The sequence below is a fragment of the Camellia sinensis genome, chromosome 13, assembly GCF_055761805.1.
Source record: "Camellia sinensis isolate YWXY chromosome 13, ASM5576180v1, whole genome shotgun sequence".
Taxonomy (NCBI): Eukaryota; Viridiplantae; Streptophyta; class Magnoliopsida; order Ericales; family Theaceae; genus Camellia; species Camellia sinensis.
The window spans coordinates 86,610,256-86,735,189 of record NC_138973.1 but is presented as its reverse complement, the minus strand read 5'-3'; the positions used below and the strand labels follow the sequence as shown (position 1 = coordinate 86,735,189).

General features: G+C 35.4%; 1 protein-coding gene and 1 long non-coding RNA gene across 2 annotated transcripts; one reads left to right on the top strand and one right to left on the bottom strand.

Annotated features, from left to right (window-relative positions):
* Positions 1-52,425: 52,425 nt before the first annotated feature.
* On the bottom strand, positions 52,426-83,346 carry LOC114276636 (metal-nicotianamine transporter YSL3). Its single transcript, XM_028218431.2, has 7 exons — positions 82,953-83,346; positions 82,686-82,861; positions 64,524-64,618; positions 64,300-64,434; positions 63,897-64,086; positions 63,708-63,822; positions 52,426-53,505 (listed from the first exon to the last, which is right to left on the bottom strand). Exons 1-7 carry the CDS (start codon positions 83,317-83,319, stop codon positions 52,580-52,582), a joined length of 2,004 nt encoding a protein of 667 aa, XP_028074232.2. The 5' UTR covers positions 83,320-83,346; the 3' UTR covers positions 52,426-52,579.
* Positions 83,347-104,627: 21,281 nt separating this feature from the next.
* LOC145806277 (uncharacterized) lies at positions 104,628-109,343 on the top strand. The gene is made up of 4 exons (XR_014349199.1): positions 104,628-104,733; positions 106,550-106,618; positions 107,143-107,232; positions 109,096-109,343. It is a non-coding gene; the product is annotated as an uncharacterized LOC145806277 (long non-coding RNA).
* Positions 109,344-124,934: the final 15,591 nt, after the last annotated feature.

Sequence of the window (124,934 nt, the reverse complement as noted above, 5' to 3'; positions counted from 1 at the left end):
TATGAAACGCCATTAAATATTACAAACAGTAGCGTTTTTAAAAACGCCGTTAAAAATACGCCGCCAAATCTAATATTTCCTGTAGTGATTATAAAAAAAAATAAAAATAAAAAAGGAGTTAGTTTAATTATTTGAATTTGTAAATAGTATAATTTTTTTTTTTTTTCAAATTCTAAGAAAAATCAGTATAATTTACAAGGGAAAAAAAAAAAGACTGATGAATTTTTGGTTGGTTGAGTACCATTGATGTATGCAACAGATGTCATGAAATGCACGTACAACAATATTATCAATCAAAGTCTATAATTAATATTAATGAGTTGTTGATGTCAACATAGTATTCTTAACCTGTCTTTGTTAAAATCACTGTACAAAAGTTTACACTGCTAAAGGATATGTTCCACTTGAATGGTTAAAAAGTACATTAATGACTCAAATTTTGATGAGAATGTGTAGTTAAATTCTATTCACATCCATTGCTATTATCTTAAGAGTTATAGTTATTTAGGGATTGTTTACTTGTCATCCAATCAACAAATGACCCATCCAAAAAATTTAGACTATGTTTAGTAGAGTTTTTAAAAACTAATTTCAATTCTTATATTTGAATGCTATGTTTTGTTTGAGTTTTCAAATCATAATTTCAAATCAATTTCAAAATACATTTTGAAAACATATTTGGTGAAACAGACAATTTTTAAATTTTTGGTCTACTAGATCATCTGCCCGGATATCTTCCAGGATGTCCGGCCGGTTGACCGAAAAAGTATATATATATATATTTTTTTGCAATTGCCAATCACCACCTGTTGTTTGGGGAAAAAAAATTATATTTGTTTTTGATATTTTTCAAATATACAAATTATTTTTTTAGACCAAAATGACAAATTATTTTTTTGAATTGAATTTAAAAAAAAAGTTTGGTTATGAATTTTGAATATAATTTCAATAGAATTTGAGTTGTATGTTTGGTTATGAGTTATAAGTTTTTGAATTAAGGCCTTGTTTGGAAAATAATAATTTTATCCTAGAAGTCAAAGTTATTAAAAAAATTAAAAAGTCTATAACCTATACAAAAAAAAGTCCAAAATTCTCTTTGTTCTCTACTTTTTGTACATCTTTTGTAAAAAATTAAAAAATCATTCCAAACATACAAGTTTTTTTTATCTCATATTTTAACCAAAAAGTTACTAAAATAGTCTGTTCCCAAACGAGACCTAAGTTTTGAAAATTCTTTTCAAAACTCATAATCAAACAATTTTTCTCATTTCATATGTCCTATCAAAAATTTAAAACTTAATTCAAAACTCTTTTTAAAACTCATAATTAAACAAATTTTTTCTTTTCAACTCATAATTCCAAAACTCACAAGTTCAAAATACAACTCTATTTTTAAAATCATAATTTTAAAACTCTACCAAACCTTACCTTATGCTTTTTCAAACCACACGCACATGCACCGGATCATCTCCATCCCCTTCCTTGATTTGTGCCTCTTTTTAATTTTGTCTTTCAATCTGTGGGATCATATGTATAATGCATTCTGTTATCTCAATGCTTTATGAGGTTTTAAAAATCATCCCTTTCCTAAAGGCTTAGCTTTAACTGATCACCATGACTTTCGTTTCCCAAAGGCAACCCAAAAACTGCTCAAACCACCCATATGCTGCAGCAATGAACCCCAATAGCAGATCAAATGCAATCCCTTATCTGCCTTAAATTGTGAACAAAATCATTAACTGAGTATTGAGGCTTTAAGCCATAATGTTAACCTGATCTTTTAATAAGCTCACACAAGTCATAGCAATTTGGCTGAGCTCCATTAAATGCACATTCATTCCTAAGCTTCCAAACTGACCAAAGTACAACTAGGAACAACCCTCCACATTTTCTCATTCTTTTTGAATTTACCTGCAGTCTACCATTGAAACAAACCCTCAACTGTGCCAGGTATTGCCCACAGAACACCCCACCACTGCATCATTTCAGACCACGCATTCCAAGAGAATGGGCAGTGCAGAAGCAAATGAACAGCAGATCAGGATCATTTTTGCAGAAAACACAAAGAGTAGATGCAATACTGTTTAAGATATCAATTTTTTTTGAAGAAAATCAGTTGTTTTGACTGTCTTCCATGCCAACCAACCAACCAAAAAATTATACCTCAGGGGGAATAACATTATTCCACACAAAGCTACAAACTCTGATCTGTACCTTAAACCCTCCTGTAGCTGCTCCATTCCGACTGGGACAATCCATATACCCCTGCCTCAGGGAGGGGGCAGAAATTAAAGTAAAGACTCATTCTTGTAACTTCATCCTTCTCCCAACCATATATTAGGTTCTTCTGAGAAATAAGTCCCATTCCTCTAGATTTGGTTTCCTTTCATAAAATCTGAATAATGTGCCCTCCTTATCAGTTGATAGACCATACAACATTGGGAACTCCTCTTTTAAGCTCCAATTTCTGTACCACTTGTCATGCCAAAACCTTATTCTCTTCCCATGCCCAACCTTGATTTGGTGGTTATCTAAGTAGAACTCAAACAGGGGTTGTCTAAGGTCTGAAACTGAAAAACAATGTCACTCCAAAATTCTTGAGTGTTTGCAAGATGGCCTTTGTTCTGGAAACCACCTGCTTTCCTCTATCTTGTATTTGTTGCACAAAACTTTTCTCCACGATGCATTCACTTCACACCCAAACTTCTGCCACCATTTGAACAATAAGCTAGCATTTACATCTTTTGATCTTCTGATGCCCAATCCTCCTTGTGCCACATTTTTAGTTACTTCAACCCATTTCACCAAATGGACCTTCCTTTTCAGGTCATTCCCATCCCACAGAAATGTTGGGATCTGGGATCCCGCCCAAGACCTTATAGAAATTATTCCATGCAGAAAAACACACCCACACTCAAGGAGACACAATATTTAACGTGGTTCGGCCTCAATGCCTACGTCCACGGGAGAGTAGCCGGTTATCACTATAACAATGGAGATATTACAGAAAGATTACAATAGAAGAGGAGCTCACACTCTCCTCACTCACCCACTCACCCGTCTCCCTCGCTCACACCGAGGGAGACGGTCTCTCCGCCTCACATATCTTACTCTCTGTGGCTTGCTCTGCTCTCTCTCACACCTTCCCCTTAGCCTCCATTTATACACTAACAGAATGGAGATGGAGAGGCTGGCCTTGCATATGGCCAGCTATCTTGTGTGCTAGCTTCACATGGCCAGCTCATGCAGCACATGGAGGATCACCCCTCACATGGGGTGATGATATTCCACAAGAAAAAGCTGCTTCAATCTTCTTAATTTCTCTAACCGCCCCACTAGGCATTTTGAACAATGATAAGTAATACTGGGAGACTATTTAGGAAGTCTTTTTATAATTTAGGAAGTCTATTTGTATGCTTTTATAATTTATGAGACAAAGTAATACTTATCAGTAATTTAAGGGTCTTCATACGAATAATCCTTTTCGATATCATATTAATTTAAGGATCTAGTTGCTTTTCATTTTAGGGGAAGAAAAAAACATGGTGTATGAGCTAGTTGAAGGTATACATACGAAAACAGAAAACATGATTGTTGTTTCACTTTCATCATGCCCCTTATGTAGTATCCCCATAGAAAAACCTCAATAGGCTCTATTGGTTTTTGGATATTACCATTGAGAAGAAGAGTTTTCTTGAAGCCAAAGGGAATTCCTTCCAACACCATAGATAGAGTAAAGCTTTCCTTTTTAATATTAAATAGTTTGGTAGCTTATTGTCTACATCTTGACTTGTTAACTCAAGCTAAATATTAAGGTACTGAAGTAAATCTTACAGCGGACTGATCGAAATAATTTTCAGTTTTCTCTAATGTTCTGCTAGTTTTTTTTTTTTTTTTTTTTTTTTTTTTTTTTTGTAAAAAAAAATTTGACGAAAAGTATTTTCTTTGAAAAAAAATTGAGAAAATATTTTTCGTAAGAAAATCTTTTTTCTATATTTGGTTGTAGCCTTAATACTAATGTATTAGTAATTATATTTAGGGATGTAAAAAAACCAATGAAAACGAACCGACTGATAGAAACCGATGAAATTTTAGTTTTCGGTTGGTTTTTCATAATATATAGTCTATTTCGGTTTAAAATGTTTTTATACTGATGCAAACTAAACTAACCAAATATTATATTTAAATTGAGCATTACATGATAAGTGACTAATATAAATACACTTTTGTGATAAAAATTAGAGAAAGAGAACATTTATAGAAAAACTTTCAAACATTTTTTAAATTTATTTTTAATGTGAAATTCTATACATTTTTATAAAATCTTTTAAAATTTCAAGAAAATTCTTTTTCTATATCAAACCGATAAAACTAATAAAACCGAACCTTACCATACATTTGTATAGGTTTTTGAACCATCAAAATCGAAAACATCTGTTCGGTATTAAATTTACTCATAACACTGACCTAACAGAACCATTTACACCTCTAGTTGTTTTAGTGGTGTGGAGTGGCTGCAACGGTGTGGTGGTGGTTGTAAGTTTTCTGAGTCAAACTGTATGTCTCATTGAATTGAACAAAGAATACATCACTCACTTATATAGAATGCTAAATCCTAATCCTAAACAAAGTATATCACTGAAATAGAATGCTATTAGATATAGAACACTAACACTAATTCCTAATTCTAAAAGGAAAAGAAAAACGGAGAACAATATTTTCACACCCCCGCTCAAACTTAAGGTGTTTTAGCAGAAAACACTGAGAGTTTGTTAAGAAAAAACTAAAACCGAGCAGTGGTGTGAGTCTTGGTGAAGAAATCAGCAAGTTGTAGAGTTGAAGAAACAAAAGCAAGCGAGATAACGCCAGACTATAGATGCTGATGGATGAAGTGACAATCAATCTCAATATGCTTTGTCCGTTCATGAAAGACAGTGTTATGAGTAATCTGAATAGCACTTCGGTTGTCACAATAGAGAGAGGTCAGGGAAGACTGAGGGACACCCAAGTCAGATAAGAGACCACGAAGCCAGACAATTTCAGCAGTAGCATAAGCCATAGCACGATACTCAGCTTCAGCTTCGGCAGCAGAACGGGCAACAGTAGTTTGTTTCTTGCTTTTCCAAGAAATCAGGGAATCGCCAAGAAACATACAGAAATCAGAAGTAGATTTACAATCATTAATATCACCAACCCAATCAGTATCAGCATAGGCCAGCAAATCTAACGAAGAAGTAGAAGAGAATAGTAAGCCCTGAAAGATAGTATTGCGAAGATAGCGAAGAATTCGAAACAAAGCAGCCCAATGTGTAGAGCGAGGAGCAGAAACAAACTAACTAACCGCATGAACAGCATAGGCAAGATCAGGGTGAGTAACTGTCAGATAGACTAAACAACCCACAAGCTCGCGATATAATGTAGGATCGTCCAGAGGAATACCATCAGTAGTGTTACGCTTCACATTAAGCTCAATGAGGGTATCAGAAAGCTTAGTGTTAGTAAGTCTGGCACAATGAATAACCTCGTTGGCATATTTAGCTTGGGATAAAAAGTAACCCTTGGGAGAAGAAGCCACCTCAATACTAAGAAAATACTGTGAAGGTGCGGAAGAGATGCTACTTGACCTCAGAGATAGCAGTAGAGTCAGAGCCAGTGATGATCATATCATCCATATATAGTAAGAGAGCAACAAAACTAGTCGAAGTATGTCTCAGAAATAAAGCAGAGTCGGAAGCAAAAGGATGAAACCCAAGTATGGTAACAACAGTCTGAAAGCGATCATACCAAGCACGAGGAGACTACTTCAGACCATACAGAGCACGCCGAAGACGACAAACTTGGCCAGAGGAATGGTGAAGACCAGGGGGAGGACGCATGTAAACCTCCTCAGTGAGATGGCCATTAAGAAAAGCATTCTTAACATCCATCTAATAAAGAAGCCAATAACGAATAGCAGCAACAGAGATCAAAGTACGGACAGTAGTCATCTTGGCAACAAGAGCAAACGTCTCCTCATAATCAATACCATATTCCTGGGAGAAACCTTTGGCAACCAGCTGAGCTTTGTAGCGCTCAAGAGAACCATTAGAACAAATCTTGACTTTGTAGACCCATTTGCAACCAACCAGATTCTTATCAGCAGGCAAAGGAACCAACTCTCATGTATTAGTTTTCTGTAGAGCAAACAACTCATCCTCCATAGCTTGAACCCAATGAGGATCCTGACAGGCTTCCTTATAAGATTGAGGTTCTACAAAATAATGAATAGAAGACAAAAAGGTACGATAGGAAGCAGAAAAACAAGTATTAGACCAACCCAACCTGTTTGGAGGATGATGTGCTTAAGGAGGATATCGGGGTGTAGCACGATCAGAGTTGTTAGAAACAGGAGGATCAACAGTAGGGGCAAAGACAACTAGTGGAGGAGGAGCCTTGCGACGAGAATAAACTAACAACGGAGAAGGAGAAAAGACCAAAGAAGGAGAAGCAGCTAGAGGTGAAGCAGTAGGAGAAGATAGAATAAGCTCAAGAGTAACTGTGGAGATGTAATCATCGGACGGGACCTCAGAAGGAAATGGATCTGTTACCTAAAAGACAACCTAAGGAGGGGTGAATTAGGTTTTTACGATTAAAAATTAATAATACCATAATAAAAATTATGACTAGCACAATAGATAAATATAGTTAATGAAATAAAAATAATTAAAACAAGTGTTCTAACAACTATGTCAGTTAATGATTTTAACACAGTGAAAATGTGAAATATAACTACAGCAATTTAAATAAAATAAAGAGATAAGGGAGAGAGAGGCAAACAAATTTATAGTGGTTCGGTTTCAACTCGGCCTACGTCCATTCCTCAAGCTTCACTTGAGATTTTCCACTATGCTCTAACTTCATAGGGGTGCTAGCAACCTCTTTACAAATGGAACAATCCTCCACGAATTTTACACGGACTTTCTAAGTCACGAACACTAAGTGTACTTCACTCTTACAAGGTTGAAAAGAATGTGTTTTTACTTTCATAGAAAGCTACAAGAATTATCTCTCAAAGATAGATATAAAAATGAAGCTCTAGTTTTTCTGTAAACCTCACACAGGAAAGATATGTTTAAACCTATACGTCTCAGTGTATAATTTCTGAAAGAGGATGTAAACAAAAATTGAAGAACATTTCTCAGAGAATTTTTCAGAGAATAGATGTGAATGATTATAGATCAAAGAATATTTTCTGATTTTTTTTGTAACTTATTTACATTAGAGGCTTTGGTATATATAATGAAACTTATAGCCGTTGTATTCATTTGAACTTATAGCCGTTTATAGCCGTTGTATTCATTTGAATTTATAGCCGTTTATAGCCGTTGTATTCATTTAAATATCTTCCACTCCATCATTACTAATTTGAATATCTTCCACTCCATCATTACTAATTTGAATATCTTCCACTTGAACCTTTTGGCTTGCTGTTGTGCTGGGCTGTTTGAACCTTTTGGCATGCTGCTGTGCTGGGCTGTTTGAACCTTTACTCTGGGCTATTTGAACCTCTGCTTTAATCAAATATTAAATACATTCTAACAACATTTAGAAAAAAAGTTTTAGGTAAGAAATAATGAGACAAAATAAATTTTGATTCTATTTTTCTCTTTCAAATAAATCATCAAAATAAATTTTGATTCTATTTTTCTCTTCCAAATAAATTAAAAACATAATTAAATAAATCATCAAAATAAATAAGTCTAACAGAATCAATATGAACCAAATTCTCTTTGGAAACAGGGGCAGTGAGAGGAGGAAACTGAAAGTAAGATAGACGTTTGAGGAAGGCAACATGGCGAGAGACATAAAGGCGACGGGAAACAGGGTCATAACAGTGATAACCTTTCTGAGTGAGACTATAACCCAAAAAGACACATAGGACAGATCGGGGCACTAAGTTTGGTCATATCTTTATGAGGTAAAATGACAAAACAAGCAGACCTAAACACACGAAGGAGAGAGTAATTAGGAAATTGAGAAAACAGAGCCTTATAAGGAGACTGACTAGAAAGAAGAGGGGTAGGCATACGGTTGAGAAGAAAAGCAGCAGTAAGAACTGCCTTATCCTAAAACGGAGCTGGAATGGAGGTAGAGAGAATGAGAGACCTAGCTGTCTCAAGGAGATGATGGTGTTTATGCTCAGCTCGACCATTTTGGGTATGTGTATCAGTACAAGAAGTTTGGTGAATAGTCCCAATTTGGCCAAGTATTCACAGAATTCAGTTTTAAAGTATTCTCCGCCCAAGTCAGACCGCAACAATTTAATAGTAGACCCAAACTGTGTAGTGACCATAGACCGAAAAATACGGTATATCTGGTAGAAGTCAGACTTATGAGTCATAAGATAAACCCAAGTGTAACGGGTGCAGTATCAATAAAAGACACATAATATGCAGATCCCCCTTTAGTAAGAACAGGAGAGGGTCCCCAGACATCAGTATGTATAAGAAAAAAATGAGAGACAGAAATAGAGGTACTTTTATTAAATGGTTTGGACTGTGTGCCCGACGCTTATACCTCGTTTGGTTAGAAGCGCTTGGACTGTGTGTCTGACGCTTATACCTCGCTTTGGTTAGAAGCGTTTGGACCGTGTGCCCGACGCTTATACCCCGCTTCGGTTAGAAGCGTTTGGACTGTGTGCCCGACGCTTATACCTCGCTTTGGTTAGAAACGTTCGGGACGTGTGCCTAACGCTTATACTTTGTTTTGGTTAGAGACACTGGGCCGTATGCCCGATGTTTATACCACTCTTTGGTGTTTACACCGCTCTCTTTTCCTTCTCGCGTGTGACGCGTTAGGACGCTTTAGTTAAATGCATCTGGACGGGTTCCGATGCTTATACCGCTCTTTGTTTTGGTTGCATAACAGTTGGATGTGTTTCATTTGTTATCATTGTTTCTCGTTCCTCGTGTGTGCCATGTGTTGGGCTGGCATTTTAACAAGTTTACACCCTTGACATTCATCAATTTGACTAGAAGAAACTTTACCCAACAACCCTGACTGAGCTAAAGACCGTAAGCGGTCAATAGACAAATGACCGAGACGAGAATGCCATAAGTAAAACTGACTCAATTGAGAATCTAACTGAAATGAGGAAAGTGCAGCTGGAGAGGTGGATAAGGGGAGATGCAAGCTTTCGACCACATAGAGGTCTCCAATTCTACGGCCGATCCCAATCTGCTTCTTGGACACTTCGATCCTGCACACAACAGACAGAAAAGGAAAAGATAACATCAAAACTAGACGCATCAAGTTGACTGATAGATAATAAACTGATAGATAATTGAGGAACATAAAGAACATAATGAATAGTAACAGCAGACATGGCAGAGGGTAAGACAGACCTAACTGACAGAACAGATATACCAGACCCATTAACAATATTAATAGTAATAGGAACGGGTGGGGGAATATAATTTTGAAGTAAGAAAATGTACGGAGTCATATGATGAGAGACACTAGAATAAAAAAGCCAGACAGAAGAAGGGATACTTGAAGACGACCCAAGCAAACTTGAATGAAGAGATATAAGAGCAGAGGCAGATAGGGATGACTGAAAGGTGGACAGGATATGCTGAAGTTGTGCAACCTAAACACTCAGGGAAGCCAAGTCAGGATCGGAAGTTGGAGTAGATGTAGTGTAAGCAGTAAGAGGCCGAAAAGTACCCGAAGTAGGATCGCGGAACTGTGTCTGAGAAGATGGAGCAAGCTGACGTCCCTTTTTGGGACAATTGTTTTTCTAATGACCCCCTCTGATGGCCTAAAGTACACTCATCTGGCCCTAATGGTCCTTTTTTGGGTTTCGCAGTGGCCTGAAGTTGATGAGGAGGAGAGGTTAATAACAAGGTAGGCTTGGCAGGAGCCAAGAAGACAGAAGGAGGCAGAGTCTGATTGACCGTCTTAAGATGGGTTTCCTCGGAGAGGAGTTCAGGAACAATATCATCCATAGAGGGAAGAGGAGATCTGTGAAGAATGCCACCTCGAATAGCCTTATACTGAGGGGATAGAGCTGTTAAGAATTGCACTAAACGACCCTGCTCCCAAAACTCAATATAAACGTCTAGTATCTTGAGACTAGGTGGTTCCATAAGAGCCAACTGATTCCAGAGACCTGTCATCTCAATATAAAAGTCCTGAATAATCTGATCCTGCTGACGAGCTTTCTAAATAGCTGTTTCCAACTCATACCGCTTGGCAAAGTTGGACTACTGATAGACACCTAGTAAATAATTCCACACCTCCTTGGCAGTATTGTATTTGGAAAACATCATTCCAATACGGTCAGCTACAAAATTATGAAACCAGGTCAGAACTTGGGCATTATAACAATCCCAAGTATCACAGGAAGTCAAATATCCTTCCTCTTTCGAGTGTGATGGACAAGGAACAAAACCATAAACATAACCCTATTTTTTTTGACCGAGAAGAAAATTTTTCATAACACTAGACTAATAAGGATAGTTGTCATCAATAAGTTTGCATTTAATAGCCTAAATTTTATCTTCTGACATTGTGATGAACTAGAAGGAAAAGATGGGGCAAAGTGTGATAACCAATAAAAATCTGAGGGGTCAAAGTATAATAATCAGGAACTTGTTTGGTCTAAAGAAGAATAAAGGAGAATTGGTAATTGACCAGGTCACGAAAGACAAGAGTAGGTCAACTTCGAATCACACACACACAGACACAGAGAGAGAGTGAGTGAGAGAGAGAGAAAGACAAGAGTCGAAGTTGACTCTGGGGTAGTCGGCATAGACAACACTTCGATCGTGCAAAATGAAATAGGAGAGAACCAACAATGACGACGACTCGAGTCCAGTGATAGATCACGAACCAAAGGCTAGGGTTTTCACAAATAGGTCGCGAGACAGGGAACTAGAGAGACGAACCAGATGACCAGACGAAGAACAACTCAAGACCTTCGCTCGAACCAAACGAACACAGAAGAAACAAAGGAAGTCACGACCTGCGACTCAGAGAGATAAAACCAGAGGGCTGATTTTTAAGAGACAATTTGGGATTAACTCACAAAGAGCTTCTAGGGTTTCGGTTCAAAGTAGCTCTGATACCATGTAAGTGTTCTGAGTCAAACTGTATATCTCATTGAATTGAACAAAGAATATATCACTCACTTATATAGAATGCTAAATCCTAATCCTAAAGAAAATACATCACTGATATAGAATGCAATTAGATATAGAACACTAACACTAATTCCTAATCCTAAAAAGAAAAGGAAAACGAAGAACACTATTCTCACAATGGTGTGGTTGACGGATAGTGGTGTGGTAGATGATAATTTTGTGGCATTGGAAGATTTTAGTCCATCAACAATGCTTGGTAGCTCAAATTTTTATGGTCCGAATAACTCGAATGTCAACGACGTTGTTTTAAGACATTCAAACCATTCAAGTCATACAAATTCGAATTACCAAGCATTTTTCTTAGTCCATAAAACATTTTTCATTTTTTTAAAAGTGAAAGGTGGGGTGATGGTATTGTGACATTTGCAATAATTTAGTTTGGAAAATATTTTTTTACTGTTCAAAAGTGAATCAGTTTTTGCTTATCGTACCAAACATAAAAAAAGTGACATAAGTTTTCTTAAAAAAAAAATTCATGTAAAACAAGTGAAGATAAATAATAAAAAAATGTTTTACGTACAGAATTTCCAAGCATAAAACTTAACAAAATAATGTCAGTGATATTCTTAAAATTAAAACTATAATAATAAATATTTTAGTTTAATATAAAATCATCACAAGAAATTATGGCCCTGTATATGGATTTTGTATTAAAAAAAATATTTGTGTGTAATATCATTCCTTCTAAGCTTATTTTATTCAAAAATAAATTCAGAAACCATAGTATCTTCTATGAGTTGATTGTTAGGTCGACTCCCTAATTTGACTCTAATGATACATAATAGGGAAACACTATAGTGTACGTTGTTTGACAGGCACATATCACATGCACTTCGTAATTAAAAAGTAATATAATTTTAATTTTTTGAGTCAGAATTAAAAAAAAATAAAAAATATCATAATTAAATATAACATGAGGCGTAATTAAGGTCTCGTTTGAGAACATATTATTTTAGTAACTTTTTGACTAAAATATGAGGTAAAAAAACTTGTATATTTAGAATAACTTTTTAGTTTTTTACGAAAAAATGTGTAAAAAGTAGAGAGAAAAGAGAATTTTTGACTTTTTGATATAAGTTATAAGTTTTTTGATTTTTTTAGTAACTTTTTAGCTTTTAAATTAAAACTATTACTTTCCAAACGAGGCCTAAATAATTCATGAGTTATAATTAAATAATATCATAATTATAAAACAAATTGATCATAATTAAAGAAAAAATAACATAACTAAAAATATATATGACACATATTTTTTAAAGAGATATATATTAGAATTCCCATACTTACACTACAAGAAAACACATTTTTTGCGATCATTTTTGGCTACCAAAACAAATTTATTCGCCAAAAGTGTGGGAATTGGCTACCAAAATTAATTTTAGTCAGCAAAAGTATACTTTTTAGTTACTAATTTTTTTTAGTAGGGGAATGTTGATTATTGGCCACTAAAATAAATTTAGTAGCTAAAAATATTACAATTGGCCACTAAAAAAAATTTTAGTAGCTAAACATATCACAATTGGCGACTAAAATAAATTTTAGTAGCCGTAGGGGCACCTTTAGCTACTAAATTGTTTGGTAGCCGAATGAAAATTAAAAAATTTATTTTTGATCTTCGGCGACCAAAATTTTGGTTGCCAAACATATATTTTCAGCGACAAAATAACGTTTTGTCGCTGTAGACCTACTTTTAGCTACTAAATTATTTGGTAGCCGAATGAAAATTAAAAAATTTATTTTTGATCTTTGGCGACCAAAATTTTGGTCGCCAAACATTTATTTTTAGCTACAAAATAACGTTTAGTCGCTGTAGACCTACTTTTGGCTACTAAATTGTTTGGTAGCCGAATGAAAATTAAAAAATTTATTTTGGGTGTATTTTGTGATTAAAAATTTAATATAATAAACTAGTTACAACTGAATAATAAATTAATTAAATCCACTTAACACATGATTTCTTTATCTGTCTTTATCTATGACAAAATATACATATTGCATGTTCTAAAATTCTAAATCAAATTGATTAGTGCCTAGTTAGTCATGCAGGAGTCCCAAAAAAAAATTAACTATATTTTACAATATAAGAATATAAGAAAATATAAGAAATTTTTTAAAATATAAGAATATAATATTTTAAAATATATTCTTATAAAATTTTAAAATATATAAGAATATATTATTATCTGTCATAAAATTTTAAAATATAAGAATATAAGAAAATATAAGAATATAATATTTTAAAATATATTATTATATTTTTCAGTAAAAAAACATATTAGGACAAATATTTAAGATATTTTAATATTTTTAATTTATATTTAGTCGATATTTAATTTACTTTTAGCGACCAAGTTTTAGTTGGCAATTATAATTAAAAATTTTAAAAATTGGACTTTAGTTTTTGGGGGGCAAAATTAATTAGCTACTAAACATTTTCGTCGGAGAAAAGGCTTTATTTCTTATGGGTGACTAAAAACGTTTGTCGGGAAAGTATAAACTAGGTTTAAGAAGTACACTCCCACACCACACGCTCTAACTCTCTCATACATCTCTGTCTGCCTCTGCTCTCCTCCCGCTCTCTCTGTCTTTCTCTCTCTCTCTCGCTTTTGTCTCCATCGTTACCGGAGCATCACCGCCATCACACACGAGCACCACCGTCAATCCCCAGGTATGTCCTCTCTCTATCTTTCGGTCTCTCTTCCCCTAATTTCAGCCTCTAGGGTTTTCTTCTTCCATTTGCATACATTCACACATACCCGACCCCAAATCGATGGGGTTTCTTCTTCTTCCATTTGTAGAATTTATGCTTTTCTTCGTAACTACGATGGCTCAGAAGCAGTTTGAAACAATGCCTCTCTCAGTCCAGAACACCATCTGGGTATCTCTCAAAAGACACAAATCCAGATGGGTTCTTCTTTTTTCTCAATAGCTTTGTATGTACAGGTCAAATTAACATGAAATGGATTTGATTCTTAGCTGTGACTCTACTTTTTAGTAGTTATTCATTCTGTTTTAATATGATTTTTATTGGATTGGTTTGGAATGGTGTTTTCTCTGTTTGTGTTGGTGTGTATACATAGTGTGTATATATAAATCTGTAGTATGTATGATTTAAAATCTGTTTGTGTGTATATATAAATATGTTTATATATATGAATTTTGTCATAAACAGGCCTGAAGGAATATATAAAATATGTTTATATATATATAAAATATAAGACTGTCATCTGTATATATAAAATATATAAAATATGTTTATATATATAAATCTCATCTGTACTTTTATAATAATTCTATTTAATTGCATTTTCTTGAACAGGCCTAAAGGAATTGAGACTCTTTGTTCAGATCTGCAAGTAGACCATACTGATGTCAGGATATTGATGCTTGCCTGGTAAGTTTCTTTTGTAGTCAGTAAGACTTCCCACGTTATTAATCTTTAAAACAATATAATTGATGGACTACTCATTTCAGGAAGATGAAAGCTGAAAAACAAGGATACTTTACCCTGGTAAGCAGAACAGTTCTGATATACACATTGAATATAATAATCCTATTTGTTGAACCTACTTCCTAGTGCTATTGTCATATACCCAAATCTGCAACTCCAGCAGTCTATCCGTCATCTAAATCTTCAATATGCCATGTTCTTGAAAATCCAACCACGAAAATGTCAATGTTTGACGTCAAAGCATTGACTTGGTTTTCATTAAAAAGATGTTGATTTTTTTTTTTGGGTGATAAATTTGGGGTAAATTACACCAAGACCTGAGCTATCACTCTGTTTCACTTAATCCCCTTCAACTGAAAAACATGACAGCTTGTATACATTTTCCTTTTTGTTTGCCGCCGTCAACCCCTCATAAATACACCATATTTTTATATGTGTATTGTGACGGAGAAGATATTACCAGCACACTGTAAGTTCTTGCTCTTCACAGCTCTGCTTTTGTGAACTTAGGAACACTAATGTCTCGTTGTTTTGTAAATTCTATGATCACCATGTTTGCTGATTTGCCTTGGATTTTATAACTATAGCTGTTATTTTTCTCATTACTATTATGTGCAATTGCATAGGACAAATTAGGACCACTCAATATGAGTCAAAATCTTGTTTGAACCTCGTTCCCATCGAGATAGAATTCGATTTCAACTGGGATGGAACCACTCAAACATATGAATTTGGTTCTCTTCTTAGGAATTAAAGGATTGAGATTTTTTTATGGATATTTCAGTTTGGACTTGTGAGGATTGAAGAGTAAAGATATATGTTATTGGTGATGAATTGTTACTTTTGTAATAAGAATTTACTATATTTATGAGTTTAAGTGAATTTACTATATCTATGAGTTTAAGCGCTAGTACAATGTTTGTGAATTTACCTTTCTAATATGTCTGTTATACAATAGGAATAATAATGGGATCCTCTTATGTTAGCTGGGGACTTGGATTCCTTGTATAAGTATATTTGTATAGATTTGGCTTCTATTCGGTGAAATAGATTGTAAAGGTTTGCCTGGAAAATTTAAAAAGGGTTTTTTTCCCTATTGGTTTTGCACAAAATTTAGAGTTGGATTTGACATAAAGGCAAATATTCATTATCTTTTTGTTGGAAGTTAACTTTCTCTATCTTTGTCGCTCTCGCTACAGTGGTTGTAGTAGGTGAATATACTCACAAGGAAATGAATGTGTCTATAATATATATTTCTAAGAATTTTTTTCCCCACTATTATAATGTTGTTGTGAACTCAGTGCTTGATGGGCCATTAAGTCAAACTTCATCAATTTAGAAGAAAACTAGATAAATAGTGTCCTAGTACAAAATTTTTAATGTTCAACTACTGTTGAGTCATATTTTATTCTTTTTATTCTTTTTTTTTTTCTTTTTCTGCTAGGCCACAATGGGAAGGGCCTCATCTCACAAGACCTATTTGAGGTGGTGGAGCTTTTCATTTTTTATCTACAATAGTCATGCTAGTTTCATCTACCTCATTACCCAAATATGCTTTCGAGTTTCAATGTATGGTGAAAGTATTGTTTGAGGTTATGCTCATATCAATGGTTTAAAATTGATGGAAAATTTGAAGATTTTGACACTTTATTATTTTGTTGGGTTCATTATCTATGGTCTATTATTATTTAGAAAATTTAGATCATAAACTCTAAATTTGGATCATTGGTTTAGGTGATTGTCTGTTTGATATGTGGATTGTTAAATTTTTTGCCCACCAAGTGTTTGATTCTATGCTCAAGTGACAAATTTATCAGAAACAATTGGAACATGGAGTGTTTGAATCTGTTTCAATCTGCTTTCACAATTGAACATGGTCACCAATATATGTACACCATTGTAACTCTGTTACAGAGTATTGTGATTTTATTGAGAGATGGACATTAATGAAGATCATTAGAGAGATAGACAATAATAGCAAATCAAACCACTGCATAATTAGCCAAGCCCCATGGAACATGGTCATCAAAAATTGGGATATAATCTCAGCATTGTGTTTGTTTGTATGTGTAGACACCCCATTTTTTACTGATCTTAAGACTCAGATGTCACCGATTGAGCGCTCGGTGATGGTGCATATTGTGCTCGTTCAGAAGTTTCAGAGTCTCGGCTGCGAGTCTTGCCTCCGGACTTCCGGGCTCTTTCGTGTCTTGCCTCGGTTTGCAAACCAGGCTCCGTTTTCTTTGTTTTCTCTTCCTGAAGGGAGGGAGAGGTCTCATAGATCATCTCTCAGTGGCCGTAGGCTACGTTTCGTGGTCGTAGGCCATTTTTCCCGTTTGGAGCCCGATTTCCAGTTTTTTCGGAGCCGACGGCCGTGTGCCTCGGTTTGGGACCGCTTAACCACCTCCGTTTGCCCCGATTTTTGGTATACACCCCACCACCATCCATTCCAACAACTTGAAGCTGTTTTTCAGAGCTTAGGAGCACCATTTCTCAGACCAAGAGCTGCTAGTCCATTGGTCGTCAAGGGTAAGCTTCTTTTCCCTTTTTTTTGTTCCTATCTTGCTCTATATCTAAGCCTTGCTTGAAAGAATTTTTGGGCTCCGACCCAAACTGTAAATAGTCATATTTTGAGCTCCTTTTCATGTTTGATTAAGGACCTTTTGCTGTTTGAGGTCCCCTACTATCACTTGTCTCTTTAATTCTCTTTTAGGCCTATTTTTGCATGGTATTTTAGGCTTATTTGTGAACTGTTTCGGACTTGGTCATAAACTATAAAATATATTTTTTTAAGCCTCTCTTCAACTTTGTTGAAGGGCTCTCTTCGGTTTGAGGCCAGCAGCTACCACTTGCCTCTTTATCTCTCTTTTAGGCCTATTTTTTGAGGGAAATTTGAATTTCATTTCCCCCCTTTTTCCTCCACCCTTTTGACTATATAACCAGCACCCCCAGCTGTGTTTTCAGGGTTACAAAAATTGGTTCTAAGCCTCTTGCATTCAATCCCTCTTCCCTTCTATTCCAAACATCAAAACCCTTTTGTTCTTGGACCATTCCTACACCCTTTACTCTACAACCCATAGCACCCCTCCTCCTCACTCCATTCCAGCAGCTTGAAGGCCATTTTCAGAGCTTGAGAGTTCCCAAACTTGGTCCAAAGGCTGTCAAAGATTGGTTCTTCAAGGGTAAGTCTTCTTTTCCTCTTTTCTTGCTTTATTTTGATCTATATTCTAGCCCCTTGTGCTCGCATATTTGGGCTCCGACTCTAACTGAAAATAGTCTTATTTTAAGCTCTATTTCATATTTGATTAAGGGTTTCTCCCTGTTTGAGGCTTCTTTTTTACACTTTGTGTTAAAAACCTCTTTTAGGCCTCTTTCTTGCATAGTATTTTAGGCCTATTTTTAAACTGTTTTGAGCTTTGCTATAAACTATGAGTTACCTTATTTTGAGCTCCTCTTAAACTTTGTTGAAGGGATCTTCACTGTTTGAGACTTCCCTCTATCACTTGCCTCTTTATCCCTCTTTTGGCCCCTTTGTTTGCATGTTTTTTTGGCTCCTTGTGCTTGTATTTTTGGGCTCCGACCTGAACTGTAAAGAGTCATATTTTGACCCCTTATTCATATTTGATCAAGGGTCCTTTACTGTTTGAGGCTCCCATTTTGCTCTTTGTGTTTAAACCTTCTTTTAGGCCTATTTTTGCATAGTATTTTAAGCTTACTTGTGCACTGTTTTGGACATAGTCATAAACTGTGAAATGCATTATTTTGAGCCCTTCTTCAACTTTGTTGAAGGTCTCTTCTTTTTTTGGGGCCAGCTGCTGTCCCTTTGTGTTTAATCTCTATTTTAGGCCTTTTCTTGCATGATAGATTAGCCCTATTTGCATTCGTTTTTGGGACTTGTTATAAACTGAAAATATGCATGTTTTGGGACTTTCTTGCTTCTGTATTCATACTTCATGATCAAATAATTCATGTTTTGTATAGCTATAGGCTAATGCATATGCCTAGTTTTGTGTTTCAGGTTCATTCCATGCATCGGGTGCCATGTTTCTATGTTTCGGGGCTTTTTTGCATCATATTTCAGCACTGAAATTTGCATGTTTGCATACCATGTTTCATGCCTTGCCATGCCTTGTTAGTGTTGCATGCTATGCCTTGGGTTCGGTCCTCGGTTTGCGTGCATGTGTGCACGCATTTCGAGTGTCTCATTTTTCATCTCATGGCTACTAATGTGAGTGTGGCTGAGGTCCACTCATGTTGGTGTAAGTCCATTGTGCATTGAGTATGTCATTTCATTTTATAGCATTGCGTATGCTAGGTTGTATGTTAGAGCATTGCGTATGCCTTGTTACATCGTGCATTGTGTATGCCATCTCATAGTATTGTGCATGCTAGGTTGTATATTAGTTGCATTCATGCATGTCATGCATATTGCATTGTGCTTGGGATAGGAGTTAGCCCGAGCACGGGAAACGAGGGACGTTTCGTACTTCGAGTGACAGAACGTGTCTCAATTCCCAGTCACCGACACTCCAGATTATCCATGATGGAGTTTAGGTTTTGTTGTGTTTATATGTGCATTCATTTCATATTGAGTCGTGCAATTCGACTCCTCAGCCATCATGCATCGATATGCGTGATTGGTGGCACGAGGACCGAGGACTACACTCCCTGAAGAGTAGTCATGCATACATATGTGAAAATACTTTGCCATGCCCCTTTGTTGCTCTCTGTTGCAGCAAATCAAAAATCGACAGCCTTCCAGAGCTTGACACGCATTCCAAGAACAATTGCAAACAGAGGCAAACCGGGCATCGCGAGGGATTCTCCGCACAAGGCAACCCGAGCATGCATCATTCATCATCCGGAGCAGATTTGAGGCAGTCCTTGGCTTGCATGCCAATTTATTGCTTTCCTAATTTAATTTGTTAATTAATTAGGATTTTGTACATATTTGGACTGTAATTATTCATTTGGGACTGTATATTATTTATTCGGACCCTCTGCGCGAGGGCAATGTTGTAATAAGTGTGCGTATGCGTGATGTATGTCTTCCAACCCCACGTCTTTCTCCCTTTTATTTATCCGCTTATGATGGTTAGATTAGGGCATGTTTCAATTAGCATACAGTATGATAGCATGTTTGCATTCATTCATCTGTTTTGCATGCACCGGGCTCGGTGCATCATACTAACTGCATTGTATTTTCAATTCCAAGTTGAATACATGTTAGCTGTAGTATTTCATATGCCATGTTTAGAATAGCCGAGCCTGCTATAGTTGCATTTTTGCGTGTGTTGCATTAGGCATTTTCTTATAATTAGGATCATGCATGGATTTCTAATTAGCTTCTGTTTTGGCTTGGAGTACTCGGTAAGTTTTATGCTTTAGCATCCTTGCATGCGTGTGAGTGACTGCCATGAATAGCATGCTTACTATGAGGCTATATGCTTATGTGATATAATTGCCTGAATGTCTGTGGGTGAAGGTTGAGTTATTTGAATTGGAACAATTCATCAAATGTGTGTTTTAAGCCCACTAGATAGTGACAAAATCATGTTTTTCTAAGCCCACCCGAGGGTGGCAAATCCACGTCTTAGCTTACTTGCAGGTAGCACCATCAAACCACTTTAAAAAATAAACATGAAATGTTTTGTTCCAATTCAGACGATCTAGTCTATACTTGTATGCTGTGCACATCACATAGTAAATCTAGGCTAATAACCGGAATAAGAACGCATAATGTTTTCAAAAATAGATATCATGGTTAGTAAAGGCCGATCTTTGATCGGGCGAGCGGGGGTGCTCACGAAGTGACCTTCCCCAATCGTACCTAAGTTCCCGAGCCGAGGCAACTTTGGTGATGATGGACACGTGGCCTTAGGCAAACGAGTCAGGGTTTCCTAAATTTCCCCAAAATAAAACATTTAGGTGGCGACTCTGTATTTGGCAAAGCAGTCCATGTTTGGCACTTCTTTCAAAATCTGTTTTCTCAAAACGATTTGCCGGATTTGGACTCTTTAGTTCAGATTTAGAACCGTGACAATTTGAGAGTCCGAACTGTAGTGAACCCCAAATGAACAGAACGAGACTCGTTCCTGCCAGGATGTTCGGGGACATCTACAGTTTCTGGCGACTCTGCTGGGGAGTTAGAGAACTTGACTTGTGTCTCTTTGCATTGCATTTGCATTGGTGCGCCTAGGACACCGTGTTTGCCATCTGCTATTCCTGAACGGTTTGCCGGAGGCTTGCCTTGTCAAGGCATGACCATAAGGCTGACCGGTTATGGGCTCTGCCAGTATGGGAACACAAACCCCGGTTTTACCGGTGCACCCTTTTGACCATTCGACCTAGTGCATATTCGGAATCCGTAGTGACCATTCCAAACTAGGACAGGTTGCTTACCCGATATAGGTTGTTTGAAACCGCTGTGTGCGTAGTGAAACCCTAGCTCCTGACAAAATAGGACAGGGATACCTTACCCCAACATAGGGGTGTTTTGGCTCTCACTTGTTTGTTATGTGCTTTTAGAGTGCGTCTCTATACGAATGCATGTATCAGTTTGCAAGTTTGGGCATCAGGCCTGCGGGCACCAGTTCAGTGTTTCTGGGTATCAAGGGCCTGCGGGCACCAGTTCAGCATTTTGGGAATCAGTTATATCTGCGGGTATCAGATTCAGTTTTGGGGGCAGTAATTTTGGGAACAGTGATCAGCAGTCGAATGTAGTTATTCAGTTATGCTCATGTCTGTATTAGTGGGATTGGGCTGAGATGCCGCATGTTTTCTCTTTCAGGGGGGGTTCAGAGACTCGCTTCAGAGCCACCTGTGTTCTCCTTTGCTGAGGCAAGACAGAAAAAGGCTCACCGGTTCTTCAGATCCGTCAGTCACCAGTCCGGTCCATCTGATCCGTCAGTCACCAGTCACATCACCTCTGTTCAGTTCAGCAAAACTCATGATGACACAAAATTCGGAAGAAATTATGGCAGCCGCATCAGACCAAGGAATCACATTACAAGGTGATACCGATGTTGAAGTGCCACACCCACCTAGGTCACCTGCCGCACATCCGATCTGGGAACCCCAGTTATGTCAAACCCGTGAGCCCACCACATTCGAGTTGATGGGAATGATTGATGACCTTCAAAGATCTGTGGCGGATCTAGCCTGCGGAATGTCGGCTCCGCCACCAACCACATCGTATGCCGGGAACTTCATACCGGAGGAGCCCCCGCTACTGGAATGAATTGTAATCGAACTTAGCCAACCTGAAGCCATCCCAAGTTCCGGCAATGGCATCTCGACAATAACGGGGCTCCACTCTGATGTAGCAACTCAAACCTTCTACCAAGCCGAGGCGAGTGGTAAGAACAAGATGAAGGTGGACACCGATCCCTACGAATAACTCTTGTGGGCTATTGAGGCTTTGAAAGCCGGAGGATTGAATAAACAGTAGGTGCTCGTTGTTGCTGTAAAAACTGTGGATGACATCTTCCTCACTTAGGCCGCGAGCAGCTTAAGCCAGAGGGAAAATCGAGATGGGGACCGTCGTACCAGAACAGTTCCTTCCAATCCTAACCCTGCACCTGGAAAAGATCAGAGAGCCAAGGCAGCACCTGCCGACCTTTTTTCGAGTGCGTCCAGCAAAAGTCAGCAAACCTCGAAGTATCCGCCCCGAGGTCACAGGGTCTTCCATGCCCTCTACATGCCTTTGTCTAAGGCCCTTCAAATCCTCGTCAAAAAAGGGCATTTTAAACCCCTCGATCCTCAACCTCTTCCTGACCCACTCCCAGCCAGACATAACCCCTCCAAGTACTGTTTGTACCATCAGCAGCGCGGTCATGGCACCGACCGTTGCTACCGCCTTCGTCATGAGATCCAAAATCTCATCGACAATCAGACGATAGCTCCACCTTCAGACCCCAATGACCAAACATCTCCTTCCTACCTCAATCTCATCCATATACTGTCGTCCACCTATGACCCCAGCATATACATCACCCCGGCCCATCTACCCAAGCTTGAGGTGTTTATCCCAGAAAGCATGGACTTATGCATGATGGGTGCACCTGAACCACAACCATCTCAAACCCGTGAACCCACTACTTCTGAATTGATGGGAATGATTAAAGATCTTCAAAGAACTGTGACAGATCTGGCCTCCGGGACATTGGCTCCATCATCAACCACATCACATACCAGGGAGTTCATGTCAAAAGGCTCTCCAGTCTTGGAAAGGGCTGCATTTGAGGAATGCCAATCCCTTGGCAAAGTGGAGGCGAGTGGAAAGAAAAAGATAGGGGCGGACATGGATCCCCATGAACATCTTCTGTTGGCTGTTGAGGCTTTGAAAGCCGAGGGACTAAACAAAGAGCAAGTGCTTTAAGGGTCGTTGTATCAGAAACGTTCCTTTCAGCTATAATCCTGCACTCAGAAGAGATCGACAAACCAGGCCAGCACTTGCCAATCCCTTTACTCGCAAAAATCCACAAACCTTGAAGTACCAACCCCGAGGTCAGAGGGTCTTCCATGCCCTCTATATGCCTTTGTCCAAAGCTCTCCAAGTCCTTGTTGGACAAGGCCATCTCAAACCCCTTGAGCCTCGGCCTCTCCCGAACCCTCTTCCGGCTACACATGATGCTACCCAGTACTGCGCGTACCATCAACAAACTGGCCATACTACCGACGACTGCTTCCGTCTTCGCCATGAAGTACAGGATCTATTTGACAATGGGGCCATCCTCCCGCCAAGCTCAGCAAAGTCTATCGACACTGGATCGGTGAATTTGGGGGGATAATGTTATGTGATCGGGGGATGAACCACCTGCAGGAAGCACTCGATTAACTCTAGACGTGGGAATGGCATGCACTGTTCGGAGCAATATGCAAATACCAGTTTTTGTGCTTTCTGACTTGGATATTGGGTCAGTCTTGTTGTGTCGTACAGAGTCAGTCTTTTCTTACTGAGTCAGTTGGGTCTGTCTTGTTGTACCGAGTCAGTCCTGTTTTGTTAGAGTCAGGTGATTCCAGGGGTGTTACCTCGGGCATCATTGTTTTGTTTTGTGTTTGTCTTTTCGTTTTCTTTTGAGTCTGTTTTTGCCTTGGAGCCAGTAATGCCAATAGATTTGAATGAACATCAGTGATTTTCGCATTCTTGTGTTCGCTTCTGCCTTGTGCCAGTTGTGCCAGAAGTTCTGAATGAAATGGCAGTGCTTTCCACCTGCTCTTCTGTGCCTCGAACTCATTGCATTGACCTAAGTTTTTCAAAACCTTTTGAACACTGTGATGAAAACGAAGAGGAAAGAATTCCTCGGGATTTGCAAAAATTTGATCAATTGAGGGAAAGAGAGGCATCCTAAGCCCTTAATGAATGAAATCATGTTTGTTAACGTGAGTACTGAGAAGGATCCTAGCTTGATCCAGATTGTCTTCCGCGCGAGCGATTAGTCGCTTTCTTAAAAGATCTCAAAAAAAAAAGTTTTGCGCAGTCCTACGAAGACCTGTGTGGAATCGCTCTTAAGATTGTGCAGCTTAGGATCGCTCTCAGCCTTGAGACTCGACCCCCCTTCGCTTTCCGACCTTGAACCTAACTCAGAATGTTCAACGGTCAATCGCAATGTGAGGCCTGTTTGGCCAGATTCGAAGCAGCCCTCGACCTAGGGGCAGAAAAACGTCAGATGTGCTCGGAGAGCCGAAGATGGATCATCCTGCAAATCAATGAAGACTGGCAAGAATGCCAAATCTCAGAAGAAAAGAAAGAAGAAAGTATTGCTGAAGAACAACTGAGTTCCTATCCACAACACTAGGGGCAAATTTAGCCCCCATGGGACGGATTCCTGCATCGTGAGCGAACAGCAGTCACTCTCCTAGATTTTGACGGATTCGAGATCTCAGAACCATTTGACATGGACCAAGCTACACTTTTACCCTTGAGAGGCTCACTGGGCCGAAAACCCGGAAGGGCGACCCAGGCAAAAGTTAGAGCGATAAAAAGAGAAAAGAAAAGAACAAAAGAGAAAAATGCAAAAAAAAAAAAATGAAGAAAATGCAAAAAATGAAAAAAAGAAGAAGAAAAAGATGTAAAAAAAAAAGAAAAGAAATGAAATGAAAAAGAATTAAAGAATATAGCTCGCAAGGTTGAAAACCCGCAAAGGGCAGCCTTGGCAAAAGTTATAGCGCAAAAGGAGAGGTTAAAATACCCGAGTGTACCTTAACCCCGAACTACGTAAGGCTTGATTCCCATCTTTGGGATACGTAGGCAACTTCGTTTTGAAGTCCAGCCGTAAAACACTTCAAATTGATTGTGCCCATGTAATGGTTTTGATCATCTTCGCTTTCTCTAAATCCGAAAATTTGGTTGTGTTCGTCACTCTGAGGACTGACTACAATGCGCCGCGGTGCTATCCAAACAAGGGGCAACTTTCCGTTGCCATTCAATATGCTACGGTGCCGTTCAAACAAGGGGCAACTTTCCGTTGCCAGGAAGCTCTCTTTAAGCACGAGACAATTTTCTTTCGGATCTGAAGTTGTGCATCTCAAGAGCGGGTTCCGTGCTCGTTGAGCAGTGGCCGTTTGCAAAAATAGTTTTTGAGAATTTTTAATGAGGTTGACTAATTTTCTCTCAAAAATTATTCCATTTTTCGAAAACTGGACCATTTCTTGGACCCAAAAAAGGAAAATTTTCAGTGCTCATAACCTGACTTGCATGATTTTAAATCAGAAAATTGAACAAGCATGTTAATCGAACTCTCATTTTGGTCAAAATTGTCTTAGTAGAAAGCCAAAAACAAAAAATGGTCGAAATGATGAACTAGGGGCACAGTTGAGTCAGGTGTTCTGTCTTTTCCCCATTGCCACAATACTTGCCAAGAAGGGCACTCTACCTGCCAGAAAAGGGCACAACTGAAGTTAACAGCAAAAGGGCTGAAAGCTCTCTCACCCTCCGAGCAACGAGGTATCAAGCCAAGTGCGAAGCACGAACTGGAATGGATCAAGATATTCCGCTCCCTCATCTGGACAGATCTGATCACGTCTAAACTCCCCAGCAGAGCATCGTCAACCGATGTCAGTTGCAGATTTGCTGTACACCCAGTTGTAGCATAACCCCTCTATGGGAGAAACTCACTAGCCGCGTGCAGAAGAATAAGAATCTAGCGAAATGCTAGGGGCAAGAGCCCACAACTTTCTATTTATCCATCAAGCACCCAGGGGAGGAATTTAAAATGAGAGATTGAAGAATAGATAGGTGTACGCTGAGAGAAAAAGTGAGGAAAGGGCTTTTTTAGAAAAACAGAGCTTGAGGGCCGAGTGATGTGAGAATCACAAATGAGAAAGGGTGGGAAACAATACCCGGAGAAACTGGCTCCTCGTGCATCGAGAGGTCTCTCACCTTTGTAACATAGCTGAGTGTTGTGTTTGTGCGTTTTGTTTGTCTCGTTTCTTGTTTTAAGTCGTTTGAGTGTCAACAAATGTGTTTAGGTCATTTTACCTTATTTTTCCTTTGTTGAGTTGTGTTTAGGTCGTTCTACCTTTGTTTTCCATTGTTGAGTCGTTTTGGCTATGGTCAGTTGTAGGCTCAATACCCGGTTGAGAACCCTTTTTCTTATTTCAATTTCAAAAATCGTTTTGTGCTCAGAGTGCCGTGTCATTCTCCACATTTGTGCAAAACGGGATTTGTTCTTTCATAAAACTGCAGGGTCCACCCCCGATAAGTGTGAACGGTAAAACAAGGACCTATCTGAAGCTATATAAGTTCCGGACTGCAAAGCAAAAGAAAAGAGGGAAAATTTTGAGTATCTGAGTGTGTTTCACCTTCAAAAAATTCTAAGATTACATTCCATATGTACCTCTTCAGGCCTTGTCAGTGCTCCGAAGAATGAGTGTGCCTCTACTCCAAGCTTAAGCATGCTTCAAGTCAGAATGGCAATTAAAGCAGCAACAGATGTTATCTCTCGCCAATATGAACAGGGTGTACCCATTTTGAGCTGAGTGTGTTGCAAAGTCCTCTAAAAGGTAAATCAGAGGCACCAGAGTACATATTTGATGCTCCTCTACTGCATAGAATGTGAACTTTCATATACACTGTTGTTACATGCGTGCCGCGCATCATTATGATTCATGCATAGAATATGCTTGCTTTCGATTCCGCATAGAATATGCTTTGCTTGTTTCATGCATAGAATATGCTTGCTTTCAATATTGCATAGAATGTGCTTCCGTACTTGCATAGAAAATGCCTGTATCTTTTGCATGGAAAATGCCCCCATACTTGCATAGAAGATGCATTTCATCGCATTTTCTTGTGCATTTTATCTCATTCGCACTGTCTTGTGCACTTACACTTTGTGTCTCACTTGCACTGTCTTGTGCATCTTGTGGTTGTATCTCAATCGCACTGTTTTGTGCATTTCAAATCACTCGCGCTGTTTAGCTTATCGCACTGTTTTGTGCATTTCAAATCACTCTCGCGGTTTAGCATATCGCACTGTTTTGTGCATTTCAAATCACTCGCGCTGTTTAGCGTATCACACTGTTTTGCGCATTTCAAATCACTCACGCGGTTTAGCGTATCGCACTGTCTTGTGCATTTCAAATCACTCGCACTGTTTAGCATATCGCACTGTTTTGTGCATTTCAAATCACTCGCGCTGTTTAGCGTATTGCACTGTTTTGTGCATTTCAAACCACTCGCGCTGTTTAGGGTATCGCACTGTCTTGTGCATTTCAAATCACTCGCGTTGTTTAGCGTATCGCACTGTTTTGTGCATTTCTAATCACTCGCGCTGCTTAGCATATCGCACTATTTTGTGCATTGTACCATTCGCGCTATCTTGCGCACCTCACCTTCACTTGTTAGTGTATTGCATCACGCTATCTTGCGCCGTGACCATTACTTGCATTGTGCATGCATTTTATCGCGCTATCTTGCGCACCTCACCTTTAGCATCGCACTGTTTTGTGCATTCACTCTACTCGCACTGTTTTGTGCACCTTTAGCTCGCACTGTCTTGTGCACTCACCTGGTCCAGGAGACCTTAAATCCTCCGGTCTAATGAGACCTTAAATCCTGCATCTTTATTCGCACTGTCTTGTGCACTCCCCGGTCTAGGAGACCTTAAATCCTCTAAAGGTGCAATTCCTTTGGTGTTTGTCGTGCTCGAACGACTTTTGATGGTCTGGTATAGCCACCTGCCTGTGTTAGTAGTGAGTTCCTAGGAGACCAACTGAGATGGTGGAAACTAGAGTTCGAATGGCTCATGCCTAGAACACAAAGGTTCGGGATTTTCGAGGCTAAAGTCTGGTTTAAATACCCAGGGGTATATTCTCGGCTTGAAATCTGTATGGTAGCCCCATAGATTGAGATAACATGTGTATGCGCCTCAATTCTGGGTACTGAACCAACCTAATCTGTCACCCTGTTGGAGAATAGGGAAAGCTGCGACCATAGTCAGGGAGAAAAGTAGTACCTGCAGTTCAACCAAGAAGAAGCGAAAGATCCCCAGCAGCATGAGGTAACTCATTACCAATTCCCCCTATAAGGTACCTTTACCTCTTAGCTATTACATTGCATTTTAGCCACTACATTACAGTGCATTGCATGAATCCTCAATTTTCAAATCGGCTTCGCGTAGCATATAAGTCCAATTATCAAACCGGCTTCGCGTAGCGTATAAGTCCAATTTTCAAACCAGCTTTGCGTAGCGTATAAGTCTAATTATCAAAATCTTCCTGTATATCATTTTACATCTTGCCCCCTGCCTGCGGGCATGCCTGCGGGCACATCTTTGTTATCTTGCCTGTTTGTCTAAGTCTTCGGCCTTGTCAAAAATGGGTCGTCTCTGGGCTTTGACATTCACTCCCGTCACGTGTGACTTCCGAGTTCTGTCAAAAAGGGGCAACTGTAGACACCCCATTTTTGACCGACCTTAAGACTCAGACGTCACTGATTGAGCGCTCGGTGATGGTGCATATTGTGCTCGTTCAGAAGTTTCAGAGTCTCAGCTGCGAGCCTTGCCTCTGGACTTCCGGGCTCTTTCGTGTCTTGCCTCGGTTTGCGAACTAGGCTCCGTTTTCTCTGTTTTCTCTTCCCGAAGGGAGGGAGAGGTCTCATAGATCATCTCTCAGTGGCCGTAGGCTACGTTTCGTGGTCGTAGGCCATTTTTCCCGTTTGGAGCCCGGTTTCTGATTTTTTCGGAGCCGACGGCCGTGTGCCTCGGTTCGGGACCGCTTAACCACCTCCGTTTGCCCCGATTTTTGGTATACACCCCACCACCATCCATTCCAACAACTTGGACCTGTTTTTCAGAGCTTAGGAGCACCATTTCTCAGACCAAGAGCTGTTGGTCCATTGGTCGTCAAGGGTAAGCTTCTTTTTCCTCTTTTTTGCTCCTATCTTGCTCTATATCTAAGCCTTGCTTGCAAGCATTTTTGGGCTCCGACCCAAATTGTAAATAGTCATATATTGAGCTCCTTTTCATGTTTGATTAAGGACCTTTTGCTGTTTGAGGTCCCCTACTATCACTTGCCTCTTTAATTCTCTTTTAGGCCTATTTTTGCATGGTATTTTAGGCTTATTTGTGAGCTGTTTCGGACTTGGTCATAAACTGTAAAATGTCTTTTTTTGAGCCCCTCTTCAACTTTGTTGAAGGGCTCTCTTCGGTTTGAGGCCAGCAGCTACCACTTGCCTCTTTATCTCTCTTTTAGGCCTATTTTTGGAGGGAAATTTGAATTTCATTTCCCCCCCCCCTTTTTCCTCCACTCCTTTGCCTATATAACCAGCACCCCCAGCTGTGTTTTCAGGGTTACAAAAATTGGTTCTAAGCCTCTTGCATTCAATCCCTCTTCCCTTTTATTCCAAACATCAAAACCCTTTTGTTCTTGGACCATTCCTACACCCTTTACTCTACAACCCATAGCATCCCTCCTCCTTACTCCATTCCAGTAGCTTGAAGGCCATTTCCAGAGCATGAGAGTCCTCAAACTTGGTCCAAAGGCTGTCAAAGATTGGTTCTTCAAGGGTAAGTCTTCTTTTCCTCTTTTCTTGCTTTATTTTGATCTATATTCTAGCCCCTTGTGCTCGAATATTTGGGCTCCGACCCTAACTGAAAATAGTCTTATTTTAATCTCTATTTCATGTTTGATTAAGGGCTTCTCCCTGTTTGAGGTTTCTTCTTTACACTTTGTGTTAAAAACCTCTTTTAGGCCTCTTTCTTGCATAGTATTTTAGGCCTGTTTGTAAATTGTTTCGAGCTTTGCTATAAACTATGATTTGCCTTATTTTGAGCCCCTCTTAAACTTTGTTGAAGGGCTCTTCACTGTTTGGGACTTCCCTCTATCACTTGCCTCTTTATCCCTCTTTTGGCCCCTTTGTTTGCATGTTTTTTTAGCTCCTTGTGCTTGTATTTTTGGGCTCCGACCCAAACTGTAAAGAGTCATATTTTGACCCCCTCTTCATGTTTGATCAAGGGTCCTTTATTGTTTGAGACTCTCTTTTTGCTCTTTGTGTTTAAACCTTCTTTTAGGCCTATTTTTGCATAGTGTTTTAAGCTTACTTGTGCACTGTTTTGGACTTGGTCATAAACTGTAAAGTGCATTATTTTGAGTCCCTCTTCAACTTTATTGAAGGTCTCTTCTTTGTTTGGGGCCAGATTATGTTCCTTTGTGTTTAATCTCTATTTTAGGCCTTTTCTTGCATGATAGATTAGCCCTATTTGCATTCATTTTTGGGACTTGTTATAAACTGGAAATATGCATGTTTTGGGACTATCTTGCTTCTGTCTTCATACTTCATGATCAAATAATTCATTTTTTGTATAGCTATAGGCCGATGCATATGCCTAGTTTTGTGTTTCGGGTTCATTCCATGCATCGGGTGCCAGGTTTCCATGTTTCGGGGCTGTTTTGCATCATATTTCAGCACTGAAATTTGCATGTTTGCATACCATGTTTCATGCCTTGCCATGCCTTGTTAGTGTTACATGCTATGCCTTGGGTTCGGTCCTCGGTTTGCGTGCATGTGTGCACGCATTTCGAGTGTCTCATTTTTTATCTCATGGCTACTAATGTGAGTGTGGCTAAGGTCCACTCATGTTGGTGTAAGTCCATTGTGCATTGAGTATGCCATTTCATTTTATAGCATTGCGTATGCTAGGTTGTATGTTAGAGCATTGCGTATGCCTTGTTACATCGTGCATTGTGTATGCCATCTCATAGTATTGTGCATGCTAGGTTGTATATTAGTTGCATTCATGCATGTCATGCATATTGCATTGTGCTTGGGATAGGAGTTAGCCCGAGCACGGGAAACGAGGGACGTTTCGTATTTCGAGTGACAGAACGTGTCTCAATTCCCAATCACCAACACTCCAGATTATCCATGATGGAGTTTAGGTTTTGTTGTGTTTATATGTGCATTCATTTCATATTGAGTCGTGCAACTCGACTCCTCAGCCATCATTCATCGATATGCGTGATTGGTGGCACGAGGACCGAGAACTACACTCCCTGAAGAGTAGTCATGCATACATATGTGAAAATACTTTGCCATGCCCTTTGTTGCTCTCTGTTGCAGCAAATCAGAAATCGACAGCCTTCCGGAGCTTGGCACGCATTCCAAGAACAATTGCAAACAGAGGCAAACCGGGGCATCGCGAGGGATTTTCCGCACAAGGCAACTCGAGCATGCATCATTCATCATCTGGAGCAGATTTGAGGCAGTCCCTGGCTTGCATGCCAATTTATTACTTTCCTAATTTAATTTGTTAATTAATTAGGGTTTTGTACATATTTGGACTGTAATTATTCATTTGGGACTGTATATTATTTATTCGGACCCTCTGCGCGAGGGCAATGTTGTAATAAGTGTGCGTGTGTGTGATGTATGTCTTCCAACCCCACGTCTTTCTCCCTTTTATTTACCCGCTTATGATGGTTAGATTAGGGCATGTTTCAATTAGCATACAGTATGATAGCATGTTTGCATTCATTCATCTGTTTTGCATGCACCGGGCTCGGCGCATCATACTAACTGCATTGTATTTTCAATTCCAAGTTGAATACATGTTAGCTGTAGCATTTCATATGCCATGTTTAGAATAGCCGAGCCTGTTATAGTTGCATTTTTGCATATGTTGCATTAGGCATTTTCGTATAATTAGGATCATGCATGGATTTCTAATTAGCTTCTGTTTTGGCTTGGAGTACTCGGTAAGTTTTATGCTTTAGCATCCTTGCATGCGTGTGAGTGACTGCCATGAATAGCATGCTTACTATGAGGCTATATGCTTATGTGATATAATTGCCTGAATGCCTGTGGGTGAAAGTTGGGTTATTTGAATTGGAACAATTCATCAAATGTGTGTTTTAAGCCCACTAGATAGTGGCAAAATCATGTTTTTCTAAGCCCACCCGAGGGTGGCAAATCCACGTCTTAGCCTACTTGTAGGTAGCACCATCAAACCACCTTAAAAAATAAACATGAAATGTTTTGTTCCAATTCAGACGATCCAGTCTATACTTGTATGCTATGCGCATCACATAGTAAATCTAGGCTAATAACCGGAATAAGAACGCATAATGTTTTCAAAAATAGATATCATGGTTAGTAGAGGCCGATCTTTGATCGGGCGAGCGGGGGTGCTCACGAAGTGACCTTCCCCAATCGTACCCAAGTTCCTGAGCCGAGGCAACTTTGGTGATGACGGACACGTGGCCTTAGGCAAACGAGTCAGGATTTCTTAAATTTCCCCAAAATAAAACATTTAGGTGGCGACTCTGTATCTGGCAAAGCAGTCCATGTTTGGCACTTCTTTCAAAATCTGTTTTCTTAAAACGATTTTTTGGATTTGGACTCTTTGGTTCAGATTTAGAACCGTGACAATTTGAGAGTCCGAACTGTAGTGAACCCCAAATGAACAGAACGGGACTCGTTCCGCCCGGGACGTTCGGGGACGTCTACAGTATGCATTTATTAATGAGATATATTGTGGTTAAATTCTCATTCGTTGATGAATCCCCATATATTTTATTCATATTTAGTTGGAACTAGGTGGATTGAAGGCAATTTTATGCTCTAACTCACTCAGATTCTTGTACTTATTTGAATGTGTTGGTTAGTTTAATCATATGAAAAGAAGTCAATTTTGGGCATTTTGCATATTGAAGACCTATTTCTACTACTTGGTCTAAACTTGAGCACATCTAATTCTTTGGAGAGTAATAGAGAAGTTTATCTTGCAGGATAGGGCTATGGGTACAACAAGCTGCTGTGAGAGCTTGACTGAGTCCATTTTAGACAATTTTAATAATTTAAATTATTTATTATGCAAGGCTCATTGACTACTATTAAAAAAAATTACGTTATGCAAGGCTCATTTGAGAAGAGTTTTTCATGATTTTTTTCATGCTAAATTCCTTTGTCTATTTCTTGTGTGATTTATGTGTGGTTGTCATTTATATAACTTGGCATAAACATTGAACTTCAAATTATTTTTTAAATGCATAATTTTTATTTTGTTGTTTTTTTTATATATATAAAATTTGTCCTATTCACCTGACTTTAATTAACTTTGCATAATCATTGAACTTCAAAGTTGAGCATATAGGATACTACAAATCTAGACAGGAAAGAGATGGATCTTGTTATGTAGTTTTTGTTTTGTGTTTTGTATATAGACATGTTTTTTATACATTACATGGTTATGTTATATTTTGCCAAATTTTGTTGAAAGATAGTAATCAAGTTAAAGTTTTGTGTAAATATGCTTTGTTATGTGCCCATTTAAAATTTTTGCCAATTAGGTTTTTGCTTCATGGGCATGTGATAATTATCAGTTGTGCCTCTAATTTGCAAATTCAATTGTTTAGCTTTTGGAAAACTTGGTATGCTACTATCTATTGTTCGATTTGGCTGTGGCAAGTTTAGGGCAAGAAAAACCTGTAGATTTAAGGTTCTAGAAGAATGTATAAGAAAGGTTATAGGTGTGTGGGGATTGAATAGGACAACATATTGTTTGGCTTTGACTTTCTTCAGATAGTTCTTTGGCAATTATTACATGTTGAGTTGTTTACACTTTTCTATAAACATTCAATTGAGTATATTCATTCAGTGAAGCTCATGATGTGTAAATTTCTTTTCTGAAGCTGAGATGGGTGTATTGGAAAATGTTCTTGCATCTTTCCATTCCATTTCTCGATTTTCTGATTGCATTACTACATTTGCATTATTTTGCAGTTGGTGTCTTCAGAAAAAAAGGTACCAAACTATATGAAGCAAGCTTGAAGGATGAGAAGCGTTTAGATCAATGGCTCCATTGTTAAATTAAGCAAGTGTTTTAGTAAATGAATTTAATTTTCCCATCATGTTTACACCTTCAAAATATTTTGTAAATGACATTTGATGTAGAATTTTTTGTACAGAGGACATCTTTTTTGTATGATTTTGTGTTTGTATGGAATTATTATTTTAGGTTGGATTGTATTTGATTTGAATAGAATTTGATGTTAAAAGATCAAATTTTTGTATTGTTGAAACGAAATAGAAATAGATATATGTATTATTTTGTTTAAATATAGGGTGTGGGTTGCACGAAATAAATACAAGTTGTGAAGAAATTAATTATAATAAAAAAAACACAAAATAAAGTTTTTGGTAATTAAATGTTTAGTAGCGAAAAAAAAAAAGAAGTGAATTTGTTAGTGACTAACCAATTGGTAGCCAAAAAGGAAATCAATATTTTTAGTGACTAAATATTTGGTAGCCATAAAGAACCCAAAGATTTTAGGTGACTAAAAATTTAGTAGCTAAAAGTATAATGAAGACTTTCGGCTACCGAATGGTTAGTAGCCAAAAGTTTAATAAAATGAAAAATAATTTTTTTGGCGACTAAATTCTTTAGTCCCTAAATGTAGTAATGTTGTGACTAAAACTTATCTACGACAAAAAGTTTTAGTTGCTGAAAATTTAATTAATTTTATTTGAACACTTTTGGCGACTAAATATTTAGTCGCCAAAATATCACCTTTCCCGACTACCCAAAGTTTCGTAGCCAAATACTTACTTTTGGCTACTAATATTTTAGTCGCCAAAACATAACCTTTGCCGACTAACGAAAATTTAGTAGTCAAAATGTTCACTTTCAGCGACCAAAAATAATTTAGTCGCCAATACTATCGCCGACGGGGTATAGGCGACGAGTTTGGCGACAAAATATTTTAGTCGCTAAATGGTTTCGGCGACTAAATATTAGACTTTTGGCGACTAATATTTTAGTAGCTAAAAGTGACATTTCTTGTAGTGTTAATATTAATATATTCAACAATGCTATTGGAGTAGCACATGCTCAAACTGAAATTCTCCATTTGATTTGACCTCATATTTTGCCATTGTAGAGGGATTTGAATCAAATTTGAATTTGTTAAAGTTAAAAAATAACTCAATTTCACAGGTGAAGTTTGTATATTGTGGAACTAATTTGTGTTTATGTCAATAATCTGAATCGTTCATTTTACATGACAAGTTGAAAAGAACATGTATGCAAAAAATTAAGTTTATCAGACATAACTAATCCTTTGATCAAATCACATAAATATTATAACACATGGACTGTCTATCCTTAAAAATATGTAAGCCCTGCAGATAAAAATAATCTAATAGTATGACATTTTATATCGAATCAACTTGATTTTTTGTGTGACAATTTTCTTAGTTGTATAAGATGAACAGTTTAAATTATCAAAATAGTCTAAATTTACTCGATAATGAGTCAATTTGACTATGAAGTTGAGATCTGGGCTTATTTGAATCTTTTCCATCTAAGTCATTATCTAGCGCTTAATTTAAATGTCATAATTTAATAATTAATCATTATTATATTCCATAATCTTTAAATTAAATACTAAATAATATGTAAATGAAAAAACAATGTTGAAAAGAATCCCCTACACTGTAAAAGATGGGCAATATTCAATGATTCTATCATTTTTGTATTGTGATAAGTAATAATGCAATAATCACAAATGAGGTAAGCTTCCTGGAGAGAAGCAACTCAACGCACTACAAAAAAATTCGTTTTTTGCGACGGTAAATGGCCGTCGCAAATGCTCCGGAAGCCGTCGCTAATACTTTTTGCGACGGTAATGTGGCTTTTTGCGATGGTAAGGGGGGGTCGCGACAAAGGGGGTTGCAAAAGAGCTTTCGCGACGGTAAGTACTGTCGCCATTAGTTTCTGCGACGGTAAGGTGTGTTTTTTGCGACGACACTTTTCCTGTCGCAAATAATGGGAAAAAAATCAGTTTTCGCGACGGCACGTAATTACCGTCGCTAAAAGTGAGTTTTTGAGACGGGAACATTACCGTCGTTAAAGGCTCTGGCATCTTATAAGTATTGGCGACGGCACGGTTACCGTCGCTAAAGGTGACTTGTACATTCCAATTGGACAGCTTTTGCGACTGTGTTGGTACCGTCGCAAAAGCCTATTAATGGTTTTTGCGACGGGTTCTTCTCCCGTCTCAAAAAAAAAAAAAAAAAAAAAACCCTGCTGATAAATTATTAAAAAAATTAAAATAACCTGTATTAGATAAAAAATAAGTATAAAAAATTTAAAAAATTACAGAATAATATAAATACGTACATAAACAAAAATTGACAAATAATGAAAATTAATAATATTGTTCCATTCATAGCAATACATAAATAAAAATTCATAACAATAAAAATTATGCCACTACATAACGTCGCATAATACATACATAATGTTGCTCACAAATTTAAATAACATAAATCAAAATAAAAACCAAAAGTTTTCGTCTTCATTCGTTCGTGGGTTACAAAAACAAAAATTGGTCATAATCTTGATACGCCCGCATTCTAGAAAAAGCCAATTGCTACTCAGGAAATATCTGAAAAAAACAAGATAAAAATAATTAAAAACCATATAATGTGTTAATATTTTAATTATAGAAAAATATAAAAAAAAATTGACTACTATATAATTAGAAAGATAGTTTAGTAAATAATTTTGACTGGACCGAAATCCGGCTCTAACTCCCAAACCGGGAACCCGATTCGAGCCCCGTCTTCTCCCACAAGTCTCTCGTGCCTAGGCGGTCGTGTGTGCCAAGTTTCGTGCTAAACCGACGCCGTTTGGTAATTTTGGGGCGTTAACTCCTCAAATTCAAGTTTCTTAAGGAAGTAATTTGCCTAAAGTGAAATCCGGCTCTAACTCCCAAACCGGGAACCCGATTCGAGCCCCGTCTTCTCCCACAAGTCTCTCATGCCTAGGCGGTCGTGTGTGCCAAATTTCGTGCTAAACCGACGCCGTTTGGTGATTTTGGGGCGTTAACGCCTCGAAAAGAAGTTTCTTAAAGAAGTAGTTTGCCTAAAGTGAAATCTGACTCTAACTCCCAAACCGGGAACCCGATTCGAGCCCCGTTTTCTCCCACAAGTCTCTCGTGCCTAGGCGGTCGTGTGTGCCAAGTTTCGTGCTAAACCGACGCCATTTGGTGATTTTGGGGCGTTAACTCCTCGAATTCAAGTTTCTTGAGGAAGTAATTTGCCTAAAGTAAAATCCGGCTCTAACTCCCAAACCGGGAACCCGATTCGAGCCCCGTCTTCTCCCACAAGTCTCTCGTGCCTAGGCGGTCGTGTGTGCCAAGTTTTGTGCTAAACCGACGCCGTTTGGTGATTTTGGGGCGTTAACGCCTCGAAAAGAAGTTTCTTAAAGAAGTAGTTTGCCTAAAGTGAAATCCGACTCTAACTCCCAAACGGGGAATCCGATCCGAGCCCCGTCTTCTCCCACAAGTCTCTCGTGCCTAGGCGGTCGTGTGTGCCAAGTTTCTTGCTAAACCGACGCCGTTTGGTGATTTTGGGGCGTTAACTCCTCGAATTCAAGTTTCTTAAGGAAGTAATTTGCGTAAAGTGAAATCCGGCTCTAACTCCCAAATCGGGAACCTGATTCGAGCCCCGTCTTCTCCCACAAGTCTCTCGTGCCTAGGCGGTCGTGTGTGCTAAGTTTCATGCTAAACCGACGCCGTTTGGTGATTTTGGGGCGTTAACGCCTCGAAAAGAAGTTTCTTAAAGAAGTAGTTTGCCTAAAGTGAAATCCGACTCTAACTCCCAAACCGGGAACCCGATTCGAGCCCCGTCTTCTCCCACAAGTCTCTCGTGCCTAGGCGGTCGTGTGTGCCAAGTTTCGTGCTAAACCGACGCCGTTTGGTGATTTTGGGGCGTTAACGCCTCGAAAAGAAGTTTCTTAAAGATGTAGTTTGCCTAAAGTGAAATCCGACTCTAACTCCCAAACCGGGAACCCGATTCGAGCCCCGTCTTCTCCCACAAGTCTCTCGTGCCTAGGCGGTCGTGTGTGCCAAGTTTCGTGCTAAACCGACGCCGTTTGGTGATTTTGGAGCGTTAATGCCTCGAATTCAAGTTTCTTAAAGAAGTAGTTTGCCTAAAGTGAAATCCGACTCTAACTCCCAAACCGGGAACCCGATTCGAGCCCCGTCTTCTCCCACAAGTCTCTCGTGCCTAAGCGGTCGTGTGTGCCAAGTTTCGTGCTAAACCGGCGCCGTTTGGTGATTTTGGGGTGTTAACGCCTCGAAAAGAAGTTTCTTAAAGAAGTAGTTTGCCTAAAGTGAAATCCGACTCTAACTCCCAAACCGGGAACCCGATTCGAGCCCCGTCTTCTCCCACAAGTCTCTCGTGCCTAGGCGGTCGTGTGTGCCAAGTTTCGTGCTAAACCGACGCCGTTTGGTGATTTTGGGGCGTTAACGCCTCGAAAAGAAGTTTCTTAAAGAAGTAGTTTGCCTAAAGTGAAATCCGACTCTAACTCCCAAACCGAGAACCCGATTCGAGCCCCGTCTTCTCCCACAAGTCTCTCATGCCTAGGCGGTTGTGTGTGCCAAGTTTTGTGCTAAACCGACGCCGTTTGGTGATTTTGGGGCGTTAACGCCTCGAATTCAAGTAAAGAACGCAAAGATGCATTTTAACTTAGAATGCAAAGATACATTTTATACCTGATCTTCTGGTGGTGGTGTATATGGATTCTCGTCTTCTGCAGATTCCCTAAATGCCCGGTGGCCACTCGATGCATCAGGAACCTATGTTAGTCAGTACATAATGTGTTAATCATATTCGAATTTCATACATAATCTTGAGTGAAAATTGAACTATCAAACAATTGTGATGTTTATATGGAACCTGTCTGTTGGGATCCACACTCGCCCCCTGTGACACAAGGGCCATCATCTCAGCTCTCATCTGCTGTAAATGTGTAGAGAACTCTGCTCGCAGCTCCTCCCTCAACTCATCCCTTAGCTCAGCACGAACCTGCTGCGTGATCTGATCAATAGTCGATGGCTGGGATGTTGACTGTGATGGCCCAGCACCATCCTTATACACCACTCTCCGAGGCACGATTCTCTCGTATGTGCGACAATATCCATGTCTGTCATGACCTATCAACTCATGGAAAATGGCATTCCTAGCCTCCAAAGTCCAACCATCCTCAGGTAGCATAGAGAGTTGACGATTAAACTCATCCTGTATTGAATAAGACACACAAGTATACGCCAAATTAAGATGGTTGACACACAAAAAATAAACTTTAAATACAATCAAAGGTGTTTGGAAACTACCAAGGTCTGGATAACCTCTGGGTCATCTACTCTACGTGTCATAAGCCAAACATTCATCTTATCAGTAGACTCCCCCTTACTGGTCATCTATATTTTTTTTAGAAATATGAAAATTAGAATCCAAATAATTTGCAAATATACAATGTTTATTTATATAGAAAAATAAAACAATAAAATGTAAACCTCATGCCGTATCTGAGAGAAAGTAGTACGCCCTGTGGTATGAGCTATGCCGTGAGCTCGCCGATTTTTAGCGTTCCTACTTGCAATTTTCTATAACAAGTTCAACAAATGTAAGTATGTAAATATGATTTGTATGTTTACATATCATAAATATAACGTAATTGTATACCTCAGCATCGGAAGTACGCCAATACTCCACAAGTTGTTCCCACTGGCTTGGCACAACGTTCATAGGAACATCATCCTTCAGATTAGGATCAGAGCTTCTAGGCTTGAAATACTTAGCCTTAAGCTTGTTCTTGTGATCCTTCCATATGCTGTTGCAGTTTTTCATGCAGATTGGCTTGTACTCCTCTGGACATATATTCAAATTGTCCTATAAAACACAAAGTTTAAGGCTAAGTATAACACAAATTTGGAATTCGAATTTGTGGACAAAAATATACTTTTACCTTCACATCCTTCCAGATAGCATCAATAATATCATCAGGCACACTGTTCCAGTCAACAAAAGTAAGAGGAACAATGTTACCATTCCGGACAATAATGCCAAGTTGACTAGTTAACTTGGCCACGTTATCCCCTATTGGGCAGTAATTTCCATCAAATTGTATGTGCAGCTTTTTACCAGTACCCCACTCTTTAATGCCCTTGGCACATCCTCTACCACGCCTAGTCGAGGTTGATGAAGAACTAACATGACCTGCGATATACAATAATAATAAACAATATGCAATGGTAACAACCAAATGCAAATTTAAATAATGTGAATACAAATCATATCAAATAAACCTGATGTGGGCTGTGAAGAAGTCGAAGGGTCTGCAAAATACAATGAGAATAAACAAGTTATATATAATGAGCATAAATAAATGTATGTGTAAATAATTTTCATGCAAATCAAAGCAAATTTAAATACTTGCGGATGGCTCATAAGCTGATGATGATAGCTGCTGTGGTGCCATTGATGGTGGACGCACCGATGGTAGACGTGGAGGCCGAGTACATGGTAGCTGCTGTGGTGCCACTGATGGTGGTCGATACGGTGGTAATGGCCCCTCAAATGGTGGTGGCACTAATGGCCCCTCCGATGCTGGCCGATGTGATGCCTCCTCTAATGGTGGTGCTACTGATGTCCTGTTATGTAGCACATCAGACATCATGCGCCGCGGATGATCAGGCTTCCTCTTCCTTCCCATAATAATCTGCAAGCAATATAACATTAATTGACATTAGAAACATAGACAATGGTTTGTCATCAACTATAATATGACATGAATTGAACTAATACAATTACAAAGACAAAGTAAATTAAGAAATTGATGATTAACTACAACCTTGGCCTTAATTGAATTGCTAATGTTGATTACATATCAGCCTATTTGAACATCAACTGTTTCCCCTTCTGCAGCTTCCCTCACCCAACCAACTTCTTCATCACGAAGCATTATATTTTCTTCAAATTGTTGGCTCATGTATGGCTCGATTTGTGGATCAGTTGAACTCATATCAAATAAACCTCTTTGAGACATCTTCACCACGACTTGCCAGTCTGGTTGTAACGGGTCTGCAACATACCAAACTTGCTCTGCTTGGGACACCAAGATGAAAGGTTCATTGGTAATTCGATCATCTCGGTACAACAAATGATTGAAGTTCACCAACGTGAAATTGAAGACATCTTCTTTCTTTCCGTGAATGTTGTCAATCCAATCACACTTAAACAACACATGTTTCTTCTCATTGGAATATCGAATCTCAACAATATCTGTCAATTGTCCATAATAGTACACAGACCCCAGACGAGGATTCTTGTCTTTTCGACTAGCATAACTTATGGTATCTGCCTTCAAAGCTACACCACAATTTTGTGTGGCTCGACGATCATCCATGGCCTTTACTCGATACCGAAACCCATTCAGTATATACCCGTTGAACCTCCTTGCCAGGTTATGAGGACCATTTGCCAATAGAATAATCTCTTCAGAAAGTATGACATCAGTAGTCCTTCGCAAAGCTTGGACCTATTTAACACGAAATGTAAAATTTAAAATGTAGATCGACTTAAGTAACTAGAATCTATAGAGTTAAATACATACATGTTCCTTGAACCAAATGTGAAAAGTTTCAAAATGTTCACGCCGAAGTTGATGATCGTCGACACGAGGCATTTTGAGCTTAAGTACTTCAAGGTGTTTGCTGTGTAGATTGAAATTTTAGCCATACAAAAATTTTAGTTGAAAATTCAATAAAACATAATAAAATATTGAGTGAGTGACTTAACCTACTTTATGAATGGTTGAACCGCGCTTGTATTGCATAAGATGTACCGATGAGCTTGTACCCAAGAAGTATTATCAAGATAAAAGCTTGTGTTTTCACCAGTAGCATGACCCAAATTATCAGCACCACTATAGTTCCTCACGGGTCGACTAGATTTGGTTTCCACATCACTGAGATATTGTGCACAAAAATTCATGCATTCTTCCATAAGATATCCTTTAGCAATTGATCCTTCAGGACGAGCTTTATTACGTACGTATTGCTTCAAAGTAAGAAGATACCTCTCAATTTGATACATCCATCGAAACTGAATCGCTCCACCCAATAACGCTTCATCAGCTAGATGTATAGGCAAGTGCTCCATTATATCAAAAAAACTCGGAGGAAATATTTTCTCTAGATGACAAAGTGTTACAGCGATACGATCTTTAATATATTGCAAATCCGTCGCACGATTCACTTTCGAACACAATTGTCTAAAGAAATTGCTCAATTCAATCAAGGGTTCAATTACATTCTTCGGTAACGATCTGTGAATAGCCAATGGAATAAGTTGTTGCATCAGAATATGACTATCGTGGCTCTTAAGACCCCCAATGCTTCTATCATGTAAGCGCACACGACGTGATATATTGGATGAATACCCGTCGGGAACTCTTACTTCCTTCAACACTTTCAAGAACAAATCTTTCTCATCTTTGGTCATCGTGAATTGTGCTGGTGGTAAATAGGCTTTATTCGACCCTCTTAACTGCAAATGTAGGGGTTTTCTAATATTCATATCTTGTAAATCACGCCGAGCATTAACACCATCCTTCGATTTTCCTACAACCCCTAATATTGTCCACAACACATTGTCACAAACATTCTTCTCTATATGCATCACATCGAGGTTGTGTCTTATTAGATTGTGCTCCCAATATGGCAATTCATAAAAGATACTCTTTTTCTTCCAACTATGGGTGCGATGTCCAACTTTCTCCTTCTCTACCTGTCTCCTATGCCTCTCCTTAAGGTCATCCCTATTGTATTGGGTTAAAATACCCTCAGATTCTAATTGTAGCAACATCTCAGTTCCAGACAACAATTTTGGTTTGAGTCTGACTTCCTGACTACCATCAAATGATACTTTATCCTTCCGGAATTTATGGCCAGTAGGTAAAAATCTGCGATGACCCAAGTATGATTGTTTCCTACTATGCTTCAACCAACATGATGTAGTTTCCTTATTGCAACAAGGACATGCATATTCTCCTTTAGTGCTCCATCCTGACAAGTTTGCGTATGCAGGAAAATCACTAATTGTCCACAGTAAAGCTGCATGCATTTGAAACATTTGATTTGTTGATGCATCAAATGTTGACACACCCTCATTCCATAGTTCTTTCAACTCCTCAATCAACGGTTGCATATAAACATCAATCTTGTCACCAGGTCCTTTCGGGCCGTCAATAAGCACAGATAAAATTAGAAATGGTTGCTTCATGCACATCCATGGCGGCAAGTTGTATGGAATGAGCACAATAGGCCAAGTGCTATGAACTATGTTCATCGTCCTGAATGGGTTAAAACCATCAGATGCTAAGCCAAGCCTTACACTTCGGCAATCATTACTAAAGTCAATATTCCGACGGTCAAAATCTTTCCATGCAAGGGAGTCAGCAGGATGCCTGAAGACACCATCATCAGTTCGTTCCTCTGCATGCCATCTCATTAACTTGGCCGTCTTGGATGACATAAGCAACCTCTGCAACCTTGACTTTAAAGGAAAATATCTCATCTGTTTTGCAGTTACTTGTTTGCCACCTGTGTTAGGACCATTTGAACCACCATCACCATTTGATTTCCATCTAGAACTGTTGCATATGACACATTTATCAAGATTGGCGTCCTCGTTTCGAAACAACATGCAACTGTTGGGACATGCATCCCACGTCTCATACGTGAAGCCCAAATCTGTTGTGACCTTTTGAGCTTTATAATATGAGTCCGGGAGTTTCACACCCAACGGAAACGCCTTATTCAATAACTCAAGCAACATGTCAACAGACTTGTCTGTCCACTGATTAAGCACCTTCAAATGTAGAAGTCGAACAATGAATGACAAAGATGTGAACTTCTGACAACCCGGATACAATTCACTTTGTGCATCTTGAAGAAGTTTGAAATACTTTGCAGTCTCTGCATTTGGACCGAGCTGGGGTTCAGATGCACGGGGATCAGGCCCCTGTGGTTCATCACCCTCAACACTTGTACCGGCATATGGATTTCCCATAGCCCCTTGTATCATTCCAATCATATCATCTCCAATGTCTAAATTAGCTAATGTTTCATTCTCTCGATTACTATGCAGAGATATGTAAGATTCCCCATGATTAATCCAATGTTTGTATTTTTTAAAAAAACCATTCAAAATCAGATGCTCCCGTACACCATCTCGTACAAAATAGTATCGATTCTCACACTTCCTACACGGACAACTGATCATCGAACCTTCAACCCTATTGGTGTAGGCAAACACAAGGAATTCATCAATCCCATTAATGTATTCACTCGACATCCTATTTGGCAAATCAATCCAACTCTTATCCATCATCTGTACACATCCACAAGAATATCTCACCAAAGTAACTCTAAATATAATACCTACACATAAATATTCACTCGACATCCTATTTGGCAAATTAACGAAATGTCTAAAATTCCTATTTAAGGTTTAAATTAATTAAATTAAAAATTTAAGATTTATTTTATTATAAGGGTTAAAATCCTGTTTTTTTTTTGTATTTTTTTTATTTTCTCTTAAATATTTTTATGACTTATTTAAACATTTGTAATTTAAATTTGTAATCGAACCATTACATGTGTATGATATCAAACCCCCATTGTCAAAATTTTATTTCGTTAGTAAAGTTTTTTCAGACCTCCACTGACTTTCCGTGGTTAAAAACACCCCCATTAGTTAAAGATAAAACTTCATGACTTTATAATTGAGTTTATATTATTATTAAAACTTTATAATTGAGTTTGTCTCATGGTTATTTGTAATTGAATCTTCTTAAACACCAATATAATTTGAGACGATTTAAACAATTAAAGTATGTTATTAATAAACAGATTTATATATATATATATATAGACAGATTTCAGATTTATATACATATATATAGACAGATTTATTAATTAAAGTATGTTATTAATAAACAGATTTATATACATATATATAGACAGATTTATATATATAGATTTCAGATAAACAGATTTATATATATATATATAGACAGATTTCAGATTTATATATATATATATATATAGATTTATATACATTGCATATATATATAGACAGATTTCAGACATTCATCTATATATATACTAGTGGTTACCCGTGCGATGCACGGGATTTTAAAATGTCAATAATTATTCTCTCTTATGTGACAGTTCTTGAAGCCTCCCTAGCTCATTTTCCTAATTTTTAATCAATAGTAGATATCATATTAATATTCTCAATACTAATTTTTCAAGAAAAGTTAATATAATATCTACTATTGCTATTAATCAATAGTATATTAATCATCCCATTTTAGTGGTTAAATTTTTTTTGCATGCTATTTGTTTTTCGGTTATATTGATTCACTAAATATAAATAGGTTTGGAATGATTATATAAAAATAAAAAATAAAAAAGGTTTGGAAATGCATTAAAATTTAATTGACAAACATAAAGAATATAAACATTTAAATTATTTATAAAAAATTAACATTTTTAATATGAGACCTCTTCCATTTGCTCAAACTTTGAATTTAAATAAAAAAAATTTTAAAAAAAATTGTGGTTTAGTTCTCAAAGGAAATAAGTTCCTAAAAATAAATTTAATCATGAGTTATTTCAACAGGATAATCAGCAATAAAAAATCAACTGATGAGTACATTTAAAGTATAAACCTATATCCAATCAATTTTGATGTGTTCTTCATTTCAATCTAACATCTGCACCGAAAAAAAAAAAATTTAAATACAACCAATAAGTGAGAGAGTTACAAATTGATAATAGTAGTGCTTTTAAAAGAAAAAAAATAGAATAAAATCTCAATTAAATAACACATTATTAACAAAAAGAAAGAAATAAAGAAAAATACAGATTGTAACAAAAAAAAATAATAATTAAATAATAATATTCATTTACATAAACTCACTTTCTCACAAATGCAATAACTCATGCAAGTACACATTTCAAATGTAAAACAAATATTTAAGATTTTTCGGCACCGAAAAGAGATAAAAAATGACTCAATATTGATTGTTTTCCCCCTCCCCCACACCCCAATCTTCTGTTCATGGTTTTATTTGTAGGAACTTGTTTTTATATTGAAAAGATTATGCTTAGACAAAAAATATATATAGAATTCTATCCTATGGATAATTAATTGATGATTTCAAAAGAAAAAATATTAAGTTCAACTTGAAGATAAACTTTAAAAAGATTAAGCTGAAATATATAGGAATTCTATAACAAACTAACAAAAGATAAATATAGATCATTAAAAAAATTATTATCTTTTTGGGATATTTATATCCCAATCTCAATATTTTTTTATTTAAATATTTTGTTATCTTTTATTTGAATTTTCATTTTACAGTTCAAATCTAAATAGTTATATTTTTATTTTTGTATATTTTTTTCATCTCTTTTTTTTTTTTTGTTATTCATACATAAATAGTTATTTATTTTAAAAAGTATTTAACTCCTAATATTTTTTATTTGAATATTAATCTTGTATTTGAAGTTTTATCAATTCAAAATATGGAATTGTATTAAATTTAAACTTTATATGGATAATTAATTGATGATTTTAAAAGGTAAAATAATAAGTTAAACTTGAAGATAAAATTTAAAAAGATTAAGCTGAAATATACAACAAACTCACAGAATATAAATATAGATCTTTAAAAAATTTATTATCTTTCTGGGATTTATATCTCAAACTTAATATTTTTAATTTAAATTTGTTTTTTTATCTTTTATTTTCATTTTTATTTATGTAATTTTATTATATTTTAAATTTATATGTATAATTAATTAATGATTTTAAAAGATAAAATATTAAGTTCAACTTGAAGATAAACTTTAAAAAGATTTAGTCAAAATATATGGAAATTCTACAACAAACTCACATAAGGTAAATATAGATTGTTAAAAACTTTATCATGTTTTTGAAATTTATATCTTAATCTTAATCTTTTTTATTTAAATATTTTTTATCTTTTATTTGAATTTTTATTTTTCAGTTCAAATCTAAATAGTTATATATATTTTTATCTCTATTTTTTTGTTCATATATAAATAATTATATTTTTATTTTAAAATTTATTTGACTCGTAATATTTTTTTATTGTTCATATATAAATAGTTAACTTTTTATTTTTAAAACTAATTGACTCATAATATTTTTAATTTTATTATTTTTTAATCGTTTATTTGACTCTTTATATTATTTTGTGATTGAAATTTGAATAGGTATCTTTTTATTTTATGTTTTTATATTTTTATCTCTACCTCTTTGTTGTTCATATCTAAATATTTATCATTTTATTTAAATATATATAATCCCTTTGGCTTTTAAGATTTAGATAATTGACAAATTATTAAAAATTAAGAGAGTGGGAGAGAAGACTTGAAAGGTAACACGAAAAAGAAATAATTCATAAGAATTTAGTATTAAGAGTTTGAACAATTCTCATACTTTACTACATTTACTTATATAGATAGACTAGCGGTAACCCGTGCGATGCCCGGAAAAATAAACTATATACATTTTGTGTAATATATAAATTATTCTAATCTTGAATTATATTTTAATAATAGCGAGCCATGATGTTAGGCCATCTTGGTTGATGTTAACAATAATTAATCTACAAAATTTCACAATAAAAATTTGATATACATAAAAAATTGTTAATTATAAAGATTGTTAGGATAATAGTATTACAATCACTTGCTAACATAAATAATTTGTATCAGACTATAGTGTCATGCAAAAAAAAAAAAAAAAAAAAAAACGAAAAACAAAACAAAAACAAAAACAAAGCATTAAAAGAAATAAATTGTATAAGTTATCATAAATTTACTTATTTTAAATCAATGATTTATATTATTATTGTGGGACCAAATTATGAATAAATCTCAACTTTTAATTATAATTTGTAAGTAATCATTCTCCATAACTTGAATAATGCTTGCATAGTTTCTACAATATTTAAAAAAAAAAAAAATCAAGATAAGAATTTCGTAGGATTATAAAAATTATATAAGAAAATAGTTTAATCCATTTTATTTATAAAAAAAAATGATGACAAATTATTTGAATTGTATTTGAAGAAATATAACAAATGATAGCTTTAATCATTATATACCCCCCAAAAAAAATTTATATAGGTTACTCAACAACAAAATGGTCGAATATAACTAAAGTCATAGACATTGAATTAAATTGTATGGGCTCTAAATTGATAATATAATCTAATAAATCAACTAATAATAAAAGAGAGATGTCAACAAATATGTAGTATTTCTCTACCATCTTTGTATTATATTCATTAATTTCATATATCATATGAAAGTTTTACTTGTCTCAATCTTTCAATAAAATAAGCATCAAGAAAACAAATTTGATAAGAAATTAGTTCTAAATTTTATTATTAAAAAAATAAAAATTTCAAAGAGAAAATTTAGAGATGAGATTGAAAAAATACTATAACAAATGACAATCTTATAAAAAAATAAAAAGAAAGAAAAAGAAAAAACACATAGCAATGATCTAATATAAACTATTTTTAAAAATTAAAAGAAAGAATATCAAATTATTACCTTGGATAAATATAGTGACGGAAAATAATTTTGTGAGATTTTTGTATTGCCTTCTCCCATACAGCTTTCATTATTTAATTATTAATACTCTTCTTATTCATAGCCAACCATTCTTTTTTTTATATATATCTTTATCACTTGGTAGATAATAACAAATAATAAAAATTATGAGGATTAGGTTAAGAGAAGATAAGAAGTTATAGATAAGAGTATTTCACAAGATAAAAAATTTAAAATAAAAAAAGAAAATATGTGATAAACGGAGAAAAAAAATATAAGTAAACCAAAATAAAGATTTAGATAGATATGTTTTTGATAGATATGAATTAACAAATCATATATTTATCTAAATTTTATTATTTTAATTTTTTTTTGTAAATCAATTAGTTAATCTTTATCTGTAGACCATTGAATTAATTTTTATAAATTATTTATCAATTCTTATATGTTTATTTATCTATAAGTCATGAAATTATTATTTTTCAAATAATTTTTAAAATTTTTATCTTTATCTAAATGTCATGAAATAAATTTCCATAAATTATTAATGATTTTTTTATATGTTTATTTATAATGAAATTAATTAAAGTACAAAGTGAAGGGCAAAAAACATGAGTAATTTTTTTTTAATCAATTTTTTAACCTTTATTTTTATCAGTAGGCCATGAAATTAATTTTTATAAATTATTTATCAATTTTTATATGCTTATTTATGGGAAGAAATTTTAAATTATCTATAAGTTATGAAATTAAGTATTTAATTTTTATATTTATCTGTATACCATGAAATTAATTTTCATAAATTATTTATCAGTTTTTATATGTTTATCTATATGGAGGAATTTTAAAATTCAAATATTTATCCATAAGCCATGACATTAATTTTCATTTTAATTAATCAAACAAATAGAAAATGGAGGAAAATAGAAAACACGAAAGACAATAAAAAAGGGTTGCCACGTAGGAAAGAGATAATTTTAAAATTATGAGAATTTAGGAATGAATATTTACAGATTTTTGACAAAACCACTACATTTGATTATATATATAGTATAGATATATATACAGAGACCGAGAGAGAGAGAGAGAGCATACGCAGAGGGAGAGAGAGTCGTCGCCGGAGCACCACTTCTTGTCGCCGGAGCCGTCGCCGCCGCACCACCGCTGTCTTCCTCGTAGCCCGTTTGGGAAATTTGGGGGTGAAGTTAGGGATTTGGGGAGGAGGATCGAGCGGCAACAGGAAAAAGAAGAGGGGTTTTTTTTTTTTGACTTTTTGCGACGGTATGATGTAGACCGTCGCAAATAGAAGGCAAAACGGCGCCGTTTGAATTAATCCTTTTTTGCGACGGCAAATTTCCGTCGCAAATGATATATGCCGTCTCAAAAAAAAGGTGTTTTGCGACGGTTTTATTTACCGTCGCTAATACTTCCGCATTTCCGACCCCTCCGCTTAGTTTCATTACCGACGGGTAAGTGCCGTCGCTAAAGGCTATTATTTGCGACAGGTGAAGTTACCGTCGCAAAAAACTTTTTTTTGCGACGGGGGGCGCTGCGTCGCTAAAAAGTCCGTGTTTTTTGCTATGTTTTCCTGTCGTGACGATCCAGTTTGCTGTATGAATCCATCAGTGACTTCATCTCAGTAATTTTAATTGACATTTTTTTATTAAGAAATTTTTTTTTATATCAAAAATCAAGATGGTCCACTCCATCTTAATCATATTTGTTTAAAAAATAACACAAATTACTTGAAATTGTATTGTCTATTAATTATTTTCAGACAAATATAGGGACTATTTGTTACAACTTTTGAGAGGGGATTATAACTTATTTTGATTTAGGAGTTTGTGTCAAACTGTTTGATACAATTTTTGCTTATACCTCATTAGGCAGAAATAGTTTAAATAAGCTGAAAAAAGATGATTATTTCAAAACTGAGGTAGGGATGTTTTTAATTTTTACTTTTTGATTATCAGTTTTTAACTTTAAAAAAAACTCCACCAAACAAGTCCATGATCATATCAAATCAAGTGCCTTTCAATATATGATCAATCTAATATTTTGTATAAATAAGTTATTTGAAAGTCTTACAAGATAAATAATTTAAATTGTTGATATGTGCTTAAAATACCAATCCGCAAGCCAACAGTAATAGGCCCCGTTTATTTGGGGTTATAGGAAGGAGATTGAGACTACTAATACCTTGGTATTATTAATATCTTGTTTGTTTTGAGAGATAGCTTTGGGACTACTAATACATTGGTATTACTAATACCCTTGGAAGGGGGATTCATAGTGAGGAGGTAGAGATGGTATTAGAAAAATAGTGAGGGTATTAGAAATTTTTTTTATTTTTTATATATTGGAAATTTTTTTTAAAATATTAATGTTTAATTTTTATATTTTTTTATTTGTTTTATTATTTTATATAAAAATAATTTAACAATTTCTCACTATCAATCTCATCACTATCAATCCCCTCCATGCTATCTCTCAAAACAAATGAGGTGATGCTACTTAACAAAACACGAAGTTCTACCATCATTGGCATAATTAAACCACAAATTCTTTAAAATGAAGGACGTTACGTTTTCAATTTTCTGTTTATATTTATAAAAATTTAAAAAACTCAAATAAAAACTTGTTTGGTAAATTTTTGATTTATAAATTAGTGGTCTCAGTTTATAAATTTGGGCACAAAATGTAAACTCAAAAAATGTGTTTCCGTTTTGAGTTTTGAGTTTTTTTTTTTTTTTTTTTTTTACATCCAACACTAGCCACCATCCGCCACCACCACCCACCACCACTCATCACCCACCTGCCACCACCAACCACCACCCGCCACCGCCACCACCATCCACCACCCACCACCCACTCGCCACCACCACCCACACCTCGCCACCGCCGCCACCGTCGCCACCACCACCACCACCGCCACCACCACCCACAACTCGCCGCCGCCGCCACCGCCACCATCACCACCACCGCCACCACCGCCACCACCACCCACCTGCCATCCACCTGCCACCACCTACCACCCGCCACTACCATCCACCGCCTGCCACCACCACCTGCCACCTACCCACCACCAACACTCACCACCCACCTGCCACTACCATCCACCACCCGCCACCACTAGCCACCCACTACCACCAGCCACCTGCCACCACCACCACCACCACCAGCCACCTGCCACCACCACCCACCACCTACCACCACCACCACCACCCACTCGCTACCACCCACCACCCGCCACCGTCACCCACCCATCCACCACCACCACCACCCGCTACCTACCCGTCACCACCTGTCATCCGCCACCCACCTACCACCACCCACTCGCTACCACCCACTACCCGCCATTGTCACCCACCCACCTGCCACCACCCACCACCCACCACCACCCGCCATCCGCCACCCACATGCCACCACCACCACCACCCACCACCCACCACCCACTCGCTACCACCCACCACCGTCACCCACCCACCCACCACCACCCACCTGCCACCACCACCTACCACCCACCACCACCACTACCACTACCCACTCGCTACCACCCGCCACCGTCACCCACCACCCGCCACCACCCACCACCACCAGCTACCCACCACCCATCGTCACCACTTTCCATTACCGTCTTTTGCCGCCACTTGCCACCACTTGCCATTTCTCACTCTTTTTTATATTTTTAAAAATTTTTAAGCATTTTGTCAATTACCAAACGCGTTTGTAGTTTATGTTTTTCTAAAAATAAACAAAAAATAAACAAAAATCAGTTTATAAAATTTTAGTAAATATAAACTGAAAACGTAAACGTTACCAAACACACCCTAAGTATTACCAAACGGCACCTATATATATGGGTGGGAGTTCTTATAAGTAAATAAATCCCCCCAAAAAAACAAACAAATTGTCCAGCAAATGTAAATTTCAAAAACAAAATGCTTATTATAATTTCCACAACAGAGAGTAAGAGGTTGTTTGGTTGGGTCTAAGAAGCCGAGAATGACATGCACATTGGAGGATAAATTTTGGCTAAAGAAAGAACCGAGGCAGGCAGTATCCACAGCCCTTCACCGCATATCAAACCAGATGCAACCACCGGTACCATCAACTCTGCCTTCTTCGGGTTAATTTTTTGCCACACAATCACAACCAAAGTCCCCACACACAAATCAACTGCAAAATAGCCTCCTGATAGAAATGGCACCGCCATCGCCATTGGCAGTGGCATCCATTTCCCAATCTTCGGAGGACAAATGTCCTTCACCAAGTTTATCCCAACAGCAAAGGCGAAAAACCCACCGCACAGCTGTAAACAATGATTAGGCAAAGCCGATAACCCTTCAACTGCTAGAATCGCCATGTTTCTGTAAATAATCGCGAAAGGAGCCTTGTATTCTCCGTTTGGGTCTCCAACATTGAACGCCTTGTAAAAGAGGAAGAAGCTGAGAGGAGATACAATGCAGCCAATGGCCGTGCCAATGGCCTGGTTCACAAGCATGGCTCGTGGGGATGTGAGAGTGAGGTGTCCGGTTTTCAAGTCTTGCATCAGAAGGCAAGAAACTGAAATAACCGATTTAATGAGCCCGCAACCTGCTAGCCCTGCCACCACACCGTGTTCTTTGCCCGCTAATGCCGCGAGGATAAAGAGGCCAACTTTACCGTAATTGAAAGCCATGTTTATGTCTGTTAAACCAGCTCCATATGCATTGCAAAAGGCTAAGGCCGGAGCGAAAATGTAGGCTAAGATCACAAAATACCATTTGAGCTCCGGGAATATGAAGGGGATTGCGATTGCTGAGATGACAATGAAGAGACCGTATCCGCTGGCTCCTATCCACATGGGAATACTTTCTCTGATGAAGATTTCGTTCTTTTTTAGTTCGTCACGCGACTTGTTTTGATCACCCGCAGCTGCAGCCAGAAGATAATAATTTGTTAGTCAAACGTATAGCAGTGTGGTATTTCTTAATATTATAACGAGTGAGAAAGGTGGATAGGTGAAGTACTGTATTAGGTGATCGAAAAAATACGAGAATGTATAATAAATAATAATTGGTGAAGAAATATAACCACGTGATACTTTGGGTACAGTGATTAGACAAGGGCCGGATTTAGAATTTCAGGCTTGGAGGATAAAAGCACATGTAACTTTTCATCAAAAAAAATTATTATAAAATTTTAAATTTTGATTTATATTAGTACCAAAAAAATAAATAATATTACTATTAATTGGACATTCTTTGTCAATATAATTGAGAATAAAAATATAATTTGACATATTTCTTATTTACATTAACTTAACAAAATATTAACTATTATGTCTTTGTCTAGTAAAGTTAATTATTTGAAAATATTGTAATTGCCACTTTTTTTTAAATATATATAAAAATATCTATGATAAACTCGACGTCAAAACCTTAATTAATATATTTTTCAATAAATATGATCAAGTATCTTGTTACAAAATCATCTTATATCTTATTACGCAGTTTAGTTTTGAAAGAAAAAATTATAATTGAAAATGTATGTTGTTGTCAGCATAATGATAGTTCGTTTCAATAAGCGATATTAAAATTTATTAACTTATTTTAAGAATGTCATGTTGAAGTAGACAATATTTTTATTTCTAGACAATAATTCTATTTCTAGAGGATGAACAAATAAGAATTAATGCAAAATAAGATGCATAAGCAAATTAAAATGTGATTTATAAAAGAAAAAAAATGATATATGAAAAGAAAACAAGAATAATAACAAATAGAAACAAATAAAATGATACAAGTAACTTTAAATAATATAGAAATATAACAAATAATACATATAACAAATAAAATAGATCAATATTTAATAAAACTCAATTGAGAAATTATTTTAAAAATTTTGTAATGTAAATAGTTTAGAGGATGCGAACTACTGAAATTTTGGAGATGCAAAGTATTCCAGTTTGAAATTATTTTATCACACACACACACACACACACACACATATATATATATATAAGTATGTTTTTTCCTTTCTTATGTAACACATTCTAAAGGCTTACTTTTAAAAAAAAAAAAACACATCAACATCTCTTTTCCATTTGCATATACATAAAAATCTATGCAAACTCAATTTCAATTATAATAAGTAATTTTATATGGACTTTATTTGAGAAATATTTATTTTTCATATATTTTTCATCGTATATTTAGTTGTGTCGTTATCAAATATCTTTTATATAGTTGACATTTTAATTTAATTATTATGATATTTGAAAAAAAAATCTCAATATACAAATAAATAAATAAGACAGAATATGCTTAATTATGTGCATCGCATAGATCAAATTAATTTTTTTTATATATTTTTTATTTTTTTTTCTATCTTATTGATGTCTTAATATTAATTTATATTTAATTTTTATCTAACATGAAATTATTTATTACAAAAAAAAATTATATTTATTTTAAATTTTATATACATATATACAATTTATATGAATAATTTAAAAAGAATACTATAGAAAAAAAAATAATAATCTAAATAATTAATTTATGTATTTTCTTCTTAATCCAATCTTTTAAATAAATTTTATGTAGTACTATTTCTATATATTTTTATTTTCCAAATAAAAATAAAAATAAAAATGGATAATTAGAATCATTTTTAGTTTTATATTACTAATTCTCTTTCTAATTTAATTATTATTTTTAATATCAAAATGCGTATTTATTTCACCATCTTCTAATTTAATATATATCATATAAAATCATTATATGATAATTATACTTTTATAACATAATAGAACTAAAATTATCACAAAAAAAAAAAACAACAAATAATTTAACTAAATTTATTATATATAAGTATTCAGGTAACATTTTTATAGAATGATAAGGTTAAGACTATTAAAATAAATACTTTAAATTTAAATTTTATCTTAAATTAAAATTAATATTATTATTTTGTAACACATATCATAATATAAAATATCATTACATTAAGTAAAGTTAACTTCACTGTGATTTTATGTCAGACATCATATTTCTAAAAATGATTTACATATATACGTGTTGCGTCTAATTTGATATTAATTGATTAAAATAATGAAACTCAATATTTTTTTTGTTAAGTTTTTAGAAGATAAATTGACAAATATCAAATCATAAATAGTGTGGAATATTATTTTAAAGAATAATGATTTATCGAAAATGATTTTGTATATTTAAGGTACTATTGATGTTTCTTAAATAATTTATAAATAAAAATTTTGAATTTATAATACTACTGATAATGCACCTTCATGAGCTCTGCCAGAAAAGATATGCAAAAATAATTTGTCTGGAATAAAAATTTTGCAGTTATTATTAAGTGTCACATAATTAATCGGAACCTCTTTGAGAACTAAAATTATTAATGTTACAAAAATTTTTGTGTCTCATTCCCTTTGAGGATACTATTTATGATTTGAATTTATAATTTTTTATGTATCAATGTGAATAACTCTTACGATCTTGCTGATATAAACATAAATCTTACTTTTGAGTCAACCCACCTTAAATACTTTTTCGTATAATAAAATACTTAAATATTGTCATATAAAAATATTATAATAGATCATATCAAATACCACTTGAAGTATAATTAAAGACCCGATGTACCACTTAGACATAACAAAAACAATAAGAAATTGGCAATAACCTTTAAATTAATAACCAAAATAATATATCATGAGTTATAATCAAGTCATAATTTATTTATTATATAATTTTTTGTTATTTTTATTTTTTATTTTTTAAAAATAATTTGATACATGTGGAATTCATAACTTTTGATAAATTTGGTTAACATAAATAAGGTGTTGATTTTATGTTGAGAATACACATTTTTTTAATTAAAAAAAAAACTTTGAAAAAATTATTTTTATAAGCTTATTTTACATAGGATCATATATAGTGACAAAAATTTCCATCAGCTATTCACAAAATTAAATATATTTCTTATTTTTTTTGTCTATCTTAGTCATATTTTATTACTAATTTATATTGAATTTCCTATTTAACAAGAAGTTGTTTATTAAAAAATATTTATATTTAAAGGTTTATATTTAATTTGAATTTCATATAACTATATATATAATCATGTACAATATATATGTAGAAACAGTATAGTAAGGATATTAAAGAAAAATCAATACTCAACATAGTTATCCAACAAAAACGTACTCATATTTAATTTTTAAAATAAATTTGATATAATTCCCATTTCTACATATTTTAATTTCCAAATGAATAAAAAAATTAAAAAATTAGAATCACTTTCATTTTTGTATTATTAATTTTTTTTCCAATTTAACTATTATTATTAATTTGAAAATGAGTGTTTATTTTACTATGTTATAATTTAATTCATATAAAATTGTTATATATATATATATATATATATTTCAGTTATATAGCATGATAGAGTTAAGGTTATTAAAATACATATAAATAATTAAAATAAAATTTTATATATATATATATTTAGATAACACTTTTATAACGATATGGCTAAAATTATCAAAATACATAATTAAAATTATTACTTAATTTTAAATGACCTTTTTTCTCTAATTTAATCACTATTTTTAATATTAAAATTAGTACTTATTTTATTATCATATATACATATTTAAAATACAATTTCATAGTTCAATCGAACGAAAATTACATTGCATATTTCGTAATATTTTTTAATTATATTATAATAAAATTAATATTATTCTTTTGTAATGCATAAATTGTAAAATATTTCTAAAATATTTCTAAAATAACATATATAAATAATTTAATTTAATTTGATAAAATATTGTTTTAGAAAAAATCAAATCGTCCATTGTATGAGTCAATTGCTAGTTAATTACTAGTATAATATACATAATTTTTAAAAAATTTGGGAGTGTGACTGTCCCTAACCACACCTTTTTAGATGCATCCTTAAATAAGATTTGAATCCAGAAATCATCGTAGTTTTAAAGTAAATACGTGTATTTTTTATCTTTTTGAACTAAAAAATTAAGAAAAAAAAGATGGATATTTGGGTTATTTTTTTGACTTTTTACGAAAAAATATATATTAAAAAATTATATAAATAAGTGTATAGGAAAAGTTATTGAGTAGCCCGTACAATATCTCGGCAGGGTAGTCAGCTGGTGAGGGGATAGAAAATAATTGCCTCCTTTTCAAGCTTAAATTGGACGGTGTTGTTTGACCCGTGTAGGCCACCACGAGTCTTGTTTTGCTAATCGGAACCGTTCAATATGTAGAACTCGTCAAGTACTATATGCTTGTAAAAAATCAGGTTGATCGGATATGGATAGCTATCTAATCGTATAAGTTTTTTTGTCAACAGTTAACTATAACACCATATATTTTTCATACAAAACCAATTTAATCATGTAGCTATCTATATTTGATTAACGTGAATTTTTACAACCATATAGTACTCGACGAGTTCTACACATTGAACGGTTCGGATTATCAAAACGGGACCTGTAGTGGGCCTCCACTAACCCAACATTACTGATGAAAGTTTGATCACAATTCTCATTAAAGAAAATATCTGAATTACAGAGTATATTTATACAAGAGCTATGTAACTGAAAAATATGTAACTGAAAGTCTAACTACTCCTAATGACTTCTAACTACTTTCCAGTGGTTACGGAAACAGTTGAGCATCCATTGAGAGCTGTGATTGCATCTGATGCTAATGCATGAGAAGATGGTGCTGATGCACTTGCACTAGTGGGTTCCTTATCCTTAACAGCCCCCTTCAAGCTGATGGGAGCAGGGCAGACCAGAAGCTTGGACTGAAGCAACTGAAACCGAGAGACAGACAGAGGCTTAGTGAAGATATCAGCAATCTGCTCGGCAGAGGGAATGTACTTGAGAACAAGAAGTTTGCCAGCAACCTTTTCACGGATAAAATGACAGTCCACCTCAATATGTTTGGAGCGTGTATGAAATACGGGATTAGAAGCAAGTGCAATGGCGGATAAGTTGTCACACCAAAGAATAGGAGGACAGGGAGGAGAAATGGAAAGATCATGGAGAAGCATTTGTAACCAGCTCAATTCGGCAGTAGCCTGAGCAAGGGATCGATATTCAGCCTCCGTACTGGAGCGAGAGACAGTTGGTTGTTTCTTTGCAGACCAAGAGATAATATTGGAACCAAGATAGACACAATAACCGGAAGTAGATTTGCGATCTAAGAGATCCCCAGCCCAGTTAGAATCAGAGAAAGCTTGTAAGGTGAATGAACTAGGCCGAAAAATTAAGCCATGAGAAAGAGAACCCTTAACAAACCGAAGAATTCGTTTGACCAAAGCAAAGTGACCATTGGTAGGAGCATGCATGTATTGACAAGCTTGATTAACAGCTAAGGAAAGATCGGGACGAGTAAGTGTAAGATATTGCAATGCTCCAACTAAGCTGCGATATAACTGCGGTTGAGCAAATGGAAGAGCAGCAGTAGAGTGAAGAGGAGATTTCATAGAGCTAGGTGTTGAACAAGGTTTACAAGAAGTCATGCCAGCTTTAACAAGAATATCAGAGGCATACTTCGGCTGAGATAAGAAATAAGAATCCCCAAGAGATTGAATGGAAATGCCCAAGAAATAAGAAATATCACCTAACTCTTTCATGGCAAAAGTGGAATGCATATGATGAATAAGAGTTTGAAGATGAGAAGGGTTACTACCAGTAAGAAGAATGTCATCAACATATACAAGAAGAATAGTAATCGAAGTAGAAGTTTTATGGATGAACAAGGAATTATCACAGTGGCTATTAAGAAATCCCTGAGAAAGAAGAAACTTGGAAAAAGTAGAATACCAAGCACGGGGAGCTTGCTTCAATCCATAGATAGCCTTGTGTAATTTGCATACAAGGTGAGGAGAAGAAGAACTAACAAAGCCTGGGGGTTGTGTCATATACACCTCTTCCTCCAAGTGACCATGTAAGAAGGCATTGCTAATGTCTAGCTGCTTTAAGGGCCAGTGATGATGCAAAGCAAGGCAGAGCAAAATGCGAATTGTGGGATGTTTTGCAACAGGACTAAAGGTTTCATTATAATCGAGACCTTCTTGTTGCAAGAAACCTTTAGCCACCAAACGTGCCTTGTATCGAGCAATGGAACCATCACTGTTGCGCTTAATACGGAACACCCATTTACAACCAATATCTTGTTTAGAAGCTGGAAGAGGAACCAGAGACCAGGTGCCTTGAGCCATTAAAGCTTTGTACTCATCAAGCATAGCCGCATGCCAATGTGGAGAGGCAAGAGCTTGTTGATAAGTAGAAGGTTCAATATCAACAAAGGATGAAGATGAATATGTCATAAGACCATGAACCTTGGAACGGGTGACCATGGGGTGAATGTTTGTAGTAGAGGAAAGAGGAGGTAAGGCAACAAAAATAGAGTGAACAGGAATAGGCTGAACTGATGCAGGAGAAGGTGGAATAGAGGCAGCTGGAACTGATGCAAGAGGCTGTTGCAGTGGTGCGGATTCAATAGGCTGCTGAAGTGGTGCAACCGATGGCTGAAGTGGGACAGCAGCAGGAAGCTGCGGAGGCAAAGTGGCAGAAGATGATAAATCAGATGGATGGTGTGCTGAGACAGCAGGGGCAGCAGACACAGAAGCACAAGGCTGGGCTGGAGGCATAGGAAGTTGAGACTGTGATGCAACAAAAGACTGCTGAAGTGGGGCAGCAGCCGTGAGCTGTGGAGACAAACCAGATGCAGAAGCTGGGAAAACAGAGTTAGACAATGGAGAAGGAGGCCAAAAGAAAGATTGAAGAGTGGATAAAGAAGATGCTGCAGAAATTGAAGAAATAGCAGAAAAGGGAAAAATAGTTTCATTAAAACTCACATGGCGAGAGATATGAACTTTACCTGTGACCATGTCCAAACACCTGTAACCTTTATAGGAGGAGTGATAACCAAGAAAAACACAGAGAGTAGATCTAGGTTGCAACTTATGGGTGGTATAAGGTTTCAACCAAGGGAAACATTGACACCCAAATACTCTGAGAAAAGAGTAATCAGGTAAGTCATGAAAAAGAAGTTCATAAGGGGACTTATGCAAAAGAGTGTCACTAGGGAGTCTATTAATGAGATGAGTAGCAGTAGAAACGGCATCAAACCAAAACTTGAGGGGAACACTAGAATGATGAAGCAAAGCAATAGTGGTCTCAATAATATGTCGATGTTTGCGTTCCGAGACCCCATTCTGAGGGGGAGTGTAAGGACAAGATATTTGATGAACAATCCCTTGTGCTTTCAGAAATTGAGTCATAGAAGAGTTAACAAATTCAGTACCTCCATCAGTTCGAAGTACTTGCAATTTAGTGGAAAATTGAGTCTCAATATAAGCCTTAAATTCTAAAAATTTGGAAAACACTTCACTTTTATAACAAAGAGGATAAAGCCAAGTAAACTTACTATAGTCATCAATGAAAAGTACATAGAATTTGTAACAAGAGGAAGAAGAATGAAATGGCCCCCATACATCACTATGTATAAGAGATAGGGGCTTATTTACAGTAGAATTAGAAAGTTTGAAAGGCAGTCGATGACTTTTAGCTATGTTGCAATGAGTACAAGAAAACACAGTGGACTTAGGATGAGTATTAGCAACAGACAAGTGTTTTTTTAAAACTACAAATTTTTGTTGAGAGGGATGACCCAATCTGTGATGCCAAGTAACTTCAGAGACAGGACTAGTAGTAGCAGAAAATACAGCATGAGAGGATGATGCAGGAAGAGGATGCACAGCAGTAGGAGATGGTGATGACAAATGTGGAAAGTGATATAAGCCCTGAGTATTATGGCCTTGGTGCAGGATGGCCTTCGAGTGTTTGTCCTGAATCACAAAGGAAGAGTCATCAAATGTCACAGTGCAATTATTATCCTTGGTAAGTTGATGCACAGAAAGAAGGTTGGAAGAGATAGGAGCATGCAAAAGCTTTTTAAGCTTAAAGGAATAATGAGGAGTAGGAAGTAGGCCTGTACCTGTATGATGAATAGGAATGGACTTACCACTACCTACAGTAATCTGATCAGGGCCATGATAATCCTGATACATGTGAAGATTAGAGAGATCATTAGTAATATGATCAGAAGCTGCAGAATCAAGGTACCAGGGAGGAGAATCAGCTGAAACAGTGGATGAAGTGGAAGTCACAAAGGCTTGAGGAGAAGAATAGCCAGATGAAGGAGATGCTGAAGCAGATGAAGAAGCAAAATTAGAGGAAAATGATGGGTGAAAGGTGGAATCCAGTCGATGCCAACAGTCAAGGGCAGTGTGGTTGCTTTTCCCACAGATTTGACAAGTTAAGTTGTAGGAGGAATATCGACCTCGGCCACCACGAGAAGAAGATCGAGTACTACCACCACGAAGACCACCTCTAAAACCACTTCTGGATCCGCGAAGAGACGAGCGTCCTCCTCTAGAAGCAGAACTAAATGAACCACGTTGTGCATGTGCAGTATAGGCAACTGAAGGTTCATGAGACTGCAACTTTCTCTGTTTAGCTGTAATGTGAATTGATTCAGAATTTAAGAGAGAGGTTAACTCTGCCATAGAAATAGGCTCAATACGTGCTCGAATGGTGGTTTTGAGAGCATCAAATTCATCTGGTAAACCATTGAGAGTGAGAAGTACCAGATCTTCTTCATCAACCGGTGAAGAAGCCAAAGTTAATTGATCAGAAAGATCTTTGATCTGAGTCAAATACTCATGCATGGTCAATGAATCTTTTGTCAGATGATTCAAACGATTCTTCAATTCATGAATATGAGATCTAGATAACACTGTGAATCTTTGACAGAGAGCATTCCAAACCTCAAAGCTATGGTGCAAATGAAGAACAGAGGAAAATATCGGAGGTGTAAGTGTAGCTGTTATACAGCTTAGGAGATGAGCATCTGTTTTGTTCCACTGTGCTCGAGCTGGATTGAGCACTTCAACACCATTGGAATCTTTGAGCTGCAATGGTGGACAAGGAACTAAACCAGTTGCAAAATCAAACAACTCAGTGGCTCGCAGAACATTTTGAAACTGACTGCGCCAAATTAAAAAATTTGTAGAATCAAGTTTCACTGTAATGAGTGAACTGAGATTAGACATCAACAGACTGAGATTAGATGATAAAGAAGAAGAAGATGAATCAGAAGCAGCCATGGATGGCCCAGAGTTGTGCTCGTGAGAGCTTTAGCAATGCTCTGATACCATGATGAAAGTTTGATCACAATTCTCATTAAAGAAAATATCTGAATTACAGAGTATATTTATACAAGAGCTATGTAACTGAAAAATATGTAACTGAAAGTCTAACTACTCCTAATGACTTCTAACTACTTTCCAGTGGTTACGGAAACAGTTGAGCATCCATTGAGAGCTGTGATTGCATCTGATGCTAATGCATGAGAAGATGGTGCTGATGCACTTGCACTAGTGGGTTCCTTATCCTTAACAATTACCCTCAAATTTAATAAATATATATACCTAATTTTTTTTTCCCTTTGACAACGTTTACATCAATTCTCAGTACCAATCATGTCTTTATATTAAAATATGTAATAAATTATTTTTTTTATATTTTTAATTTACGAATAATAATAACTTTTTAATTTTTTTATTAATTTTTTAACTTTTTAAATTTTTGTTAGAAATGCCAAACTAGGCAATATCTAAGTCAATTGGGATTGGGCGTTGTGGGCATGCAAAGCAAGTAATCAAGATGAAGGAATTATGAAACAAGCCAAACAGAAAAACGTAATGAATACTTTTATTTTATTCTTTTGCCGATAAAATAAAATAAAATAAAAAAGAATTATAACACATTGGAACAAAGAAACAAATTTACAAAAAGATGTGGGGGACAAAAAAAAATTTACAAAATGATATGGGATCCAAGTACTTTTGTGACAGGGTGCAAATAAAAAACTATGGGAGCGCAACTGTGGTTTGCATCCCTCCGTATTTGTGAAAAAAAAAATAAAAATTCTGTAAACACCCCCAAAAAAAAGCATAAAAGCTTTAGTTTGAAATGTTGGATGGACGTTGAAGAGTTTTTTAGCTTTTACCTGGGTTGATGTTCCTTTGTTTGAATCTGACATGAACGTTTAAGAATGTGATACAAATAATCTTGACAAAACTGTAGAGCCCATCACCTAAGAGAAGAGCAATGGAGAGAAAGATCTGCATGCCAAAAAAGATGTTGATAATTTCATAAATAGAGAGAGAGAGAGAGAGAGAGAAAGAGAGAGAGAGACCTTGTAGCCTTGCAAGCTCTGCATGCTGCTTTCAGGTATATTGGCTGGGAACCATTGTCCTTTAAGCTTACCCATAAGTGGCCACATGATACCCCATGAAATCACAGCTCCAAGAAGAGTTGATATGTTCACAATTGGGGAACAGATCATTCCAGTTCCCACGTAAGTCATGCTAAAATCGAAGTAGAATCTACCAAACACAAAGACCAATCATCAATCGCAAATCAGCAATATCAAATTGAAAAACTAGAAAGGGAGAAAGAGAGAGACATGAATGCATAATTGCATATAAAAAAATTAAGAAAAAGTCTAGCAAGACAAAAACGAATTACAAAACCGGACAAATTCTGTGATCGATTTCTGTGTTTCTAAAAGAACTGTAGAGCTAATGATCAACACATACGTATTCCTCCATGCTTTCAACCCAAAAGTAGGGAACTGTTGAAACCCGCAAACTTCTTTTCCAGTGTAAAGCCACTTGAAAAAGGCCCACAAGAAACTCATTGAGAAGAATTTCGTGAACCCGCGCACCTGCTTTCTACAAAATTATCGTCATAAAGTTAAATTTATGATCATAAAAAAAAATATCATGACAAAATTGCAAAAATAGAGATGAAGGGTACTTACTTAGCCGTCTTCTCTCCTTGATTATGAAATCCATTAATGAGAGCCGCGGTTGCCACACCACTTGGATAAGTCAAGTTGTAATCGATTATCAAGATCTGTGTGACCAGTTGGGAACTACTATGAGTGATAATCTCTATTTAATTAAGCACTTGCACAAAATATAATGTAAATTGGCTTTATCTTTAAAACCATGCCCGTGAATATACATATGCAACTAGCAGTACTAATATATAGTCAAACCAGCCTAAACATGGCTTCATGGATGTTGAGAATTGAAAAATCTAGAAATTCCCTAGATGTTGATTCGTGATTATGTATCAATTTTAAGTAGAATATAACAATCCCAATCAAACAATCAAGATAAAGAGACACAACGATTTTACGTGGCAAAAATCACAATTGGACACCTCCAACTGTGATAAAAAAACCACGGGCAACAGCCACAAAACAATCCACTAAGAAGATTTAAAGGGATTACACAGGTATACTCTCAATTACCTAGCGAATCCACGCCTAATTGAACCAACCTCTATGTGCCTCTTCCAACCCGTCTTCACCTCGGAATTGTCTTTACGATGAGCCACCCCGGAATCCACCAAAGCTTCAGGCTCGAATTCTTCAGAATCCACCGAAGAACAACTCTCTCTTTTGTAGAACTTGTAAAACAAACAAAACCTTTGATGTATACTCTTTAGAACATGAGTTGAATGCTCAATAAAAACATCAAAGAAAACTCACAAAGTATACCCAGATATAAACCCTACAACCCAAAAAGAAAATCTGGAGTAGTAATCCTAAAATCTGACCCAACACGCGAATTTATAGAATCTGTCCCGCGATCTCCGCTCGAGCGCCCAACAGCCCGCTCGAGCGTCTTCAGTAAAATATGCGCGATATAACAGACGTCCGCTCGAGCGCCAGAAAGCCCGCTCGAGCGCGAAATCACACATCTCAGTACTTTTGCAGGCGACCAAAACTTCTGGAACCAGGGATTCTCCGCTTGAGCGGGGGAATGTCCGCTCGAGCGGACAGGCAACTTGGAATGCATTTTTGCATTTTGCTTCGGGGGCGCTGCCCCTCGACCCCGCCGTGGTGCTGCCTCGGACCCCACCGTGGCGCTGCCCCCTGGACCCCCGCGAGCTGACCGGGCAGCTCGATCCCCGTCATAATCAGCGAAGTGGCAATCTTGAAAGCTTTATCATCACAAACTTCTCTAAAAAGCACAATTCGGGTTGGATTCGCATCTAAACACTCATAGCCTTACTGAAATAAAAGTGCGAAAATAAATACAACTGAAAGGAGTTTTGTCATACGGGATTGCCAAGAAATAAAACCTAACAAGAATAAAATCTCGTTTTGATGAAAAGTAATTCTAAATTTGCTTTCAACCATGGTTATCAGAATCTCGATCCGGATCTTACAATCTTACGATCTTACGATCCATTTGAGTACAATCGATCCGGATCGTGTAAAAAACTCCTTATAGGTAGGATCTTTCGATCCTGGTAGTGGGATCTTATAGGATCGTGGAATCCCGATCCAAATCTGATCCTATCCGATCCAATTTACAAGTCTTGTTTTGTATTGTATGACATATTTTGTTGTAAATTTTATATTTGTTGTCTAAATATCAATTTATGTTGTCAAAATAAATAATAAAAATTAAGTAGTATTGAATCAAATAGACTAAGAAAAACAAACTAGGAAACAAACATTCAAATATTGCAGTAATTTAAGAAAATTAAATAGTCGAAAAAACAAACTTAGCTTTAGCGGAGTCTAAGAAGGGTAAGATGATTGCAACTTTATCCCAATTTCTGGAGAAATTATTTTTGTGACTTGAATTCGCTCCGCCAGGATTGCTAACGACAAACCTTATCATTCGACTAAACTACTCTTTTGAGTTCTTAATCTATTTTCATATCCAATTTTGTTAAATATTTTTTCTTCACTTTTTATGCATTATTGTACATTGTAAAGCATTTTGTTATAGAATTCTTCTTCTTCTTCATCTTCTTTTTTTGATAAAATGCAGAACTTTTACCATCGAGTTTTCTATTGCATAATATTTTATGTACATTTTACATGGAGTACTATATTTTTCACAATATCTCCACTTCTTTTTAATAAAATATAGGTTCATTTTGTGTATACTTTATAAGAAATATTTATTTAAATTAAATTATTATGTAATTTGTCTTTTTCGGTAGGATCTTACGATCCTCGATTCGATTCTACGATCCGATCCTATAAACACCTCCAACGATCCATCGTAGGATCCCGATTTTAACAACTCTCCTTTCAACCTCACTGTTATCAACAAGTTGTATTACATTTACGGAGTTTTCTTAAGTGTGCAAGTGCACACCATGTGCCACTTACACAAAAAGTGTAAGTGTAAGGTGTAAGTATAAGTATAAGGTGTAAGTGTAAGGTGTAAGGTGTAAGTGGGTTGCACATGGTGTGCAACCTCAAAAAAGGTGTAAGTGTAAGGTTTAATTTTTTACAAAAGGTGTAAGTGTAAGGTGTAAGTGTAAGGTATAAGGTGTAAGGTGTAAGTTGCACACCATAACCAAACCCTACATTTACACTAAATAGACGTTCCAATAAACAAAAATTAAGCTCCAAAATTAGAATTATGAAACTCTGATTTATAGACATAAAAACTGACATTATAGAAGTCTGCTCTTGGCAAATATATGAAAATCTGATTAACAAATATAAAATTTATATAAAAAATCTTGTTACAATGGTGGCATTTTTATAATACTAAAAAGTTATTTTGATGGGTTTTTTAGTTTAAAATGAATGGTTGTTGATTTGTCATATCATTTTATATGTATTTTCTATCATTATTGTTGGCTACATAATTTGTACAAGCTAATCACAGTTCAACACATGGTAGGATGAGGACAATACGGAAAAACAATTCAAGTCTTCAATCATAATCACACACGTGGCAGTTAGTATTGGTTATTGTGGATTTATATAGTATGGAATCAGCAGAGAGGTGCAAGATGACGTGACCTTAACGGTTACTCATATTTAAATTCAAATATCAGGAGGGAAGGCTAACTGCAGACATGGCGTAGTGGAGCTAACTGTAAGGAAACATGATCAGCAATCATGGAGGGATGATTCGACGGTTAGAAGCTCATTTCGACGGTTACCATTGAGAAGTATAAATAGCAGAGAATATCCCAGAAAGGAGCCCTAGACTCAGATCAAAAAAATCAGTTTTATTTACTTTATTTTCTTTCCAGTTTTTATATTTCTTGTTATTTACATTTCTGTACTTCAAATTCCTGCACTGCACTTCATTCATAGGAGTAGTTTCAAATAGTTTGTCGCTATAAATCTCTACAAGGCTGATTCGAATCTTTGTAAGTCTTCTATTTTACTTAATGAAATGCTACAATTGTTCTTCATTTGATCCTCCTAAACAAAGCCACTAGTAAAAATCCTCTTCATTAAGGCTGAAAGCACTAAAACACAATCGTCTGATAATTGGTTGGCAATTAATATTTTGTAAGAACTGATTGATCCTTACTAGCACGCTCAAAATCACAATAATAACCTTCGAAAGCCAAAAAGCCAACATATATTTTTGGCACGCCACTAGGACTCATTGAAATGGCTAGACGTATGAGACAAGGAAAAAATGAAAGCTTGGAAGAAGGCATGGAAGGAGAGGTAGAAATGCCTAATTCAGAAGATAATGTGATAACACATCCTATGGAAGTACCTGTTTTATCAGAACCTATGGTCGAACAGACCAGCACTTCAGAACAAGTACCACATGTTCAAAATATTGGACAAGGCCAAGGAATTGGACCATCCACTGTTCCATCTACTCAGTTAATGAATCCATGGGGCGGCCTAGTAGATGCCATGGGATAACAGTTAATGAACAAAATTGAAAGGTGGGCAATATCCTTCATGGATCGAATGAATACCCATCAACCAACAAACACAAGACATATGGAGGAAATTTCTAATGTCCCTCAGCAAAGATTGGCTAGAGATAAACAGCCTATGCAAAATAATGGACATTCTAATGGTCAAACTAGTAACCAAAACTACGAAAGACCATCACCTCAGTCTTGGTATGAACCTCTTTCGAGACCTGTAACAAATCAAAATGCCTCATTACTTAACAGTGAAGCTATGCAAATTGGTGGATCTGGCCCAACACAAGAAAATGGCATAAGGATGTTTCCAAATCCCATGTTCGAAGCCATACCTGGCACAAGGGGGGTTCACTAATCCTTTGTTTGAATTTATACCCGGGAGATTGGAAGGGTTCCCTACAATTGGAAGAGACACAACACCTGTTCCAGCACCTTTCACAAGTCATTTTGCAGGACAGGCTTAGAGGGGTTACCCATACCCTCAACAGCAACCAGCACTACAGGGACAACCAGTCCCAAATGTGCCACCTTATGGACCAAGAGGACCTCAGGCACAAGATTGTCCACCAAATCCTGTGTTTGTTCCTCCAATAGTGGTTCAACAAGCACAAAATATGATTTCTAGGGACCAAATTGCTGACGTTGTTAGAGAGATGTGTGGATCGATGGCTCGGGGGGTTCAAACTCCAGTGTACAGGAAACCATATCCAGAATTGGTAGATAGGGTACATGAATACCCAAGAAGATTTAGGATACTAGACTTTGCTCTTTTTTATGAGAATGGAAACCAGTCAACGGTGGAGCATATTGCTAGGTTCGCTGTTCAATGTGGTGAATTTACCAACAATGATTACATGAAATTGAGATTGTTCCCAAATTCTCTAACTGGGGCAGTCTTTGTAAGATATATTAACCTTACACCTAACTCTATCCAAACTGGGCAACAGATGGAGGAGGCATTTCATGCCCAATTCTTCCAAACGGAGCCAGAGGTTTCTATGGCAAACTTGGCAAGGTTGAGTCAAAGGCTTGATGAAAAAGCTGCTCAATTTATTGCCAGATTCAAAAAAGCACGAAACAAGTGTAAGATTGTCCAACCAGAGCCTGAGTTCGTGAGATTGGCTCAAAATGGTCTAGAGTTTAGGTTTCGAAAGAAGTTTGACTCAACTGAGTTTAAAGACTTAGTGGAACTGACCTATAAGGTGTCTAGGTATGAAGTATTACTAGAAGAAGAACAAGATCGAAGTAATTCATCATACAAAACGTACTATAAAGATCCTAATTATGAGATTGATACAGTAGAGATTGTAGGAAAAGAACATGTAATCTGTGAAACATTAATTCATAAAGACACAACAATAGACCAACAGTTTAAAAAGAAAGACCTTCATAGGAAATACTATTTCGATTTAACAAAGGCAGATGACATTTTTGGTCATTTGCTTGCTGCAAACTTCCTGAAGTTGCCAAAAGGAGTCAAAATTCTGTCTCCAAATGAACTTAAAAGAAAAGTGTATTTTAAATGGCATAATTCCTGGTCTCACTCAACTAAAAACTGCATTGTTTTTCGAGACAGGATCCAAGAGCGGATTCGAAAGGGGAGTTTAAAATTCCCAGCTAAAGCAGAAAAGACCATGGGGATTGACACTAATCCATTCTTAGAAATTGGAGAAGTGGTAGCCAATGTTATTGTGCCAGACTTCCAGAACTTGTCCTTGAAAGAATTGGAAGTGGTCAATGTGCAAATGTATGCTGCTAGCCACATTACTGTCAAGAAAGATGTTAGAAGTTTACCAGCTATTGGACAAGGCTTCCCTGACCAGAGGGAAGACTCTGATGAAGAGGCACTGGATGATGATTCTTTAGAGGCAGCTGCCATGCAAAGAATGTGTCCCAGATGCAGGTTGAGCTACAAGTGGTTGAAAGAGCTTCCGATTGATAGGAAACAATATTACAAGGATGTGCAGAGGCATCCTAAACCAACTAGTGCTTATAACAAGAGGCCATATCCAACTGGTATTAGGCAGCAGCCATTAATGGCTCAGCCAATAGCCGCTAGAGTGCACTCCAAAGGCAAGAGACGTCTACATGAATCCAGACCACCTAACTATTACAGAATGGAGGGCAATTATACTGAAAGGAGACCTGAAATGAGTTCAAGTTATGGGATCAAAGCCAGGGATTAGCCCCCTAGACTAGCCTCACACCAGATAGAAAGTGGCCACCTTCATGGAAGGCCTGAATTTGGCCCAAAACAGGGAGTCAAGGCCAAGTAATGGCCTTCACAGCCAGCTTTGAAGATGGTTTCGAAGGAAGAAAGAGACAGTTCAACAACTAGGCTAGCAGGTTTATGGGTACCTGGAGTCCCAGATTAGTTTGTCATGCAGAAGAAACCTAGGGAAATGTCTACCCAAAGAAATGTTGTTGGAGACCAAGGTAGGATAGTTAAACCTCCTTTGGTGGCTCCAAATAATTGGGTGTTACTTAAACATCCAAAAAAAAAGGAACCAAATATGGTCCCAGTGATTTTTAGGTCCCAAAGAAAGAAGATCCAGCGAAGGTATACTCAGTACCAGAAGGATCTAAAAGAAAGCAGAGAAAGTTCTTCATTAGTCCAGCCAAAGGGCCAGGTAGAGAGAGAAAAAAGTTCAAAGTTAGATCATAATCCAAATTTGACTCCTCAAGACAAAAGGAGTTGCAGCAGAGAGCAATTGGCCAAAGTTCATTCTGAACTAAAAGCCAAAGAAAGATCCAGTTTGACAGGATTGGAAAAAGTTTTGATGGAAATTGATAGTGAGACAAAGAGAGAAGTTGGCCTAGGCCAAAGGAAGGAGATAGTTGAGGAAGAAATGTTCAAAGCCTTTATGGCTGAACATACATTTTTGGTCAAAAAACCAGTAGAAATAGACCATTTGAAGAAAGTTACTAGTACTGAAGTGCCAGAATGCAGCATGGAAGATGCTTCTAAAGTAATTAAACAAGTTGGCCAGGAAGGGAAATAGGTACAGCCAGTCATCCAATTTGGCTCGTTTCCTCCAGTATCAGTGAATATGGTACATATACTACCACAGGAATTCCAAACTGAAGATGAAAACCACGAAGGTCAGGAAATTGACCCAATTCCAGTTTCTAGTGAAGACTCACAAGTTAGTATGGTGCAAGATGAATCCGAAGTGGCCATACTAATGGAAACTGGAGATGAGAGTGAGGAACATGTGAGTATTAACCTCTCATACCCTTTTGAGTATCCCACGATATCCATGACACAGCATGTCAAACCCTTGTATATCAAGGCCTTCTTCGATAGGATACAGATAAATCGGGTATCAGTGGAAAATGGGGCAGCAGTAAACCTGCTTCCGAAATCTTCTTTGAAGAAACTAGGAAAGAGGAATCCCAGACTAATCCCAACCAGTACAACCATTGCTGATTTTGTTGGAGACAAACAGATGGCTAAAGGCATTTTGCCCATCAACCTAAGTGTGGGAACCAGGGACTGCATGACGGCATTCTCCGTTATCGACAGCAATGCCAAGTATAATTCTCTACTTGGAAGGGATTGGATTCACACCAACAAATGTGTGTCTTCCTCTTTACATCAGAAGATCATGATGGCTTGTACAATGAAGAGACAAAGGAGATCAATGTAAACCCTCAACCCTTCATCGCTTGTGCAGATTTTGCAGAGGCCAAATTGTATATTGAAAAAGTGACACCACTCAATATACTGAGAAAGCCTGATGGATCAGCCGAAGTGACGGCTGATGAAGAATTAACACACCTAAAGCACTTAGTTCAGGAAAGTGCTGATGAGGAGTTTGTCGCCAAAGATGACAATGATGCTTGGTTGTAGACAAAAAGATAGAACCCAGGAGGCCAGATCTTTAGCTTTGATTAAGTTCTCAGTATTAGACGTAAAATCAATAGTCCAGAAGATACAAGAGCAAGAGAAAGAAGCCATGATAATTGGCCACAAGTAGGAGCAGCAGCAGGTCAAGTTTCTGGCCTTGGACAAATACTGCACATTAAACATTGAAACAAAAGTCCGGGAGATACAGGAAGAAGAAGCTTTATAGACAGACTTTGTCTATAAAAAGGAAAGCAAAGATGTTGAATCCAAAAAACTAAGAGCATAACAAAGCAAAAAGTTTGCTTCGAAGACAAAAGAAATAAAAAAAGAAGCATCAGTGAGTTTCAGATGCAAGATCCTTTGGAAGAAGTGAACTTAGGGGAAGGTTCCATATAACAGCCCATCTATATTAGTGCTTAGTTAAATGCTCTTGACAAGGACCAGTTGTTGGTGGTCTTGAAGAGATATAAAGATTGTTTTGCATGGTCTTATAATGAATTATCAGGATTGGATAGGTCATTAGTAGAACATAGGCTCCCTATGAGGCCTAATTTCAAGCCATATAAGCAAAAATCAAGAAGGATGAGTCCAGAAGTGATTCAGAAGGTCAATAAGGAAATTCTCAGGCTCCTCGAGGCAGGCTTTATTAGGAAAGCAAGGTATGTTGAATGGCTATTCAATATTGTGCCTGTAGTTAAGAAGAATGGTAAAATGAAGGTATGCATCGATTTCAGAAACCTGAATTTAGCAACTCCAAAAGATGAATACCCTATGTCCATAGTAGATTTATTGGTGGATAGTTCAGCAGGGCACAAGATTTTATCAATGGTGGATGGGCACTCTGGTTATAACCAAATTTGCATTGCAGAAGAAGATATCCACAAGACAACATTCAGATGTCCTGGGAATATTAGCACCTTCGAATGGGTTAAAATGCCATTTAGCCTAAAGAATGCTGGATCTACATATCAAAGGGCTATGAACACTATCTTTCATGATTTCATTGGAGGATATTTAGAGTGTTACATTGATGATATTGTAGTGAAGTCCCAATCCATGGAGGAACATTTGTTTTACTTGGAAGCAGCTTTTGAAAGAATGAGAAAGTTCAAGTTGAAACTTAATCCTCTCAAATGTGCTTTTAGCGTATCAGCTGAAAACTTCTTGGTTTATTTAGTACACAAGAAGGGAATACAGATTGATCAGAATAAAGCCAAAGCTATCATTGAAGCTAGATCTCCATCAAGTAAGAAAGAATTACAAAAATTCATTGGACAGGTTAATTTTCTTCGAAGATTCATTTCTAATACTACAGGGAAAACTAAAGTATTTTCTTCCTTATTAAGGCTGAAAGATGAAGAAGAGTTTGTGTGGACAGTAGAGCATCAAACTGCTTTCGAATGAATCAAAGCCTACTTGGCCAACCCTCCAGTATTGATGCCACCAAAAGCTGATAAGCCTTGAAGTTATATATAGCTGCAACAAAAGATTCACTGGGAGTTTTCCTAGCCAAGACAATGAAGAAGGCAAAGAGCAAGTAGTTTATTACCTTAGTAGGTTTCTAAATTCTTGTGAATGTAAATATTCAGCTGTAGAAAAAATGTGCCTTGCATTGTATTTTGCTACAATGAAATTAAGATACTATCTTTTGCCTACAACTGTCTTAGTAATTGCAACCACAGATTTGATTAAATATATGTTATCTAGACCTATGTTGAGAGGAAGAATTGGCAAATGAAAACTAGCTTTATCAGAATTTCATCTAGAATATGTCTCCTAAAAGATAGTAAAAGGACAAATTTTAGCTGACTTCTTGATAGACCATCTATGTCAAACAGAAAGCCAAGAGATAATGGAACTTGGTATGGTCAGTGTTGAACCATGGCAAATGTGGTTTGATGAATCAAAAGCCAATGGTCTAACTGGAATTGGTGTGGTGATTAAGTCACCACTAAGAGTAGAAACCACACATGGTTTCAGAGTGGATGAAATTACTTATTCCAATAACCAAGCTGAATATGAAGCTTTAATAGTGGGACTCGAAATACTTATTGGATTATAAGTTCATGCAGTTGATATATTTGGAGATTCCCAATTGGTAGTTAACCAGGTGAAAGAAATTTTCAAATGACAAAGTATAAGCATGTTACCATACTATATTGTTGCATTACATTTGCTTTCTCAGTTTCAGATAGGAAATGTAACTTATGTCCCAAGATTCTTAAATAATAAAGCTAATGATGTGGCTTAAAAAGTTTCGAATTTCAAGAGAAGGGATAACACTCAAAAGGACATAAGCTAAACAATATATCAAAAGGTAATACCACCTTTGAATAGAAAGAATATGGTCTTAGAGGTCAATCATAATGACTTACAAGAATAAGATTGGAGGCATCCAATAATGCAGTATCTAACTGGCCCATCTTCGAAAACCAGCAGAAAAATCAAATTGCAATCCATACAATACACAATGTATGATAATACAAAAAGGCAAATAGGTTATTATTGGAATGTTTAGGTCCAAAAGAAGCATTGACAGCCATGGCTGAGGTTCATAAAGGCATCCGTGATGCTTATCAGCCTAGTGTGAAGATGAGATGGCTGCTTCAAAGACATTTCTACTATTGGCCAACCATCTTTAAGGACTGCATAGAATATGCTAGAGGTTGCCAGGCATGCCAAAAGCATGGCACAATAAGGCATGTATCCATAACTGATCTGCATGTGGTTATGAAGTCTTGACCATTTGGAGGATGAGATATGGATATGATAGGCCCACCCTCTTCGAAGCATCATTGTTTCATCTTAGTGGCTACAGATTACTTCACTAAGTGGGTCGAAGCTAAGCCATATAAAGCTGTAGACCAGATCGAAATTATTGGATTCATTAAAGATCTAATCCACAGATTTGGCATCCCACAGACTATAACTGTTGATAATAGGACTGTATTTGATGGGAAGATGGTAAAGTCTTTTGTAAAAGAATTTGGAATTAGCCTTGTTAATTCTATCCCCTATTATGCACAAGCCAATGGTCAGACTGAATCATTCAATAAGTCTTTGAAAAAAGAAATACAAAAAGTTGTGGAAGACAATCCCAGGGATTGGCATAACTTGCTGTTGGATGTATTATGGGCTTATAGACTTCTCCAAGGTCAAGTACAAGAATCACTCCTTATGCTTTAGTATATGGGCATGATATAGTGTTATTTGTGAAAATTAATGTTAAGTCCTCGAGGGTGAGATGCTAGGATAAGTTAGATCTTGAGCAATGCCATCAGAGTATGTGCTTAGAATTAGAAAGTATAGATAAAGCTAGAATTCTGGCATTAAATAGCATTCTTTTCCAAAAGAAGAAAGCAGCCAAAAACTATAATAAGAAAGTCAAGTATATTAGCTTTGATGAAAGTGATTTGGTATGGAAGACAATACTCCCAATAGAGATTAAAAGCCACAAGTTTGGCAAATGGTCACCTCACTGGGAAAGACCATATCAAGTTCATAGAGTCTTTCCTTTGGGAACATATCATTTGAAAATTTTGAATGGATATATACATCCCAAGAAGATTAATGGTACATATTTGAAGCCTTATTATCCAACCGTGTGGGAAACATAAGGAATAAAATAAGTGCTAAATGAAAAGAACATGAAAACACTCAAATGATAAATAAGGATTTTTATTTCATAAAGAGTTGAGTACATGTAGCCATAGATTGACCCAAAAGTCAGTACAATGTTTCAGTTGTTCTTTTAAAATAGATGCTCTATTCTTAAAAGATGAGAATAATTGAATGACTGTAACCATCTCCTGCTTTCGATTAGCCAGTCCTTGATTAATGATCTGCAACTTGAAAGCAGTTCGATCTAAAGCTTAGTTGACTGCTGATAACTCCTCTTTAAGTTGAGCTTTCTTCTCTAATAGTTAAGCTCGAAATTGGGAGACAAAGGAATATTGTTCCTTCAATTTTGACACTTCAGCATGTATTTTGGAAACCAAACTTTGGTCTTCCAACAATTTCTCTTCTGCAGCGTTGGCAACATGGTAGATGTTGATATAAAAATCAATGGTGGTTGCCGCTTGAGATAAATGACTTGAAACAATCATGCCGGATTGCTCAACAATCTTACAGCATTAGAGAAAACCATTTTTTATTATAGGCCTTTGTAAGGCTTCGAAACGGATCCTCGAGAAGGATATCAACAGCTTCAGGCAGCTATCCAAGTCTACTGAAGGCAAGGAAGTCCTACCACTGGAGGAAGAGCTCTAAAAAATTTCTAGTAGAGAATCAGCTAGGACTAATGGCTTAGTTTCATTGCTAACTGTTAGAGATGTGGAAGGTATGTCAAAGAGACTAGCTAACCTAGCTTCGAAGATGTCCACCTCATCCATTGACATGGAGGGTGCAAAAAGAACTCTAGTAGAATGAAGAAATGACTGCATAGGAATAGGAGAAGAAGGTAAAGTATCCCTAGCAGTCTCTACAGTTTTGGCTACCAGTAGGTCAAGAGAAGAGGGACTAGAGCTAGGCAAAAATAATGGACAATGAATTTGAGAGCTACCAGTGTCTTCTCTATGGAAATCAGCTATCACTGGAGATGATGTAATAGTTGGAATTTCCTTAGGAGGGGAAGGAGCAACAAGGCATGAAAGGAGAGTAAATTGAGTAGAGTTGAAAGATAAATGAGGGAAGTATGGAGTTAAGCCAAAAGAAAGAGATGCAAGAATACTTGGCTTCAAGAAGGGTATGGAAAATATGGGACCAAGAGGTGGAAGTATTGCTTGAATTGGCTTTACAATTCGAGGTCTTTCAACTTCAAATGAGATTGAAGGAGTCCTTGGTGAAGAATGAGGAAGAATAGTTGTTGCTGCAAAAGAAGAAATACAAAGTAATGTTAAGTCTCAGTACCAAGAATTTGAGAAAAGAGAATAGAGGCATGAAAGAAATTACTGGTTTCAGAAGTGGTGGTTATGATTGGGGAACTGCGAAGAGTATAATGTCCAGCAGCTTGTTGTTTTCTTTCAATTTCTCTTTGAAGTACATCAGCAACAGCAGATTCATACCTAAACATTTGTTGTTGCCTCCTCTTCTCAGCCCTCTGAAATACAATAAGTTCTTTGGAATGTTCTGCTTCCACTATTTTAGCAGAGGCCTCGTGTCTCCAATAAAATCAGACAGAGAGACAGCCATTTTCTTCATTCTCTTCAAGGGTGTCTCTTGTTCTTTTTTTGCCTCTTCTTTTTCGAATTCCTCTTCTTCTACATGAACCTCAGGTGCCTCTTCTTCAGGATCAAGTAAGAGCTTTCTTTTCTTGTGTTGTTGTTCGCTTTTGAGGAGATTTAAAGCTTGGACTTTTTGAGAAGAATTTCCCTGAGAGGCACCCGTACCACCTACACCAAAGAAAGAGTTATAAGTAAGGACAAGAACATCATAGAGGAGAAGGGGAAAAGAAACAGGAGTAGATACTTTTCTTTGTGGCAGCTCGAGTAACTCTAGAAGGAGTTGAGATAGTGGGAATAGACTTTGTGGTGACAGGCACAAGAACTGAAGTGGTAGGAGCAATGGAAGAAGTAACAACTCCAGCCCCTTTGGACTTGGCTTGAGGTACATCCAGTACCATTAACAAATCCTGAGGAGGAATGGCCAAGTGTACCTCCATATTGGTCATCCACCAGTTCTAGCACCTTTTTAAGATGTTGCTTTGAGGTATGAAGGGGAAATACTCAAAGTCAATGAAATCCTGGATGAATTTGGAAGTTGCTTCTTCCAATCTAGATCTTCGAACCTTCATATTCCTGCTGGTAAGGCTTAAATTGGTCTGGCTGCAGAGAGGTATTGGGACTCCTTGTGAAAAGCCAAATTGCCTAGCAAATTAGGCAGGATAGTAGGGCTCAACAATGCATTTGTAGGCTCTGGGGTTCATGGTCCCAATGAATAATTCTCTTGGAATCAGAATAGAGGCCCACATGTTTTCGTGTTGAGGTATAGAGCAAGACCTATCACTCAAAAAGGTCCTCAACAAGGATGGGCCAATATTGGTAGGTTCGAAGGAGCGGAAGTTGTGAGAAGAAGGGAAAACTGGGAGTTGGTGGAAGAAAGAAAAGTAAAAAGCAAAGTTGGAAGGATAGAGTGAAACATTGGCTAACTTCATGCCATGAGTAGTAGGGTTTGGCTCTAAAAACTTTAAGCATTTAGATTGTAGCTCAGTGAAATATGCAAAAAGCCAAAGTTGAAGTATCCAAAATGGACCTCCCTGATTGGCATCGAAGGGTTTCTCACAAAAAATGAATAAGCTCTATAGACATGACCTAGAGCATATGGAGCTAAGGTCACCTTTTTTTATAAGATAAGGGCTTTAGCAAGAGGGGCAAGTTCAGGCATGATCCTCTGAAAAGAGGTGTAGAAGAGGAACTTGCAAAGCCAATATAATAGAAAAGAGAAGAATTCCCTATCAGTCACAAGGCCCTCTCTTTTATTCTCAGCCTTGACAAAGTCATTATAGGGTAAGTTAAGAAAGAGGAGGGAAAAATGAGTTTTGAGGTCAGGATAATCTGGACCAACGGGGGTACCAGTAGGGGACAATCCTAATAGATGACAGATGTCAAGAACAATAGGAGCCATCATCCTACATCTAAATTGAAAGAAATTAAAAGCAGAATTCCAAAAGCAAAGGGCAGCAGGAATTAAAAAATGGTCCTCCAAAATGGTGAACCTAGATAATTGGAGGGCGTCAAAGAAGCAGAGCTCCTGAAGATCCAGAGTCCTATCAGGAACGGCTCGATCATACCATTCCTCTCACTCTGGTCTCACCGTAGGCCAGCAGCGATGGGGGCGGTTCATCCTCCAGCTTCCCCGGTGAAGACCACCTTCGTAAAGGAGACAATGATCTTCTAGACGTGGATACAGAGCTGGAATCTCAGTAGGAATCTCCTTGAAGATGGCTCCAAGCACATACTCTTGCTGCTCATGACGACAAGGAATGAAGATGTGTCCGTCAATGACACTTTTCTCACCAGCCTTGTACTTCTCACACTCTTCATCAATGATCCTTTTCAAGGCTACGGATAGACTCACACGCTCCACAACCGGTATTTTCAAGGAAGAAGAAGCCATTGATAGAGAGTTTTCTTAGAAGACGAAGGTAAGGGGAAAAAGCAAACAAGCAGAAGATAAAGGGTTTGTGTGTTAAACGATCAAGTGGATTGGGAGCACGAAATAAAAGGGTTTTAAATATACACAATCGTGGAATTCATAAAGAAGTACTAAAGATACAGATGCAAAAAGTTTTCTTCAATATTGGTAGTTATGGAGGGAAACCATCTCAAATACTAATGTCAGCTTCAAAATAAAATATTTGGCTTCGAAGCCAAATTTTGGCGCCAAAGTCAAATAACAAACAGCTTTGAAGGCAAGAAGTCGACTTTGAAGCACATTCCACACCTAAGGATGCAAAAATGCTCAAGTATTTGTTTACTTCAAAAGGATTAAAAACTTGTTTTAGGGTTTCTTAGTGAGAGTAAAATCCTTCGAAGCAAAACTTGAAATACCTCAAGGATAGGAATTATTTGTTCTAAGTTTCAAACCAATAGTTGGTTTGGTAGTATATAGAAAAAATCACTCTTTTAGAATAAAACAGTGCAGTCCTTAAAAGAGGTTTTCATATTTTGGAAAATATAAACTGTTTGTTTGAAACAAAAATTAGTTGATTTTTGCTTGATCATATTAACCATATGTTGGGGAATTGAATATGATCAAATCAAGTTTCGAAGGACAAAGTTGGGTAATTCGAAGCTGATAGCTGAAGAATTATGTTAGTCCTAGAATCAGTATGAAAGGCAATACTTGTTTTCTCAAAAGAAAAGATTTCATACTTTGGAAGAGTTTGAGTTGGAATGGAGTCAAAGCACATCAATCATGCAGTTTACAATTGGAGTGGTAAATCAGAATCTGATAAATGAAATTCGAAAAACCCAGTTATATTGATAAGTGTTGTTTACACTAGAATTCATTTGATTACATTCTCGATTTCGTAGAAATATGGAATAGAGAAAGTTACAAGGTCATGGAATTTAGTCCAACAAAATTTAATAAATGAATACTCTTTTCCTACTCTATCCTTTATCTTGTCTAGGTTTGGTTTATCTAATTGGTAAGCCCTCAATTGATAAGAGAGTTTTTGGGCCTTTACTTCGAATTCTATCTCTTTTAGAGCTTTATCTGTGGCATCCATTTCTTCTTTTTCATGCACTTCGTTCATAGCAGCATCCTCCCCATAATCAGAATCATAGCTCTTGAAGGCTTCATATTCATCAAGGAGGTTCTCTGCCTCATACTGAATCTGGATTCAAGCATAAATGGCTTCATCCAGAACTTCACTGGTAATGGAAGCATGGAAGTGCCAGTTGAGCAGGCGAGGAAGTTGGTCTAAAAAGATATAGAGCTCCATTTGGGCCCCACAGGGTTAAAGAGATGACTTCGAGACATAATGTCACAAACCCATAGAAATTTTTTTTTGGGAATGTCATTTCGAAAGACTTCAAAGGATAAATGAGAAAATGCAGCAAGCAATATCTGAGTACTGAATTGCTAATAAGGAATTGGAGGCGCCAGGACCTTATAAAGGGGGAAGGATTGGCCCTCAGAGAGAGTGAGCCTCAACTCATCAATCCAATTTGGATTAGAAGACAGAGGAGGAGTAGTCGGAGGTTCCCTGGGCGAGTCCAGAAATTCAGGCCTGGCCACACATTCTAGCCATTTAGAGGGGTAAAGTTTGCTTTTTTGGCTAAAAGCGCAAGACTGATCCCTAGAGTTTTATTAGGAGACGGGACATTTCAAACCATCCGAGATGGCAAAGTAGAAGTATACCATGCTGTAAGCAGATTGTCTTCAAGACTGCGTTTACGGTTAATAGAAACATATGGATATACTACAGAACTGCGTTTGGAATGGGGGATTTCAAGAGGGTCGTCGAATTCAGGGAAACGATAATGAATGCGTTCCCTCGTCTGAGGTTGAGTAGGGGTAGGCCAATTTCCCCAACCAGAGGTCATAGAAGAAGAAGAAGCAGCAGCTTTGTCCTACGTGGACAGCTTTGTTGCAGAGGAAGAGCTTCCGATATCCATGGTCTCAAATTTGTGTTCCAAAGAATCGTAAGCAATAGGTTCTTGGTTTGAAGGTCAATGATTTGCGAAAGCTTTCATAACTTGTATAAATGGAGACGGATAAAAGTCGTTAATTAAAGCATGAAGGTTCTTTCGAGGACGAACAACATTATCAAATAACTCTTCGTATGCTTGATCAATGTAAGAAAAAACTTGCTTGGCCATGAAAGATGTACCAGTCCTTTCGAATACTGAGATAGTGTGGAGATGATCAAGAGATAGAAGAGAATTTAATGCAAATGTTTCATTGATGAATGACAGTTGCATTTCTGAAAAGTGCAAAGCCCATGCACATTCTGAGACGTAGGTAAAATACCCTGATCCACTAATATCACCAAGAATTGGGTATATTAGTGCGGGGGGTAATGTTGGCTACATATTTTATACAAGCTAATCACAGTTCAACACATAACAGGATGAGAGCAATACGGGAAAACAATTCAAGTCTTCAATCATAATCACACATGTGGCAGTTAGTATTGGTTATTGTGGATCTATATAGTATGGAATCAGCAAAGAGATGCAAGATGACGTGACCTTAACGGTTACTCGTATTTAAATTCAAATATCATGAGGGAAGCCTAATTGCAAACATGGCATAGTTGAGCTAACTGTGAGGAAACATGATCAGCAATCATAGAGGGATGATTCGACGGTTAGAAGCTCATTTCGACGGTTACCATTGAGAAGTATAAATAGCAGAGAAGGTCCCAGAAAGGAGCTCCAGACTCAGATCCAAAAAATCAGTTTTATCAACTTTATTTTCTTTCAAGTTTTTATATTTCTTATTCTTTACATTCTTGTACTTTAAATTCTTGCACTGCACTTCATTCATAGGAGTAGTTTCGAGTAGTTTGTCGCTATAAACCTCTGCGAGGCTGATTCGAATCTTTGTAAGTCTTCCATTTTACTTAATGAAATGCTACAATTGTTCTTCATTTAATCATTGTTTGCTTAATCCTCCTAAACAAAGCCGCCAGTAAAAGTCCTCTTCATTGAGACTGAAAGAACTAAAACACAATCGTCTGATAATTGGTTGGCAATTAATATTCTGTAAGGACTGATTGATTCTTGCTGGCATACTCAAAATCATAATAATAACCTTCGAAAACCAAAAAACCAACAATTACTCAAACAGGTTATTAATGCACTACCTCAAAAAGTGAAGAAAAAAGAATCTTAATATTGAAACTTTAGTTAATTGGTAATAGGATTAATGCAAAACTTGATTGGTACATACCTTCCTGAGAGGAATCAAGACGAAAAGACCAATGAAACAAGTAATGAAAAAGAATCCCAACATCCAACCAAGTGAAAGCTCCTTGTAACTCCCTGGTGAATTTCCTGTAGTGCCAGCCCCTCCTGTAAGATCGTATGTCTTCTTGTTCAATCCGAGTAGATAAGACCCGAATCCACCTGAATTAATTATGAAGCAAAAAAACCCAATTCAAAAGAAAGATTAATTAACAAAACCCAAAAATGAAATGATCAAAAAGAAAGCTCAAACCTCCAACAGCAATGCCATAGCAAGCAACCACACAAGTTTGAATCATGGTGTTCTCTTGGCGGTTGAATGGAACAGTGACAATCCCCGCCTTGTCAAGAAGCTTAGTCCAAGTACGCATGAATATGAATGCAAGGAGGGCAGCAGAGACGTTAAGATTAGGGGTAAGCCCGGTTGTGAGGTTTAATTTCATGATTATCAAGCTGTAAATGCCGCCAATCACAAAGCTTGCAATGACTCCCCTAAATGTTATCTGCTTTGTCCATGGCGGTATCCTCTTTGGAAACTCAGTTTCGCCATTGTCATCGCGAACTTCTTCCACCTCCTCTATCTCTCTGTTGTTGTTGTCATTCGGTTCTTCCAATTCCATGTCCCTCCCTCCCACCGGTGTTATCTGCATCATCTGAAATTCTTGAATTCACAACTTAGGATAATAATTTTGAAGTATATGAAATGAAAGACAATGAAAACTTTATGCTATATGGCTTGAATGGCCTCTCACCATGCTCAACTTCTTGTTGCTTAAATAGAGGAGATAAAAAGGAGGAGAGAAAAAAATATTACTAGAAAATTATTATTTTTTTTTAAAAAGTGTTACTTGAAAATGAGAGAAAAGAACAGCCAGATGATTCTTTTGTATAGTTTAATTTATTTATGAAGACTTCAATATCAAACTAGCCAATGCCTAATGATGCATATGGGTTTGTGTTGTCCCAGTTTTCAACTTAGGAGTCTGAAACTAAGTAATGTGACTGCACTGTACCTTGATGAAACTCAACAGGCTGACATCTTCACGTTTTCCCCACCAATTGTTGAAGGGCTTTAGCTTCTCTATCTTGATTTTGTTCAACTGAGACAAATAAAAAGAACTCTTCATAAAATATAGTTTATACAGAACTCATATGACTAGGCAGTAATATATTGCTTAATTTTTTTTTTTAAAAAAAAAAATATATATATATATATATATATATCAAAGCTCCAGCTAATGGCTTCACATACAGACCTTATCTTGAGCTCTCTCTCCTTTTATTATTGTTATTTTTCCCCCTAGTTTGTTTGCTGTCACTACATACATGAGGGGTTAGAGGGACCAAATTTTTTTGCCCCAATATAAAAATTTCGTTGTAAAAAAAGTATCTGGAGATCCGTTGCTATTATCATGAGATTCTCCACTAAAGGTCATTCTGAAAAATAAAAAAATAACTTTTAGCAACAAAATTTTATAAACATCACTAATAAATGCACTTTTAGGAAAAAAAATAATTTGGTTTCAAAAAGATTTACTTTGTGAAACAAAAATATTGATCAAAAAATAAAGTAATTCATCACTAAACGCCTAATTTCTTAGCTAAAAATACAATAAATGATACTTTTGACAACCAGGATATTTTGTCCCTAAAAAATTATTTTGTTTCTAAATTTTTGTCTCTAAATTTTTAATTTGTTGTACTGTATTAGTCTTGGTGGTGCTACTTCAAATCATTAAAATTGTCAATTTTCAAAAATAGGTGAAGGTTGTGTATATATTGATTCGCTCAAACCACTTTGGCAAGAATCTTATGCACTTCCTAGTTTATACAAGGAAGGGTGATGTAATAGAAAAAAAATACAAGAAAATATAAATAATATAAAAAGAGAACAACTTCTCCCAATTTATATTATTCAAAATCAATTGATTAGCCTTAAAGGCCTAGAATTAAATTTACAACAAATATTTCTCGGTGATTAGTTACAATCCATACCCCAAATCAGCCACGGTTACATAAAATCAAAAAATTGTCAAAAATAGCATATTTGAGTTAGGATATAGAATAAAGAATAGCCTCCTAGAAAAAACATGAACGAAAATGGATTTATTTGTACCTCAAAATTAAGTATTCAAAATCTTTCAAAATATAGTAAAATTTTTAATTCGGAAGCCTAAACAATGGAGTTTGCCCAAAATCCAACACAGGTCATCTCACAGCAATAAGTTCAACTTGTTGGGTCATTTAAAATCGAATATTGGTGATTTGGACTTGACATAGTTACCTTGAAAATTTTGTAAAATTACCATTTTATCATCAAATGATCAAATTATTCCATAAACTTATTTTCAATCACCACCACATTTAGGGTTGCAAACGAGAAAGCTCAAGTTCGACTTGTTTAAAACTTGTTTGAGTTTAGTTCATTTACTACATGAATGAGCTTAAACTTTATTTTTCAGCTTGTTTGAGTTGGGTTTGAGTAGACTCAAATTATGCTCAATAAGATTCATGAACATAAAAAACATCTATTTTTAATAATATATCAAATAAATTTTTATTAATATAGTATTCCTTTTATATTTTATTCATGATTGTTTTAATAAAAAAAAAAGCAAATTATTTAAATTTTAACTATTTTTTCGAGTTCAACCTCATGGTCGTTTATGTAATCAAATTAATTCATATTGAGCTTGAATTTTTAAATACTTGATGAGTTTGAATTCAAACTCAATTATTTAAACTCGTCTTGAGCTCAATTCGAACTTAAATTCATAGTAAACGAGCTTAAATAGTCAAAAACTCAACTTGACTCGTTGACCGCCATAACTACATCACTAGTTGAGGTGATTACATTAGCATACGAGTGGGGGATGTTCCCTACCTTAAAAAAGTCAAGCAAGTGTGTAGGTTTAAAGTCCATCTCTAAGTTAGGAGAGATCGAAGAGAAAGTTAGGAGAGAGAAATAGATGTTAATGTTGTTTTATCCAAAGAAGATGGGAAAATGATAGATGGAGAGAATGTACATTATGGATTTTTTCATGTTATTGGCTAAAAGGGTCAAAGAGATTCCTTATGTTTAGGGCACCGCCACAATTTGTACTTGTTAATGTTTCTCTATTGGACAGGCATGTGGACTTTATGTTGTTAATTAAATCATTAAAAGTTAATGATTATGTATTTAAGGTATGAACTACTAAAGTAGCTTTGATCTTTCTGCGGAGTCTCATTCCAGCTGGTTTGCAACTACGTATACCTAAAGTAAGTATTGTTTAGAGTAATTCATCTACAAATGAATCTCGGATTAAGAATTGTTTAGAAATAATTATTCTGCTTACATTAACAGTGTTTCTCACATGTCTGGTATTTCAACAACAGTGTGATGTAAATTAGCAAATCGTACAAGAAGCGTGTGGTTGGATGGATTAGATGTTAATTTTAATTTAGGTTTCGAAGGTTGAAGATAAATGGTAAGTCAATGAGATTTAGCTTGATTAAATTAATTGCCTTTGATTAATGGTTTGTGATTAATTAACAACAAACCTTGGCTTATGATCAACAAGAAGTCTTCTCTAAGCCAAAAAATTTAAACAAAAAGTAGATTAGAAAAGGAAAAGATTTGAAGTTGAAAGAGAAGAAAGAAACAAACATTGTGTTTGGATTAAAGATTTGAGAAGGGGTTTGTGAAAGGAAAGAAGGGGGAAAAAAAAAAAGCTTTTATTTTATTCACTTTTCTATTCCTTTTTTTCATTTTTCTCTATAAATATTTTCTCAAATTTTTAATCTAAACATAATCTAAAAAAATAAAGAAGGGATTAATGGCCTATCACTAATGATGTGATTAATCTCCATTACCACCAAGTACCGGATTTCATATTTCAAAAAAAAAAAAAATCCGTTTCAATGTATTCTCAATTGTATACATATTATGTGTGATTAGCAAATCATTGAGAACTCGATCACTAAAAATATTTTGAAGAAAGAATCCTAGGTGTTACCACCATAATTTTTATATATATATATATATATATATGAGAAAAAGAAAAAAAAAGTGATATAATTCTCTTCAATAATTTTTGGTGCTACAATCTTACAATGATAGTTTAGGTTAGAAATTGTTATATTTAATTAGGATCGATAAGGCACAAAATACAAACAGAAATAACAATAATAGGCGAAAAATCAAGCTACACAAATTTTGGGTTATCCCTAAACTAAAGACTATGTTATAACTATTGCGATTTTTCACTATGAACAGAAAGTTAGAAGATATAGAGATAGTCGTTTCATTCTCAACTAAAAATACATAAAAATTAGGGCTACAAATATTCATAGAAATTCGGGCGGTCGAATAGTCAATCTTCAGTACTTATGAGAATCCGCATTATCCAACACTTTTAAGAGAGTGGTTTGGATAGTTTAAAGGTGGTTGACTAGTTAAACCACTCCTAAACTACTATTGTAAGATTATTGCAGCAAAATTACAGTTTTGAAACCTAGGATGGTCCTTTGGATGGAAAAATAAAATGGGGGTGTAGACCTATCAACATGTAATATATAAGGCCATAGATTCTCTGAATATTTGCATGATCTTCAATGTGTGATTACATGAAGGGAAACACTATGGTACACATATGTGTCTTATAATTAAAAAAAAAAAATACATAATTTCATACTTTCAGAGTCATAATCAAAAAAAAAAATTAAAAAAATATCATAACAAAACACAATACGAGACATAACTAAAAATCTCATGAGTCATAATTAAAATAATGTCATAACTAAAAAAGAAAATTAAAAAAAAAAAAAAGAAAAAAGGCATAGTTAGGGATACATATATTAGAATTTCCCTAATGTGAATAGGGTGCTAGATTTACTTACTCTTTAATTCAGAGTATAAAGCTTTCCGAATTATGAAATAAAATTCAGCCCCAGCTTGATTTTATATTTTTATGAAAGAAACATGCCCAAACCTTGAGCTTGATCAAGAAGTCCTGAGTTTCAAATATTCATATGGAGGACCATGTCAGTTTTCTTTTTGTTCAATGGTGATTGGCTATAATGATTTTCAATACAGTACAATTTACTCATGTATAGGGCTTTGGTATGCCTCTAAATACACTTCATTAATTAGGAGAGTACATAAAAATCACCTAGTTGCCCATTCCATCCAATCCACCCATGTATATAAAATGTGCTCATACAATGTGTTAAAATTTACAGCCCACTAGTTAGTTTAAAACTGTCAAAATACTTAAGTCAACTCATCAGTTTTAAGATTGTGCGGGTTGATGACAGATCAAAAAACTATCAATTCGCAAATAATTTGATGGAGATTATTTTTCCCAAACCAACTAAATCAACCCAAGCACAATCATCTAATTCGAATCATATTGCCAATATAAAAAAATAAAAAATAAATAAAAATAGGTGTGAGCCCAACCGACAAGTGGTTTCGGCCGAGTAACACAAAAAAGTTCACAAATATCGATGGTGTTAGAAGGCGTGCGCATGTTTTCATTGAATATCTCTAGGAAAAGAATATGAAATATTGAATGATTTGTTACTTATATAATTCTTCACGAATCATAGGGTTTAAATAAGTTATCAACCATACTACTATCTCTCTATATCTTTTTATATTTCACTTGTAAGTCTTAATTCGAATTCACATTGATAATTTAAACCGTATATCTGGTAAGTTTTGTAATAAAAGTCATTCATACAAAAAATGAGTTTTATTCAAAAATTATAAATTTAAGAAAAATTGTATTTTGTTTTATAAAATGAATGATAAATGTGATTGTAAATTTAAACCATCTATATTATAAAATAAAATAATTTTTATTCCTATGTTTATGATTTTTTGATAAAACTTATTTTTTACAGAAGCGACCTTTATTACGAAAAAGATGGTTCATATTATCAATACTGGCACGAATTTGAGCCAACATGATATGGAGAAGTATAGAGAGATAAGAGTACGAAGGATCCTAGCAAAACCCCCTTTACTATTAATTGCATTGGGAGTCCCTTTGGATTAAAGACCAATATTTACTATAGAAATTTTCCTCAAAAGCATAATAAAACAACTTTATTTTTATTTTTATCTTTTAACTGGTGTCCAAATTAATTTGCCCTTACCCCCAACATAGTTGGGGTTACTGCTGCGCACTATGCATAACAGAAACTATTGCACACTTAATTGGGCTTATTTCAAGATTCAATTCAATAATTTGAACCGTTTACATTTTATAAGATATTGAGTATAAATAGCAAGAGATTTACATGTAGATCCTATTAGGTGGATTTATTATCCAATAGGTCCTATGATAATTAATGACAATTTTCATCAAACACTATAAAAAAAAATCACAGATTGTTAATTTCCAGTGACAGTTTAAAATTCTGTCACAAAAAATATCACAAGTTTTAGTAACAGTATAAAAAAAATCATTACAAAAAAAATACTAATTTTTAACTTTCAGCAACAGTTTAAAAAAATCGTCATAAAAAAATATCACTAATTGTAAGTTTTAGCTATGTTAATCATATTATTTAATTTTGATGATGTCTAAAATATTATTTGTAACAATTTGAATTTTTTAATATACATATGTATTTGACCCAAAATATTATCTTTTTAAAAGAATATATATATATATATATATATATTTGTTAAATATTAGTTAAATAAAAATATTTTTGAAAACTTTACTATTCACTTTTTGAAAATTGAGGCTGATCACTATTCACTTTTTGACCAAATTAAAAATTGACTAATTATATTATTTTGACAAATTTGATATTGATGGGTTGTCTTGTGTTGACAAAATTAATATGGAGTGGTAGAATATATTTAGTTTAAAATCTCTACAACATATACAATATTTTAAAGATGACATACATTTTCAGATCCATCATAAATATCATTTAAAGAGATTTTTCTGTATACAAATATTTGATTAGAACATTGCATATAATATAAATAGAATACATCACGTGTGCTATTAAATTTTTTGCGTTACATTGATTATATCATATTATAATCAAACAAGAAGAAAAAGATAGAGTTATATATATATATACACACACACATATATATATATATATATATAATAAACTAGATGGAGAACATTATTTGTTTGTTTGAAAGTTGTGAACTTTGTATTAAATTGTCTACAAAAATGGTGGCTCCATGTTTGGAAAAAAAAAAACAAAAAGAAAAAAATCAGTCATATTTTTTATCTTTTGCTGACTATTCAAAATCAAGGAGTGTGCTTATGTAAGCGATGACATCAAGAGTGTGCTTATGTAAGCCATGACATCAGGAGCGTGCTTATGTAAGCCATGACGTCCGGAGCGTGCTTATGTAAGCCATGACGTCCGGAGCGTGCTTATGTAAGCCATGACGTCAGCAAGGAGCGTCCAACGGGTATATTTTTGTGTATAAATAGAAGTGTTGGATGTGGAGAAAAATCAAGAACTTGAAGAGAAAATTTTCTGTGAGCTCCAAATTGTATTCTTCTCTTTCACTTTCAGATCTAAAGTCTAGCTTTTGTTCTTACACTTTCATATCTACTCTTTGTGAGAGAATTATTGTAAAAGTGGGTTCAATTACCACTTATTCTTATTCCTTATTTTTGTGAGAGATTTTGTAAGGGTAAGGCATTTATTGTTGAGTGAGGCTCAATAGATAAGAGTAAGTCCTGTGCCAAATCCACAAGCTTGGTGGTGTATTTATTCAATTGATAGTAAAGAAATTCTCAAGGAGGTTCCTTGGGGAGTGGACGTAGGCCTGGCGTGCCGAACCACTATAAATCACAGTGTTTGATTTTCTCTCTCTATCTCTTCTACTTTTATATTGTTAATTGTTATTCTGCTTTTTTTTATTAAAATTCTGAATATTGTGTTATTTTTAATATTGTGAAATTTTTAATAACCCAATTCACCCCCCCTCTTGGGTTGCCTATCTGGGATAACAATTGGTATCAGAGCCTAGACTCTAGTTTTTGTGACTTAACTGTCTTAGAGTAGATCATGGCAACCCCTAGTTATTCCTTACCCGAGGGACAAGCATCTAATAGGCCACCTCTATTTAGCGGCACAAATTTTAGCTATTGGAAAACTAGGATGACCATACATATTCAATCTAATGATTATGAATGTTGGAAAATTATTTGTAATGGTCCAAAAATTCCTACCAAAACTATAGATGGACTTAGGGTACCAAAACCTGAAGATGAGTGGGATGAATCAGATACTAGAATGGCCCAAATTAATGTCAAAGCTACAAACATGTTATACTGTGCCTTAGATGCCAACGAGTTCAATAGAATTTCCACATGTAAAACCGCTAAAGAAATTTGGGACATGCTTATAGTGACTCATGAGGGAACCGAACAAGTTAAAGAATCTAGAGTCAGTTTGCTAGTCCATAATTATGAACTTTTTAAAATGAAGCATGATGAAACTATTCCTCAAATGTTTACTCGTTTTACTGATATTATTAATGGTTGAACTTCTCTTGGCAAAATATATACTAATGAAGAAATCGTAAGAAAAGTGCTTAGGTCATTGCCAAAAAGTTGGGAGACAAAAGTCATTGCCATTACCGAAGCCAAGGATTTATCAAAGCTAAGTCTAGATGAGTTAATGAGATCTCTCTTAACTCATGAGCTCATAATGCAAGAAGGAAAGGAAGAGGAGGACAACAAGAAGAAGAAAGGAATAGCCTTCAAATCCACCTCGAAACATCAAGAGGATAAGGAAGATGATTCAGATGAGGATAAGGAAATGGCATTTATCACTAGAAAGTTCTAAAGGTTTGTGAGAAAGAAGCAAGGTGTACGAAATTTTTTCAAAAAAGACTTCAACAACAGGGATTTTCAAAGAGGAGAAAATCACAAAAAATCTGAAGTAACCTGCTATGAATGCAACAAACCTGGACACTACAAATCAGAATGTCCAGAACTTAAGAAAAAATTCAAGAAGGACAAAAAGAAAGCTATGATTGCAGCATGGGGAGAAGATAGTGATGAAAGCGACACAGAAATCGAAGTTTGCAAAAACGAGGTTGCTAACCTATGTTTAATGGCACTTGGAAATGAAAATGAGGTAAATGACAAATCCTTTACATTTGATGAATTACAATTAGCTTTTGATGAATTACATGCTGAATTTAAGAAACTTAGTTTGAAAAATAATTGTCAAAAGAAAGTAATTTCAAGTTTATCAAAAGAAAATGAATCATTGACTTCCAAGATAAATGTTTTAGAAAATGAAGCCATGAAAATGAAAAAGGAAAATGAGATTTTAACTCAAAAAGAGTCTTCAATTTCTAAAAAACATTTAGTTGTATTGCAAAAAGAAAACGAGTCTTTAAAAAATGAGCAAATTATTTTGAAAGAAAATATTGAAGACTTGAAAACTACTCTTTCAAAGTTCACTCAAGGTAGAGAGACTTTAGATAAAATTCTTAAAAATCAAAACCGTACTTTTGGTAGAGCCGGAATTGGATATAAACCTTTTTCAAAAGTAAAAGCTGCCAAAAATGGTTTTGTATATGCATCTTCTAATCACTCTCATCTCACATGTCATTTTTGTGGAACAAAAGGTCATATTTCACCTTCATGTCCTATTAAAAGAAATCCTTTTGCTAAAATAAAAAAGATGTGGGTTCCTAAGGATATCTCAAGGGTGTCAAATTCTAACTTTTATGGACCCAAGAAAAAATGGGTACCAATAGAGAAATCAAATTTTTGTAAATATGTTTCAAGACAAAATCCAGTAACGATAGATGGTATCTCGACAGTGCATGTTCAAAGCACATGACTGGAAATAAAGCTATGTTCGCCACACTCCAACCAAAGGATGGCGGATATGTGACTTTTGGCGACAATAACAAGGGTAAAATCATTGGTGTAGGAAGTATTGGTAAAAATCCCTCTCCTATTATTGAAAATGTTTTATTTGTTGAAGGTTTAAAACATAACTTGCTTAGTATTAGTCAATTATGTGATAAAGGTTATAGAGTTATTTTTTAGAAAACTCATTGCACTATTGAAAATACCTTAGAAAACAAAACTTTATTTGTAGGTTATAGACATGAGAATGCATATGTGTTTGATTTACATGATTTATCTTCTCATTTTAACATTAAATGTTTATCTGCTATAAATAATAATGGTTGGCTTTGGCATAGAATATTAGGACATGCTCATTTTGATTTAATTTCCAAGCTTTCAAAAAATGAGTTAGTCATAGGTTTACCAAAAATTATTTTTGAAAAAGATAAACTTTGTAATGCATGTCAATTTGGAAAACAAACTAGAATTTCTTTTAAATCCAAAAATATCGTTTCAACTACTAGACCGCTTCAACTCTTGCATATTGATCTATTCGGACCATCTAGAACATTAAGTTTAGGAGGAAAATCTTATGCCCTTGTTTGTGTTGATGATTACACTAGATATACATGGGTATTATTTTTAGCACACAAAAATGAAGCTTTTTATAATTTCTCAAAACTTTGTAAAAGAATTCAAAATGAGAAAAATCTTAATATTTGTAGTATTAGAAGTGACCATGGTAGAGAATTTGAAAATGATGATTTCATTAAGTTTTGTGATGACTTAGGAATAGATCATAATTTCTCAGCTCCTAGGACTCCTCAACAAAACGGTGTGATTGAAAGAAAAAATAGAACTCTTGAAGAAATGGCTCGTACTATGCTTTGTGAAAATAATTTGCCTAAATATTTTTGGGCGGAAGCTGTAAAGACTGCATGCTATGTTATAAATCGTGCCATAATTAGACCTATTCTTAAGAAAACTCCTTACGAACTTTGGAAAGGTAGAAGACCTAATATTAGTCACTTGTGTGCTTTTGGTTGTAAATGCTTTGTATTAAATAACAATAAAGATAATTTAGGAAAATTTGATGCTAAATCGGATGAAGTTATATTTCTTGGTTATTCTATGTCTAGTAAAACTTATAGAGTATTCAATAAAAGAACTCTACTTGTTGAAGAATCTGTGCATGTTGTTTTTTATGAATCTAACGATATTATTTCCAAGAATCTTTTAAGTAATGATATTGTAGAAAATTAACCAAGCATGGAGAGCATTTATAAAAAGGAAAATGAAAAAAATTCATTACGCGAACATGACGAAGAAATGACAATGGAGAAACTCCAAGAAATATATGCTCTTCCAGAAAATGACTCAAATCTACCAAAAGAATGGAAGTATGCTCATGGCCACCCCAAAGACCTCATCATAGGTGATGCGGCGGAAGGTATAAAAACTCGTTCCTTTGTTAGAAATATTTGTGGTAACTTAGCTTTTGTTTCACAAATTGAACCAAAATCATTTTTAGAAGCTGAAAATGATGAAAACTGGATTTTAGCAATGCAAGAAGAATTAAATCAATTTGAAAGAAATGAAGTTTGGTTTTTGACCCCTCGACCTAAGGATCATCCCGTTATTGGTACAAAATGGGTTTTTCGAAATAAAATGGACGAATCTGGAGTTGTTACTAGAAATAAAGCTAGATTAGTAGCTCAAGGTTATAATCAAGAAGAGGGAATTGATTTTGATGAAACTTTTGCACCAGTTGCTAGACTTGAAACTATTAGAATGTTACTTGCTTTTGCGTGTTTTAAAGATTTTAAATTATATCAAATGGATGTTAAAAGTGCTTTTTTAAATGGGTACATTTCGGAGGAAGTCTATGTTGAACAACCTCCCGGTTTTGAAAATCATAAATACCCGGTTCATGTTTTCAAACTTTCAAAAGCCTTATATGGCTTGAAACAAGCTCCTAGAGCATAGTATGAAAGATTGAGTAATTTTCCACTTGACAAAGGTTTTTGTAGAGGAAAAATTGATACAACATTTTTTATAAAAATCAAAAAGGAAGATATGCTAATCGTTCAAATTTATGTTGATGATATCATTTTTGGTGCTACTAATGAAAATTTGTGCAAAGAGTTTGCTAAAGACATGCAGGGTGAGTTTGAAATGAGTATGATGGGGGAATTAAATTACTTCCTTGGTCTACAAATTAAACAAACTAATGATGGAATCCATTTAAATCAAACGAAATATATCAAAGATCTACTCAAAAGGTTTGAAATGGAATCATCAAAGCCTGCAGCAACTCCAATGAGCATATCGATAAAAATCGACAAAGATGAGCAAGGTAAACCCGTAGATGAAAAGAAATATCGTGGTATGATTAGTTCTTTACTTTATCTTACTGCAAGTAGGCCCGACATAATGTTTAGTGTTTGTATGTGTGCACGTTTTCAATCCACACCGAAAGAGTCACACATCACCGCAGTCAAACGCATTTTCAAATATCTTGTCGGCACTCAAAATTTGGGATTATGGTATCCTAAGGGAACCACCTTTGAACTTTTTGGTTACTCAGATGTCGACTTTGCGGGATGTAGACTTGATCGAAAAAGCACTAGTGGCACTTGTCATTTTCTTGGACACTCACTCACTTCTTGGTTTTGCAAAAAACAAAACTCAGTGGCTCTGTCAACTGCTGAAGCAGAATACATTGCCGTCGCTGGGTGTTGTGCACAATTGCTTTGGATGAAACAACAACTTCAAGATTTTGGACTTCACTATGATCATATTCCAATAAAATGTGACAACACAAGTGCCATTAACCTTTCAAAAAATCCTATTCAGCACTCACGCACTAAACACATTGAGATAAGGCATCATTTTCTAAGAGATCATGTACTCTAAGGTGACATTGAACTCGAATTTGTGCCTACAAATTGTCAATTAGCTGACATATTTACCAAGCCTCTAAATGAAGAATAATTTTGTTATATTAGAACAAAACTTGGTATGATGAATACCCCAATATAATGTTTATATTAAAAAATGATTTTTTTTAATAATTAAATAAAATAAATATTATAATTATTATTATTATTATAAAAATAATAACAATAATAATATACATATATTTATATATATAATTTTTCTCTCTCTCTCTCTCGTTCCGTCTCTATCTCTCATCCACTCTCTCCCTTACTCTATCTTTTTCTCTTTCTCTTGGTCTCTCGCTTTTCCCTTCTTCCTTACATCCTCAGCCGACTCCATCTCCATGCTCACCATCGTCTACAACCATCTTCACCGTCCACAAAATCATCCATCACATTCATCTCTACCATCATCCACCCAAATCCCTCACCAATCCACCGAACTCCATCACTTCTCCACCCGAAATCTGCATCTCCATCTTTACCGATTCATCAAGTTCCATCATCGATCCATCAAGATCCGTGACTGATCCATCAAGATCCATTGCCGATCTACACAAATTCGTCACCGATCTACCCAATCGTCTCAATTTCTTCCGTTCATCAAGGTTATCACCGATCAACATGTTAAAATTCTTGTTGCACTGTGTTATATTTTTTTACTTGTTGTATGTGCTCCAAATTCTCTTGGATTTAATAATGGTTGTTTCTACCTTGTCTGAAGAAATTGTTTTTTTTTTTTTATTTTCTCCTTTTATGTTAGTGCACTTTGTGTAATTGTTTATGGCCGGATCTTAATGGCCCTTGGTATTATAGATTGGTAATTTGTCTCTTCAAATTTATGTAATTTTTAGTGCATTAATTCAGGGGGAGACTCATATATTTTCATTATAAAACTATATAAAAAAAAAAATGGGCATGCGTAGATTCTGTTCATAATTTTAGGGAGAGTATATATACATATTTTTTTTACTCCTTATCTGCACCAACAAACAAATTTTTTTTTTGTGCAACGACAGAATTAAAAAATAATAATAATAATAATAAATAAAAATAAATAAATAAAAATAACATAAATAAATAAATAAATAAAGGAAGAAATGCTCACAATTTTATTTCAGAACAAGAAAATATTACTCGATTACATGTAAATTTTCAAAAGGCTTCACAGATTTTTTCTTTTTCACTTCTCTCAACAACTTTTCATGAGCCTCTTTTACATGTCTCTCTCTATTTTCGATTTCTGTGAGTCTTGGCATTATCACCGTTGCATAATAATGCACTGCATTCTCCAACTGTGCATTTTTCCTTTTTAGCTCTTTCTTCTCCTTACACATATTCACTACTTGTTGTTTTAACAAGCACACCTCATCTCTCCATTGCTGATTTTCTTATACTCTTGCTTGTAATCGTCGCGCCATATTGGAAACTGCAGTTATGGCCTGTGTACTAAGAGCCATAGTGTTATTAATAGCATCAAAATCATTTCGATTGTCAATACCACTAGAACCCTCATTTACAGGCATAGCATGTGCCTGCGTCACTGGTACTCTCTCATTTGCCTGCATTACAGGCACCTCATGTAGGTCCGATTCATTGATAGACAAGGTAAGGAATGATATGATTACAAAAGAAGCTAAAATAAATTTTTCTCTCAAACACTTGATGATTTCGTATCTTTGCCTCTGATCTGTGTCACTTTTTATACACTCCATTGATCCATTACTCGATGCATATCTGCTATATCTGCTCAAATATTTTGTTTGTCAATATTTCCTGCGCTCGAGATGCTCCAATATCCCCATAATGATTCCGACAAGACAGGCGGCCCATTATTTTATTTTTGGCCACTCAGATTATTGTATCAAATGTGCTTGTTTCTTATCTTCATCTTTATTTTGATGATGTCAAAGGGGGAGAAAAAATATGATTTTGAAAATTATATGTTGCAGGGTTATCAAATATTTTGTCAATTTTATTTTGTGAAAAAAATATGATTTTGAAAATTATATGTTATCAAAGAAAATTATATGTTGCAGATAAAAAATATGATTTTGAAAATTATATGTTGCAAGGTTATCAAATATTTTGTCAATTTTATTTTGTGAAAAAAATATGATTTTGAAAATTATATGTTATCAAAGAAAATATATGTTGCAGGGTTATTAAATATTTTGTCAATTTTTTTTGTGTCAAATCCATACAAATATTGCCATCATCAAAAAGGGGGAGATTGTTAATCATATTATTTAGTTTTGATGATGTCTAAAATATTATTTGTAACAATTTGAATTTTTTAATATACATATGTATTTGACCCAAAATATTATCTTTTTAAAATAAAAAAATATATATATATATATATATATATTTGTTAAATATTAGTTAAATAAAAATATTTTTGAAAACTTTACTATTCACTTTTTGAAAATTGAGGCTGATCACTATTCACTTTTTGACCAAATTAAAAATTGATTAATTATATTATTTTGACAAATTTAATATTGATGGGTTGTCTTGTGTTGACAAAATTAATATGGAGTGGTAGAATATATTTAGTTTAAAATCTCTACAACATATACAATATTTTAAAGATGACATACCTTTTCAGATCTATCATAAATATCATTTAAAAAGATTTTTCTGTATACAAATATTTGATTAGAACATTGCATATAATATAAATAGAATACATCACGTGCGCTATTAAATTTTTTACATTACATTGATTATATCATATTATAATCAAACAAGAAGAAAAAGATGGAGTTATATATATATGTGCGTATATATATATATATATATATTATAAACTAGATGGAGAAAATTATTTGTTTGTTTGAAAGTTGTGAACTTTGTATTAAATTGTCTACAAAAATGGTGGCTCCATGTTTGAGAAAAAAAAAAAAAAAATCAGTCTTATTTTTTATCTTTTGCTGACTATTCAAAATCAAGGAGTGTGCTTATGTAAGCGATGACATCAAGAGCGTGCTTATGTAAGCCATGACATCAGGAGCGTGCTTATGTAAGCCATGACGTCAGCAAGGAGCGTCCAACGGGTATATTTTTGTATATAAATAGAAGTGTTGGATGTGGAGAAAAATCAAGAACTTGAAAAGAAAATTTTCTGTGAGCTCCAAATTGTATTCTTCTCTTTCACTTTCAGATCTAAGTCTAGCTTTTGTTCTTACACTTTCATATCTACTCTTTGTGAGAGAATTATTGTAAAAGTGGGTTCAATTACCACTTATTCTTATTCCTTATTTTTGTGAGAGATTTTGTAAGGGTAAGGCATTTATTGTTGAGTGAGGCTCAATAGATAAGAGTAAGTCCTGTGCCAAATCCACAAGCTTGGTGGTGTATTTATTCAATTGATAGTAAAGAAATTCTCAAGGAGGTTCCTTGGGGAGTGGACGTAGGCTTGGCGTGCCGAACCACTATAAATCGCAGTGTTTGATTTTCTCTCTCTATCTCTTCTACTTTTATATTGTTAATTGTTATTCTGTTTTTTTTTTATTAAAATTCTGAATATTGTGTTATTTTTAATATTGTGAAATTTTTAATAACCCAATTCACCGCCCCTCTTGGGTTGCCTATCTGGGATAACAAGCTATAATTTATAAAAATTATAAAAAAAAAAAAAAAAAAAAGTCACTAATTGTCAATTTTTATTGACATATGCAAAAAATCGTCATACAAAATTATTTTTAGCAACGATTTTACTAGGATTTATTTTCAATAGGACTTTATGAAAATTAAGTCTAACTATTATGACCTATTGGTAGTTTATCCTATAACATACCTGCAAAAAGTCTCGTTAATCGGATATCAGTAACCCTTTCATCAAATCACATTTGCATGTAATTGTATATTTCAAATTACACTTTCTATTTAATTTTTTTTGATACAAATGTGATTTGATAAAAGAGCTACCGATAGTAAATGTAATTCACTATTTAACTTTTTAAATAGTAACTGTAATTTAAAATATAAAATTACATGCAAATGTAATTTGATAAAAAGACTATCGATATCCGATTAACATAATTTTTTACAAATATGTTCTACTTGATATATTTTAAAATGTGAACGATTCAAATTATCAAATTGGGTCTTAAAATGGACTCAATAAAATACACAACAGTTGCTGCTATGCATAGTGCACAACAGCAATTCCAAACCCCACCTTCAACTATTCACATAATCTTAAAATTAACAATTGAATAAACTTTTAGTAGCCATATAAAATAACTTGAATTCAAGTTTTTGAATCTTATCTTGAAAAATTTTATTAACAATAATAATGGTATGAACTGGTCCAAAAGACCACAGGCGTGGCGTACTCTTGGATTTGAGCTATGGTGGACAATAATGCATGCATTGTTTGTATCTCCAACAATGGTTGAGATGAAGCTTTGATTACTCTCTTTATTTTTTTGTATATCTTTGTAAAAATTAAAAATTTATTAAAATAATTTATTCTCAAACGAGACCTAATTTTATAATTAAGTGCTTTATGTGATATTTTTAGTAGTGATTGAACCTAAGATCCCCCCCTCCCTCCCCCGCGGAGAAAAAAAAACAAACAAACAAACAAACAAAAACAAAAACAAAAAATTACAACCTTCAACCATCAGTAATAGTTGAAGGGTTGATTTTAAAAAGGAAAATGTCTCGTAACTCAAATTTCGTGGCTCAAAAGTGGCTCAAATGGCCAAAACGACGTCGTTTTGGCCATTTTTATGTTGTTCTGTACTCAAAACGACGTCGTTTTGGCCATTTGAGCCACAAAATTTGAGCTACGTAGCATTGTCGTTTTAAAAATAAGGAGAGTTCCCGGCAGAGCCAACAATGTGTACTTTAAAATGGTTCATATGGTATGTTATCATAATTTTTTTATAAAATTTTACAAAATTTCATAACATAAATCATAAAAATATAATATTACAAAATATCACAAAGTGTCACAATTTTATTATTTATAATTTTAGGATGTACAACACAAATTCATAACACACTGCGAACATAACTTCACTATTCGTAATTTTATCACAAAATGTCATAAAAAATACCACAAATATTCATAACTTTCTCCTCAAATAATTATAAATTCCATATGATGTGGTGCACTTTTTTAGGGGTGTATGTTGTAAATTTCTCCCATTTCGTATTAACTAAACTCAATATGCCGAACCAAATGCATGTGTATTAATTAAGATCAGGCACAACATACAAACAAAACAAAATATATATATATATATATATATATATAATAGTTTATGCTATGGTACACACCCTGAGGGATACCTACTATATGTAAGTTATGGCATTAGTAGAGTTGATTTCTACAAATGTCATAACGAATCCTTTTAAAGTCATAACTAAAAAAAATAGGTCATAACCAAATAACACATAATGTATATGACAAAAAAAAATTTTGAATCATAACTAAAATAACGTCATAATCAACACCCTAACATGTATAATCAGCCATAACTAACAACACAATAGGTTATAACTAAATATCACAAATATTTGTAATACACACCCCAAGAGGGGGTGTGTATAGTCGAATTTTCCGACACATAGAATATTCGGACATATGATATATCCTAAGATAAACCTGTAATATATTGTGATTTGAAATATATTTATTTGCTTATTTTATTTGTTTATTGATTTTATTATGTCATTTATTTTGATTTATTTGATTTTATTGTGTTTGTTGACCTTTCATTTAATATTGGTGAGTGTTGGGTTTTTTAAGGAAAAAATTAGTGAAATATTCCTCTCCAACTTTGTGTAGTAGGAGAGGTCCGAAATATTTTTGTTGCCCAAAAGGCAATCCAAGAGGGGTGAATTGGATTCCTATAAATAAAAATTAATAATACCCCAATAAAAATTACAGCTAGTATAGCAGATAGTTAATTAATGAAGAGCAAATGGCTAACAAAAATGATTAAGCAGAAAAATTAACTAACATTGAAGTATAGCTAACTGTTAATGCAATGAATGATTTTAGGCTTAACAAATTTTGATTTAGATAAATTAGCAATGGATTTAACTAAATTAGGTAAGTAAAGAGATTTGATGATTATAGCAGAGACAGAAATGTAAAGAGATTAGGGAAGGGAAGGCAAATAAATTTATAGTGGTTCAGCTTCAACCAAACTTATATCCACTCTTCAAGCTTCACTTGAGATTTTTCACTATTTGCTAGCTTTACAGGGGTGCTAGCAACCTCTCAAATATGGAGCAATCCTCCACAAAATTTATACAGACTTTTCAAGTCTAAAACCTTACGAACCTTAGGTGTTTCTCAATCACTCTCAAGAAATCAAGAAACTTGAGTGTACTACACTCTTACAAGATTCAAATGATGGTTTTTTGCTTTCAAAGAAAGCTAAAAGAAAAATCTCTCACAATACAAAATATTGAAGCTCAGATTTTTCTGAAAATCCACTCAAAGGTGTATATGCTTAAGGCTAAAAGCTCACTGTAATTTCTGAAGAAAAATACAAATAAGATGAAGAACACTTCAGAGAATAGAGAAAGATAAGTCTGATGAAAGATGGAGAATGTTTCATGCTCGTTGTATGTTTGTTTGTCTCTTTGTATCTCAGTGTCTCACTTCACCTCCCAGAGCTCTGTTATATAGAGTAATGTGCTGAACTGTGAGTCTGACAAGGCCCATCATCTTCTTTCCGTTGGTGTTGGTGATAGTGAGGGTAATATACTTCTAAAGCAATGTCAACCTTTGTTGCGCGTGTGATTTTTGCATGTTGGAAGATGGATAAAACATTTCTTTTCAGTTCACTGCCCTGTTACTAATATAAGCAGCGTTCATATAGGGACGTCCACCTGAATGTCCCAAGTGTAGTTTTGTTCATGTGGGACATCCCCCCAGATGTCCGCCCAAATGTCCCATGAAGTCCCAGTCGTGAAGGTTGTTATAGCGATCCTGGTTTTCTCTCCTTTGGTTGTTGTATTCTGGACTTAGGTTCCGTGGTGTTGGTTGTTGTATATACCTTGTTTTCATCCTTCAATTCTATATATTTGAGTTTTAGGTTGTGTTGGGCAGGTTTGTAACAGGTTGGTTGTGATTGGAAGCAAATGGTTGTTGCCCAGATTTTGGTGTCTTCGCTCGAGCGAGACTTTTGTCGCTCGAGCGAGCTCTTTGTTTTTGTTCCTTCACTCGAGCCAGGTGTAACGACCCCATCACGTATAATGATTAGTACTTGATTAATTACGATGATTGAAATTTAATTGCCGAGTATTGTAATTTAATTTGGGATTTATGAGGATTGTGGGATCTGACCCGTATATGATTCTATTAAAGATTTATTTTGAAATTAGAAATTAAGAGTCCAAATGGCTTAAGGAAGTGAAGTTAAGAAGTTGAATCAAGTTAATGTTAATTATGGACCCATTTGGGAGTTTAATTAAATATTCGTTTCAGTTAGTAAAATTGAGATTCGATTAATTAGATCCGAATTGGAGAAAATTAAGTTAATTAAATTATGAGGATTGAGAATTGTGACTATTACGAATTAAATTTATTTATGGGGTGTTCAATTTGAATATGTAATTTATTGACAAAGATTTGGTATCTGATAAAAAATTGAAGGCCTAAATGATTTGGGGAATCAAAATTGAGGATGAAAATAAGTTTAATTTAATATTTGAAACCTTTTAGGAGTTCGATTAAAAATCTGATTCAGATTGATAAATTTAATTATATTTAATTAGGCCCTAATGGAAGTCAATTAGACTAATTAAATTATATGAGATTTGAGATTAGTTATAATTAACTAATTTTGTGTTAATTAAAATTTATTAAGATTAAGCGATGCTTAATTAAATTATTCCTAGACATAAATTGAATTATGGACTAAATTGGTATTAGGGGTGTAAATGGGTGTGGGTGTATTGAGAAATCTGTGTATGTGATGTGTGGGAAAGCAAAGGAGAGTGCACGTGTGCTATGTAGAGGTCAAGAAGAAGTGGTATGTATTGTTTAGTTCATCAATTTGCTCGGCTGGAGACAAAACCGAGAGGGGGCACTACAAGAAAATACACCTTTGGCGACTAAATTTTTAGTCGCCAAAAGTCCCTTTTTAGTAGCCAAATGTCAAATTTCCACTTTTCCCGACAAAATCTTTTAGTCGCCGGGTTTGTCGCGAACAGACAGTCGGCAAAACCTTTGGCGACTAAAAAACATTTAGTCGGCAATACACAGGTCTTCTGCGACTAAGGTTTTAGTCGCCAATAGTCAATTCCATTTTTGGAAATTATACTAAAAACGCCAATAGTCAATTCCATTTTTGGAAATTATACTAAAAAAAATTCCCTTTGTGCCTCAGACACGCTTCGAACCTGAGACCTCTAGGTTTCCAAACCTTAACCACACACTCCAACCCACTATGCCAATGAACCATCTCATGATTATAGTTGCAACTTATATTATTTATATATTACTTTCACTAGTATTAATACAAAACTATATATATAAATGTATTTATATATATTCAATATAATTTATGTAAAAAATAAATTATTTATTAAAAAAAATTTAGATCACTTTTGGCGACTAAAAAAATTATTTAGTCGCCAATTCTATTATTTTTGGGCTACTAATTAATTTTCCGTCGCTAAAGAAAGCTATTCCGCCTAAAAACCTACCCTTTTGGCGACTAAACCTGTTTTTAGTCGCCAAAAACCTCCCCCTTTGGCTACTAAAGTGAATTTTAGTCGCCATAAATCTATTTTTAGCTACTAATTTTTTTTTAGTAGCTAAAAAGCATGACCTTCAGCGACCAAACTGTTTTTAGTCGCCAAAACAGGTACAATCAGCGACCAAAGTGGTTTTTAGTCGCCAAAACCTTAATTTTTGGCTACCAAATGGTTTTAGTCGCCAAAAACCCTAACCTTTGGCTACTAAAAATTTTTTAGTCGCTAAAACCCCCCCTTTGGCGACTAAACTGCCTTTTAGTCGCTAAAACCATTGCATTCGGCGACTAAACTCTTTTAGTCGGCAAAAGTGACCAATTTTGGCGACTAATTCCATTTTAGTCGCCAATTCTACGACTTTCAGCGACGAAAATTCCCATTTTAGTCGCCAATAGTGTTTTTTGTTGTAGTGGGGAAAACACTTTGATGGAAATTTTGGAAGGAAAACGAGCAACTCAAGTCTTGTGTGGAAATAGGAAGAAGTGAACTCATGAGATTCAACCATGGAAGGCTTGAGGTAAGGAATTGAAGCTTAAATTTTTGTAGACAAATCACCTAAAAGCTGAAATTAAAAGATGGTTGGATTCAATCTCATGTAATTAATAGAAATTAGCAAGAAGATGAAGAAAATTGGAATTATGTTTATAGATTATGGAGATAAATTGGAAATTAATTAGTTAGAGTTTGATTTCTATTATTCGTCACAAATTGAAACTCATCCTTGCATGCATGTTGGAATTTCAAGATTTTAGATTTAATTCATGTGTAAAAGATTGATAAGTTTAAATTTGGGTTAGATATGAAGGAAATTAATAAAAATATAAATTAGAGCAATTAAAGAATGAAATTATGATTTGATTTTGAATATAGAAAATTAGTTGGTTTTAATCTTAATTTCATACCTGCAAATACTTTCCTAAGAGTCATATAACTTCAATTTCATGTAAATTAAAAGGAATTAGTAAAAGGGTGATGAAATTGAATTAGATTCAAAATTATAGAAATTAATTTGAAATGAGTTGCATGCATGTGGATGGTTATGGAAAATAAATTAGAAATTAATTATTTTGGGTTGGATGTTGTGATTTTGCATGAAATTAAGCTTCATTGTTACATGCATGAATAAATTTTACAAGTCTAATACTCTAATTATACATGCATCATGGATTTTGAAGGATTTGGATTAGTTCAATCTCATATTTGAAGAGAAAAAAAAAAAAGAAATGTTTTATGAACATCAAGTTTATGGAAAATTAGAATTAATCCTAATGCTAGATAAAGCTTTGATTTTATAATTAAATTTTTAATCCATCCATGTAATGTAATTTAAGATTTTATTTAAATTAAACATATTTTGATTATGAATTAAGTTGAGGTTACAACTTAAGTTGAGTTCAAGATTATGGAAATTAATTGGAAAATTTATAAGAAGTTTCATTACTCCAATTTCATGATTTCAAGGAAACTAGAAAGAACTTGAGGCCAATTTTATGTAATTAAAGAGAAAATGAGAAATTGAAGCTATGATCAAATGTATGAGAATTAATTTAGAAATTAATTACTTTGGGTGGAATTTATTTGTCCTAACATGAAATTGAGTTTCAATTGTATATACATTATGAATTTTTCAAGAGTTTTGAAAGTTTAATTCGTGTTTTAAAATTTGTGGGCTTGAAATTGGGTTTGATATGGGGAAGATGATTTAAAACTAAATTTGGACAATTGGAGCATGATTTTGAATGAATGATTTCTAATTGAAAGTGTGTATTTAATTATACAATGGTTTTCCATTTTTGTGTACCAAAAGTACATGTTTTGAGGCTTTGAATACCAAATTTGAACTTCAATTGCAATTTTAAAATTTCAGAATTTGCGTTGTCCACTCGAGCGAGGAAAGTCTCGCTCGAGCGTGAAAATTGAGCTCCCAGTAGTTTTTCAAATTTTATAGTCTACTCGAGCAACCAAAGTAACGCTCAAGCAGAGACCCATTTTCAACATATTTTGAAAAATTGCATTTAGTTCACATATTTATTCTCATCTCTTTCCAAGGCATTCTAGACATGATTATGACTCAATAAAGATTAATAAGCTACCAATCAACATAGATTAGTTAGTTGAAGAATTAATCATTGATCTAGTGGTAATTGCTTAAGAAGCCAAGTAAAAGATCAATCTATTTGGAAAAGAAGGGCTTAGTAATGAAAGAATATGTGAAATAAGAACCCAGTTTATTTAAATGAGAAAGAATAAGCGTAGTAGAAGACTAAAAAAGTCAAGTTTGATCAAGGGAGTAATATTGTATTTCAATGTGTATATGTTATGTGCTTGTGTAGGTCACGCACCATTGTCTGCCTGATTTATCTGATATGTCCAGTCTATCTGATTTGCTTCTGCAGCCATCTGTGAGTAATAACTTAGTAAAGTTATGTTCAACTGTATCTATTTTCTGTGTGATAAAACAAGATCTGTTTTCCGAATTGATATGTTCTGTACAATGAATGATTGTTCAATTTCTGATATGTATTCGTGACATCCTTAGCATCATGTGATATCTGTTAGTTGTTACCTGGTATCGGAGGTTCCTTTATGGAACTCATATCCGTCTGTACTCTGTTACCCGTACCAGAGGCCCTGTCATGGGGGCTCAGCTTCTGTTCTGTTACCCGGATCCGGAGGTTCCTTTGTGGAACTGGTTATTTGTAACCTCACACGTATGCATTCTGTTCTGTTCTGTTCTGTTAATACTAATGGATGTATCACGTAAACGTAAGCATGACTTATGATTTCTGTATATGATCTGGACATATTATGAATTTGATACGAAACTGAATTATGATTTCTGAATCTGTATGGACTCATTTATTAAAACCCTTTACTCTATTATTATTCACTGGGCTTTAGCTCACTGTATTATTTGTGTATGTAGGTGATCAGGCGCGTGACCAGGCTTAGAGGCATCTGTCTAAAATCTGTTTTGTCAGCCAACCTATGTGCCTCCCGTGGAGGTTCCAGATATGTTAAGTGTTTAACGCTATGTGATTTAAAGTTTAAGTTTTGTTTCGTGTTTAGTTGAACAAGTCTTGACGACTTAAAGATAATGTGCATATATGTATATAAAAAGTTTAAAAATTTTCTATTTCATATAAGTCTGCATAGCTCAATGGACGTTGTATATTTCTTATTTGCTTCCTCTAGCCCCTAATATTATGTTAATCTGTCTTAGAGACCTTCGGTAATCCCAGGATTACTGGCCGTTACGATGCTAAACCTATAAGGGCGGGTTTGGGTCGTGACACCAGGGTTCCTTCGCTCGAGCGAGAGTTGGGTGATGTGTCTGGTGGCTTGAGTGAGAAGTCTTGCGCTCGAGCTTGCGTCTACGTCTCTTTTTGACCTGAAGGTTGTGTTTCTTGACTCGAGCGAGATTTCCTTCACTCGAGCGAGCGAGCTGTATGCTTTGGGTTTCTTCGCTCGAGCGAGCTTTTCTTCGTTCGAGCGTGCTTCTGGATTGCAGACCTGAAGCTTCGAATTGTTAGCTCGAGCGAGGGTTCTTTGTGTCTGGTCGCTTGAGCGACCACTCTTTCGCTCAAGCGAGCTTTGAATATATCAAATCGCAGCAGTTTCTTCTTCTTCTTAACTTTTCTTCATCTCTTTTTCTAAAAACTCTAGAACGGCTGCTCTTTCTCTCTCTACATACCTTCTCTCTAAAAATCCACCTAGTTCTAGTGGTCGACTACGCTAGTCCCTTTGTAAAAAGTGTGGAGCTTGGTGTGGGCTTCGTTTCAATCCGAGAAAGTTGGTGTTTGGAGCATTTCAGGTTTTCACCTTCTTCTCATTTTGGTCTCTTCATTTGAGGTAGGGATAACCTACTCTAATCTATGAGTCTTGACATAAATTTTAATCATTTTGATTAGTTGGTGTTGTTTGGTAATTTCGAGAAAGTTAGGGTTTAGTTTGAGGTTAAAAGAAAGGAGGTTTTCAAAATGTTAAATTCCATATGTATGTGAGACCTTGGAGAATGGTATTATTGTTGTTAAATTGGTGAAATCGAACCTTAGGGTTGATATTGAGAAATGGGGAAAAATACCCTAATTATGTTGAATAATTAATTTGAATAATTAATTTGAGGAAATGTGAAATTGAGTTGAGGATAATAAAATTGAAAAATTGTGGGAGTAAATGGCGTAGTTGGATAATTTAATCACTCACCTATGAAAATGTTAATATTTATCTGTTGATAAATTTATTATCTGTTTAGAGATAACTGCTTTGGGCTATCGGTGGAGGATAGTCTTGATTGTTGTAGACACTGTATGTTGATTAGGGAAAACTGAAACAAATCAAACGTGTTATGTCATTGAATATGACGGCTGGAATAATACAGCAAATATGTATATTGATTGATCATTATATATGATAACTGTTTAAATACATTGTACATGTATATTGTTTGGGAGGAGATAGGAGATGTACTCCATGGTTTGAGGGGAGATAGGGGATGGACTCTCAAACCTGTTTGGGAGGAGATAGGGGATGGACTCCATTAATACAATAAATATGTGTATTAAATTGAAGTATCAATACAGCAAATATATGTATTAATTGAAGTGTGGAAGTGTTTTAATATGAGTTGTAGACTCATTTGATGTAGTCTCATTTAATTGTTTGGCCAGGTTCTGAGCCATGTTTATGAATTGATTTGGATAAGTAAAGGAAAGTGGAATGAAACATGGACATAATTGTCATGGAACTGTATTGTGATATAAGTTGGTTTATAAGTGCTAGCCATCTATCAAATGCTAATGTTTTAGTTATTTCTCATACTTGATTTAGTATATCTCTACTGGGCATTGGTTCACCCTATATGGGACATCATTTTCAGGTTCAGGAGATATGCCACCTCCAAGGACGTAACTTGGGAGGCTTAAAGATCTTTTTGTTGTTTTCTTTTGTATTACATGTTAATCAAGCCGATGGCTTATTTTGTATAAAGAGTTAGAACTCTTCTTTTGTTGAAACCAAGTGTTGACTTGGAAAGTTGTAAGCCCATAGGGCATTTACTTTTGTTGTCAACATGTAATACTTCTATAATGAATACTCTGATAAATAGAAATATGCTTTATTCTCTTATGTCTATGTATATCAAGAATGTGGGTTTATATGCATTATTCTGAGGGCGTTACAAGGTTGACTACCGCAGTCGTCGACCATACTGCCTGTTTGATAACCGATGCAAAGCAAAACTAAACTAGAGTGAAACTGGGCCAAAATGACATGGCCAGTCGTCCACTCAACTGTCGCCTGAATGCCCTTGTAGTTGAAGCAAAACTGAGCAAAATTTGACTGACCAGTCGACTACCTGGTAGACCTCCCCTCTGTGGGCGGGTCTCCTTCTGCTGCTACTCTCTACTGTTGCTTCTAGGGCTTGCACTACAACAAAAAGTGCTTTTAATAACACATTTTTATAGCATTTTGTCGAAAATGCTACTACATATGATGCTTTTATAGCATTTTGTAGGAATATAACATTAGAAAATTACATTACATTTATTATAACATTTATTAAATTTTTATTAACATTTTATAAATGCGGTAAAAAGTTAGGTAAGTTCAAAATTTTAATAACATTTTATAAATGTTACAATTCTAAATATTACGATATGAATAAATAAATAAATTAGCGGTAAACATACCGCGCCTTTGATAGCCACTTCCGAATGTGTCTCTTAATTTTTCCCTTATACAATATCAATCCACTTGAATTTTAGTTATTCCTAAAGATTATCTCTCTCCTGCTAAATCTATTATATATATATATATATAATATGTATATGTATTGATTATTGTTGTTATTTTGTTTTGATATTAAGCCACTATGATCATCAACTGAAACTGTGCAGTAGACATGGGATACGATTCCCAAAACAAATTGTAGGTTTTTTTTGTTTTTTCTTTGATTTTCTTCTTCTTCTTTTTTTTTTTTGTTTGGTACTTTATAGATGGTGTTGATTTTTGTTTTCATTTTGCTTCGTGCGTGTAATAGATATAAATATATATATATACATATATGTATGTATAATATTCCATTCCATTTTCTTATACTATCAATCTTTGCTAATCTACTAATGTAATTCGTTGGATTAAAGTAGTTATTACTAATGAATGTTCTGAAGAAGTGGGTTTTGAAGGAATTGGGTAGTCTCTGTTTGGTTATTTTTTATAACTAGTTTTTGAATTTTTTTGTAAACGTTTGGAAAGTATATTGACAAAAATAAACACCAAAAAATATATATTTTTATAAATTATTTATGCCCCAAAAGGAGAAAACAATATATAAGGGGGAATTTATTTACAATGAAACAGACAAAAAAAATATACGCAAACGTGGAGAGGGATGTAACCCCACAGCTTTTCACTTGCATCCCACCACAAAAAAACTTGCACACTTCATGTTTTAGCAATTTTTTTTCTTGTCCCACTAACAAGTAATTCTCCCTAAAATTTATATATTGTTTAATTATTTTTCACCGAATTAGTTTTTGAAAAAGATTGATAGTATGCAATATTTGTTTTCCCAATTTGTTGCTTGATAGTTTACACTTGAAAGTTACATAGCCAATTTTATACTCTTTATGTAAATCCAATTAAAGCCATTGATCTGAAAATTTAATTCTTTATATATTAATTTTTTTTATTGGCTTGGGTATTAAACCAAGATTTAATCCCTTGGCTTTCTTGATTCTTTAATTAATTACCCTTACCTTCTTAAATGCTTCCGTAAACTAGATTACTTGCTTGGCTCTATTTTTTTCAAAAACACTTTTCAAAAAATTTTACTTTCTTATTTTTCGTGTTTTTTTGTTTTTACTGAATTTTTTTAATATTTTAAGATTTTTTTTTTTTTACTTTTTAGACATACCTAACATAAATATACATAAAAAGTAAAAAATTTGTGAAAAAAACCTTTAAAAAATTCACTAAATACTAAAAATACAAAAAAAAAATACAAGAATTTAGTACATTTTTTGTATTTTTATGTATTTATTAATTTTTTAAAATATTTTTTCACAATTTTTTATTTTTTAGATACATCTAAGTAAGGTGCATCTAAAAAAGTAAAAAAAAATGTTAAATTTTTTTAAAATATTCGCTAAAAAAAAACATGAAAACCAAAAAACTCAGTTTTAAAAAAACTTAATCCAAAAAATTCAAACCAAACACACTATTATTTTTATTTATTTATTGCAGTTGTCTTCAGAAAGAAGAGAGGCCAAAACTCATCTTAGAGTAAGCTCAAAGGATGTGAAGATTGTGGATGAAATAATAGTTTATTTGACTGAGTTCATTGTTGTTACTTTTGGGCTTTTTTTTTTTTTTTTTTTTTGAGATATTTATAAGCTATGTTTTTGTAGATATGTTGATTATATTTTGGTACAAAGCAATGTAATTATTTCAATCCTTTAATGGGTGTTTTTGTTTTCTACACTAATGATATTGGCCTTTATACAATGAGTGAGGTTTTTAAATATTGATATTGAATTAGGACATTTTTATTTTTAAATATGAGAATACTTTAATAGTAGCATTGAAAAAATTAAATCACCGAAAATTCTACACAAAATATGTTGTCACACTTTATTATAGCATTCATGAATAGTCACAGTTATATTTTTAAAGAAATTTTCAACCATTTCATAGCATTCCAAGAATGTTATAATATATTTCTTATAGCATTTATGCATAACATTTAATAAATGTTACAAAAAAAAATAATAGACTTTTAATAACATGGGCTAAGATAGCATTTCAACAAAGGCTATCATTTACCTAAGATAGCATTCATTGCGTGATACAAAATGTGGTATTTGTTGTAGTGCTGATTTATTTCCTAGTCAAGCTTCATTTTGAACTCCAAATGGCATGATTAGGATAGAAATATAGATGAAAATATGTTAGTATAAAATATAAGATTTCAATTTATTTTGCTCTTTCAAAGAAATCAAAACATAGAGTAATAATCAGCAAAATGTATTATGTCTAACAGTTTTTTTTTATTAGCTAAGGTCCTTCAACATTTTTGCAAAGAAAATTTGATCCAGAGAAATTTCGCCCTAACTCAGAGAAATTTCAATTTTAAGAGAGTTACAATTGAATGTGTCTACAACTTTAAAAAGAAAAAAAAAATAACAAAACCAAAACAAATTGAATGTGTAACTCTTCTCACCCATTATTCTATGCAATACGGGCAATCAGTGGCGAAGTCAGGATTTTACTATTGAATTAAAATCTTAACAAAAATCATAATCCAACTTAACTTAATTTGTATTTGATGGTAGGACTAAAAATTAGTACGATTGCAAAAGATATATTTAAATATAAATTCAAATTAACTGAGTATTACCTTTATTGTTATTATTTTAATTTATGTATGGTGATCATCATAGTTTAAAAAATAAATATATGCCTTCATAAAATATGGAAGCAAAATTATATTAAGATACACACACACAAAAAAAAAAAAAAAAAAAAGAAATATAGAGAGGTATAGAGAAAAAAATGAGAGAAATGTGAATAAATAATACATAGGGATTGTTATATATCACTTTCTTTTTCTTTTTTTGCCATTTTGAATTACTTAATTAAATGGTAATATATTATTGGGGTTTTTTTTTTAAGGTCCTTGATCTTATGATTTTATAGCATAAAGGACATCAAATATTTTTATGATGTCTAAGGTCCATCAACAATATTTTCATAATGTCTAAGGTCCCTCAACCTTGATCCAGAGAAATTTCAGTCCAGAGAAAATTGGTCTAGAGAAATTTCAGTCCAGAGAAAATTAGTGCAGAGAAATTTCAGTCCAGAGAAAATTGGTCCAGAGAAATTTCAGTCCAAATTTCTCTAGAAAATCTAATTATTCTCAGAATTTTATGCAGAGGGAGCCACACATACACCATGCATATTTTTGGTGAATGTTTGTGCACTGATAATCAAGAAATGTCTTTTTTATCTTGAAGAAGTTTACGAATGATTTTTTTTTTTTCCCTTCCCTTTTATCACTTGATGCAAGTTCTTCCCAATTCCTAAGAAAAAACAATGTATTGGCTGTAAATTCAAAATTCTCTCTACCATTGTGTTTCGTATACAATTCGTGGCCTTTATATTTCCGCTTCAGTCTTCCATTAATGGGAGAGTTCTGCAACTTCTTCAGCGCCGAATCATGACCATTGTCATCATCTCACGTCACAGAGAAAATTGGTCCAGAGAAATTCTTCTCTCTGGACCAACCCTGATAAAATTTAGTTCAAAAATCAGAGAATTTCTCTGGTTTCAACCTAGAGAAAATTCAATTCAAAAACCAGAGAATTTCTCTGGTTTCAACTTCAAATGAAAAAAAATAAAAATTCAATTCACAATTTGGAACCTGGAATGCTTAATTTGAAACCCAGAAAATTTCTCTGGACTAGCATTGCTATTGCTTGTGGTGAACCCAACACAACTGCAATTGTTCCAGCACTTTTCCATACAATCGCTAATGCTTAAGCCCGAATTATCGTCACGGTCACTGGATTCGGCCGAGTTGGAAGTGAAGGCTCGGAGCAATAATGAGATGAAAAGGACTTTTACTTGACTACTTTGCCTCTTGTAGAACACAGAGATGCTGAGGTTTTGAACTCCAGGTTTATCTTCTTGTTCGACATCTTCATCAACCTCTATATCAGTAACTAAACAGCACAAATGCTGCACAAACTTTATTACCAAGAAACAACAACAATACCAAAAGCACACATGTACAAGAACACATCATTTGTGTAGTTGACAGATATAATACAAGCTGTAGAAGGGGAAATTGAATCAGTTAGACTCAACTAGTCAGAGAAAATTCGATCTAGAGACTCTAGACGAATTTTCTCTGGACTTCACAGAGAAATTCTAGTTTACAGAGATTTTCTCTGGTCCAATTTTCTCTGAACTTCACATTTCACAGAGAATTTCTCTGGTCGAATTTTCTCTGGACTTCACAGAGAAATTCTGGTTCACAACAAGTAGATGGCTGTCCACTAGAAGCAGAATCTTCCATCCATGTATGATGTGATAAAGGAACTTTTTCTCTGTCCATAAAACATACAAAAGAGCATCCAAAGTCTTCCATCCATGCATAATATTTCATCCATGTCTGTCCACCAGTGCTTCAAAAGAGCATCCTGCAAAATAAGATCATTGCTCGCTTGTGCTTCTACATCTTGCTTCTCAGTCTTTTCAATTTTAGGAACTAAAGCATCTGTTTCAAACATAGAAGAAGTTGAAATTTTTTCCTCCCCAAAACTCTTAGTCTCCCCAGGCTCTGAAACAGCTGCATCTCCTACAACCAGACATTCCATTTCTTGTTCTTTTGCATCTTGCTTCCCAGATTGATCATCACACTTGTTCATTGTAAGGTGCAAATCTAAAGCATTAGGGACAGAAGAGTAGGGAAAGTGTATGAAATAGACTGTAAAAGCTTGACGGAATAGTAGGGAAAACAGGGGATGATGAATTAAAATGAAATTGAAGGGGTTCAAGAACTTGAAACCCTAGAATGAGAAAGTGTATGAAAGAGGAGGAGGAAGAGGAACCTCGTTGATTATCGCCCTACATGTCCACAATTCCACTTCTTGGAGACCAATTAAGCATTCGACGAACGATGAGAGTGATGATTCATCGCCGATTGCATAGCAGCTTCGCAATTGGAGTTTCTTGAGCTGTTTACAACTCCTCCAGAGCCAACTGAGGCCATAATCGCAGTGTTGAATCCCGGACAAACCTAGGGTTTCTAATTGAAGTTTGGTTTCGGAGTTTCCGATCATTAAATCGGTCAAATTGAGTTTGTGTAAATCGAATTGTCCAGTGTTGAAGACGATCGAGAGGTCTTTCAGTGAGTGGAAAGAGATGAGCCAGTGAAACTTTCATCTGATATATGTTTAGGGACCTTAGACATCAAAAAATAATTTTGTGGATCTCTTCCATTACGAAAAGTGGAAGAGGGACCCTAGACCGATTTTCCCTATATTATTAGTTGTCATTAATTGTGTAATAATTATCTGTGAATAAATGAACCAACTACAAATATTCATATAAGATGTAATATAAAATAGTGACAAAAAATGGGTGACATAACATTTCTTTAATATAAAATTTATAAGAATATTTTTTAGCATGATTAAATATATAAATTGACAAATTAAACATATTTTTTTAAAGAAAAAAGGTAAAGAAAATAGTGGTATAAAATTTCAAAACATTACTTAAAAAGATTAAATTAAAATATAGATTTTTTGTTATAGACATAAGTATAATTTTTCAAAAGTTGAGGGGGACACGTGACCCCTCTAGTCTAGGCCTCACATGCCTCCGCCCCTAAGTGCAATAACAAATACAATTGATGAAGTGTTAATTTCCTACATCTGTATATTACTGTGGGTAGAGTTCTATTGGTTAGAAATCTTATATATTCATAGAGAACATTTGTTGAAAAAATTTAGCATTGTATTTGTTGTTGTGTTTACATATTTTGAGTTATGAGATTTTATTTGAATATTTTGAAAACACGAGTAGTTCTTAATTCGTGAGGAAATTTTTAGTTGTAGATAAAGTTCCTTGAAGGATTAATGTATCTTGGAAGTAGAACATCGGTCAACCCAATGCAAAAAGGACATTTCTGATGGAATAAAAAGTGACCACACCATAATTTGGTGTGATTCACTTCACTCAATCATTTTTCTCTTGAATTGTAAAGAACCTTCTCGCAAGAATATTGAAGCCATCTGTTAGTTAGTTAATGGTTTGAATTCAAACACCTATAGACACATTTTTTAGTGAACCATGGTGATTGTTGCTATATGAAACAAATTCAAGTAGTATGCCTATTCCCAAAGGTCACTTATTGTGTATATAAATGCATAACAGCAGGATTAGAAATTATTGAATAAACTAAAAGATTTTCTACTTTCTAACTTTCGGATAATCGATATTCTCGAGTGATAAACACCCTCACGAGTATTCCGATCAATTGTCATTGTCAAGTAAATCTTATAGTGGCATCAGAGCAAGTTTACACATTATTGCAGATGTCGAAATATGGTCCGGAAGAACGAAAAGTTTCCGAACTCTTTTTACCAAAAATTCAGAAAATAATTGACAATCAATCTTTCGCATTGGTGAATTCCGTTTGTTTATTTAATCATTACCAACGTGTTGTATTCCCAGAAAACTATCCAAAGAAAATAACCGTTGGTGGTGCTATTGTTTCGAACATTGTCGAAAGTGAGGCCGAATTATATCATTGGAAGTAATTTTATAAAATATTTTTCGGTTCAATTCGCGTCTCCCAATTAACACCATCTTGTTCTTTTTAGAATTTTGATCACAACGGTGAAATTTGTTGTGAAAAAGGGCAAAAATTTGATCCACAAAATCCAAATTTCAGTGTATGGTCTCCTACTCCCATCACCGGAGAAGACAACCGAAATACATAGTGCAAAGATTCTATTTTGAAGTCTAAGAGTTTTGGGCTAAATTTAAAATTAAAAAAAAAAGGCCCAAAATAAAGTATTCAGCAAGGAAACCGATTCCTTTGGGCCTTAGGATTTAAAAGAATTTGTTTAAGCCTACACTGCCAGCCCAAACCAGCGCAACAGTGACCTAGCCCAGCCCAAAGCTGCGGCTCAGCGTTTCGCGCCAAGATTCGTGCGTCAACCCAGTGCCCAGTGCTCCGCGCCCGGACCTGTGTCCGTCTGATCTGCCTGACCCACGCCCGCTTGACCTGCGCGTTGACCCGTGTGTCACGCTAGTTCAGTCCCAGCCGGTTCAAACCGGTTCAATCCAGTCCTTGAACCGACAATAGCCTGGTTCAAGCGATTTTTTGACTCGTTCTCACTCATTTCAAGGTCGTTTTCAGTCATTCAAAAGCCAAGATTTCCAGAATTCTTTCAAGAATTTTTCTGTGACTAATTGTACTTGATTTATGTGTTATTTGGGATTTTTAGAAATTTATGGTAGGTTCAATTGGAATTTGATTTGCAATGAATTAATTAGATTAATTAATGCCTACTAGATTAGCTTTAATTAATTAACACTAAGTGAGCCTATATAAGACTCCTTACATGCTTCACTCATCCTTTTGTTCATATCAACAAATCCTTGAGCCTATACACACAAACCAAACGTAAGAGAGAGAGAGAGAGAGAGAGAAAGAGAGAGAGAGAGAAGAGAGCTTTGAGCTCAACTAAGGGATTTCTAGGAGAAATGAGAGAATTGGACTTAGAGATGCAAGAAATAAGCCTCTAGCTCTCACTTTGGAAAGTCTAGGTAAGAATTCAACCTTTAAATTCTTTGATTGTGGCATTAAGAACATGAATTCAAAAGATTAAGTATGTGAACTTGAGGTTTGAACTAGAAAGGAAGAAATTTGACCCATACCTTGCATGCATGCATGCATAATTCCTAACATTTTGAAGTTATTTTCCAAGAATTTCCTTATGCATGTTGCTAATTCACTTTACCTTTGAGAATGCATCAAGTTTCAAGACATTTTGTGGTATTAGATTAGGTTTTGGAAGTTTTGAAGTCAAGACAATTCATGCATGTCATGTTTACATCACATTCTCAAGTTTTAAGTTGAGTTTGCACAATTGGCATGCTTTGGGGCTTTGGTTTTACGAAATGGTTTTGAATTCTTCATGTTTTCCAAGTTCACATGTGATTCCTCAGGTTTTTGGCCCAATAAACCATAATTTGCAGCTTTGGGGTTGAATTTGAAGCTTGGAAGCAATTCTAGAAATTCCAGAATTCTACTTCTACGCTCAAGCGAAGGAATCCACACTCGAGCGACCTCTCTGAGTGCATGCACTTCCGCTCGAGCGACTAGAAGTCCGTTCGAGCATGAAATGCATGCTCCCAGTAGTTCTTATGTTTTTCAAACCGCTCGAGCGACAAAAGTTGCAATTGAACAAGGGCATGTCTCTCACGTTCGAGCAAGCGTCGAGTGAGCATCAAGCGAAAAAATCAAGTAACCAGCACTTTTGTAAAAGTTTATAGACTACTCAAGCGACAGATATTGCGCTCGAGCAACCACTTACATTTTGCATGTCCGTTCAAGCATAGGAAGTTACACTCGAGCGAGGGCCCTGTTTTCAGCAAGTTTTGTTAAGTGTTTTCAAGTGCATTTTTGCATCCTCATTCTATCCTAGGCATTCCTAGGCCAAGTTGAAGACACCGTAATGAGGATAGAAGAGTATAAACACACCAAGACAAGAAATAACTAAGTTATTGGCTTCGGGTGTGTAATTCAGTACGTATTCGTTCTGTATCTATGTAGGTCACGTGCCACAAAATCTCTGAATTGCCTACTCTGTCCGTTTACTTGGAGCCATCTGTTATCTGTGAGTAATAACTTAGTAAAGCTGTGTTCAAGTTAAATTGTTTTCTGTATATGAAATAAGATCTGTTTAATGAAATGTTATGTTCTGTACTATGAATGATTATCCAATTGTTTATAAGTATTTATGACACAAGTATGTTATCTGTTCCCGGTCCAGAGGTTCCTTTATGGAACTGACAAGTTATCTGCACCTGACTGGAGATTCCTTTATGGAACTGACAAGTTATTCGTTCCCAGTCTGGATGTTCCTTAAAGGAATTGACAAGTTATCCGTACCCGGCCGAAGGTTCCTCTATGGAACTAACAAATATGATCTTTGATACTCTGTATGTGATCTGTTAGCGCTAACGGATGAACTATGCATGAATTTTGATTTCTGTTAATGACTCAAACAAGAATACGAATATGAATCTATTATGTGAACAGACTTAGTTATGAGACATCATTCATTTAGCCCCTTTACTCTGTTATTATTCACTGGGCTCTCACTCATTATTTATCTTATGAATATAGGTAGTCAGACACGTGACTAGGTTCAGAGTCTTAGTTTTTGTCAGCCAGCCTTTGTGCCTCTCGAGGAGGTACCGGATCAAGTCAAGTTTAGTGGCTGTTTTTGTGAATGCATTAAGTTTTGTTTCCTTTAAGTTTCGGATAAGATTTCTATTAGTATGTACATGGGGTAACGTGTAAATACTGCATCTTTTGACGTCACTCGTAAGTTTATAAAAGTTTAAAATTATATGTCCCATGTATGTTTTCAAATCTCAATGGACTGTATATTTTACATGTTTGTTTCCGCAACCCCTAATTATATGTTATTCTATTAAGAGGCCTTTGGTAATCCACGGATTACTGGCTGGTTACGACGCTAAACCTATAGGGACGGGTTTGGGTTGTGACAACCCATGTTACAAGTGCGGTCAAAAAGGTCATATCAAAGCCACTTGTCCTTAGAAGAATGAGAAAATGGATCATATTCCTATTACCATGACAGTTTCTGAGGCAATAGTACTTGAACCTTTATCAAATTCATGGTGGATTGATTCTGCTGCAACTAGGCATATTGTGCAAAATAAAGACATGTTCGTGGAGTTTACTAAAAAGAAGGTTGGTGAACACAGAATCTACATGGGCAACAACTCCTATAGTGATGTTTTGGGCATCGGCAACTATCAATTCTCTATTAATGGAACTTTTATTGTGCTTCATGATGTGCTTTATGTACCCAGCATCTGGCAAAATTTAATTTCAATTCCAGTGTTAACTCAAAAAGGTTTTAAGATTAATTTTAGGTTTAACACAGTATTGAAGTGCAAGGTGTAAGAGTGAATGACATGTACTCTCTTCCTATTGATAATAATAAAGTATGTATTTCTGATTATTTGCATGTTTCTACTAGTAATAGTTCTTATTTGTGGTGTTTAAGGTTAGGTCACATTAATAAAAGTAAAATGTCTCGAATGTTTAAAAGTGGCTTATTGCCTAAAGTATGTTCCGATGATTTTGATATATGTGAACCATGTATCAAAGGCAAAATGACTAGCAAGCCATTTTTCAAACATTGGAAATTATCGGAATTACTCGAAATAATTCATTCGGACATTTGTGACCCTTTAAGGACTAAAACTCATCGAGGCATGGAATACTTTATTACTTTTACTGATGATTATTCAAGATATGGACATATTTACCTTCTTAAACACAAATCAAAAGCAATTGACAAGTTTAAGAAATATAAATTAGAGGTAGAAAAGCAACTTGGCCGGTCCATTAAACACTTGAATAATGATAGAGGTGGCGAATATGAAGCTATGGATTCTTTCTGCAAGAACAATGGCATAAAACATTTGTTTATAATGCCATACACACCACAACAAAATGGGGTCGCAGAAAGACAAAATTGTACTCTCATGGAAATGACAAGGTCTATAATGGCTTATGCTGATCTTCCTATTCATTTTTTTGAGGGAAGCCTTGTCCACCATTGCGTACCTATTAAATAGAGTCGAAACAAAAGCCAAACCTCTAACTCCTTACGAATGCTGGCATGGTACTAAACCTAATGCTCAAAATCTTGAAGTTTGGAGATGTAAAGCACTTGTTCTTATTCCCAAACCTTTAAGGGATAAATTGTAAAGTAAAACTTGGGAATGCAAGTTCATTGGATATGTTGAAAATGGGAGTGGTTATCGTTTTTACCATCCCGAACGTGGATTAATAGGAAGTAGAGATGCTATTTTTCTTGAATCCACTGATTTTGTTACTCCTATTGAGCAAATTGAATTGCTCTCCGAAGTATCTCAGGATTATTCTATTCCTTCTTTGTCACACGATCCACATATTCTCCCAAAACCATCTAATAGTGGGAGAAAACGCAAATTACATGACGATGTTTTACCTACTTTGAATCTTGAAATAAGTGGGAGTAAGAGAGCAAGACATCCATCTACGTTTTTGAAAGATCATTATGTTTTTTAAGTTGAAGAACTTAATAACTTAGTAGATGATCCTACTAGTTATAATGAAGCAATGAGTAGCAGTGATGTTACACAATGGCTTGAGGCAATGAATGAAGAACGTGACTCGATCAAGAAAAATGATGTTTGGGAACTAACTGTAGACACCCCATTTTTTACCGTCCTTAAAACTTGGACGTCATCGTTTGAACACTCGATGATCATCCATGCTCGTGTTCGTTTTGAGTTCTCGAAGGTCTCGGCTGCGCGCCTTGCCTTAGGATCTCTCAACTTGTCTGTTTTGTGCTTGGTTGTGGACCAAGGACTTGTGGTTTTGCTTCTAAGGGAAGAGGGTGGCTTGTTGGCCATCCCCACAACCAATCGGCCAAGCCCTGTGCCTATCGGCCTCTCTTTCTTGCCATCGGCCATAAGTGTTGGCCGATCGGCACTCCTTTTGGTCGATCGGCCATTTTTTTTTTGCCGTGACCCCTTTTTCTGCTTTTGCAGATATTTTTCTTCCAGCTGGTGCCAGCTGTTGATCACTTGGTGTATCCTCCATACACGTGTATGGATAGATTGAATCAAGTCTCAAGCTTGCTCAACAAGCTTGAGATTTGATTTTCTATAAGAAGGGAGGCCCCTCTCCCTTTCCAGAGGTTCTAAAATCTTGATATATAAGATATATATATATCACTCTTTTTCTATATTTCCTCTCTCTTTCTATATTTGTGCTTGTTTGTGCTCTAAAGTGTAATTTCTTCACACTTTTGCACTAAAGCACCTACTCAAACACCATACTCTTGTTGCTGAGGTACTTGAGGGTTTTGTTTGAACTCGAAGTTTGGTTTTTAGCTTAGAAAGCTACTGGAGTTGCCTCTTTGAAGTTGTTTTACAAGGGTGAGTCATTAACCCTCTTTTAAGCTTTGTGTTCATTGCTTACTTAGCCTTATTTGCATGCTTATTTTGGCTTAACTCTCAACTGTAAAAAGTTTCATTTTCATGTGTTTGAAATGATTGCTTAAGGTCTTGTTGGTGTTGGGGGCGGTCTACCCCCATTTGTGCCTTGTTTTTCCTTGTTTTGGGCCACCCCATTAGGCTTTTGTTTTAGCCTTTGTTTGACCTTTCTACCACTGAATTCCAGAGGAATTTTAGTGGTGGAAAGTGTGTTTTGAGGTCTTAAATAGGAGAGGGTCATCCCCTCTCCTTGTGTTTTGTATGCTTATATAGATGGCTCATCAAAGTGGCATGTTTGTCAAGCTTGTTTTAGCTCCATCTTAGCATGTATTAGGCCTTATTTCAGCATGGCATACCACTATTTTGACTTGGTTTTGTCACCCCATGCATGCTATTTACACTTGTAGTGTAATCCTTACAAACTAGCTTTGTTTGCTTCATGAAAGAGCATGTCTTTCTAGCATGTTTTGGCTCCATCTCAGCTTGTTTTGGTGTTTTTTTAGCATGCCATAACTCTGTTTTGGGTTGGTTTGATAGCCCCTTGCATGCTCCATGCACTTGTAGTGCATTTCTATTTACTAGCCTAATGTGTATCATGCTTTTGATCATCATTCTAGCATGCTTTAGGCTCAACTCTAAGAAGCTTTTGTTCATGTTTTAGCATGCTCTAGCTCTGATTTGTGCTGTTTTGGTCATGTATGTATTGTTTTGTATAGCCATGGTTCAATCTAGCTCACTAGCTTTGTGTATTGAGTCCATTAGCATGCATTACATGGACTATTTTCATGATTTGGCATCATTTGAAATGTGATTTTAGTGCATATAGTGTGGTCATACACTCACATTTGTCACTCTTTCAATGCATTGGAGAGTTTGTGTTTTATGCCTTAACATGAGCCATTGTGTATGCCTTCATGCTTAAGCTTGCGAGCTATCATTTCAGTTTATTTTTGGGGTTATTTTGCCATGATATAACTCTGATTTTTGTTGGCGAAGCCATCTCATGCTTGGTCTTAGTAGGTGTAGTGTAATCCTCCCTTTTGGCCTTGCATATTTCATGCTTCATGTTCACTATGCTAGCTTATTTTGGCTTCCTTCCATACATGTTTTAACATCATTTTGACATGCTCTAGGACTATTTTGGGTTGTATTGGCCATATGCTTCATGTTTTGCATAGTTGTAGTACAATTGGCCTTGTTAGCTTTGTTTTGAACACCATAGCATGCTTAATTTGTGACATGTATACGATTTGGCATCATTTACCATGACATTTCAGAGCATATAGACTTGTCATGCTCCCACTTATTTCACCCTTTGAGTGCCTCTAAGGGTTGGGCATTGTTGCCTAGCTTATGGACCAATATATGTGCATGCATCTCTTGCCTTTTGGTGCCTTAGTTTTGGTGTTATTGGCCACTGTTTTTGGACCCTCTCAGGTCTATCCATATGCGGTTTAAGTCCACTAAGTGTTGCATTACATGGCCCTTGCCATTGCATAGTTGTTTGCATGTTGTTGCATGCTCATGTTGTTTGCATGTTGCTTGTTCATGATGTTTAGCATGTTGATTAGATAGCATGTTGTTGCATGCTTGTTGCATTGCATTGTATTTGGCATACTTGTGTTGCATTGTGTTTGATTTGGGTGTTTAGCCAAACACGAGAAATGAGGGACGTTTCATGCTTGAAGTGATGAAACGTGCCTCATTTCTCGATCGCCGACCCTCTTGATCATACATGATAGAGGTTAAGGTATTTATGTGTTTTTTGTGTGCTTTCATTTGACATTGATTTGTGCAACTCGGCCTCTTTGGCCATCATGCATTGAGATACGTGATTGATGGCTCGAGAGTCGAGCACTACACTCCTTTGAGCTTTAAACATGATAAGGAGTGTGGTGGTACACACATTTTCTTGCAAATACACTGCCATGCCTCTGTTTAGTGCTCTGTTGCAACAAAAGGAGAATTTGCAGAAAGTGTTGGCCGATCAACCATCTTAGTCGGCCGATCGACCATCTTAGTCTGCCGATCGGCTATCAATTTGGCCGATGATCATTTCCTTTAGCCGATGGCCACTCCTCTTGGCCGATGACCTCTTAGCATGTCCATAAGGTGTATCAGAAGAATCTTGGAGGTTGGCATAGTTTTCAGAAGTCTAAAACAGTGCAAACAGAGGCAACATGAGGCACGGTGGTGGATTTCCGAGCGAAGCTGACCGAGCATGCATCTCTTCATCGCCCGCGAGGCCATTTCAGTATTCATGATTAGTTCGTGCAACTTAATCATTTGATTGGTTTTGTAATATTCATTTAGCTTAGTATAGCTATTTGTTTCAATTCGGTTTTGTAATAATTAATTAGCTAAGTTAGTTAATTAGTTAATTTGTAATAATTTGTTTAATTAGCTTAGATTAGCTAGTTAGCTTATTATTCGAACCCTCCGTCGAGAGGGCACAACTGTTGTAATAAGTGTGCGTGTGTGTGATACATGTCTTCCAATCCTCATTTGTTTCTCCCTTTTACTTACTTGCTTTCAGTGGTTAGTTTTAGGGCATATTTTAATTAGCATAATTATGCTAGCATGTGTGCATCATTTATCTATCTTGCATGCACCGGGCTCGGCGCATCATACAAACTGCATTGTATTTCAATTCCAATTTGAATACATGTATCAAGTTGTATTTCACATGACATCTTAGAATAGTCGAGCCTATCTTCGTTGCATTTTGCATGTGTTGCATTAGGCATTCTTGACATAGCTAGGATCATGTATGATTACTAACTAGCTCTTGTTTTGGCTCGGAGTACTAGGTAAGCGTTTATGCTTCAGTATCCCTACATGTGTGTAAATGTTGCCACAATAGCATGCTTGCCATGAGGCTAACTGCTTAAG

Coding starts and splice junctions, on each gene's coding strand:
- LOC114276636 (XM_028218431.2), bottom strand. CDS start 83,319: ATGGAATTGGAAGAACCGAATGACAACAACAACAGAGAGATAGAGGAG. Junction 64,087..64,299: donor TTGAAAGCATGGAGGAATAC/GTATGTGTTGAT, acceptor TGTGTTTGGTAG/ATTCTACTTCGATTTTAGCA. Junction 53,506..63,707: donor ACAAAGGAACATCAACCCAG/GTAAAAGCTAAA, acceptor TTCTGGCTGCAG/CTGCGGGTGATCAAAACAAG.